Source organism: Aotus nancymaae, unplaced genomic scaffold (genome assembly GCF_030222135.1).
Source record: "Aotus nancymaae isolate 86718 unplaced genomic scaffold, 86718_ANA_hifiasm-v0.15.2.pri h1tg000040l, whole genome shotgun sequence".
Lineage (NCBI taxonomy): Eukaryota > Metazoa > Chordata > Mammalia > Primates > Aotidae > Aotus > Aotus nancymaae.
In genome coordinates, this window is record NW_026988454.1 from 80,919,880 (window position 1) to 81,064,058 (window position 144,179).

The following is a 144,179-nucleotide window of genomic DNA, read 5'->3' on the forward strand; positions in this document are numbered from 1 at the left end:
ATTAATCCAAGTTGGAAAATACTCTTCAGGATATTATCCAGGAAAACTTCCCCAACCTAGCAAGGCAGGCCAATATTCAAGTACAGGAAATACAGAGAACACCACAAAGATATTCCTCAAGAAGAGCAACACCAAGGCACATAATTGTCAGATTCACCAGGGTTGAAATGAAGGAGAAAATGCTAAGGGCAGCCAGAGAGAAAGGTCGGGTTACCCACAAAGGGAAGCCCATCAGACCCCCAGCAGATCTCTCAGCAGAAACCCTACAAGCCAGAAGAGAGTGGGGACCAATATTCAACATCCTTAAAGAAAAGAATTTTCAACCCAGAATTTTATATCCAACCAAATTAAGCTTCATATGTGAAGGAGAAATAAAATCCTTTACAAACAAGCCATTGCTCAGAGATTTCATCACCACCAGGCCTGCTTTACAAAAGCTCCTGAAAGAAGCACTACACATAGAAAGGAACAACCAGTACCAGCCACTCCAAAGACATACCAAATGGTAAAGAGCATCAACACAATGAAGAAACTGAATCAACTAATGGGCAAAACAGTCAACTAGCATCAAAATGGCAGGATCAAATTCACACATAACAATATCCCTAATTGTAAATGGGCTAAATGCCCCAATCAAAAGACATAGACTGGAAAATTGGATAAAAAGCCAAAACCCATTGGTGTGCTGTATCCAGGAAACCCATCTCACATGCAAGAATACACAAAGGCTCAAAATAAAGGGATAGAGAAAGATTTGCCAAGCAAATGGAGAGCAAAAAAAGGCAGGAGTTGCAATTCTCATTTCTGATAAAATAGACTTTAACCAACAAAGATCAAAAGAGGCAAAGAAGAACATTACATAATGGTAAAAGGATCAATGCAACAAGAAGAGCTAATGATCCTAAATATATATGCACCCAATACAGGAGCACCCAGATACATAAGGCAAGTTCTTAACCACTTAAAAAGAGACTTAGACTCCTATATAATAGTGGGAGACTTTAACACCCCATTGTCAATATTAGACAGATCAACGAGACAGAATATTAACAAGGATATCCAGGACTTGAACTCAGACCTGGAACAGAAAACCTAATAGATATTTACAGAACTCTCCACCCCAAATCCATAGAATATACATTCTTTTCAGCACCACATCACACCTACTTTAAAACTGACAACATAATTAGAAGTAAATCACTCCTCAGCAAATGCAAAAGAATGGAAATCATAACAAACAGTTTCTCAGACACAGTGCAATGAAGTCAGAACTCAGAATTCAGAAACTAACTCAGAACCACACAGCTTCATGGAAGTTGAACAACTGGCTCTTGTATGTTGACTGGATCAACAATGAAATGAAGGCAGAAATAAAGACGTTCTTCCAAACCAACAAGAATGAAGATACAACATACCAGAATCTCTGGGACACATTTAAACCAATGTCTAGAGGAAAATATATAGCAATAAATGCCCACATGAGAAGCAAGGAAAGATCTAAAACTAACACTCTATCCTCAAAATTGAAAGAGCTACAGAAGCAAGATCAAAAACACTCAAAAGCTAGTAGTAGACAAGAATAACTAAGATCAGAGCAGAACTGAAGGAGAGAGAGACATAAAAAACCCTTCAAAAAATGAATAAATCCAGAAGCTGGTTTTTTGAAAAGATCAACAAAATAGACAGACCACTAGCCAGATTAATAAAAAAGAAAAGAGAATCAAATAGATGCAATAAAAAATAATAAAAAGGATATCACCACAGATTCCACAGAAATACAAACCATCATCAGAGATTATTACAAACAACTCTATGCAAATAAACTAGTAAACCTGGAAGAAATGGATAAATTCCTGGACACTTGCATCCTCCCAAGCCTAAACCAGAAAGGTCAAAACCCTGAATAGACAGATAACAAAGGCAGAAGTTGAGGCAGCAATTAAGAGCCAACCACCCAAAAAAAAGCCCAGTTCCAGACGGGTAAACAGCCAAATTTTCCCAGACACACAAAGAGGAGCTGGTACCATTCCTTCTGAAACTATTCCAAATAATCAAAAAAGAGGGAATCCTTCCCAAATCATTTTACGAGACCAACATCATCCTGATACCAAAACCCAGCAGAGATTCAGCAAGAAAAGAAAACTTCAGGCTAACATCCATGATGAACATAGATGCAAAAATCTTCAATAAAATATTGGCAAACTAAATCCAGCAGCACATCAAAAAGCTTATCCACCATGATCAAGTAAGCTTCCTCCCGGGGATGCAAGGCTGGTTGAACATTGCAAGTCTATAAACGTAATTCACCACATAACAGAACCAAAGACAAAAATCACATGATTATCTCAACTGATGCAGAGAAGGCCTTGACAAAATTCAACAGCCCTTTATGCTAAAAACCCAAAATAAACTAGGTATTGATGAAACGTATCTCAAAATACTAAAAGCTATTTATGACAAACCAACAGCCAATATCATACTGAATGGGCATTCTCTTTGAAATCTGGCACTAGACAAGGATGCCTTATCTCAACACTCCTATTCAACATAGTATTGGGAGTTCTAGCCAGAGCAATCAGGAAAGAAAAGGAAATAAAGAGTATTCAATTAGGAAAGGAGGAAGTCAAATTGTCTCTATTTGCAGATGACATGATTGTATATTTACAAGACCCCATCATCTCAGCCCAAAATCTCCTAAAACTGATAAGCAAATTGAGCAAAGTCTCAGGATACAAAATCAATGTGCAAAACTCACAAGTATTCCTATATACCAATAACAGACTTAAAGAGAGCCAAATCAAGAATGAACTGCCATTCACAATTGCTACAAAGAGAAAAAAATACCTAGGAATACAACTAACAAGGAATGTAAAGGACCTCTTCAAGGAGAACTACAAACCACTGCTCAACGAAATAAGAGAGGACACAAACAGATGGAGAAACATTCCATGCTCATGGTTAGGAAGGATCAATATCATGAAAATGGCCATACTGCCCAAAGTAATTTACAGATTCAATGCTATCCCAATCCAGCTACCAATGACCTTCTTCACAGAACTGGAAAAAACACCTTAAACTTCATATGGAACCAAAAGACAGCCCGCATAGCCAAGTCAATTCTAAGCAAAAAGTACAAAGTGGGAGGCATCACACTACCGGACTTCAAACTATACTACAAGGGTACAAGTAATCAAAACAGCATGGTACTGGTATCAAAACACAGATATACACCAATGGAACAGAACAGAGGCCTCGAAGGCAACACCGCACATCTACAACTTTCTGATCTTTGAAAAACCTGACAAAACAAGCAATGGGGAAAAGATTCCCTCTTTAATAAATGGTATTGGGAAAACTGGCTAGCCATGTGCAGAAAGCAGAAACTGGACCCCTTCCTGACACCTTACACTAAAATTAACTCCATATGGATTAAAGACTTAAACATAGGACCTAACATCATAAAACCCTAGAAGAAAATCTAGGCAAAACCATTCAGGACATAGGCATAGGCAAGGACTTTATGACCAAAACACCAAAAGGATTGGCAACAAAAGCCAAAATAGACAAATGGAACCTAATCAAACTCCACAGCTTCTGCACAGCAAAAGAAACAGTCATTAGAGTGAATCAGCAACAAACAGATTGGTGAAAAATTTTTGCAATCTACCCATCTGACAAAGGGCTGACATCCAGAATCTACAAAGAACTAAAACAGATTTACAAGAAAAAAAAAAACAAGGCCATTCAAAAGTGGGTGAAGGATATGAACAGACACATTACAAAAGAAGACATACATGAGGCCAACAAACATGAAAAAATGCTCATCATCACCGGTCATTAGAGAAATGCAAATCAAAACTACATTGAGATACCATCTCACGCCAGTTAGAATGGTGATCATTAAAAAATCTGAAGACAACAGATGCTGGAGAGGATGTGAAGAAATAGGAGCACTTTTACACTGTTGGTGGGAGTGTAAATTAGTTCAACCATTGTGGAAGACAGTGTGGCCATTCCTCAAGGACCTAGAAATAGAAATTCCATTTGACCCAGCAATCCCATTACTGGGTATATATCCAAAGGATAATAAATCATTCTACTATAAGGACACATGCACACGAATGTTCATTGTGGCACTGTTTACAATAGCAAAGACCTGGAACAAACCTAAATGCCCATCGATGATAGACTGGACAAGGAAAATGTGGTACATATACACCATGGAATACTATGCAGCCATCAAAAACGATGAGTTTGTGTCCTTTGTAGGGACATGGATGAACCTGGAAACCATCATTCTCAGCAAACTGACACAAGAACAGAAAATCAAACACTGCATGTTCTCACTCATAGGTGGGTGTTGAACAATCAGAACACATGGACACAGGGAGAGGAGCATCACACACTGGAGTCTGTCATGGGGAAATAGGGGAGGGACAGTGGGGGGTGGTGAGTTGGGGAGAGATAGCATGGGGAGAAATGCCAGATATAAGTGATGGGAGGAAGGCAGCAAATCACACTGCCATGTGTGTACCTATGGAACAATCTTGCATGTTCTTCACATGTACCCCAAAACCTACAATGCAATAAAAAATTAAATTAAGAAAAACAAAAAAAAATTAAGAAAAATTTAAAAATTTAAAAAGAAAATAAAACTCACAGGAAAACTATGTTTCCACATTTAACAGTCGATTTGTATTCTCTTAAATACCAGTTTTGTTTCTCTAATTAACATGCATGGTACTGTGCTTCAGTGATTTGATTTGGGTCATGGATTTCATTCAAATGGTGTATCTTAATAATTTCAGTACTGACTCACTTAGCAGAAAAGTCTGCCACTATCAAATATTTCCTTGGTATATAATTCTTGTTCTGCTTTATGTTGGGTTAGCAGTTTTATAAAACAGTCAATTTTCTAGAGTTCTTAGAAATCTTCCCCAGTTCAATGGTATAACATTAAGGTTATTCAAAAACTGTATTTATCAGAGTTCTTTCCATTCTTTTCTTTTTTTAAAAAAAAAAAAAAAGAATGAAGAAGAGGAGGAAAAAGGAATAGAAAGAGAGAGAGAGAATGGGAATATTGCTTTCTTGCCCAGGCTAGAATGCAATTTAGCAATGGGTATTGAAAATCTCTTTTATACCAATAATTATACTTAATGATGTAGTCAAGAAGGAATAAGGGAAGAAAATAACAAACAGCCAATCAATGTTTCATTTAAACCTATGAAATGCTATGTGATTACTGAGGAGTGATTTATTTCCAATTATGTAGTCACTTTTGGAATAGGTGTGAGGTGGTAATGTATGTTTTGTGTATTTGAAGTGGGGAGTTCTATAAATGTTTATTAAGTTTAGTTGTTCCAGGTCTGAGTTCAAGTCGTGAATGTCCTTGTTAATTTTCTGTCTCGCTGATCTATAGAATTGTTAGCTCTTCTTGTTACATTGATCCTTTTGCCATTATGTAATGTCCTTCTTTGCCTCTTTTGATCTTTGTTGCTTTAAAGTCTACTTTATCAGAGGCGAGAACTGCATCTCCTGCTTTTTGTTTATTTGTTTATTTTTATTCTGTTTGGTTGGTAAATCTTCCTCCTTCTCTTTGTTTTGAGTCTTTGTGTATTGTTGCATGTGAGATGGGTCTGGATGCAGCACACCGATGGGTTTTGGCTTTTTATCCAATTAGAATATATATAAGTTTAATACTGGCATTTGATGCTAGCTGGCTGTTTTGCCCAATAGTTGGAGTAAATTTTTCATTGTGTTAATGCTCGTTGCTTTTTGATATATTTTTGGAAAGGCTGATATTGGTTGTTCCTTTATATGTATAGTGCTTCTTTCAGAAGCTCTTGTAAAGCAGGCCTGGTGGTGGTGAAGTCTCTACGTACTTGTTTGTTGGCAAAAGATTTAATTTTTCCTTCACTCATAAAGCTTAGTTTGGCTGGATATGAAATTCTGGGTTGAAAGTTCTTTTCTTTAAGGATATTGGTCCCCACTCTTTTCTGGCTTGTAGGGTTTCTGCTGAGAGATCTGCTGTAAGTCTGATAGCTTTCCCTTTATAGGTAACCTGACCTTTCTCTCTGGCTGCCCTTAGTATTTTCTCCTTAATTTCAACCCTAATAAATCTGGCGATTATGTGCCTTGGGGTTGCTCTTCTTGAAGAATATCTTTGTGGTGTTCTCTGTATTACCTGGAGTTGAATATTACCCTGCCTGCTAGGTTGGGAAAGTTTTCCTGAATGATATCCTGAAGAGTATTTTCCAACTTGGATTCATTCTCTTCGTCACATTCAGGTACACCTATCAAACGTAAATTAGGTCTTTTCACATAGTCCCATATTTCCTGGAGACTTTGCTCATTCCTTTTTATCCTTTTTTCTCCAATCTTGTCTTCTTGTTTCATTTCACTGAGCTGGTCCTCGACTTCTGATATCCTTTCTTCTGTTTGATCAATTCGACTGTTTTAACTTGAGCATACTTCGTGAAGTTCTTGTGTTGTGTTTTTCGGCTCCATCAATTCACTTATATTCCTCTCTAAATTGTCCATTCTCGTTAGCATTTCGTCAAACCTTTTTTCAAGGTTCTTAGTTTCTTTGCATTGGGTTTGAACAAGTTCTTTTAATTCACAGAAGTTTCTTATCACCCACATTTTGAAACCTGCTTCTGTTATTGGAACACACTCATTCTCCATTAAGCCTTGTTCTGTTACTGATGAGGAATTGCGATCCCCTGTTGAGGGAGAGGCATTCTGATTTTGAGTATTCTCTGCCTTTTTAGGCTGCTTTCTTCCCTTCATTATATATTTATCCCTCTGTCGTCTTTGTAATCACCGACTGTCTAACTAGGTCTCTGAGCGGACGTCCAACTTTTTGATTCCCAGCGCCGAAATCTGAGCAGTCCACTGCGCCAGCCAAAACAGCAGTGTTAAGATTGATGGTGCTTTTCTGCCCGGGAATCTCCAGATTCTGCACCAAGAACTGCCACTCTAAGGCGCCAGCAAAACCGCCACGCCGGCCACAAGAGTCGCTCTGGCAACCCGTGGGGCTCCTCCGCTGGGAATCTCTTGGTCCATGAGCAATAAATATTCGTCTGAAAGTGTGGCGTCCTCTTGTTCTCTGTGCTTTCACTGGGAGCTACGTGCCCGAGCTGCTAGTGATCAGCCATCTTGGATCGAGATCTTTCCATTCTTACTTGTCATGAGTTTCCTTGAAGAAGAAGCAACTTTGGACTATAGTTGATTGCAAATCCTTTTAGAGAAGAAGTGAAACCACTCTCTGTGGTTAACAAAGACTTGAGATGACCATGATTAAACTCTAATACATTTATTATAATCAGCAATTGGCCAGAAAATTGGGTTATTTCTGTGTCATACAACATTTCAACAAAATAGCCAATATCATGAATGACAACATATCAGATTTCTAAGAATCCCACACAATTTTTAGAACATTCATATAAATAATGCACCCATAGATATAACTCAAAAAGTCCAGTATCACTTATTTGACAATGGTTCCCGTATAACACAACACATAATATAAACCTAATTAATATCTTTACAAAATGAGAAACACATTGTTTGTAGCTTTTCATGGGCCCAACTGAAAAATTCTAAAGTTAATTTCAAATAATTTTTGTTTTTTTGAGATGGAGTCTTGCTCAGCCACCCAGGATGGAGTGCAGTGGCACAATCTCGGCTCACTGCAACCACTGTCTCTGGGTTCAAGTGATTCTCCTGTCTCTGCTTCCCAAGTAGCTAGGATTACAAGCACCGACCATCATGCTCAACTAGTATTTGTATTTTAGTAGAGATGTGGTTCAGGCAAATTTTTAAAAAGACTTAAGAGTTTGATCTTAAAAAGCTTGTCCGGTGGCTCACGCCTGTAATCCCAGCACTTTGGGAGGCCAAGGCGCGTAGACCACGAGGTCAAGAGATCGAGACCATCCTGGTCAACATGGTGAAACCTCGTCTCTACTAAAAATACAAAAAATTAGCTGGGCATGGTGGCACGTGCCTGTAATCCCAGCTACTCAGGAGGCTGAGGCAGGAGAATTGCCTGAACCCAGGAGGCAGAGGTTGCGGTGAGCCGAGATCGCGCCATTGCACTCCAGCCTGGGTAACAAGAGCGAAACTCTGTCTCAAAAAAAAAAAAGCTTGTCAAAAATATCAAAGGTTTAAGACACCTGATAAAAATAGAATTACAGGTCACTGTGGAAATAATAGTAACCCATTGACCAGAGTGATAATTAAAAGACTTTAAAAGGCAAACACACTATAATCCCAGTGCCTTGAGGTGGGAGAATCCCTTGAGGTCAGAAGTTCAAGACGAGTCTAAGCAATATGGTACATGGTGTCTCTACAAAAAAAAAAGAAAGAAAGAAAGAGGGGGAAAAAGAAAGAAAGAAAAATTAGCCATGCATGGTGGCATACCCCTGTAGTCCTAGATATTTGAGAGGCGGGATAATTGCTTGTGCCTAGGAGTTCAAGGTTGCACTTAGTTATGATCATACCACTGTGCTCCAGCTTGGGCAATAGAGCAAGATCTTATCACTAAAAACAAACAGAAAAAAAAAACAGGGCAACAAGGCAAAACCTCATCTCTACAAAAATTAAAAGTTTGCTAGGCATGGTGGTACACACCTGCAGTCCTAGCTAGCTGGATGGCTGAGGTGAAAAGATCACCCAAACCCAGGAGGTTAAGGCTGCTAGTGAGCCATGCAATCCAGACATAGCCACTGCAATCCAGCCTGGGTGACAGAGAAAGACTCTGTGTCAAAAAGAAAAGAAAAAGGCAAACACAGAGTTACATATTTCTTTTTTTAAAGAAAAAAATGCCTACTTGTAGAAAAACCTGAGCTCTTTAATAGAGAAGACTCAATTTCTTAAGTAATCAAAGGCTTAATAAAGACAACATAAAACACAGGGAACTATTATGATAAAACACATACTTTTTTTCAACCAGAGCAGAATACCTTCTATTCCTGTAAGATTTTCCTCTGAAAGTTGATCTCTAATGCTTCTGATGCCTTGAACAAAATTTTCTGAGAATATGACAAAACGTTCCAAGTTGGACAGTATCAAACAGCTGAAAATGGACATTCCCCCAACACTCAGGAACACACCCTGACTTTGAACAAGAGAAGGAAATCACCAGTGATGAGGCATTGGTATGACAAAGGCTGATCTCACAAATCATTTGGGAACTTTTTAAAAAGCAAAAAGGTAAAGAACAAGTTTTCATTATTTGCCACTAAGAGCAGCTCAACACTCCAAGAAAAATCTTGTTTTAACAGAGAGAACCAAATTCTAGTTTTGTATCAGTGTATACCTTTGAAATTAATGTTGAATTTTAGAAAAACAGAAAACTTCTCTTCTAACTTAAGCCAATAAGATCACATATAAAATTTATTTTATAAGATTCAACTTCCACAAACCTTCTACAATCTTTTCTCTTTCTAGTTTTGCAACAGATAGTCATTCTACTTTGGGACAAAAACTACATTTTTTTATCGCTTAACAAAAAACACGTCTTACTTTCATCACCTATGAAGCTATTTTAATTACCCTATGTTAATTAGAAATTTTCCAACTTTGCTAACCTTTCGCAGCATTTTTTTTTTTTTTTTTGAGTCTCACTCTATTGCCCAGGCTGGAGTGCAGTGGCACCATCTCGGCTCACTACAACCTCCACCTCCCGGGTTCAAATGATTCTCCAGCCTCAGCCACCTGAGGATCTGACACTACAAATGTGGGCCACCATGTCCAGCTAACTTTTATATTTTTAGTAGATATGGGGTTTGACCTTGTTGGCCAGGCTGGTCTTGAACTCCTGACCTGAAGTGATCCATCTGCCTTGGCCTCCCAAAGTGCTGGGATAACAGGTATGAACCATTTCATCCAGCCTTGCTTTTCTTTTTTTCTTATCTATACCAGTGTCATCCTTTTCATTTGAACCCACATCTTCAATCTTAAGCTTTTCTTCATCATCTTTATCTTCTTTCTCGCCTTTCTCTTCCTCAGTTTCATTGTCAGTGATTTTCTCTTATTCCTTTTCCAAATAAAAAGTAATACGATAGCCTATGAAGTGCTTCTTTACTATTTCTTTGACCCACCTCTCTTATAAGTACTCTGTCTGGTCTTCTTTAAGGTGGAGGATCACTTTGGTACCTCTACCAATGAGCTCAACATGGTCAGCATGTACAGTAAATGAATCTCCAGCAGAAGACTCCCAGGCATACTATTCATCAACATTATACTTTATGATCACAATCACTTTATCAGTCACCAGACTGGCTGAAGAAAAAACACCAAACTCTTTGCCTAATCACGAAAATGTCAGCACCAGCCTGAAGAGCCCCCATAAATGCTTTATGAAAGAACTTGTCAATAGTTGACAAATTATTTGTGAAATCAGCCTTGGTCACGCCAATGCCTCATCACTGGTGATTTCCTTCTCTTGTTAAAAGTCAGAGTGTGTTCCTGAGGGTTGAGGGGATGTCCATTTTCAGCTGTTTGACACTGTCCTACTTGGAGCGTTGGTCATACTCAGAAAATTTTGTTCAAGGCATCAGAAGCATTAAAGATCAACTTTCAAAGGAAAATCTTCTTACAGGAATAGAAGCTATTCTGCTCTGGGAATTTTCTGGTTTTTGCATAGGAATATAGCTTTACTAATGTACAGCTATTAAGGCCAGAGTTCTAAATAAATGAATGAAACACATGATAAATTTCACAAAAATACAGTAAGGTCTTGTCAAGATAGCAGAGACCAGTAGGTTCTCTGAGAAACAATTCCATAGCTATGGGAAGACTCAGCTTCACCACAGATTTCTTAGATAAACTTAGACAAGCCACTTGCCTTTTCCATGACTATTTTCCCATTTTTAATGAATAAAATAGCTATGCATTTTTCATTGTACAATATTAATTGCCCTGCAGCCTGCTTTTCCCCTTTGAAGCCCTCACAATCACCCTTGGAGAAAGGCACAGACCACAGACTGTTTCTGTCATTCCATGTTCTTTCTCCTGGCATTGTTCTTAATTTTGACAAAATAAACTTCTAAATTGATTGAGACTTGGCTTAGATACTTCTTGGTTTACAAACTGGTAACCACAAAGGGACTATGAGTGGAGGTGCCCCTGACTTTTGAAAAATCTCCTATCAGTACTTGGTACCAGCTTGAGCTATTATTATTGTTCAAATCAATAGGACAATTTGCTAAAGTCCAGGAAAATCCCCTCCAGAGAATCCCTGATCTCCCAAAATTTGGTTGGGGTCTAAGGTTCATTTTGCCATATAATACCTTTTCTGGAGTTTTACTCACTTCCAACAAGGCAGGTGAGTGTTCTTGCTTCCATGAAGAGGAAAAGAAGGCAACTCCTTTCTGGAGTTTCAGCTGATTTCTAACAGAGAAGACACATTTCAGTTTTTTCCTACTTCTAGGATGGTAGAGAGTAGTCTTCAGCTTAAGCCTCATTCCTAGGTAAGTAGCTGAATTTGAGTTTTGTCATGGGATTTCTCCTCATTCACTAAAATTTCAATTAATAAACAGCTGGCCTTAATTTCTTCTACCATTAGAAAGCCCAGTAATTGTATAAATTGAGCAATTGTTTGTTTTGCTTAACTTTTTTATTTTTTTGTTCCTGTTTCTGTTGTTTTGATCTTTTTCGCATTGGGTTTGATTAACTATACCTGACTTGGTCAAATCTGAAGGAAAGTTCCAAATTATGGAGAACAATGCCTCAATTGTAGAGATAGGGTTTCACTATGCTGCCCAGCCTGACTCAAACTCCTGGGCTCAAGCAATCCACCCACCTGAGCCTCTCAAAGTGCTGAGATTCAAGACAATTCCCAAAGAAGATACACAAATGGCCAAAGAGCATATGGAAAAATGCTCAACATCACTAATTATCAGGGAAATACAAATCAAAACCACAATGCAATACCACCGCTTACTCCTGCAAGAATGGCCATAATCAAAAAATCAAAAAAAAAAAAAAAAAAAGATTGGGATGCATGTGGTGAAAAGGGAAAACTTTTACATTGCTGGTCAGAATGGAAACTAGTACAACCACTAGGAAAAAATATGAAAACTCCTTTAAAAACTAAAATAGATCTATTATTTGTTCCACTACTGGATACCTACCTAGAGGGAAATAAGTCACTCTATAAAAAAGACACTTGCACACAGTTTTTTATAGCAGCACAATTCACAATTGTAAAAATATGAAACCAAATGCCCATCAAACAACAAGTCTGTAAAGAAAACATGGTTTTATATATATATGTATATACATATACATATATATGTGTATATATATGTATATACATATACATATATATGTGTATATATATGTATATACATATACATATATATGTGTATATATATATATACACACACACACACACAGACACACACACCATGGAATACTACTCAGCCATAAAAAAGCATGAAATAATGGCATTCATAGCAACCTGGATGGAGTTGGAGACCATTATTCTAAATGAAGTCATTCATGAAGGGAAAACCAAACATCATATGTTCTCACTTATAAGTGGAAGCTAAGCTATGAGGATGCAAAGGCATAAAAATGACACAATGGACTTGGGAGACTCAAGAGGAAAGGTGGGAGAGGGTGAGGAATAAAAGACTATACATTGAGTACAGTGTACACTGCTCAGATGATGGGTGCACCAAAATCTCAGAAATCACCACTAAAGAACATATCCATGTAACCAAAAACCACGTGAATGCCCAAAACTACTGAAGTTTTTAAAAAGAAGAAAAAAAGGACAGGTGCAGTGGCTCACACCTGTAATCCCAGCACTTTGGGAGGCCAAGGCAGGTGGATCACGAGGTCAGGAGTTTGTGACCAGCCTGACCAACATGGTGAAACCCCATTTCTATGAAAAATACAGAACCTGGCCAGGCATGGTGTCACACCTGTAATTCCAGCAACTCTGGAAGCTGAGGCAGGAGAATCACTTGAACCTGGAAGGCAGAAGTTGCAGTGAGCTGAGACTGTGCCACTGCACTCCAGCCTGGGCAACGGAGTGAAATTAAAAGCTAATATCCAAGATATCAAAGATGTATACACATATATGTATCCATGTGTCATACATATATACATGTATATGTAAATATATTTATAAATATATGTATATATAAATACATGTATATAAAAATTATATATATTTAAGAGCCCTTTCACTCCTAGAATCTTTTTTTTTTTAGAAAGTGTTTTTCTTCTCAGTCAATTGAATTCTCTTTTCTCTATTTACTTCTGCCTGTCTCTCTTTCCTTTTACCACTTTCTGCTACGAGGAACCTAAAATTTCTAATAGCCTAGGATTCCTTAAGAAAAACAGAGATGGCAACAGATTACTTTTTGAAAAGAAACCTCTGATTTTCCTTATAGAACCCCAAGAGTATAAAAAGACAGTTGCTCTCAGATCTTAAACTACTTGCTTTTTTATTTGTGTTACCTGATTTTTTTGTGTGTGTGTGTGGCAGGGGGAGGGGTTTAGACGTAGTTTCACTTGTTGCACAGTCTAAAGTGCAATGGAGCAATCTCGGTTCTCTACAACCTCCAACTCCCAGGTTAAAGTGATTCTCCTGACTCAGCCTCCCAAGTAATGGGCATTACAGGTTCACACGACCATGCCTGGCCAATTTTTGTATTTTTAGTACAGAAGGGGTTTCGCCATGTTAACCAGGCTGTTCTCAAACTCCTGACCTCAGGTGATTACCGGCCTTGACCTCCCAAAGTGCAGGGATTACAGGTGTGAACCACTGTGCCTTGCCCTTTTTTCTTTTTTGACAAATAGTTATTACAACAGGAGCTACTCTTGAGTGTTTAAGATAAGAAGGTGTGTGTTTTAGTTTAAAAAAAAAAAAAAGTCTTGGCTGGGTGCAGTGGCTCACGCCTATAATCCCAGCACTTTGGGAGGCTGAGACGGGTGGATCACGAGGTCAAGAGATCGAGACGATCCTGGTCAACATGGTGAAACCCTGTCTCTACTAAAAATACAAAAATTTGCTGGGCATGGTGGTGTGCGCCTGTAGTCCCAGCTACTCGGGAGGATGAGGCAGGAGAATTGCTTGAACCCAGGAGGCGGAGGTTGCATCAGCCAAGATCGCGCCATTGCACTGCAGCCTGGGTAACAACAGCGAAATTCCGTCTCAAAAAAAAAAAAGTCTTTGTAACAAAGTACACTACAAAATCATTACATGACCTAATTCCATGTTATCTCTATCTTTTTAGATAACCAGGATTCAGCATGATCTCTGCCCAGAGCTCAGAGATGCAGCTAAAAAATAGAGACTAAAGGTTAAAATTAAATCTATCCATTAAATACAATTGGTCCTCTTATGCAATACTATAGTAGATTTCTATAATTTTATGATTGATTTAGCATCCATTTTTAATCTCCACTGGCACACCAGACTCTCTCTTTCTCTCTGTCTCTCTGTATCCTGAGATGCAAATTTTGTTGTGATGTTTACTAAGGACTTATTAGTATTTAAACTTTGGGCTATCTAGCTGACAATTGCCTAGGGTAATAAAAGAGGTTATCAAAAAATTAGAAGTCTAAATTAGGAAAAAAAGAAAGTATTACAAATCTATAAGATTTCTATCTACATGTCTAATATGTATATTTATGTGTCATGTATATAATGCTTCACTGCCAAAAATATGTAAAAGAGCTCTGATTAATTGGCATTAAAAAAACACTTAAATCAACTCTGCATCAGAAAAATGGAAACTTTAAGCGCAAATTATTTTTCAATTTCGTGTAACTTAAGTAAATTCTTAATAAATAAGCTGGTTTGGGCCAGGAGCAGTGTTTCATGCCTGCAATCCCAGTACTTTGGGAGGCTGAGGTGGCAGATCATCTCAGGTCAGGATTTTGAGACCAGCCTGGCCAATATGGTGAAATCTTGTCTATCCATACTAAAAGTACAAAAACTAGCCAGGTGTGGTGGCATGTGCTTGTAGTCCCAGCTACTCATGAGGCTGAAGCAGGAGAATCACTGTAACCCAGGAGGTGGAGGTTGCAGTGAGTCAATATCACACCACTGCACTCCCGACTGGGTGGCAGAACAAGACTCTGTCTCAAAAAATATATAAATAAATAAGCTGGTATGAAATTATTGGCAAAATAAAATTAGAAATGGCTTCAGAATAGTCAACATATGTTATTGTTTAGATTTATTGGTCAAGCAGTCTAATATTTATCTCTGCTAGACATTATCAGTGTCAGAATTTAGCAAGAGGGTTATAAAACTTGCAGCCCAAGAGATAATTACCTTCATGTAATGTTTTTATAAATAAAAAATGTAATATTGATGATCCAATAGAAACAGCTAAATCCTGAGTTTCTGACAAAAGAAATTCACTTAATCTTAAAGTTCTTATTTAGGTAAACACCTGATATTCACCAGCTATTAAAATGATTAATAGCGAAATAACTTCAAATGATAACCATCACAATCCTCATAAGTAATCTAAGTAAACTATTTTTTAATTAATCAGATAAATGTAAAGGAATAAATTGTTGCAAATAAACTTGCCATATAATTTCAAATCTAAAGTTATATTGAATTAAACAACAGCCATTCATTAAATATCTGCATTGTTTCAAATTTTTAAAATTATATTATAGAAAAGCATTTTCTTTAAAAAGTGTTCTTTTTTTTTTTTTCCTTATTTTGGCTTTATTAAGAAAAAAAATCATTAAAATACAGTAAAGATTGAAACCATGTTCACTGCTTCTTGAACAGAATAAGAAGATAATATTTTAAATGATTGAGTTGGTCATTAGACTATTACTCATTTATCTTAAAGGCAGAAACATGTCAACCCAACTATGCGATACAGAAGCATGATTTGCTCAGGCAGGCGACATTGGAGTCAGGCTCCTCCATTGAAGCTTCTCGACAGCACGAGGCAGACAGGACTCGCCCATCATTCCGAAAGGGAGAACAGGAGAGGCCCAGGAGAGTCCTTGGCTGTCTTCTCATCGAATGATGGGTGCTGAGCGATCATTCGTCACAGTCGGGCGGAGCTTCACAGTGGCAAAGGGGTTTTCTCCGCTGAGAAAAGGTGGCTTCGCAGTCCTGTTGGCATCGTTAGGAGCCACGGTCTCTGGCTTGGACGCTGGCGAATTGAAGGTGGATGTAGTTCTGGCCGCGTCTGCCCTCTTGTCGGCAGCTGCCCCCATGGACAAGCATTCCAGGTAGTTGGGTCGGGGGATGACAACACTGCTGCTCTCAGACAAGTTCACAGTGCTGATGCTTCTCACAGGCGTGGGGCTTGGCGTGGGCACAGTCATTGCTTCCGTCTCATTTTCTTCTAGCAACTTCGTGTATGACGACAGGAACCAGCCCCTCGCCTTGGATGTGTCATGTTCTCCATACACCCAGCCATCCTTCTTCTCAGGGATGAGCAGCGTGATGACGTCTCCCTGTGCAAAGCTGAGTAAGGTCTTGTTGGCACCTGCAGTGTGCGGGAAGATGGTCTTCACTTTCTGCTTTTTCATCATGTTCAGTCCCGTTGCAACCGAAACTGATCGTTGTAAACTGGGATATTCGGAAGTATCTGTTGAATTATTTATCCTTTCTGATTTTGGTGTGGCTGTTGCTGGGTTATTAAACGTATCAATCAAAGGACTGGTATGCGCTCGGCCTGAAGGAGCGGGGGGCATCTTTGGTGAGCATTTAGAAAAGGTGTCGTAATCTTTCCTAACCACATCGCTTCTCTCAATCATGGGCGAAGGCTGAGGTGTCCCGGACAAGGGGGTACAGGCTGGGGTCTTTATTTCTTCGATCATATTCATGATTTTCTCTGGCACTTTGATGGTTTCAACGCAGGTTTCCTGCTACCGAGGCAGCTTGGAATTCAGTAGTTCTGCAGACTGTAAGTGATAATAATGTATGTGGTTTGCAAAGCTGCCGTGCTTGTCAACCAGAAAGCAGAAGCACCTCTTCTCTTCAAGCAGAGCTTCTTTGCAACCATCTGCAATAAATTTCTGGATTTCACTCTGACGAGAAGTAACTGTCTCCACGTACTCAATTTCTTTGTGTTCATATTTGAGTGTGTTTCGTCCTCCTTGGCTTTTCCTTCTGATCTTCTTCAACTCACTTGGGATTTCTCCAAAGACTCTAATTTATTCTTGTGTTCTGTTTGGTATCTTTTCAGAGTTGCATTCATATATTTCACGTCAAGTTCTATCTTCTTCTCCAGCTCATGGATGATCTCTTTGTGGAATTTTTTAAAATTTTCATCAAGACTCTCGTCAAGTTTCTCGTGGGTGCTTGAAATCTCTATGAGGACATGGCCCAGTTCAGTCAACATGGGGGACCCGGTGGCAATCTCACCAATCTTGGCCACTCCATCATAGTAGGCTTTTCCTGCCAGGATCATAGCATTTATGGCTTTCTCATAATTTTTCCCTAGGTTTATCAAATTTTTAAGCCCAGGATTGAACTGTTCCATAACACTCTTCATCAGCAGCCACACCTCCTCTGTAGGATTTCACCCTCGCTTAGCTCTCTGAGAACCAGGTCACTCCTGGAGTCACATCCTTGTCTGCCAGGGTGGATGGAGGCATGAATCACCATAACCAGAGACTCACCCTGGAGTCACTTGGATCAGGAAGCCCAGGACAGATATGACATCATCAGCAAATACAAGCAGTCACAGACACAGGGGCAGCTCTGTTTGTCTTGGAGATAAACTTCACCACCCAGGCTGGGCTTTGCGGAAAAGGTGAAGGACACCAGTCTCATGGGTGTTCACTTCGTATGATGACGTGTCTGCCTGGTGGTCTCTTTATGCGAGTGATGTGCTTAACAGATTGAACCTGGGAAGCAGAAGTTGCACTGAGCCAAGATCACATCATTGCACTCCAGCCTGGATGTCGCAGCAAGATTTCATCTCAAACAAAACAAATGGAAAAAAACAACTTTTTTTTTTATTTTTTAATTTTAGTAGAGGTGAGGCCTTGCTATGTTGCTCAGGCTAGTCTTGAATTCCTGAGCCCAAGCGATCCAACTACCTTGGCCTCCCAAAGTTCTGGGATTACAGGTGTGAGCCACCGAGCCCAGCCATGATTCGATTTTACTTCCTGCTTCTCTTCCCAAAAAGTATTCTTATTAAAGGAAAAATTATTTTTATCAAATTCAAACTTTATTTAAAGCTTATTTATGAACATAGGCAAAAGGAACTAGTAAATAAGAATGATTTAAGGAAAGGTAAAAATATAAAAATATTTCTTTGCTAAGGAAAGATAAAAAAATCATATTTAAAAAATCTTGTAACTTTTTTCCCTAAAACAAAATGACAGGTTATTTAGAAAAGAGGGATGTTTTAACTGTAAATGTAAATGGGCTAAATGCCCCAATTAAAAGACACAGACTGGCAAATTAGATTAAGAGTATAGACCCATTGGTGTGCTGTATTCAGCAGACCCATCTCATGTGCAAAGACACACATAGGCTCAAAATAAAGGGATGGAGGAAGATTTACCAAGCAAATGAAAGCAAAAAAAAAAAAAAGCAGAAGTTGCAATTCTAGTCTCTGGTAAAACAGACTTTAAACCAACAAAGAGCAAAAGAGACAAAGAAGGGCATTAAATAATGGTAAATAGATCAATACAACAAGAAGAGCTAAGTATCCTAAATATATATGCACTCAATACAGGAGCACCCAGATACATAAAGCAAGTTCTTAATGAACTTACAGAGAGACTTAGACTTCCACACAATAATAGTGGAAGACATTAACACCCCACTGTCAATATTAGACAGATTAACAAGACAGAAAATTAACAAGGATATTCAGGACTTGAACTCAGCTCTGGACCAAGTGGACCTAACAGACATCTACAGAACCCTCCACCCCAAATCAACAGAAAATACATTCTTCTCAGCACGTTGCACTTATTCTAAAATTGACCACATAATTGGAAGTAAAATATTCCTCAGCAAACATAAAAGAACAAAAATCTTAACAGACTCAGATCACAAATAACTAAAAGCAGAACTGAAGGATATACAGACACACACACAAAAAAAAAACTTTCAAAAAAATCAATGAAAGGCACATGTATGTTTATTGTGGCACTGTTCATAATAGCAAAGACTTGGAACCAACCTAAACACCCATCAATGATAGATTGGATAAAGAAAATGTGGCACATATACACCATGGAATACTATGCAGCCATAAAAAAGGAGGAGTTCATATCCTTTGCAGGGACATGGATGAAGCTGGAAACCATCATTCTCAGCAAACTAACACAAGAACAGAAAACCAAACACCACATGTTCTCACTCGTAAGTGGGAGTTGAACAATGAGAGAATATGGTCATAGGAAGGGGAACATCACATACTGGGGCCAGGCAGTGGGTGAGGAGCTAGAGGAGGGATAGCATTAGGAGAAATACCTAATATAGATGATGGGTTGAGGGGTGCAACAAACCACCATGGCACATGTATACCTATGTAACAAACCTGCATGTTCTGCACATGTACCCCAGAACTTAAAGTATGATAAAAGAAGATTTAAACAAGTCACCTATAATTAAAAGGAAATTATTTATAAGTTATATAAATTTACATAAATATATATGAATTATTTATAAGAGTCTTTCTAGAGTTTGAACTTGGATATTAAAAATATACTATTACACTAAGAATTGGTTAGAACAATGAAATTTTCTGAAGATATTGATTTACTCTTAATAAAATTTGAAGAGATTTTAATTTTGTACTTGTTTTTCTTTTATGAGACAGGGTCTCACTCTGTCGCCCAGGTGGAGTGCAGTGGCACGATCTCAGCTCACAACAGCCTTCACCTCCCAGGCTTATGTGATTCTCTCACCTCAACCTCCTGGATAGCTGAGACCACAGGCATGTGCAACCATGCTCAGCTAATTTTCTGTGTTTTTAGTGGAAAGGGCATTCACCATTTTGGCCAGACTGGTCTTGAACTCCTGTACTCAAGTGATCCACCCAACTCAGCCTCCCAAAGTGCTGGGATTACAAGCATGAGCAACTGTGCCTGGCCTTAATTTTGTTTTTAACCAAAAGTTCAACTTGTATTGTGCCTCACTGTTCTCAGCTTTTTGTCCCCTTTGAAAAGGCCTGAAGTAATACCTCTTTCCTTCAACTTTTTCATTAGCTGTTGTAACTTTTTTCCTCAGATTCTAACTGCTATTGTGGCCTGATGCTAAAAATGTTTTATATTAAAAGTCTAGCTGGGCACGGTGGCTCATGCCTGTAATCCCAGCACTTTGGGAGGCCGAGGCGGGTGGATCACGAGGTCAAGAGATCGAGACCATCCTGGTCAACATGGTGAAACCCCGTCTCTACTAAAAATACAAAAAATTAGCTGGGCATGATGGCACATGCCTGTAATCCCAGCTACTCAGGAGGCTGAGGCAGGAGAATTGCCTGAACCCAGGAGGCGGAGGTTGTGGTGAGCCGAGATCACGCCATTGCACTCCAGCCTGGGTAACAAGAGCGAAACTCCGTCTCAAAAAAAAAAAAAAAAAAAAAAAATGGTCTAAAGAAAATGTTTTCTTCCAATATAACATTCTGTGCTTTGGCTTTCAACTATTATATAAAACTGAAAAATTTCACTTATGACCCACAGAGCACATTCTTCCTATGTCTCATTCAAGTACTGTTTTTATTGGTTTTGACTTCCAAGTTATCTAAATGGACTCCTCATAGGGAAAACCAATCATACTTCAGAAGGACTTTTTTTGGCTTTTGGTAACTAACCTAACAAATAGATTTTATGTTTTGTCAAAATAATTCCTGTGTAATTGTGATTATGTTTTGGTTTGTTTATGAAAATTGAAATTAAAATTTTTTAAAGTAAGGTTATTACATATATGTAACTTTTAAAGTCTTTATGGTGATAAGTTACAGGGCTTTGACTATTGGATCTAAAAAAGACAGCAAGTTCTGCTAAATCTTAAGCATTGACAGTAGTTAAACCTCATCTTCAGACCCAGGAAAAGTTGACAGTCAAAATGAACTGTGTTCATGAGACACAGGGCCAGAAATTAAAATTAGTTGAACCCTCTAGGCCCAGGTACTATCAGGGAAGAGGTGGGCACAGGAAATTGTAAGGTTCAATTTTGAGAGATAAATTAGTTCAGAGTCTATCTGTAAATTAAGTATTAATATCAAAGGCACACTGATATAATACCAGTGTCTGGGCTCCTGTGTCAGCTTAAAAAGTGTTTCTTGAAATATTAGCCCACTTTTTTTTATTATAAAAGGTTATTTAAATGTTTATGTCTGGGCACAGTGGCTCACATCTGTAATCCCAGCACTTTGGGAAGGCAGCCAAGGTGGGAGGATCACTTGAGCCCAGGAGTTCAAGACCAGCCTAGGCAACAGGACAAAACTTCATTTCTAAAAAAAATACCAAAAAAATTCATCTGGGTGTGGTGGCACATGCCTGTAGTCCCAGCTACTCAGGAGGCTGAGGTAGGGGGAATCACTTTAGCCTGAGAAGACGAGGCTGCAGTGAGCTATGATCATGCCACTCCATTCAAATCTGGGCAACAGAGACCCTATCTCAAAAAAAAAAAAAAAAAAAACTAAAATTAAAAAACAAAAGGCTTATTAAAATTAAATCTTATCACTAACATGCTCCCAATTTTATAGATATGTTTATGAGATTTGAGAGGCAGATTTAATTGTCTTCACGCTGTTTTAATGAGGATTATTTAGAAAATTCAGTCTCCTCTCCAAAGAATAAAGGTTTTTGCCTTTTTGTTAAATATTCGAGTTTCCATTTTGGCTAACTAAATAATAACCTGAAATATAATTGTACTTATGTGAATTTTATTTTGTATTATTGAGTGTTTTAAACCTTTGACATTTGACAAACTTTTCAAAACCAAATTTTAAATTAAGTTTTTACCTGATTAGCCCATTTAAATATTAGATCCTCCAGTGTCCAAAAGAGATAATATTTGGCTTGTTTGATATATTATAATTATGTAAGAAGCATTGTCAATATAAAATGACATTTAGCTTTCTTTGAGTTATATTCATTTAAGTATTTTATTAGTATGTGTTACAAAATTATATAAAATGTGTATAATTCTAATATGTCTCAGTGTATATTAACAGTAATAATTATAATTGTTATGTTAAATTGCTGTGTGCCACAGAGATGACCAGATTTCCTTGTCAATTGTGTCTTTAATTGTGGCTGTCCTAAAATTTTGGCATTCACAGACAATTGTCTTGTTTCAATCCTTTTCAAAAAGAAGTTTATAATCAGCCATGGGGCTCCAATAGGTACTCTTAAATGAAGATCTCTGATACTTTGAAAATTGTGCCATTGAAATAGAAAAGGACAAAACAAAAACAATTTTCAGGAGTCTCATGGAAAACTAATATATTCATAAGAACTGCTGGCCCAATATTGGGCCAAACAAGAATAGCATGGACTAAATTAATAAAACATCAAAATTATATTTTTTTATAATTTTTTTGCTTAATATGTTGCTGATTCTTTTTTGTCTTCTAAATTCAAAAAAACTTTTTCTTGTGAGCTACTTATAGCTTTTAGAAATTGGGTAAACTATACTCTTGTGAGAAGAATCTGGAGCATATTTCTTTCTCTCTACCTGATTTCTTTAGAATTTGGAAGCCATTTGTGATTATTCTTAAGTTATGGCAATATAGTTGTTTGCATAAGTACAATAAGAATCTGTTTGCTTGTGTAACAGGACACAATTGGAGACTGCTTATTTTACCAAGGCTTTGACTGCAATGGACTGTTTTCAAATATAAACAGACTATTTTAAGGAGTCAAAGTTGATTTAGAGAGCCAATAAAATACCCTTGGGAAACCTGGCCTCATACTTTATCTACACAGTCCCTATATAGGGTTCCTGGCCTGTGGTTAGTAAAGAATGTCACTTTTTGATAGGTCCAAGCACCTGTCAGACCTTGAGTTATCTTGGGACTTTGAGAGAAGAGATTTTACAAAATTCATACAGGTATTTTCAGACACAAATAAATCTGTGGCTGGGCTCAAAGCTTTAAAAAATCTAATCTGAGATTGCTGCAAAGTTCCAACAAAGCCAATTTTAAAAGAGCCTATGTGACAAATAATTACTCTTGCTACACTTTATGCAAATAATCAGGCCAAGTATAATAAGACTAAAACTTATACTGCATCACTTCTTGGCCTTTTGGCTAAGATCAAATGTAAAACTTGTACTGCAACAAACTGGTTCTACTGTAATTTTGTCTTAAAATAGGGACTGAAGAGAGAAAAATCATGATTCAAAATAAACTATAGTACAACTTATTAGATTCTAACCTTGAGTAATTGTTTTCAATTTTTATTATTATCTAGAACTTAGACCAAATTCTAAAGTTTTTCCTGGCTTTGAGATTCCAAAATAATGTTGTTATTCTTTTTTTAATTTTTCTTTTTTTTCCTAATTTTTTCTGATCTGAAATTACTAAAACTTAAGCTGTGCTTTTCTTAAAGCCTTGGGAACTGAAGCTGGACAATTTAAACTTGAGAAGAAAATAACAGCAAACTATTTTTACACATAAACCACTTTTGTGCCTCCTTATTGATGTATGAACTTCAGAGTAATATGGCCTATATCAGTTTTCCAGGATTGTTCTTCCTTTTTTTCTTTGTTTATACTTGTCTTTCTTCCTGCCCCTGTTTTTTCTTCATAGGACATAAGATTCATAACCTGCTAAAAATGAGCTTTCCTAACAATGTGGGACCTATTTGTCTGGGAATAAACTGTCCTAGCCAAAAGAGATCAGCCAAAACCCAAGACCAGAGACTCATTTTCTTCTAAAATACTGCCTCTGAAAGAGATTTAAAAGAAGAAGAGGAAGAAATGTAAAAGGAAAATAAAAACTTGGGATCTCAAGTTTCTGTGCCAAAAGGAAAAAACGGATCTGAAAGCTGAGTCATGCAAGAAGCTGCCTTTCCTTAAGCAAATAGCTTAAGCAAATAAGAGGTTTTTTAAATAGATAAAAGGTTTTTTCAAAAATCTCCACAGGTAGCTATTCCATGTTCACTTTGTCTTATGTAAAGTGCTTGAGCATGAGATGAAAACTTGACTATTCCCCTACTTGCTCCTTTTTTCTTGCAACAGATGGATTAAGTAACGTAATCATACCTTCCCTTTTTACCACCAGCCTGCTTTATCACTTTAAATATTGAAGCCCTCAAAATACCCTCTGGAGAAAAGCACAGACCACAGACTATTTCTCTCATTTCATGTTTTTTCTCCCAGGCATTGCCCTTATCCTTGGCAAAATAAACATCTAAATTGATTGAGACCTGTCTCAGATACTTTTTGGGTTACACTGTAAAAGTGTTAATCTTTTAAAAATTTTTTCCTGAAATACCTGGGTAAAATAAAGTGATATTAAAATAATTGTTTAGTTGTAACTTCTCAATAGTGTATATTGTGTCAACAGTAGATTATTAGAGACTTCTCATTCCTTCCACACATTTATAAATGTCAAGTCACAGCCCTTTTCATGGAACTGGAAGATTCTAGTGAGACATAGTTTACCATTGTACCTATGGCTCTCTTCATTCTTCTTTCTAGACCTATCCCATCTGGCCATGCTCTTTTCTTCCAGATGTTCATTTTAGCTTTCATCTCATCACTTATTTTGTACTGCATATGTTATCCCTTGCTTTTCAAAATCATCTGCCACTGCAAAAGAAGAATTGCTCCAAACCTGGCCTGGGACAGAACTTTTTACTTGATATAATTGACAACTTCTTTCCAGGAAGAAATGACAATTCCTGATAAAATGATTAAGCAATTTTCAGATAAAGTTTAATGAAATTAAGACATTTTAGGAAAGTCAAGTAAGACAATAATGAATATGAATCCAAATAGGAAGTTATTGGTGAAGAGCATAGTTTCTATGATGACATAAAGCAGAAGCCAAAATACAGTGGGTTGGGAAATGCAAGAGAAGTAAAGAATTGGAGACCACAAGGCAAGTGTCTGTTTCAAGAATCTTGGCTGGGAAAGGCAGGAGAAAGAGAAGATAATAGCTGTTTTTAAAAGATCATGAACACTTGATCATGTTTATATGTGGAAGGAATGGAGACTTATAACTATCTGTTAGATAAAAGCTTTTGCCTCTCATTACATGTAAGATGGCATGCTCTGATTTGGTTTCACTTCTTTAGAATAGGTAAGCAATAGAAGTTTAGGAAGGAGAAAAGCTTATTTTCATTACCTAATATTAGAGAGTATGGTATAGAGCAAGGTCTCCTAAATTCATCTGCCCAGTAGACTAAACTATGGATTTTGATAAAAATTAAGATTTCAGAGCTTTGTACCAGACCCACTAACCCAGAATGTCTAAGAAAGAGACCTAGAAATCTACATAACATGTACCTTATGAGCAAGCAAAGTTGGGAAAATATGTTGCAGTGATGAAATGCACAAGCTCTGTAATCAGAAAAATCTTGGTTAAAAATCTTCTCCATCACTATGTGACCTTGTATAAATTATTACTATGTGGCTTCGTATAGATTATTCTATCTCCTCAGTGGTTGTTGAATGGATAAGATGATATAATACAAGTAAAGTGCTGTTAAATAAATTTTATAGGAGGCCATTGTTTGGACTAAGCTCCTACACTACACCCAACAAACCAAACCAAAATGGGGTTACTTATGCTGAAGTTTCATGCCACCAAGCTACTAAGAGTTTTATATGACCTTCCAAGACATCAAGAGGGAGATAATAGCCAAATCCCCAAGCAGGCCTGTTTTAGGCAGCATGATAAGGAAGTCCTTTTTGCTTTAACCGTTACAAGAAACGTAACTTTGAAATGACCAATCAGTTCTTCTTTTCTGTTTCTGCTTTCTTCAGTTTTTTTTCTACCTATAAATCCAACCTCTTCTGTTCAGCTCATCAGAACTCTCATCTTATTTTACAGAATAAAATATTGCCCAATTCTAGAATAACAGATAAAAACCAATAAAGATATTTGAGTTTGTTACAGTTTTGTCTTTTGATAGTCCTGGTAGCCATAAAAAGGGATCTTAAGAAGACTTCTGGCAAATCCCAAGACCCCTTGAGAAATTCAGGAAAGACACTGTTAACCCCTTTTGAGGTCCCCTGTCTTCCTCCCAGAATCCTCAGCATAGTAAGTTCCTCTCAGGCTGGACTATGCTCTTTGTGGATTGAGCTCCCTGATATTATTGGCTTTTGAATCCAGAGTTAGCTTGTGCTATAAGAGAGCATTTGACCTTGGAGTAAGAAGTATTAGTTTGTACTCTAAGGGAGAACTTGACTTTTGGGTTTGTGGTGCCAGTGAGATATTGGCAATAGTTACAGTGTTTGGCTTTGTCATTATTGCTGTTGTTGTGGTAGTGGTGGTTGTTTCAGAAAGTGTCTCACTCTGTCACTCAGGCTGGAGACAGTGGTGTGATCTGGGCTCATTGGAACCTCCACTTCCCAGGCTCAAAGGATTCTCCAGCCTCAGCCACCTGAGTAGCTGGGACCACAGGGGTGAGCCAGCACACTCGGCCAATTTTTGTATTTTTTGTAGAAATCAGGTTTTGTCAAGTTGCCTAATCTGGTCTCGAACTCCTGGGCTCAAGCCATCTGCCTGCCTCAGTCTCTGAAAGTGCTGGAATTACAGGCTTTAGCCATCTCAAGAGCTACAGTTTTTAAATTGATAGCAGTTGCAGTAACTGGTTATTACTGCTGTAAGCTTTCAGAATCACAGGTATTTTGGTCTATCCTCTTCATTTCTCTTTCTTGGGCATTTAGGTAAGAGAGGCCTTAGATGTCTGACTGAGCCAGACAGAAACTATAAACCCATTCACTAAGTTGGTGGAGGGGATGTTAAAGCCAAATCCACAGCTTGCCTAGTGGGCACAGGTAAGGCAGTTAAGAGTTACAGAGTGTTGCCCCTGAAAAAAAAAAAACAATAAGGCTTCTGTGAAAGGATAAGCTGGTCACAGAATGGCCGAGTTGACATTAAGTCACCCGCCAGTCTCAAGAAAATGCCTGTGCAGGAAGGTACATTGTGAAAGCATTATACAACCCAACTCTATGGCATTTTCCTCTTAGACTTTTATTTCAGCTCTGAAAGATCCAAGATTCAATGTGAAAAATGAATCATGAATATGGACAAGAGAAGGCAACACCAGAACGCAGCTCCCAGCGAATGAGATGCAGAGCACTAGAGGACTTCACAATTCCAAAGGAGGTGCCCGGTTCGTTTTGGTGGGACTGATAGGACACTGAAAATAGCCTAGGGAAGGAGCCACAGAGTGAGAGCCGCCCGGGGATGGGGGGCAAACCAAGACAGGCTGCGGCGCGTCCCCACCTGGAACATGAGCCGGCTCAGAGGGTTGGGGGGCTTCACACCCTCAGTGCTCCCATTCGGATCCAGTGCTTACCTCATCCCTCCTGCAACCCAAGGTCCACGAGAGCCCCGCCAGACTGATGGGCGCAGTGGGTTGTCGATGCAAATCTGAGCTGTGGCTCCCGCTGGGGTGCGGCAAGTTGTCATCACAGGTACCTGGGCAGAAGTTTGGACTAAAGCAAGCGGGACAGACCGTCCCACAGAAGGAGGCAGAGTTAAAAGCAGGGAAACAGGCCATAAGGCTGGCAGGCCCCACCCCTGCAGAACTCGAACTGAAGCCCTCGCTAGAGAGCTTAGTAGCAAATACACCAGTTTGACCCCAACCAGGCAGATCGAGCTCTGGGAAGGAGAGACGCTATTGGTAAAGTTGGGCCAATCTCACCTGCAAACAAACTCCAGGGAAGGACCACCCACTCAGCAACTTGACTGAATCCTAGAGAGCCCAGCAACGCCCTCTACAGGCCAAAAAAGATATAGTTCCAACAGAGACTCCTCGAAATCACCAACTTCAAAGATCAAATGGAGATAAATCCACGAAGATGGGAAAAACTCAACGCAAAAAGGATGAAACCATCAAAGACCAGAACACACCTTCTCCTCCCAGGGATCACAACTCCTGACCAACAAGGGAACAAAAAAGACAGAGAATGAATTTGACAAATTGACAGAAGCAGGCTTCAGAAGGTGGGTAATAACAAACTTCTCTGAGTTAAAAGACCATGTTCTAACCCAATGCAAAGAAACTGAGAACCTTGAAAAAGGTTAGACAAAATGCTGACTAGAAGAACCAACTTAGAGAAGAACATAAAAGATTTGATGGAGCTGAAAAACACAGCACGAGAACTTCGCAAGGCATACACAAGTTTCAACAGCCAAGTCAGGCAGAAGCAAGGATATCAGAGATAGAAGATCAAATCAATGAAATAAAACAAGAAGGCAAGATTAGAGAAAAAAGAACGAAAAAGTGAACAAAGCCTCCAAGAAATTTGCGATTATGTAAAAAGACCTAACGTACACTTGATTGGCATACCTGAATCTAACAGGGAGAATGAATCCAAGTTGGAAAAAACTCTTCAAGATATTATCCAAGAGAACATCCACAACCTAACAAGGCAGGCCAACATTCAAATCCAGGAAATACAGAGAACACCACAGAGATATTCCTCAAGAAGAGCAACGCCAAGGCACATAGTTTTCAGATTCACCAGGGTCAAAATGAAGGAAAAAAATCCTAAGGGCAGCCAGAGAGAAAGGTCGAGTCACCCACAAAGGAAAGACCGTCAGACTTACAGCGGCTATCTCAGCAGAAACCCTACAAGCTAGAAAGGAGTGAGGGCCAATATTCAACATCCTTAAAGAAAGGAACTTTCAACCCACAATTTCATATCCTGCCAAACTAAGCTTCACAAGTGAAGGAGAAATAAAATCCTTTACGAACAAGCAAGTACTCAGAGATTTTATCACCACCAGGCCTGCTTTACAAGAGCTCCCGAAAGAAGCACTAAACATAGAAAGGAACAACCAGTCTATTTTGGTATCTGACCACCTTCCATATCTTATAACACAGGCCTGCCTCCAGCCATAATCCCATCATGTCAGTTTAGCCAAAAATCTCTTATCCTTTATGTTTCCTCTGAGTAATTTTCCAATCACTGATACCCCTCAAACCTGCTTCGTTATAAAGATCCATTTGTCCTTGTTGAAGTCAGAGTTGAGTCAAATCTCTTTGCCTCAGTGCAAGACCCCATTGGCATGGTCCCTACACCTATCTCCATGGCCCCCTTGAATAAAGTCCGCCTTACCATTTTTTTTTTTTTTTTGAGACAGAGTTTCACTTTGTCTCCCAGACTGAAGTAGAGTGGCATGATCTCAGCTCACTGCAACCTCTGACTCACAGGTTCAAGCAATTCTGCCTCAGCCTCCCAAGTAACTGGGACTACAGGAGTATGCCACCATGCCTGGCAAATTTTTGTATTTTTTAGTAGAGATGAGGTTTCGCCATGTTGGCTGGTCTGGTCTTAAACTCAAGTGGTCCACCCACCTCAGCCTCCCAAAGTGCTGAGATTATAGATGTGAGCCACTGCCCCCAGCCCACCTTAACAATCTTTAACAAGTGTCATAAATAATTCTTTAACCTCTTTTTTGTGGGAAGTGAAAGGAAGGAATAGTTCTGAAAATAATCATTTGTTAGAGGGCATTACAAATCTTAGAATTTAAAAGAAACTTTGGAAATCATCTAGTTGGAAATTATGCCAACTATCCTAATTATATCAGTAGCAAACTAGTTAAACAAATTTTGGTATATCCATATAACCAAATACTACGTAGCTATTGAATTTAAAAATGAGGAAGCTATACACTATTACAGAAAAAAAAAAAAAAAACTTGAGATAAACAATTAAGAGAAAACAGAAAGGTACAGAAAAAATATATTATCTTAGTCAGTTTGGGCTGCTGTAAGAATACCACAAATTGGGTGGCTTCAGTAATAAACATTTCTTTCTCACAGTTCTGCAGGTGGAGAAGTACAAGAGGAAGGCTCCAGCAGATGCAGTGTCTAGTGAAAGCACTCGTCCTGTTTGCAGATAACCACCTGTCTCAATCTCTCTCTCTCTCTCTCTCTCTCTCTCTCTCTCTCCCCTCTCTCCCCTCTTTCTCCTCCTCTCTCTGTCTCTCTCTCTGTCTCTGTCTCTCTCTCTGTCTCTGTCTCTCTCTCTCTCTCTCTCTCACACACACACACACACACACACACACACACACACATCTTTCTCCCTACCATGTGAAGATACAATAGAAGATACCAAGGATAAGGGATTTTCCCTAAACTGATTTTGTCCAAACTGGATTCAACAAGGACCAAGAGGAAAAATCAAGGCTGGACCTAGTCAAGCAGAGGACTTGTAAGAAATAAACATTTGTTGTTTAAACCACCCAGTCTATGGTATTCTGTTATAGCAACTCAAACTGGCCAAGATACCTCCCAATGGCCCCTACTAATACTATTATATAGGGGTTTAGGATTTCAACAAATGGATTTTAAGAGAAGTCAAACATTTAGCTTATAATAAATACAAATATTACTTTTGTGTAAAATGGAGTCAAAACAAGGATGTGTATTTCTATATGCTTGTACAGGCATGAAGAAACTTAAAAATCTTTTCGATACCTTCACATAGATCTAAATAAAGAAACTTTCAAGGATATATAAGAAATTAAGAAGGAAGGGAGTAAAGTAGGAACTAGACACATGAGAGACAAACAAGATTTTGCACTTTATGATATTCTTTTTGATGTTTGAAACATGTGAACAAATTACCTTTTTTAAAAAATGTAAAGCCCTAACCTCTCTGTGGAATTCAAGACTACCTGCCCAACATCTCCACTGAGATGTCTAATAGGCTTCCCAAACATGACATGTTCAAAACAGAACATTTGAGATCTCCCCTCAAACCTTCTTCTCTCCTGGTTTTCTATTACACAGTAAACACCACTACTATCTACTTGGTTGCTCAAGCTCAAAATCTGAGAATTATTCTCAATTCCTCTTTCTCCTACCTCCATGAATTGTTAAGCAAATCCTACTGTTTCTACCATCATGATAGAGCCCTAATATGTCCACTTCTTACCATCTCTAGTATTACTGCTTCAGTCCCAGTCACTGTCATCTTTAACTACTGCAATAATCTAAGAAGTGTTACTTAAAGTGAGACCCACAGACAAGAACTGTTTGTTCTAGTCCATGACAACATAAGAAACTTGCACCAAAATGAAAATCAACTACTTTGCTAAGCACAATATTTCGGTCAGCTAACATTTTTTTTGTTGTTTTCTTCTTCTTTTTCTTTTTCTTTTATTTTCCTTTTTTGAGACAGAGTCTTGCTCTGTAGCCCAGGCGGGAGTGCAGTGGCATGATCTTAGCTCACTACAACCTCTGCCTCTGAGTTCCTGCAATTCTCCTGCCTCACCCTCCTGGGTAATTGCGATTACAGGTACTCACCACCACACTTAGCTAATTTTTGTATTTTTAATACAGATAGGGTTTCACCATGTTGGCCAGGCTGGTCTTGAACTTCTGACCTCAGGTGATCCTCCTGCCTCGGCTTCCTACAATGCTAGGATTCTAGGCATGAGCCACTACGCCTGGCTTTTTTTTTTTTTTTTTTAAACAAAAACAGGATCTCGTTCTGTCACCCAGGCTGGAGTGCAGTGGCATGATCATAGCTCATTGCAACCTTAAACTCCTAAACTCTAGCAATTATACTCCCTCAGCCTCCCAAATGGATACAAATATAGGCAAGTGCCACCATACCTGGCTATTTTCTAATTTTTTGTAGACACAGGATCTTGCTATGTTGGCCAGGTTAGTCTTGAACTCCTGGCCTCAAGCATCTTCCCATTTTTTTTCCTCCAAAAGTGCTTGGATTACAGGTATGATGAGCCACTGCACCCAGCTCAGCTAACATTTTTTTCGTAGCAAGCTTTATTAATGAAAGAAAAAATGAATCATTTTGTTTTTGTTTGTTTTTGGTAGAAGAAAAAAAGGGAGAAAGAAAAAAAAAGAATGAACAAGAGGAAGAAAAAGGAAGACAAACAGGGAGCGAGAATGGGAGTATTGCTTTATTACCCAGGCTAGAATGCAGTCTAAAAATGAGAATTGAAAACCTCTTTTATGCCAATAATTGTGCTTAACAATGGAGACAGGAAGGAATAAGGGAAGAAAATAACAGACAAGCAGCCAACCAATATTTCATTTAAACCTATGAAATGCTATGCAATTATTAAGGAGTGATTTACTTCCAATTATGTAGTCACTTTTGGAATAGGTGTGATATGGTTTTGATAACAATGTATGTTTTGTGTATTTGAAGTGGAGAGTTCTATAAATGTTTATTAAGTTTACTTGTTCCGGGTCTGAGTTCAAGTCCTGGATGTCCTTGTTAATTTTCTGTCCCATTGATCAGTCTAATATTGACAATGTGATGTTACAGTCTCCCACTATTATTGTGTGGGAGGCTAAGTCTTTTTATAAGTCATTAAGAACTTGTCTTATGTATCTGGGTGCTCCTGTATTGGGTGCGTGTATATTTAGGATCATTAGCTCTTCTTGTTGCATTGATCCTTTTACCATTATGTAATGTCCTTCTTTGCCTCTTCTGATTTTTGTTGCTTTAAAGTCTATTTTATCAGAGGTGAGAACTGCAACTCCTGCTTTTTATTTATTTATTTATTTTTGCTCTTCGTTTGGTTGGTAAATCTTCCTCCATCCCTTTGTTATGAGTCTTTGTGTATCGTTGTATGTGAGATGGGTCTGGATACAGCATACTGATGGGTTTTGGCTTTTTATCCAGTTAATAATATATATGAGTTTAATACTGCCATTTGATGCTAGCTGGCTGTTTTGCCCATTAGTTGATGTAAGTTCTTCATTATGTTAATGCTGTTCACTTTTTGATATATTTTTGGAAAGGCTGATACTTGTTGTTCCTTTATATGTGTAGTGCTTCTTTCAGAAGCTCTTGTAAAGCAGGCCTTTGTAAAGCAGGTGAAATGTCCAAGTACTTGCTTGTTCGCAAAAGATTTTATTTTTCCTTCGCTTGTGAAGCTTAGTTTGGCTGGATATGAAATTCTGGGTTGAAAGCTCTTTTCTTTAAGGATGTTGAATATTGGCCCCCACTCTCTTCTGGCTTGTAGGGTTTCTGCTGAGAGATCTGCTGTAAGTCCGATAGGCTTCCCTTTGTGGGTAACCTGACCTTTTTCTCTGGCTGCTCTTAGTATTTTCTCCTTCATTTCAACGCTAATGAATCTGACGATTATGTGCCTTGGGGTTGGTCTTCTTGAGGAATATCTTTGTGGTGTTCTCTGTATTGCCTGGAGTTGAATATTGTCCTGCCTTACTAGGTTGGGAAAGTTTTCCTTAATAATATCCTGAAGAGTATTTTCCAACTTGGATTCATTCTCTTCGTCACATTCAGGCACACCTATCAAATGTAGATTAGGTCTTTTCGCATAGTCCCATATTTCTTGGAGACTTTGCTCATTCCTTTTTATCCTTTTTTCTCAATCTTGACTTCTCATTTTATTTCATTAAGTTGGTCTTCGACCTCTGATGTCCTTTCTTCTGCTTGATCAATTCAACTGTTAAAACTTGTGCTTACTTCGCGAAGTTCTCCTGTTGTTTTTTTCAGCTCCATTAATTCACTTATATTCCTCTCTAAATTGTCTATTCTCATTAAGATTTCATCAAACCTTTTCTCAAACTTCTTAGTTTCTTTGCATTGGGTTAGAACAAGTTCTTTTAATTCACAGAAGTTTCTTATCATCCACCTTCTGAAGCCTACTTCTGTTAATGGAACGCACTCGTTCTCCATCAGGCCTTGTTCCATTGCTGATGAGGAACTGTGATCCCCTGTAGAGGGAGAGGCATTCTGATTTTGGGTATTCTCAGTCTTTTTACGCTGGTTTCTTCCCATCATTGTAAATTTATCCACCTGTTGTCTTTGTGATTACCCACTTTCAAATTAGGTCTCTGAGTGGACGTCCAACTTGTTGATTCCCAGCGCCAAAATCTGAGCAATCCACTGCACTGGCCAAAACAGCGGTGTTAAGATTGATGGTGCTCTAGCTCCCTTTTTGAGTCCATCCTTCAATCAGCTGAATAGGTGACTCTGTTTTCCTGGAGCTCCAAACAACATCAGCCAAAAGGGGACCCAGTCCCGCTCACTCTGCACCAAGAACTGCCACACCGAGGTGCCGGCAAAACCACCGCACCGGCCACAAGAGTCGTGCTGGCGACCCATGGGGTTCCTCGCTGGGAATCTCCTGGTCCGTGAGCAACAATAATTCGTCTGAAAGTGTGGTGTCCTCTCGTCCTCTGCACTTTCACTGAGAGCTACAATCCCGAGCTGCTAGTGATCAGCCATCTTGGATCTCTCTCCAGAATGAATCATTTTGTATTCTGAGAAAGCTCTTTATCTCTTTCCAGACCAGCACTTTGAGTAGTACCATTACTGGTCTCCCTGTTTCCATTCTCACTGATTTACACATATACCCATTCTTTATATGAAAGGCAAAAATCATGTTTAAAACAAGTCACATCATGTTGACCCCACATTAAAACCCTCTAAAGTCTTCCATAACAACTAAGATAAAATCTTAGCCCCTTATCAAGAACTACATGAACTTACCTAACCTGGCCCATCTTTCCTTCATTACACTCCAACACTGATGATTTCTTTTTTAATTTCAACTTTTATTTTAGATACAGGAGTACATTTGCAGGTTTGTTACACAGGTATATTGCACCCAGGTAGTCAGCATAGTACCAAATAGGCAGATTTTCAACCTATGCCCCACTCCCTCACTGCTCTGGTAGTCCACAGCACAACGATCCTTTCTATGTTGTGAACATGTCAAGTTCTTTCCTCCTTTTGGGACTTTGGACCCTCTGCCTGGAATTCTCAGCCCTTATATCTTCTTGTGTCTGATAGAGTATCATCATTTATATTTTAGCTCAAATGAATGGTGATACTGTGAATGTTTTACATCATTTTAGCCTTCCAACTCTTGATTTCTTTTTGCTTTTAGGAAATATAAAACCAAATGTGTGGCTTGCTTCTTAACACTAAACAGAATCTTATGCTACAGATTACTGTGTGTTGTGGGCTAGTCATGTCCCTTCAAAATTCATATATTGAAGTCCTAATCCCTAGTACATTAAAATGTGAATACATTTGAAGATAAAAATCTCTCAAAAGATAATGAAGTTCAAATGAGGTCATTAGGGTGGACCCAACTCCAATGACTGGTATCCTTAAAAGAATAGGAGATTAGGAAACAGTACAGGCCAGGTATGGTAGCTCATGCCTGTATTCCCAGCATTTTGGAAGGCTGAGGCAGGCGGATCACCTGAGGTCAGGAGTTCGAGACCAGACTGACCAACATGGTAAAATTCAGTCTCTACTAAAAATAGAAAAAGCCAGGCATAGTGGTGGGTGCCTGTAATCCCAGCTATTTGGGAGGTTGACCCAGGAGAATTGCTTGAACCTGGAAGAGAGAGGTTGCAGTGAGCTGAGATTGTGCCACTACACTCCAGTCTAGGCAACAAAATGAGACTCCTTCTCAAATAAATAAATAAATACATAAATGAATAAAGGAAACAGAGAGTACAGAAGACACAGTGAGAAGGCAGCTATCTACAAGTCGAGGAGAGAGGTCCCAGAAGAAACCAACCCTGCTGACAACTAGGTATCAGATTTCTAACCTCCAAAACTGTGAGAAAATAAATTTCTATTATTTAAGCCATCAGTCTGTGAAACTTCATTATGGCAGCCCTAGCAATCTAGTACACTATGTATTAACTAACGTCTCCCCTGACTTGCTTTGAGTATTCTATCCTTATATTATTTTCCCACTAATATTTAATTTTTTAATTTTTCTTTTTTGTGTATGTTTATGCAGCCAACTTAAATCCTTTTTGGAATCCATGAATCATCTAAGGTATGTGTCTGATAATCCTTTCCAAAACAGGGAGAGATTAATGGTAATTTGCCATTACTATCTCCTAATGAATCCTGCTGCGTCGTGATCAATACAGCTTCCGTTTCCCAGTGGTTATGCCAAAGGACTAATGATGTATTCAAGACAGTTGCCAGGGATCAACATCAGGTTGGGAAGGTAGAAAACATCTAAGAGGCTGGAGCAAGAAATGTGAAGTTGGCATTAGTACCAAGAACTTGAGGAGTGACTGGAAACCTGGGCACTGCTTTTAGCAAAATTGACCAAGTTATATGCTTAAATGAGCATTTAGGATATGCCAAGCACACTGCTAAGCACATGGTTATTTCATTTAATTTTCATCACAATCCTATGATGTAGGTACAAATATCTCCCTTGTAGAGATGAAGGAACAGAGAAACTGAAGAAGTTCAGCAGCTTTTCCAAGGTCACAAAACAAGAATGTGATAGACCCTGCTTTGAAAACCAGCAATCTGACTCCAGAGCCCATGCTCTTGGCTGCTGGATTATACTACAGATAACAAATATAGTGCACAATCAATTCAGCTAAACAAACATTTATAGAGCAACTACCCTGTTCCAAACATTGACAAGGACATACTGATGATACAGAGATAAATGGAATATAATCCTGCCTTTAAAGGGCTTTTGGTCCTGCTAGGGGCCCAAAAGCCATACAAATAAACTGCAATATAGCTGTAAAAGAATAATGAAATAACAAGTTCAAGTTTTAGAGGTACTATAGTGGAGGAAATGATTTCTCTGTCATTGGTACAGTTTCCAAGGGAATCCATTACCTGCTGATCTGGATTCTGAGGAAGAGCTGAGAAAGAGATTCCAAGCAGAGAGCATGAGATGTATAATCAGTATGGTTGGTCTGAGGATCAATTAAATACTGTAGTCTGATAATGATGGAGACAAAATGAGAGTCAGGAGACAGGGGAAAAAGACATATTGGTATGCTTCCCCTGGGTGTCTTTCATATTTTAGGTTTACCAATTTTCATCATAACTTTCCTCTCATTCAGGCAGATGGCATGCTTTACCTCACCTGGGGCTACAGCTAATTTCCTTCACTGGTTGATTTGATTCAGCTAATCTCATTGCTTGACTGGGTTCTGCATTCCTTTTGTATTTTTGTGTGTAGCATCAATCCTATAGCTATTTAATTGGCAGATATTAACAAGTAATTGCTAGTCAGTGAGATTGGGCAATCTTAGAGATATGTACCTGGCACTATGGTAGCAGACACCAAGGTATATCTTGCTCCATTTGAGTAATAAGTAACTAAACTGAAGATTGAAGGCTGAGCAGGTATTCCACTGAGCAGGTATTCCAAACAGAGAAACTGGTATGTATAAAGATACAGAAGCATGAAGCTTGTATGAGAAACAGGAATTAATTTAACCAGAATGTAAAATGTACCAAGTTAAGAATTAGTGAGAGGTGAGTGGCCAGATAAGCAAATATCCAAAAATGAAGGTTATGCATTCCATACCAAGAAGTTTGGTTTTTATCTGTTCAGTAATTGGGAGTCACAGATAAGTTTTAAGAAACAGAGTAACATGATTTGAGTTTCATTTTAGAAATGGCCGCTGGCAGCATTGTGGAGGTGAATTCAAAGCAAAGAGATCATTCAACAGACTACAGAAAAAGACAATTTGAAGGACAATTTGGCAACATCTGTCAGCACTAAAAATCTACATACTCTTTGACTCAGAAATTTCACTTGGTAAAAATTATCCTACAGGTACACTTGCACATGTATAAAAGGTTACATACAAGGTTATTCAAAGCACACAAATGTTAATCAATAGTACATCCATAAAATGGAATATTTTAAAGCTCTAAGGAACCATTTTATGTATTGATATAAAATGATCTTCAAAAGCTATTGTGAAATTTTTAAAAAGAAACAAATTGTAGAACAAAATGTAGTATGTGATATCATTTAAGTAAAAAGCAGAAACAAAAGCATTTAATGCTTTTAATATAATGCAGTACATGAAAGAACAACATATGCATAATACATCTCACGAAGGAAATACTAGAAACTGGCAATATTAATTGCCTACAGGGAGGTGAGCTGGGTGGATGAGGGACAGGAGTTGGAACAGACATTTTACTAGAGCTTTTTAATTTGGAACCACATGAATGTACTGCCTATTCCTAAATAAATTAATTAAATGTAAGTTTAAGTAGGAAAAATCCTAGTTAAGAGATAAAGAGGGACTCAGTGAAAATCAAAATCACTGGAGGAGAAAAAGGGATAGATATAAAAATGTTAAGGTTGGGCGCAGTGGCACCTGCCTGTAATCCAAACATTTTGGGAGTCTAAAGCAGGAGGATCGTTTGAGTCCAGGAGTTCAGGGCTGCAGAGACCTATGATCTTGACACCACACTCAAGCCTGCGTGAGGGTGAGACACTGTCTCTGAAAAAAAAAGAAAAGAAAAGAAAGAAAACAAGAAGAATGTTAAAGAAATAAACAAAAGCATTCCATGACTCATTAAAGCATGTAAAGAGAGCATGTAAGAGAGAAGAGTTTATAAAACCTCCCAGATTTCTGACTTGGGAAACTGAGTGACTATATTGGTGCCACTGACCAAGATAATGAATGCAAGGAGAATAACATATTTAAAGAAAAGAAAACTACTACAATTTTGAACATGTTATATTTGAAGTGTTGTAGGACCACATGTTCATGGATCAGAAGAATATTGTTAAAATGTTCGTACTACCCAAAACATCTATAGATTCAATGAAATCCCTATCAAAATACAAGTGACATTCTTCATAGAAATAGAAAAAGAAAAAATGTATATGGAACCACAAAAGATCCAGAATAGCCAAAGCTATCTTAAGCAAAAAGAACAAAACTGAAGGAATTACATTCCCTGACTTCAAATTATACTATAGAGATATTGTAAGCACAACAGCATGGTACTGGCATAAAAACAAACACAAAGACAAATGGAACAGAATAGAGAATCCAGAAAAATATCCACACACCTACATAGTGAACTCATTTTCAACAAATGTGTCAAGAGCATACACTGGGGAAGGACAGTCTTCAATAAACGGGGCTGGGAAAACTGGATGTCCATATACAAAAGAATGAAACTAGGTTCCTATCTCTTGCCATATACAAAAATCAAATCAAATTGATTAAAGATCTAAATCTAAGACTTTGAACTATAAAACTATTACAAGAAAACATTGGGGGAAATCTCCAGGACATTGGTCTAAGCAAAAATTTCTTGAGCAATACACCACAAGCACAGGCAACCAAAGCAAAAATGAACAAATGGAATCATATCAAGTTAAAAAGTGTCTGCCCAGCAAAGGATACAATCAACAAAGTGAAGGAAAACTCACAGAATGAGAGAAAAGATTTGCAAACTACCCATTTGACAAAGGATTACTAACCAGAATATATAAGGAGTTCAAACAACTTTATAGGACAAAAAATAATAATAATCAAATCAAAAAAAATGAGCAAAGATTTGAATAGACATTTCTCCAAAGAAGACACACAAATAGAAAACAGGTATATGAAAAGGTGCTCAGCATCACTGATCATTAGAGAAATGCAAATCAAAACTACAGTGAGATGTCATCTCGCCCCAGTTAAAATGGCTTATATCTAAAAGACAGGCAATAACAAATGCTGGCAACGATAAAGAGAAAAGGGTACTCTTATACTGTTAGTGGGAATGTAAATTAGTATAACTATGGAGAACTATTTAGTGGTTCCCCAAATGACTAAAAATTGAGCTACCATATGATTCAGCAATCCCACTGCTGGGTATATACCTAAAAGAAAGGAAGTCAGTATATCAAAGAGATATCTGCACTCCCACGTTTGTTGCAGGGCTGTTTACAATACCTATGATTTGGAAGCAATCTAAGTGCCTATCAACAGATCAATGAATAAAGAAATTTGGCACATATATACAATGGAGTACTATTCAGCCATAAAAAAGAAAGAGATACTCTCATTTGCAACTGATTGTGATAGGAGATAGAAAAATTCTTAGGGAGACAAGAATGGGTCCCTGGTGAAACCTGACCTTCAAGCCAAAGACAGCCTGAAGTCTGAAAAGAAAGCTGCCAGTTCCAGGTGGAGTCCATGACCAGAGTGAGAACTTCCTTGATGCCTTTTAGCCAATCAAATGGTGATTTTTCCAGGCCCACTCATGGACCAATCAGCATGTACCTGCTCCCCCATTCTGAGCCCATAAAAATCCCAGACTCAGCCTCACAGCAGGCTACCTGCTTTCAGGCCTACTCTCACACAGAGGGCTACTAACTTTGGGTGCCCTCTTATTGATGAGAGCTTTTCTGTCACTCAGTACAAATCTTCTTTTCCTTGCTCACACTCTAGTGTCTGTATACTTCATTCCTTTTGGTTGAAAGACAAGAACCCAGAACCCACTGAACAGTGGATGCAAAAAAAAGCTGTAACACTCTCTTCTGCTCACTGAGCAATGGGGGAGAAAAAAACCACAGGGTATCACACGCCCTGCTTGCTGAGCTGCCACTGGTGAAACCGAACAAGCTGTAACACGCCCCAATTCACCAAAGCTGTGGGTGGTGGGAAGAAACAAGAGCTGTACCACTTCCTGGGGATCCAAACTGTAAAGCTTCCTGGGGTCTCAGACCTTGGGACTCCCTGAGGAAACATTGTAACACCACTTGGGACTCCATGGTTGCTGGCATCTCTGATTTTGGGCAAGGCCACATCCCCCTCATCCAGATGCTGGCACGCAAGGCAGAAGCCAGTGGCGGCACACCCAACCAGTGCAAAGCTGAAGTGGGTGCAGGATTCAGGATGGTAGTGCAATCTGAATGCAGCCTGCCAGGCTGAGTGTGCAGAGTGAGCCCAGCAGGCCCCAGCAAAGCTCTGGCAGAGGTGCCACTAGCCACAGAGATTTCCAGCTGGTGAAGCAGCACTGAAAGAATCCTGTGTCACAACATCGTGGTTGTAACTAGAGATCATTATGTTATGTAAAATAAGACAAACACTGCATGTTCTCACTTATTTGTTGAATCTAAAAATCAAAACAATTTAACTTGTGGATTTGGAGAATAGAAGGCTGGTTACCAGAGGCTGGGAAGGGTAATGGGGGGTTGCAGAGAGGTGGGGATGGTTAATGGGTACAAAAAAAATAGAAAGAATAAATAATACCTAGAATCTGATAGCTAAACAGGATGACTATAGTCAATAATAACTTAATTGTACATTTTAAAAATAGAGTGTAACTAGATTGTTTGTAACTCAAAAGATAAATGCTTGAGGAAATGGATACCCCATTCTCCATGATGTGCTTATTTCATATTGCATAACTGTACCAAAACATCTCATGTACCCCATAAATATATATACTTACTATTGACCCACAAAAAACAAATAAAATAAATAAATGTTTTTAAAAAGCACATTGAAGCCAGGCATGATGGCTCACACCTGTAACCACAGCACTTTGGGAGGCCAAGGTGGGTGGATCACCCTGAGGTCAGGTGTTCAAGACTACCCTGGCCAACATGGTGAAAACCTGTCTCTACTAAAAATACAAAAATTAGCTGGGAATGGTGGTCGGCGCCTGTAATCCCAGCTACTCACAAGGCTGAGGCAACAGGATTGCTTGAATCTGGGAGGCAGTGGTTGCAGTGAGCCAAGATTGCACCACTGCACTCCAGCCTGGGTGTAAAGAGCAAAACTCTGTCTTGAAAAAAAAAAAAAAAAAAAAAATTGACCAACACAGTGACAATAGAAACAAAGGAAAGAGAAAAGTAAAAATAGGGGAAGGAAGCAGAAGTTAGGGGGATCAAGAAATGACCCATTATATTTTTAGCACTTCACAAACATAATAAAAGAAGGAACTGCTGAGCTAAGAATTTAGAAAACCCATCCTGCAACAGCCTCCTTTTAAGAGTCAGGTAAATTAATTTTATATAAAAATGAGCATCATAAAAATGATCAAAAACAAATTCCACACATGTAAATTACTATAAGAAGAAACACTAGCATGTCATATGGCTGGGTAGTGGGTATTTTGATGATCTGGGAGTACCAAATATGACCATTCTTCATTTGGGGAGGCTGGTGTGTTAACACAAAAATTGTTGTCCAGATCTTTCATCTGTTTATGATCATCAACAAGGACTTCTTAGAAAGGTCTAGTCTTAGCACCTGACAGTTAATCTAGGGAACATGAATTAAATGGACAGATAGTGATTCATACTTGAATTCACTCATGTATGTTTAAGGGATTTGGGTGGGGAGGATACCTCAGTTCATCTGGAAGGGACAGTTCATGTTTCCCATGAATAACCATGGAACTGCGACAAATGGTTTGTGCTCAGAAAAAGTCTTTCAGGGTGACAAGAAGGCAGTTTCCCTGGAGCTAGCCATGAAGGCCTTAGGAGCCATTTCCAGTGTCTAGTGGGTAGCATGCATAGAGATGATGTACTGAGGTCCCAGCGAACAACAAAAAAGCTTGCTTGGATTGTCTTAGATGGGCTACACAAAATAGCCAAAGAATGTACGAACTTTATCATTAATAGGAAAGTCATACCTGGGAAACAACAATTCTTAGCTGGAAAATGATTCTCTAATTCTATTTTGATGCTGTAGTTCCATTTCATGAACCAGCTGTATTAGAAAATCTTGATGAACTATATGTTCCTAGTTTACAAAAAATTAATAAAACCTCCAAAGCCAAAAAAAAAAAGAAGTTTGATCCAAGATGGTCAATTAGGAGCAGCTGAGGATTGCAGCTCCCAGTGAAACCACAGAGGGTGAGTGGACACCGCATTTCCAGATGGATTTTTATGGCCCACAGACCAGGAGATTCCCAGGTGGAGGAGCCCCATGAGTCGCCAGCACGGCTGGTTTGGCCTACGTGGCTGTATTGGCTGCCGTGGCTGTTTTCAACAGTGTAGCTGTTTTGGCCGGTATGGCTATTTTGCCGGCGACATGGCATGGTGGTTCTCCATACAAAATACACGGGTCATGGCATCGTTTTAGCTGGCAATTGGAGATCTAGGACGGCAGAGTTTCCCATTCATCTGATTAAAAAGGGGACTGAAACAAGGAGCCAGGCCAGCAGATTCTCGGGCAAAAAAGCGCCATGAATCTCAGCACCGCTGTTTCAGCTAGTGCAGTGGGTCACCGCATGGAAAATCACACAGATTCCAGTGCCTTTTCAACAGGTGACTGGAACACCTGGGAGACAGTTGACTGTTCAACTAAAAAAAAAAAAAAGGCTCTGAGTGAGGGAGCCAGGTGATCAGGCTCGACTGGTCCCACCCCCACAAAAATATAGCAATCGGAAACGCTCTGGATTGAGTTTCACAGCAAGCAAAGTTGAACCCGGGACTGTCCAGCTCTGTGAGGAAGTGGCATCCACCATTACCGAGGCAGTCCACCACTACGGAGGTAGATTGCCATTGCTGAGGCAGCCTGCCACTGCTGAGGCAGCCTGCAGTTACAGAGAGAGACCACCATTATAGAGGTGGGCTGCCATTGCTGAAGCAGTTCTAACTACACCTGTATAAACAGGATTGCAGGGAAGTTCACACGGCAGCTGGGCAGAGCCCACAGCAGCTCAGCAAAGCCTCTGCAGGCAAACAGTGACTAGGCTGCCTCCTTGCCGGGCAGGGCAGCCCTGAAAAAAGGCAACAGCACGACAGAAACTCACAAATGAAGCCCTAACTCCCTGGGACAGAGCACCTGGGAAAAAAAAGCGGGGGCGGTTTATGAGTTCTGTGGCAGCAGACGTAAATGTACCTGCCCAGCAGCTCTGAATGAACAATGGAGCTCACAGCTCAACATCTGAGCTCCGATAAAGGACAGACAGTCTCCTCAAACAGCTCCCTGACCCCCCATAACCAAAGATTAATCTCATAAAGGAGAGCTCAGACTGACATCTAGTAGGTATCCTTCTGGTACAAAGCGGAAGAAGAAGCTGACAGCAACCCTTACTGTTCTGCAGGAGCTGCAGGTGATCCCCAGGCAAGCAGGGCCTGGAGTGGACCTCAGTGGTCCTACAGCAGAGGGGCCAGACTGTTAGAAGGAAAACTAAGAAACAGAAAAAAATAACTTCATCATCAACAAACTGGACGTCCATTCAGAGACCCAATCTGAAAGTTGACAACTACAAAGATGACAGGTAAATAAATCCACAAAGATGGGAAGAAACGAGCACAAAAAGGATGAAAACATCTGAAACCAGAACACCTCTCCTCCTACAAGGGATCAAAACTCCTCACCAGCAAGGGAACAAGGCTGGATGCAGAATGAGTGTGATGAAATGACAGAATCAGGCTTCAGAAGGTGGGTAATAAGAAACTTCTGTGAGCTAAAATAACATGTTCTAACCGAATGCAAAGAAACTAAGAACATTGAAAAAAGACTTGACAAAATGCTAATGAGAATGGACAACTTAGAGAGGAATATAAGTGAATTGATGGAGCTGAAAAACACAACAGGAGAACTTGGCAGAGCATGCACAAGTTTCAACAGCCAAACTGATCACGCAGAAGAAAGGATATCAGAGGTCGAAGATCAACTCAATGAAATAAAAAGAGAAGGCAAGATTAGAGAAAAAAGGATAAAAAGGAATGAACAAAGTCAACAAGAAATATGGGACTATGTAAAAACACCTAATCTATGTTTGATAGGTGTACCTGAATGTGACAAAGAGAATGAATCCAAGCTGGAAAATACTCTTCAGGATATTATCCAGGAAAACTTCCCCAACCTAGCAAGGCAGGCCAATATTCAAGTACAGGAAATACAGAGAACACCACAAAGATATTCCTCAAGAAGAGCAACCCCAAGGCACATAATTGTCAGATTCACCAGGGTTGAAATGAAGGAGAAAATCCTAAGGGCAGACAGAGAAAAAGGTAGGGTTACCCACAAGGGGAAGCCCATCAGACTCACAGCAGATCTCTCAGCAGAAATCCTACATGCCAGAAGAGAGTGGGGGCCAATATTCAACATCCTTAAAGAAAAGAACTGTCAATCCAGAATTTCATATCCAACCAAACTATCCTTCATAAATGAAGGAAAAATAAAATCATTTGCAAACAAGCAAGTACTCAGATTTCATCATCACCAAGTCTGCTTTACAAGAGATCCTGAAAGAGGCACTACACATAGAAAGGAACAATCAGTACCAGTCATTCCAAAAACATATCAAATGGTAAAAAGCATCAACACAATGAAGAATCTGCATCAACTAATGGGCAAAACAGCCAGCTAGCATCAAAATGGCAGGATCAAATTCACACATAACAATATTAACCCTAAGTGTAAATGGGCTAAATGCCGCAACCAAAAGATATAGACTGGCATATTGGATAAAAAGCCAAAACCCATTGGCGTGCTATATCCAGGAAACCCATCTCACATAAAAGGATACACAAAGGCTCAAAATAAAGCGATGAAGGAAGATTTACCAAGCAAATGGAGAGCAAAAAAAGCAGGAGTTGCAATTCTCGTCTCTGATAAAATACACTTTAAACCAACAAAGATCAAAAGAGACAAAGAAGGACATTACATAACAGTAAAAAGGTCAATGCAACAAGAAGAGCTAACGATCCTAAATATATATGCACCCAATACAGGAGCACCTAGATACATAAGGCAAGTTCTTAATAATTTACAAAGAGACTTAGACTCCCACACAATAATAGTGGGAGACTTTAACACCCCATTGTCAATGTTAGACAGATCGAGACAGAAAATTAACAAGGATATCCAGGACTTGAACTCAGACCTGGAACAAGCAAATCTAATAGACATTTGCAGAACTCTCAACCCCAAATCCACAGAATATACATTCTTCTCAGCACCACATCACACCTACTCTAAAATTGACGAAATAATTGGAAGTAAATCACTCCTCGGCAAATGCAAAAGAACGGAAATCATAACAAACAGTCTCTCAGACCACAGTGCAATCAAGATAGAACTCAGAATTCAGAAACTAACTCAGAATCGCACAGCTTCATGGAAACTGAACAACTCGCTCTTGAATGTTGACTAGATAAACATGAAATGAAGGCAGAAATAAAGATGTTCTTCAAAACCAACGGAACGAAGACACAACATACCAGAATCTCTGGGACACATTTAAAGCAGTCTCTAGAGGAAAATATACAGCAATAAATGCCCATATGAGAAGCAAGGAGAGATCTAAAATCGACACCCTATTATAAAAATTGAAAAGAGCTAGAGGAGCAAGATCAAAAAAACTCAAAACCTAGAAGAAGACAAGAAATAACTAAGATCAGAGCAGAATTGAAGGAGAGAGAGACACAAAAAACCCTTCAAAAAAATCAATACATCCAGGAGCTGGTTTTTCGAAAAGATCAACAAAATAGACAGACTACTAGCCAGATTAATAAAAAAGAAAAGAAATAATAACCAAATAGATGCAATAAAAAACAATAAAGGGCATATCACCACAGATTCCACAGAAATTCAAACCATCATCAGAGATTATTACAAACAACTCTATGCACATAAACTAGTAAACCTGGAAGAAATGAATAAATTCCTGGACACTTGCATCCTCCCAAGCCTAAACCAGAAAGAAGTCCAAACCCTGAACAGAGCAATAACAAGGTCTGAAGTTGAGGCAGCAGTTAAGAGCCTACCAACCAAAAAAACCCAGGTCCAAATGGATTTACAGCCAAATTCTACCAGACACACAAAGAGGAACTGGTACCATTCCTTCTGAAACTATTCAAATAATTCAAAAAGAGGGAATCCTTCCCAAATCATTTTTTGAGACCAACATCATCCTGATACCAAAACCCACAGAGACTCAACAAGAAAAGAAAACTTCAGGCCAATATCCATGATGAACATAGATGCAAAAATCTTCAATAAAATACTGGCAAGCTGATTGCAACAGCACATCAAAAAGCTTATCCACCATGATCAAGTAGGATTGAGCCCAGGGATGTAAGGCTGGTTCAACATACATAAGTCTATAAACCTAATTCACCACATAAACAGAACCAAAGACAAAAACCACATGACTATCTCAACTGATGCAGAGAAGGCCTTTGACAAAATTCAACAGCCCTTTATGCTAAAAACCCTCAATAAACTAGGTATTGATGGAATGTATCTCAAAATAATAAAAGCTATTTATGACAAACCAACAGCCAATATCATACTGAATGGGCAACAACTGGAAGCATTCCCTTTGAAATCTGGCACTAGACAAGGATGCCCTCTCTCACTACTCCTATTCAATATGGTACTGGAACTTCTAGCCAGAGCAATCAGGCAAGAAAAAGAAATAAAGGTTATTCAAATAGGAAAGGAGGAAGCCAAATTGTCTCTATTTGCAGAAGACATGATTGTATATCTAGAAGATCCCATCATCTCAGCCCAAAATCTCCTGAAACTGATAAGCAACTTCAGCAAAGTCTCAGGATACAAAATCAATGTGCAAAATTCACAAGCATTCCTATACACCAATAACAGACTTAAAGAGAGCCAAATCAAGAACGAACTGTCAGTCACAATTGCTACAAAGAGAATGAAATACCTAGGAATACAACTAACAAGGAACGTAAAGGACCTCTTCAAGGAGAACTACAAACCACTGCTCAATGAAATAAGAGAGGACACAAACAGATGGAGAAACATTCCATGTTCATGGTTAGGAAGAATCAATATCGTGAAAATGGCCATACTGCCCAAAGTAATTTACAGATTCAATGCTATCCCCATCAAGCTACCAATGACCTTCTTCACAGAACTGGAAAAAACCACCTTAAACTTCATATGGAACCAAAAGAGAGCCCGCATAGCCAAGTCAATTCTAACCAAAAAGAACAAAGCGGGAGGCATCACACTAACAGACTTCAAACTATACTACAAGGCTACAGTAATCAAAATAGCATGGTACTGGTACCAAAACAGAGATATACACCAATGGAATAGAACAGAGGCCTTGGAGGCAACACAACACATCTACAACCATCCGATCTTTGACAAACCTGATAAAAACAAGCAATGGGGAAAGGATTCCCTGTTTAATAAATGGTGTTGGGAAAACTGGCTAGCCATGTGAAGAAAGCAGAAACTTGACCCCTTCCTGACACCTTACACTAAAATTGACTCCAGATGGATTAAAGACTTAAACATAAGACCTAACACCATAAAAATCCTAGAAGAAAATCTAGGCGAGACCATTTAGAACATAGGCATAGGCAAGGACTTCATGACCAAAACATCAAAAGCATTGGCAACAAAAACCAAAATAGACAAATGGGACCTAATGAAACTCCACAGCTTCTGCACAGCAAAAGAAACAGTCATTAGAGTGAACTGGCAACCAACAGAATGGGAAAATATTTTTGCAGTCTACCCATCTGACAAAGGGCTGATATCCAGCATCTACAAAGAACTAAAACAGATTTACAAGAAAAAAAAAAGCCCATTCAAAAGTGGGCAAAGGATATGAACAGACACTTTACAAAAGAAGACATACATAAGGCCGACAAACATATGAAAAAATGCTCATCATCACTGGTCATTAGAGAAATGCAAATCAAAACTACATTGAGATATCATCTCACGCCAGTTAGAACGGCGATCATTAAAAAATCTGGAGACAACAGACGCTGGAGAGGATGTGGAGAAATAGGAACACTTTTACACTGTTGGTGGGAGTGTAAATTAGTTCAACCATTGTGGAAGACAGTGTGGTGATTCCTCAAGGACCTAGAAATAGAAATTCCATTTGACCCAGCAATCCCATTACTAGGTATATATCCAGAGGATTATAAATCGTTCTACTATAAGGACATATGCACACGAATGTTCATTGCAGCACAGTTTACAATAGCAAAGACCTGGAACCAACCCAAATGCCCATCAATGATAGACTGGACAGGGAAAATGTGGCACTTATACACCATGGAATACTATGCAGCCATCAACAATGATGAGTTCGCGTCCTTTGTAGAGACATGAATGAACCTGGAAACCATCATTCTCAGCAAACTGACACAAGAACAAAAAATCAAACAGCATGTTCTCAGTCATAGGCGGCTGTTGAATAAGGAGAACACATGGACACAGCGAGGGGAGCATCACACACTGGGGTCTGTTGAGGGGAAATAGGGGAGGGACAGCGGGGGGTGGGGAGTTGGAGAGAGAGAGCATGGGGAGAAATGCCAGATATAGGTGATGGGGAGGAAGGCAGCAAATCACACTGCCATGTGTGTACCTATGCAACAATCTTGCATGTTCTTCACACGTACCCCAAAACCGAAAATGCAATAAAAAAATAATTAATTAAAAAATTAAATAAAAAAACAAAAAGGAGATACATCCATCACAAATGGTAAAACTAGTTTTGGCATCCCTAAACTACATTTAACAGTGTACAATTATTATTTACACTATCAATGTTGACGATTGGTCATTGAATGTTCCAGGGCCACTGATGGTGTAAGGCTTAATCTTACCTGACTGTAATATTTCCTAGGATTTCCCAGGATTTTAATTTATTTTGATGGTTGCAGGGGAACAAAATCAACGATGAATGCCAGATACTGAGCCAGTATTTTCCTGGAGACAATGACTGATGTAAGTATTTATGTAGTCACACATTAGGTTATTCTTTATGAGTAACTAATAGCAGAAACTGTGGGTAAATCTATAATTATGTCCTTTCTTAGCTTAGTTTTTATATATTACCTCCCTCATATCATTCTATACACTTACAACACAATACTTGTCTTCCTCAGATTTTATTTACTTGGGTGATTATTTCTCTGTCTCTTATTGACAAACATTGATCTTGAGTGATTCTTAGCAAAGGGTAGAAATTAATTCTCTCTTATGATTCTCAACTACATGAACTGTGTGTCTAATTGGAAGAAGGATAGAATTTTATTTCTACCTATGAAGCACTAAAAGAACCCATTAACTTTTTTACATGGAGAAAATATACATTTGGGGAATGGAGGAATTCAATTCTAATCTTGGATTTTTCTTTACTTAATCTCTGTAGGCATCAATTTTCACATTTGCTAAAAAAGATATTTATATTATAATTTATATAAAACCCTTTCCAGTTCTAATTGCTTAGTACTGTCCCTTTATTACTAGGACTTGTAAAAGGAAGAAAGAATTTCTAGTTGTATTATAGCCTTGTGGGGAGTTCCTATCCAATATTACATTTGACCAGGCCTTTTGGTGATATAAAATGGCTGAGAATGTGAATATCTGGAACAATTCTTGTTAAATTTCGTATGTATTCTCAGAATCTGCATGAATTACTTTAGCTGCTTAAAATAAACTATTTCTTCATAAAATCAAGTTTAAAAGGTAGGAGGAATCTTTAGCAAAAATTTATGTGCTATTTGCTTGTTTGTTTATTTAACTGAGTCACATGGCTTTTCTGGTGTGCACTATTCAATGGAGGAACTTAAAATGCAATGCTTAAACACGCATTCAACACAAAATGCTTTACAAGTTTTCTAAAGATGTCACAGTCATTTTACATGTTCTAATTTTTTGTTCTTAAATACAAATAAAACACAAACAGTAAAGACTAAAAAAGAAAAAGAAAAAGAAACAAAACAACTGGGTACAGTGGCTCATACCTGTAATTCTAGCACTTTGGGAAGCTGAGGCAGGTGGATTGCTTGAGTCCAGGAGTTTGAGACCAGGCTGGCCAGCATGGGGAAACTCGTCTCTACAAAACAATACAAAAATTAGCCAGGCATGGTGGTGTGCATCTATAGTCCCAGTTACTTGGGGGGCTAAGGTAGGAGGATCGCTTGAACTGGAGGGTTGAGACTGCAGTGAGCCAAGATCGCATCACTGCACTCCAGCCTGGGTGACAAAGTGAGACCCTGTCTCAAAAGAAAAGAAGTAGAACACCACACCCATAAATGTTAAAAACACACACAACAGTTAAAAACTATAGCTTAGTATTTCAAAATGAGCTAAAATATAATAAGGTATGAAAAAAATGGGTTAGAAAAGCTCATAAATGGGATGATAAAACTCTGGATAGAATTACAAATAAAAAATAAATCATTTCAGAAATGAAGACCAAACTAGAAGAAACACAAAAGTGAACAAAAATCAGATTGTGACGTTAGACAAATGAGTGGAAAGGATAGAATTTTTTAAAATAAAAAAGAAATTAACAATGAAATAAAAATAATAGAAAGTAACATGTAAGTGACAGCAAACAGAATCCATTATACCTGTAAGAATTACCAAAGAATATAACTGAAACAAGAAAACAGAAAAATAACAAAATCTATAATTTGAGAAAATTTTTTGAAATAAAAAAAGAAAAACGATTTGAAATACATAATGAGGGGGCATAATACCTGAGAAAAAAATGACCCAGAATTTCTAGTATCAAGAAGTACTCTAGTAAAATTATTAGGTTGTTAAAAAAGATGGAAAAGACAGGGCATCTAAGACAAAAACAAAAAGTAACTCATATGGGGAAAAAATTCAGACTGTTATTAGACTTATCTTTGGGGGTTGTTTGTTTAGAGACAGGGTCTTGCTCTGTCCCCCAGGCTGGAATGCTGTGGTGCAATCATGGCTCACTGTAGCCTCCCCATCTTGGGCTCAAGCAATCCTCACACCTTGGCCTCCCAAATCATTGAGATTACAGAATTCACTAGGAATCCTTTATGCCAAAGAAAATAAAGTAGCATGACTACAATATTCAAGGAAAGAAAATATGACCCAAGGACTTTATGCACATTCAAACTGACTTTAAAAAGTAAATGCCATAAACTGTCATAAAAATGCAAGAACTCACAGAATATTGATCACATGAGCCTGTCCTGTGGAATCTACTACAGAATGAGCTTCAGATAACACAATGACTAGAGAAATATTGACATAACTGTTGGTCAACATTAAATATGTATTTACTTGTAGAACTAAGATTAGATGAGAATTATAAGAGCATAGTGTGTCCAAGGATTATATATGCATTAACACTGTTGATACAGTGCAATTGTGCTACACATCTATTTTTTAAATGAGGGGAAAATGAGTAAAGTATACACAAAAATGATTTCATTGTTTTCAGTAATTACATGACTGGTGGTAGTATTGGCATTATTTTTCCAAGACTGTTGTATGTACTCCTGAGAACTAAGATTATTCTTGGTGAGGAAAGAAGATACAGATGCAAGGTAAAAGGGTAAAAATCATGTAATCTGGAATTTAAATTGGAAGTATCAATATGAACTCATGAGGTATTTTATTATGTATGTATTCACACACACAAACAGATATATATATATATTATATTAGTTGGCTTTGGCTGCCATAATAAAATATCATAGACTGGGTGGCTTAAACAAGAGAAATTTATTTTAGGAGCCAGGTGTGGTGACTCACTCTTGTAATCCCAGTACTTTGGGAGGCCAAGGCAGGATGATCGCTTGAAGCCAGGAATTTGAGACCAGCCTGGGTAACATAGTAAGACCCTGGCTCTACAAAAAGAAATTCATTTCTCACAGTTCTGGAGGCTGACATCCAAGATTAAAGTGCCATCAGGGTTGGTTTCTTGTCAGTCTTGTCTCCTTGGCTTCCAGATGGTGCCTCCTCCTCTCTGTGTCCTTACATGGCCTCTTCTCTGTGTGTGCAAGCAGACAGAGAGAACTCTGATATCTCTTCATCTTCTTATAAGTACACTAGCTCAATTAGATTAGAGTCCCACCCTTATAACCTCCTTAAAGGCCCTGTCTCCAAATATAGCCACATTGAGGGTTAAAGTTTCAGCATGTGAATTTTTGGGGGGCACAACTCAGTCCATAACATGTACATATGTATGTGTGTGTGTGTGTGTGTGTGCTTGTGTGTGTGTATATATATATATACTTTGCCACAGAGCAACCAAGCTAAGATTAGAGAAAATACTTTATTGAAGTATTCCAGCAAATAAGGAGAAATAATTGATTTAGAGATTATAGCTTTGAAATTCCTAAAGAATTAAATTCATAGGCATTGAGTTTCAAAGTCAGCTAGCAGAAAGAAAGACAGCCAGATATTATGTGTCTCCTGAATCACAGTAAGATTATAGATTCAATGTACTGAAAGTATAGAAGGCTGAAGAATGTGTTAAAATATTATGAGGCTGGGCATGGTGGCTCACACCTGTAATCCCAGCACTTCAGGAAGTTGAGGTGGGCAGATCACTTGTGTCCAGAAGTTCAAGACCAGCCTGTCCAACATGGCAAAACCCTGTCCCTACTAAAAATACAAAAATTAGGCAGGCGTGGTGGCACAAACCTGTAATTGCAGTTACTTGTGAGGCTAAGGACCAGAATTAGTTGAACCCAGGAGGCAGAGGTTGTAGTGAGCCAAGATTGCATCACTGCACTTCAGGCTGGGTGACAGAGCGACTCTGTCCCACAAAAAAAAAAAAAAAAAATAGGCTGGGCTCAGTGGTTCACACCTGTAATTCCAGCACTTTAGGAGGCCAAGGCAGGTGGATCACTTGAGGTCAGGTGTTTGAGACCAGCCTGGCCAACATGGTGAAATCCCGTTTCTACCAAAAATACAAAAATTAGCTGGGTTTGGTGGCACATCCCTGTAATCATAGCTACTTGGTAGGCTGAGGCATGAGAATCACTAGAACCTGGGAGGCAGAGGTTGCAGTGAGCCGAGATCGTGCCACCACACTCCAGCCTGGGTGACAATGCAAGACTCCGTCTCAAAAATAAATAAATAAATACAATATTATGAAGATAAAATCTGTAAAATCAAAACTGTGAGAAACAATAAATCAAATGACTCAATTTCCTCAACAAACAAAATATGAGGAAAAACAAAAAAAGAAGATGAAGGAAGCAGAGCCCTCATGGCATAATCACTTCCCCCACGTCTCCACCTCTTAATATATCACATTGGTGATTAAGTTTCAACACATGAATTTTGAAGGGTGACTTAAGTTTCAACACATGAATTTTGAAGGGTGACATTGTTTGGCTGTGTCCCCACCCAAATCTCAACTTGAATTATATCTCCCAGAATTCCCACATGTTGCGGGAGGGACCAAGGGACTCGGGGGAGGTAACTGAATCATGGGGACTGGTCTTTCCTGTGCTATTCTTGTGATAGTGAATAAGTCTCATGAAATCTGATGGGTTTATCAGGGGTTTCTCCTTTTTCTTCTTCCTCATTTTCTCTTGCCATTGCCATGTAAGAAGTGCCTTTAACCTCCCATTATGATTCTGAGGCTTCCCCAGCCATATGGAACTCTAAGCCCAATTAAATCTCTTTTTCTTCCCAGTCTCAGGTGTGTCTTTATCAGCAGCATGAAAATGGACTAATACAGGGGGACATCAACGTTCAGACCACAGCAGTAGGAAGGAGTTTGTGATTCCACTGAGGTACACAGAAGGCACCTGAACTGGCTGCCAAATTCTATATCTTGGCCTAGGTAAGAGTCAGAAGAATGTTCAACTTTTAATAATTCATTAATGTATACATTGAATACAGTTTTCTGTCTGTAATATGTTGGGCAATAAAAATGATTTAGAATAAAAATAAATGTTTAAATTTAAATCACATTATGCTGTTCCTGTGCCTGAAACTTTCCAATGACTTTCCATCACAATCTGAACAAAATCAAAATTCCTTCCTTCTAATGTCATATTCTTCCATTCTCTGCTTTTTTTTTTATATAGAACAGGGTCTCACTGTATTGCCCAGGCTGGTCTTACACTCCTGGTGATGGCAGCAGTGACCTATCTGGAGTGGCTGTTCAGAGGACATCTCTGCAGCAGGAGAGGCATGACCAGGGCTACACACTGCAAAGATCTGGCAGGTGCCAGGAACAGACAAGAGCCTGCCCCCTACCAAGTCAGCAGGACAGGAGCCCCTCACTCCTGGGTGCAGCTGTGGCTGCCCAGTGATGGCTCCAGGCCCAAGCATCCCTGCACTCAAGGGCTCAGGAAATCCCCCTGCCCCAACAGACTCAGAAGTGCCTGCTCCTGCTCTATGGCCTCTCCCCACTACCTGCACCTGCTCCAGGGCAGAGCAAAGTTGTGACTGAGCCTGGGTGCTGTCACAACCCAGCTGGATGTGCACACACTCAAGGTGGTGCTGAACACCAGCCACCTGCCACCTCAGTCCCCTTCTGACTATGGGCACTGACAAGCTCAGGAAGGAGGTTGAGTGGGGGCTGAGGGCAGCTCAGCATGGGCCTGCAAGCACCCCCAGGCATGAACAGCCTGGGCACAGTGGATGGTATGTTGATGGCAGCAGAAGGCAGACAGGCTCCTAAGTAGAAAGGGGCACGTCCTCAGTGAAACCCCACCTTCAAGCCAGGAACAGTCTGATGCCTGGAGACTGGGCTGCCAGTTCTGGGTGGAGTCTGTGGCCCAGAGTTAGAATGTGTGGTGCTTTTTCTAGGCCTGCCCATGGCCACCCCATGGACCAATCAACAGGCACTTCCTCCCTTCTGAGCCCATAAAAACCCCAGACTCTTCCAGCTTTAAACAGACCTTGGGGCTACCAGCTGAGGGAAGGAGTTATGGGTCTCCTCAACTAATCGGGACAACCAACCTGCAGAAAGGAGCTACCCACCGTGGGTCTCCTCTCTGCTGAGAGCTGGACTTGTCAGGACAACTTGCCTATAGAAAGGAGCTACCCACCGTGGGCCTCTTCTCCACTCAGAGCTGGACACTCATCAGGACAACCTGCCTGTGGAAAGGAGCTACCCACCTTGGTCTCCTGAGAGCTGTTCTGTCACTCTATGAAGCTCCTCTCCACCTTGCTTACCCTCCAGTTATCCACATACCTCTTTCTTCCTGGAAATGGGACAAGAACTCTCTGAACAAGCCAAATGGCAGGACTAAAAGAGCTGTAACAAAAACAGGGCTGAAATATGCACCCTCATTTGCCAACCTCATTTGTTGCAGGTGACAAGGAGAGAAAAGCTGCAGCCCTTCAGGGAGCTCAGACCTAGGGGCTCCCCAAGCCAGAACTGTGACATACTCTTTGGGGTTCTACAGTTCCTGGGATCTCCATGCTTCTGAGCACCACCATGTTCCCCTCATCCAGACATGGTGCCTGCAGTGGAAACCACATGCAGTACATCTGATCCAGCTGCAGCCTCACACAGTCAGCACCGTGTCAGCACCTGGAACTGCCTGCCCCACCACAGCAGACAGCATGCCTGTCTATGTGCAGTTGCTGGGCCCCATGCTCACTCACTCACACGCCCCTGGCTGCTCCATGCCTGGCTCACCCTTGGCAGATATGGGATCCAGGCCAATAGCACAAGTCAAGCACAGGCTGCCAGGCCAAGTGGGCCAAAAGAGCCCAGTGGGCATGAGCAATACTCAGGCAGAAGGCACTGCCAGCCACAGAGGTTTCCAGTTGGCAAAGTGGCACCCCAAGGATCCCATGACACTGGACTCAAGCAATCCTCCTGCCTCAGCCTCCCAAAGTGCTGGGATTACAGGCATGAGGACTGTACCTGGTCATTCTTTACCTTTTTAAAGGTAGTGCAGTCACATTAGCTTCCTTTCTGTTTCTTGAGTATACTAACTATTTTGCATTAACTCTTCCCTCTTTCTGGGGACTTCACATTGTTTCTTTTGTTTAGAGCAATTTTACCCCACATCTTATATGAAGAGGGCTTCTGTGATCTCTCAAATCCATTCTCTATTATATCTTCCTGTTTTATATTTTTCCTAGTACTTATCATTATCCAAAATTACCTTCCTTATTTACTTTTTCTGTCTTCCACTAAAACAAAAGTGTTATGACAGCAAGGACTTGTCTGACCTATTCACTGTTGTAACCCCTGCTCCTAGAACAGTGCCTGGCACACAAGAGGTACTCTTCTTATACTATGCACTCTTTCTGAGTAAATTAAATTACTCAGAATGAGTGCGTAGTATAAGAAGAGAAGAGAACCAAGAACAGACAATAGAAAATGCCTACATTTAAGGGACATGTAGATAAAGAAAAGGAAGCTAAAAAACCATCTGAACCAAGAAAAAGAGGTGACCCACAAGCCAGAGAGCAAACTGATGATTCCTTATATTACTTATTAATTAATAATGAACTTGCCCCTTGGACCTTGTATTAGTGCATTCTCACACTGCTGTTAAAAAAATACCTGAGACTGGGTAATTTATATCTTTAAATAAGTTTTTTTTTGTTTTTCTGAGACAGAGTCTCACTCTTTCAACCAGGCTAGAGTGCAATGGCATAATAGCTCACCACAACCTCCACCTCCCAGGTTCAAGTGATTCTCCTGCCACAGCCTCCCAAGTAGCTGGGATTACAAGTGTCTGCCACCATGCAAGGCTAATTTGTTTTGTATTTTTTAGTAGAGACAGGGTTTCACCAGGTTGGCCAGGCTGGCCTCAAACTCCCGACCTCAAGTGATCCACCCACCTTGGCCTCCCAAAGTGCTGGGATTATAAGCATGAGCCACCACACCCAGCCTGAAAAATAAATTTAATTGGCTCATAGTCCTTCAGGCTGTACAGGAAGCATAGCAGCTTCTACTCCTGGGAAGGCCTTAGAAAGCTTACAATCAGGGTGCAAGGTAAAGGGGAAATAATCATGTCTTACATGGATGGAGCATAAAGAGAAGAGGGTGGTGCTACACACTTTTAAAAGACCAGGTATCACAAGAACTCACTATCTTTATGACAGGTCCAAGGGGAATAGTGTTCAACCATGAGAAACTGCCTCCATGATTCAATCACCTCCCACCAGGCCCAACTTCCAACTTTGGGGATTACAATTGAACATGAGATTTGGCTGGGGACACAGATCCAAACCATATCAGGCCTGATGTTTGATATTCCTCCTATGCTACTGGACTTCCCCTTCCCCAGCTACCTCTTGAACCAAGAGGTTTCCAGCTGACCACAAAACCTATGGTCATTGTGAAATGCACCTGACTCATTTCGAAAAAAGAAAAACTGACTTAAAGTAGAGGACCAGCTTCAGAAAAGCTGCATCAGGTAGTAGAATTTTCAGTAATGCTAGCAATCACCTTGGATTAACAACCTAATCTCTCCCCCTAGTTTTCTGATAAGACTGATATTCTTATATAAACAAATAGAATGAGTAAGGAGATCCCAGAGCTGAGTGCCATGTTACAGGTGGAAGCTTAAAGCAGATTTGATTCTTAAAGAAATGAAGGAATGTGACACTCTTTGTATGCCAATATTTTGGACCAAAATTCCTAACCGTCACAGACATTAAAGAATTTAAAGGAGCTCCATAAGAATACAACACTTGCCGGGCGCGGTGGCTCACACCTGTAATCCTAGCACTTTGGGAGGCCAAGGTGGGTGGATCACCTGAGGTCAGGAGTTCAAGACCAGCCTGGCCATCATGGAGAAACCCCATCTTTAAAAAAAAAAAAAAAAAAGAGAATACAACACTTGATTTCCAGAGTTTTGAAAGAGTTAAGAATAACAGACAAAGGCTAAATTTCCCAGTAAGAGCAAGTAATTGAAGAAAGAATAGCAAAGAGCAATAAAATAATCCATATGTACTGATTAAGGCTCTTCGGAGAAACAGAACCAACAAGAGTGTGTGTGTGTGTGTGTAGGAGGTAAGAGAGAACATGGTAAAATACATACATATATGTAAGTGTGCCTGCACACATATACACATATACATTGCTGAACTATTTGCCATATATTATACATAGAAATAAAATAAATATGTGACATATATATATTTGTCTGAACCATTTGAAAGTGAGGTACAGATATCATGAAGTGAGTTTTAGACATTATGAAGTAAGGTTTAGACATCACCTCTAAATATTTCAACATGTATGTTCTAAGATTCTCCTCTAGACTAGGCGTGGTGACTCAGGCCTGTAATCACAGCACCTTGTGGGGCTGAGGCAGGTAGATCACTTGAGCTCAGGCATTCAACACCAACCTGGGCAACATGGCAAAATCCTGTCTCTACAGAAAATATAAAAATTAGCCAATCATGGTGGTATGTGCCTGTAGTCACAGCTACTCAGGAGGCTGAGGTGGGAGGATCACTTGAGCCCAGGAGTTTCAGGTTGCAGTGGGCATGATGGTACCACTCAGTGCACTCCAGCCTAGGTGACAGAGTGAGACCCTGTTTCAAAAAGGAAGGAAAAAAGGAAGAAAGGGAGGGAGGGAGGGAGGGAGGATACATTGTAAATCAACATATTTGGAAAGAGTTTCAGTAAATCCAAAGATTCATCAATCATTATACCAAGAGACTTTATGTACAAACTGCATTCCTGGGGGATACACATCAAATATCAGCTACAATTTATACTTCTGAGGCCATTAGAAAGCCTCTGTGAATTAAAATAGACTAAAGAGATACAAAAACAAAATACAGTGAATGAAGCTTGGTAAATTCTGGCTGAAAAAATCAGTTAAAAAAACATTTTGGGTTAGAGCAGCTGCCGCTGAGTCCGGATCCCACTGCTGTGTGCCCCCAACGCTCGCCCGATGTGCATTCCTGGTTCCTTTTGGTTCCAAGTCCAAAATGGCAACTCTCAAGGATCAGCTGATTCATAATCTTCTAAAGGAAGAACAGACCCCCAGAATAAGAATACAGTTGTTGGGGTTGGTGCTGTTGGTATGGCCTATGCCATAAGTATCTTAATGAAGGACTTGGCAGATGAACTTGCTCTTGTTGATGTCATTGAAGACAAATTGAAGGGAGAGATGATGGATCTCCAACATGGCAGCCTTTTCCTTAGAACACCAAAGATTGTCTCTGGCAAAGACTATAACATAACTGCAAACTCCAAGCTGGTCATTATTACGGCTGGGGCAAGTCAGCAAGAGGGAGAAAGCTGTCTTAATTTGGTCCAGCGTAACATGAACATCTTTAAATTCATCATTCCTAATGTTGTAAAATACAGCCCAAACTGCAAGTTGCTTACTGTTTCAAATCCAGTGGATATCTTGACCTATGTGGCTTGGAAGATAAGTGGCTTTCCCAAAAACCATGTTATTGGAAGTGGTTGAAATGTGGATTCTGCCCGATTCCGTTACCTTATGATGGGGGAAAGGCTGGGAGTTCACCCATTAAGCTGTCATGGGTGGGTCCTTGGGGAACATGGAGATTCCAGTGTGCCTGTATCGAGTGAAGTGAATGTTGCTGGTGTCTCCCTGAAGACTCTGCACCCAGATTTAGGGACTGATACCGATAAGGAAGAGTGGAAAGAGGTTCACAAGCAGCTGGTTGAGAGTGCTTATGAGGTGATTAAACTCAAAGGCTACACATCCTGGGCCATTGGACTGTCTGTGGCAGATTTGGCAGAGACTATAATGAAGAATATTAGGCAGGTGCACCCAATTTCCACCATGATTAAGGGTCTCTATGGAATAAAGGATGATGTCTTCCTTAGTGTTCCTTGCATTTTGGGACAGCATGGAATCTCAGATGTTGTGAAGGTGACTCTGACTCCTGAGGAAGAGGCCCATTTGAAGAAGAGTGCAGATACACTTTGGGGGATCCAAAAAGAGCTGCAATTTTGGGCCACGCACGGTGGCTCACGCCTATAATCCCAGCACTTTGGGAGGCCGAGATGGGTGGATCACGAGGTCAAGAGATCAGACCATCCTGGTCAACATGGTGAAACCCCGTCTCTACTAAAAATAAAAAAATTAGCTGGGCACTGTGGTGCACGCCTGTAGTCCCAGCTACTTGGGAGGCTGAGGCAGGAGAATTGCTTGAACCCAGGAGACGGAGGTTGCGGTGAGCCGAGATCGTGCCATTGCATTCCAGCCTGGGTAACAAGAGCGAAACTCCATCTCAAAAAAAAAAAAAAAGAGCTGCAATTTTAAAGTCTTCTGATGTCATACCATTTCACTGTCTAGGCTACAACAGGATTTTTGTTGGAGGTTGTGCATGTTGTCCTTTTTATCTGATCTGTGATTAAAGCAGTAATATTTTAAGATGGATTGGGAAAAACATCAAATCCAGAAGTTAGAAATAGGAATGGTTTGTAAAGTCCTACAGCTATATTCTGATGCTGGATGGTGGTAACCTTGTGTAGTCCTAAACTGGTTAGTGTGAAATAGTTCTGCCACCTCTGAGGCACCACTGCCAATGCTGCACATGCTGCAGTTGCCCCTTGAGCCAGAGAGATGTTCATTTGTTATATAACTTCCTGGCTCCTTCACTGAACATGCCTAGTCCAACATTTTTTCCCAGTCAGTCACATCCTGGCATTCAGTGTATAGATCCAATATCGCATGTCTTGTTCCAAAGGATCTTATTTTGTGAACTATATATATCAGTAGTGTACATTACCATGCAATATAATAAGATCTACATATAAACAATGCAACCAACTATCCAAGTGTTAGACCAACTAAAACCCCCAATAAACCTTGAACAGTGAAAAAAAAAAATTTTGTAGACAATTGAGAAGTATGAATTTGAACTAGATATTACATAGTATTATAATTTTCTTAAAAGTGCACTGGCATGATTTCAGCTCACTGCAGCCTCAAACTCTTGGGCTCAGGCAATCTTCCTGCTTCAGCCTCCTAAGTAGGTGGGATTACAGGTGTGAGTCAACATGTCCAGCTCACATGTTCTTTTCTTATACATAAGTATCTTCCAGAAAGAAATTCTGAGTTTCCTTTTATTTAAAACCCCTCATTGTATAATTATTTCACAAAGTTGACACACTCTAATCATTCACACAACATGAGCTTAGAAAATTCTCTTAACGACAGGCTATTAAGTCACATTTCTGAGCTAAAAGTTTCCTTGATTCATTGTCTTGTCATAGTACATACAAGTTCTTCCATGTACCTGAAATAAGCCATACAGAACATAACAGGAAAGTAAGCACCAGTGTGACAAGAGTAAAGTGACAAATACATCTTTAGGCAGCCACACACTATAGCCCATTTCCAACTCCACTATAATTTTTGTAAAGAAATTAACTATCCATTCTCGACATTTGGTACATAATAGCTTATAATTCTTTTTAATTATAAAGTACTTAGAAAATATAGTCATCACAATGGCTGCATGATAAAAATGGATGACAAAAAAAAATTTTTTTTTTTTTTGAGATGCAGTATTGCTCTGTTGCCGAGGCTAGAGTGCAGTGGCACAATGTTGGCTCACTGCAACCTCTGCCTCCCGGGTTCAAGCAATTCTCCTGCCTCAGCCTCCCGAGTAGCTGGAATTACAGGTGCCCACCACCGCGCCTGGCTAAATTTTTTTTGTATTTTTAGTAGAGACGCGATTTCACCAACTTGGCCAGTCTGCTCTCAAACTCCTGACCTTGTGATCTACCTGCCTTGGCCTCCCAAAGTGCTGGGATACAGGCGTAAGCCACCGCGCCTGGCCAAAACATTTTAGTGTATTAAAAAATTACTTTAATTATGTACATAACTATTGCCATGACTACATCCTCTTAAGATATCTTTGAGTAAACCATAGTAACTGTTTGTTTTCTGTTTATCTTTTAAATAATTATGAAACTCTCTAAATCGGAGCTCAGCCCAAAATACATAACACATTGTCATATATTGTAAAGCTAAGGGGTGAAAGGGTCAATATAACATCTGCTTGCAAACCTTATTTTAGGGATTGAAAATTCTAGGATGTATAGAATTCAACAAGGTATAAAATTTGGTTACTATAAGCATTCCCAGCCACTTTGTAAGCAATCATTTGCTAGTAGCCATTCTAATCAGTGCTTAAGAATGATCTGAACATTTTATTTAATACTGCTTATAACTGACTTGTGAGAAGCTCCAGGAGAATGGGCAGATATAAGGTGCTACCCAAGGACAGATTGAAAGACAGCTTTCATTCAGACAATGTTGCATAACATTGGAAGATGGGGTTAAAAATATATGCATTGGCCAGGCATGGTGGCTCATGCCTATAATTCCAGCACTTTGGGAGGCCGAGGCGGGTGGATCATGAGGTCAAGAGATCGAGATCATACTGGTCAACATGGTGAAACCCTGTCTCTACCAAAAATACAAAAAAATTAGCTGGGCGTGGTGGCGCACGCCTGTAGTCCCAGCTACTTGGGAGGCTGAGGCAGGAGAATTGCTTAAACCCAGGAGACGGAGGTTGCAGTGAGCCGAGATCGCGCCATTGCACTCCAGCCTGGGTAATAAGAGCGAAATTCCATCTCAAAAAAAAAGAATATATTATATATGCATCAACCATGAGGTCAAGCTGGTATACAGAAACTGAAAAGATTAACTCAAATTGGCCAAGCTGACAAGACAAGGATATACTTTATTATGTACATGAGTGCATGTATGCTTTTAAGGGTACTTAAAACTAGTTCATTTGGCCAGGCGCGGTGGCTCACACCTGTAATCCCAGCACTTTGGGAGGCCAAGGTGGGTGGATCACAAGGTCAGTAGTTCATAGATCAGGCTAGCCAAGACGGTGAAACCCCATCTCTACTAAAAATACAGAAATTAGCTGGGCGTGGTGGCAGGCACCTGTAGTCCCAGTTACTCAGGAGGCTGAGGCAGGAGAATTGCTTGAACCCGGGAGGCAGAGGTTGCCGTGAGCCAAGATTGTGCCAAGCGCCACTGCACTCCAGCCTGGCAACAAAGTGAGACTCCATCTCAAAAAAAGAGAAACAAAACAAAACAAAACTTGTTCTTCAGGTAAATATTAGAGTCCCAACAGAAAACATGGGTAACTTGAGAAAAGTTCAGTAAAGAGGCTGTTTACAAGGTGAGTAAGGTGTAGGGAAAAAAGAGAATAGTAACTCGGTTAGCCTTTAGTTTCTGCTGTAAAGAAAAAAATAGTAATAGTATCCTGGGCCTAGGTGAGCTTTACTCCTGGGCCTGAAGGTGCAGGAAAAAGGGGGAAAGGTATGAGATGGCCACCTTGCCAGAAACTTCCCTTTGATGGATGTTCAACAGCAACTCCCTCCTCCCTCTAATATCCTGCTGCCACTTCCTATTGGCCCAAACCAATGGGAAACCAGAAGACAAGGGAACTCATTGGTGCTGTTCATCTAGGTCAGCTTCCTGCAGCATAAAGCACGGTGGAAAATGTTGAGGAGTTGATCTTGAATGGAAATGTAAGATAATTAGCATAGCTGATTTTTTTTTTTTTTTTTTTTTTGTATGGGGTAAAGTGAGACTGATTTATTCCTTTGCACCACGGATGAACTCCAAGGGGTCTAAGAATTAGTAGAAGCAGGTTGTCAGAGATTGTTACAATAATGGCTCTGATGCATCAGACCTTTCAGTATTCATGCTGTTCAGTATCCATATCCTGTGTATCCCTCTTCCACACTGACTGATTTCTACTAAGGAATGGCTAAACTCCAGTGCCACTGGAATCAATCAAGTTCAAATGCTATGCTTACAACTCGGTTCTCTCCACCTCGAAACTTAGCTATTCTCTCTTCCTCTGAGTGCTGACTTAATTCTCGAATAGAACAGATTCTCCTCTTACGGGTACAAGAAGGTTGCAACACTCGCAGATTTCACATCCTCCATGCTTAATGTGCAATAGACAAAAGAAAGTTTCTTTTTCCCAACAGTTAGGCAAAAATGTCCAGTCTGCCTCTCAAAGTGAGTTGTGTCTACCACAGCAGACCAATTACTGTAGCCAAGTGATAGGATCTGTTGAGTGATTAAGTCAATCAGGGCCTACCTGAGGAATTAGGGTAAAGTAAGTAGATATAAGCTGAGAAAAAATGAAGGGTAAATCCACACCAAAAAATCAGACAACTTGAAAAAGAGAAGAATCACTGTGGATGCTAGGTGGCCAAAAATGATGCATTTCTAATATAAATCCCAAATTCATTCACCTTTCACCTTTCTTCCAAATTTCAGGCTTGTATATCCAACTGCATGTTTGGTATTTAATATTGAATATCTCCAGACATTTCAAACTTTAAATGTCCCAAAATGAATCACCCACAGAACTCAGATCTGGAGGTGGAGAGGTACTTCTTTTGCTTTTCATTGTGGCTCCCAAACCTGATCCTAACTCCCCTTTTACAAAGCCCCATAATCTTTGACATGGACCAGGATATTTTAGCACTAGCTTCTTCTCCTTGTTGCTGTCATCTGCCAAACTCCTAGGCTATAACCTTCATTCACTAATGACTCTGGCACCTGTCTTATAGTCTACTTGTACCACTACTCCTATCAACATGAGTAATGTTGTCAACATCCACAGCGATGATCCATCTGACAATTTAGACTCTCAGCTCCTCAACCTCCAGTGATTCTTCCTTCCAATGATCAACTTACCACTCTGTCTCAACCACCCACTCACTGCCATGGTAATACTTTGACTCTGTCTTTAACAACAACTATACTACCTCCAAAATCTCAAATTCCAGAACCTTATTCTCTAGCCTGCCCATTTCCTATCACTTCTAGTCTTTGCACAGATGCTCTTCTTTGATCTTAATGAAATCTTCAGTCCATGAACACCATCCCTTTCTCACTATAAAGCATTCCCTTACCCAGTTTATATTTTTGTTCACTGCTAAAATCATTTCCTTGAAAAAGCCCTTAACTCCCCCAGCCCTTTCTTCCTTATCTTACCTGACAAAGCTTTAACCCTAATTAATCCCACATACTCCAACACCTGTACCCAAGTGTCTGAATAGCTATAGAAAAAGAAAGTGTAAACTTTACTCACATTACATTTATGGCCATAAATTTCATGAACACTCCACACTGCCAAGCAATCCTACTTTACTTCCCTAGTCTGCCTGCTTTTCTCTTTTCCATAATGACAATTTCACATTATCTTTTCTCTTACACTGCCAATTTTCCTTTGTCAGATGATGACCTTGCCCCATAATCATTTAAGAAAATACAAGTAAGTCAGGATCTGTATTTTCTGGACTTATACTTCCTGCTATCAAGCAAGTGACACCTGCTGCTTACCATCAGGAGCAGCAGCATCAGGATGTCAACCCACTATGTAATTTGTAGGTATTAGAGTCACTAAGAAAGACATGACTCACAAAGGCACTGAAAGAAACAATGCTTCACTCACCTAGAGAAGAGAGAAAGGTCAGTTTTAATAGTGTGCATTGGTCCACCATGGGAGCAGGTCTTGCCTGACAGCTGACATAGGGTGATAGTCTTCACACATCCCTGTTGTGCTATATGTGAAGGACCCTGTTCCCTTTTCACTGGGAACAGATAGAGCAGTAGGGCTGGCCAGCTGTCATGATGTACATTCTTTAAGTAGAATAAAGAACTACACATGATGACCAGAATAGTGAAAGATACTCCCAAATAAGGAGATATGCCTAGCAAAGGTCGTTAGAACCCCTTTTCTCCATATAAAAATATGTTTCAGACCTGAGGGACACTCTCATGCGGCCATGCAAGGGTCAACAGCCTGCGCAGAACTGTCTTTCCCAACAGTCCAACTCCTAATCCATACCTGGATGATGACATAGCAGGTAACGCATATCAAATTTGGTAGGACCAAAACCTGACCAGGATTTGGAGGTGAAGTTGGTTCTTGTGGGGCCCCTGAACAACCCATTATGGATGTAGTTTTCTCTCAGAGACTCTCTGTTATTTTGAGACAGCATTCCATCTGGGTTACTGGAGAAACAGGCACTTGGGCTTAACCAGGAACTTAACCAGGAACCCCAAGTGCCTGGATCAAGCCAAATAAAGAGATTAATGTGAGTCCAAGGAACTGTGAGTGTATAGATGTTAACTGTCTCCCTGAATGTGGATCTTCTCCAACTCAGTTTTTACCCTCCCTGAATTATTGATATATACACAGCAAGAGGTGTTGGCAATAACACAAAATCACCCTATTCTGCCAGCAAATAATCAAGCACTATTCAGTTGTCCATTAACACCTTGGCTAGTGAGTTCAGTGCATTTTGTTGGTCTTGGATGGCTGGGAGAAAGTTCAAGTCATTGTGCACTGGCCAAGCCACTATAATGGGAGTGTGGGATGAAACAGATTTCATTGTGGGGCGGCAAATCCTGCATACATTGAGCTTGCCACTTCTCACCAAAAGTGTGCTGATTCTCATCAGTGTTGTCATGCCAGGCAAAGCAGGAATGAGAAGAGGAAAGATTAATATTCCCAACCCATCCCCTCTGCATAACCTCCTGAGGCCAAAGACACTCTTTTCCAATGACCTGGGATGACACTTACTCAAATACAGCTACCCAGGCTCTTTGTCTGTGTCCTAAGGCTACAATTTTCATGAGGATCCACTGTCCCATTGCTTAACCCTAACCTTTCAGCCCTAATCATCCAACTCAGGGAAGGAGGTCACATTCTGAATAAATTCGTCATATCCTAAAATATAGCCCACCTATATGGAGGAATTGGGAGTTCCAGACACAACCAGGGGAATCCTAGTGTCTCAATATTCTATCACTCCTTCTGTCATCCCCACAGAGTACACAAAAGGGAAGCACCTGAAGGTAGTATTACCTTCAGGTCTGAATCAGAGACCCTACTGCTGGTGCCACTGCAACACAGACCACAAACCATCCCTGGGGAGTGTGTTCCAGTGGGAAAAAATAAAAAGAATGGTTAGGTATACTGATATTAGGATTTCAGAGGCACAGCCTAATCAGGCATCTGCCTAGTTCTCCACCCACCCGCAAACTCAGTGTTTTTCTTCTCTGTTTGAAACAGGGTCTCATTCTGTCACCAAGGCTGGAGTGCAGTGGCATGATCATGGCTCACTGCAGCCTCCACCTCCTGGGTTCAAGTGATCCTCCCCCATCAGCCTCCCTAACAGTTGGGACCACAGTTGTGAGCAACTGCGCCTGGACTTAGTATTTTCTAATACGCATTGAAGTGCTATGTTTCATAGGTATTGAGCCGACCATTTATCGCTTTATTATCCTACATTTTGCTTGGGAGTAACAGTGAACTTGAAAGGTCCATCTCTCCTTTCTTTGCAAGGTATTACCACAGTTTTTGTTCCACATAGGAAAGCCTTTCATGGTCTAATTATTAATCCATTAGGCACTGGACTACATGATTAGCCCATCTGTAAGGCCCATGAGTCTGCAAATATGTAGGAGGGATTTGCTGTTGGAATGGCCCATATAGACATGATTATTGTACGGAGTTCTGCCCATTGACAGAGTGTTCTCATCTGGTCTCAAAAGGTGGCCATCCTTGGGGCAGATAGCCGCAGTGTCCTATTGGACTTTAGTTTCAAGGATCTATCTGTAAACCAAGCCATACCATCTGCAGGAACATCTTTGAACTGTGAGACCCATTTAGTAAAGACTGGGAAGGAAGTATCCCCCTTGGGTCACTAGTTCCCTCCAGCAAAATAGATACTTGTTTGTGGAGTCAATTAACCCCTTGGGCCCCCAATCAGGCTCCCTCTTAGATATATCATTTTTATTTAATGACAGAGCTTTGCTGAATTTGTTTTATTAACAGAATTAGTGAGTACCCACATAAGGATAGGCAGCTTAGGTTTTAAGGTCACATAGAGCACTTCAGCAGTCAGGTTTTCTGTTTTCATCAGGTCCCAAAAGCAGGCCAAGAGTTGCCATTTAAAGGGAGTGAAACTGGCTGCCTCAGGTAATTTATATGTTTAAAACCCAAGGGATCAACACATCCAAGTAACAACACCTTATTATCACAGATTCAATCTATATAGGTAGGAGTAACTGAGATCTGTAGTTTTGGCAGGCTTCCTTGGCCCCAATGGCAGAACTCATATCATTGCATGTTGTATGACCTTTAGAGCCTGTTGTTATTGGGGGCCCCATTTAAAGGTGGCCACTTTTTGAGTAATCGTGATTAAATGGACCAAAAGAATACCCAGACATGGTACATGCTATCTCTAATATCCAAACAGGCCATTAGCTGTTGAGGTTTTTTCTTATTTGTGAGTGCTGCCAAGGACGGTAATTTTTTTTTTTTTTTTTACTTTATAAAGAATACTTCTCTGATTGTTGGCCAGGCAGCTCCTAAGAACTGCAACTGTTGAGCCCTGGACTTGAGAGCTCAGTCTACATGCCATGGTGTCTATGAACTTAGGTAGGGCCTGGTCAACTTGTTTGTTTGTCAGGCCATCAATGAAGATGTCATTATTGCAGTGAATAACAAATATATCTGAGGGTATCTAGGCTTGTTACAGATCTAGCCCTATCTGTTGGTGGTATTTTGCAAGAAAACTGATGTTATCCCTGTGGAACTACAGTGAAAGTATATTGTAGCTTATTTATGTGAACGCCAACTGGTCTCGATATTTATCCTACAAAGGAATCCAGAAGATGGCCTTGGACAGATCAATAATAATATGTTGGTCTCTGTGTGGGCCACCATTGCCTGAGTGATGGTAATGATGTCAGGTAACACAGGAGCCAAAGGTGACACCTAACCATATAATCTTTGGTAGCCTACTGTCAGCCTCCAGGATCCCTAAGGCCTTTTGTACAGTCCAGACTGGGCTGTTAAACTGAAACAAAGTGATACGTAACACTTCTGCCTGCAGCAAGTTCTATATCAACAGGATCGTGTCCCTTTATTCACTTATGTAGTACTCCTTTTGTAGAATAACCTGCTGGGGCTTGGATAACTGCTGGTAGGTGGAAGTGGACATATCTCACTGTTAAGGCTTAAATCCTTTGTTGTGAGGGAACATATTCCCTGAGGTAGCAGTGATGCTGTTGCAAGTAGCCAAAATGTCAGTATCTATAATACATTCAGTGCCCAAAATGGCCCAAAGGGCCCTACCCAAAAGCACGTATGATTTTAATCTGTCTGCTATCAGTTTACCCTTATTAATTCAGAGTCCCGGGATTGTTGCCATTTGGACACCAGTATCCAAGAGCCCCATAAAGTTTGGATTTGCAGCCATGCACGGTGGCTCATGCCCGTAAACCCAGAACTTTGGAAGGCTGAGGCAGGTGGATCTCCTGAGGTCAACAGTTCAAGACCAGCCTGATCAATATGGTGAAACCCTGTTTCTACTAAAAATACAAAAATTAGCAGAGCATGGTAGCATGCACTTGTAGTCCCAGCTACTCAGGACTCTGAGACAGGAGAACTGCTTGAACTGGGAGGTAGAGGTTGCAGTGAGCAGAGATCACACCACTGCACTCCAGCCTGGGCGACAGATCAAGACTCCATCTCAAAAGAAAAAAAAGTTTGGATTTGCTTTTTCCTTTTTTCAATCTTGGCAGGAGCATAGGGCTGCTGGTCCCCAGTGGGGACCTAAAGACCTTAGTTTTATCCCCCTTAATTCTATTTTATATTGAAGAAATTAAGGTCAGGGTCAGGTGCAGTGGTTCATTCTGTAATCTCAGCACTTTGGGAGGCTGAGGTGGGCGGATCACTTGAAGTCAGGAGTTCAAGATCAGTCTGGTCAACATGATGAAACCCCATCTCTACTAAAAATAAAAAATCAGCCAGGCCTGGTGCCGGGCACCTGTAATCCCAGGAGCTTGGGCAGCTGAGGCAGGAGAATCTCTTGAATCTGGGAGGCAGAGGTTGCAGTGAGCCAAGATCACACCACTGTACTCCAACCTGAGTGACACAGGGAGACTCCATCTCAAAAAAAAAAAATTTAAGGTCGCAGTATGGGTGAGGAGACTCATAGATACTCCCTGTCTGACTCATTGTATTCACTGCAAACATTATCTTCCTGATTGTCCTGTTCAGCCCATAGAGAAGTCATAGTCCCCATATTTGGGGACTTGGAGAGATGCCATACAGGATTCTAAATCTTTTTTATTTATTTATCTAAATCTTTTCAATCTTATGAGCACACTTTTTTGTTTTCATGGCTAAGATTAGGATCCTAACCTCTAATTTAGTGACACTTCTCTCTGCCTGACACCATTGGCCTAGATCTTCTATAGGGATCCCATCAAGCTTCCTTTTGTCTGTCCTGTTTTTTTTTTTTTTTTTTTTGAGACAGAATTTCACTCTTGTTGCCCAGACTGGAGTGCAATGGTGCAATATCAGCCTACTGCAACCTCCACCTCCCGGGTTTAAGCGATTCTCCTGCCTCAGCCTCCGGAGTTCCTGGGATTATAGGCATGTACCACCACACCCAGCTAATTTTGTATTTTTAGTAGAGATGAGGTTTCTCCATGTTGATCAGGCTGGTCTCAAGCTCCTGACCTCAGGTGATCTCAGCCTCCCAAAGTGCTGGAATTACAGGCATGAGCCACTGCACCCAGCCTTGTCTATCCATTTTAACAATGAAAGCCATATTATTCTGTGGGTCAACCCTATTCATTTTTCCCTTTGCCATCCCTTGGATTCCTCTTTTGGCCCTATGGACATTGCTTCCTATTGGTAAGAACTACATTCAGCTCAAGTTGTTGGAAACCATTGAAACCATTTTGTTTTTATCCAAAAGCAGGACACTCAGTGGAGTTTTTCCATTGCTTCCCCATGATGATTTCAGAAAACAACAGTAGGGATAATGGGGTCTTCTCTTTGGGGAGACCTCTGTCACATGAAGGCTTCCACTGCATCATCCATATCCTGGGAGCAGGGTCACACTGTTACGTATGACTTTCCTAAAGAGTGGTTACAGCTTTATGAACGGTTCTAAAGTGGGTCTTAGTCTTAGGAAATCCCCCACAGCTGGGAAGACCGTTATCAAGCTCTTTTCAACCTAAATCAAGAGCAGCTAGGACTTATCTCTATCTCTGTCCTGTCCGTTGCAATGTAAGCACGATCATGTTGCAGCAGGGGATCAGTGGTTAGCTTATCTAGACTGAATCAGTCTGACACACTAAGGTCCAAAACACCTCGTCATCAAACAGGTACAAAGCCACATACGACTCCCCTGGCCTCTGCCCATGTCTTTTTTTTCAGTGTTTGTATTTCATTATCGAGGAAGGTACTCATTTTAACAGTTTCATTTTCAGCCACACCATCGATGGTTTTGTGATACTGAAAACAGGTCTTACTTGGGACTTGTAAATGAGCAGACCAGGAGGAGTTTCCTGTATGGGGACCTTTGATTCCCCTCAGCCATTGTCTGCAACCCCTGGGACATAGTGAGAGTTGGCAGATGGTTTGGGAGTATAAAGTTAGCTGGCCAGAGCTAAGGTATAGTTTTCCTATATTTTTCCTAGGGCCCATCTCTTGCATTTCCACCCTCATCCATTGCACCAGTTTATTCTTGTTAACAGGGAGAGTGTCGATATCCCATGTACCCCTCTATGCAACCAGAGGGAGGTCAACAGCTCAGTCATCCCATCATCCCCTCAGGGAGCTGGCACCATCCTGAGATGGCTGGACTGGCAGACCCTGCTTGCTGTGCCAAACTGTTGAGCACGTTAACACCTGTTGCCTACCGTGAGAAGCAGCAGTCTGAGGATGTCGTCCAACTGCACGGTTTGCAGGTGACAGGGTCACCAGGAAAGACACAACACTGTATTCACATAGAGAAAAGACAGAGGAAGATTCGCTTCGATTTGCGTATGGTCACCAGCAGTGGGTCTGGCCATGCAGCTGACACAGCATAATGGTCTGCATGCATCCCACTTGAGCTGTGGGCAAAGGAACCCCTTCCTTTCCAACTAAGAATATATAATAGTACTGGAATTGCCCAGGTGCTGTATGCTGCACATACTTTAAGCATAACAAAGAAGTACACATCAAGCCTGGAACAGGGAAAGATACTACCAAATAAGGTGAGGTATCTAGCTCAGGATGTAAGGGCTCCTTATCTCCATGAAAAAAAAATGTTCCAGGCCCATGTCACAAGGTACACTCTTATGCAGCTATGCAGGGTGGACAGGCTGTACATGATGGCCTTTCCCAATACCTGCTTTCTCTTTTAACAGATGAAATAGATGAAGTGTCCCTATTCCAATCAAAGATCTCCATTTGTATCCTGGAAAGGATCTCCTCTTATCTTCTCAAGGGTTTGGCTCCTATAACTTTTGCCTCTTTGCCCTGCATCATAAATTTTCTCCCTCTATTAAATAATTCCCATGAATATATAAATATACTCTAGTATTTCCTATTTACAAAGGAGTCCCTTGTCTTCGCATCCCTCTACCTACTGACCCATTTGTGCCTTCTCAACTCCATCTCTTCAAGTAGACTTCCATTAGCATTATTCCACTGAAACTTGTTTACAAGATCACCAGTTATCTTCATGTTGCCAAATCCAATGGTCATTTCTGTTCTTACTCGATCTTTCAGAAACATTGAACCCAATTCACCTATCTCTTCCTAAATTTTTTCTTCATTTCTGAGGTATCACATTTTCAGTTTCCCAAGGGGTCTCCCTTGCTGGCTCTTCCTTTCCTACTAGAACTCTGCAGTGTTCCAGGGTCCCAACCTGGGCTTTTTCCTCTTCTCTATTTATACTCTTTTCCTGATGATCTCACTCATGTCATGCTTTAAATTCCTTATTCATGCCAATGACACTCAAGCCCTGACCTCTCCTCTGAACTTCAGACTCAAGAGTCAAACTGCCTCCTTAATGTTTCCACATACACAAGATATTTTTCCTAATTTAACTCTTTAACCTTACTATTTCTTGGAGTATTCATAAGATTTTCCATTGGCTATCCTGCCATGGAACCTAGAATTTACTGGCCAGAACAGACATTGGGAAAAATTTGAAAAGAATATTAGACTAAGAGGTAGAATTCCTTTGCTTTTGTTTTGTTTCCTTAGATCCACCTCATCTGTCATAGAATTACTTCTTTTTTTAAGACTATTTTTCTGCTTTGGAATAAGGTAATTATGCCTCCAATACTTAACTTTTTTTTTTTTTTTTTGAGAACAGTCTTGCACTGTCACCCAGGCTGGAGTGCAGTGGCACAATCTCAGCTCACTGCAACCTCTGCCTTCTGGGTTCAAGTGATTCTCCTGCCTCAGCCTCCAGAGTAGCTGCGGTGCCCGCCACCACACCCAGCTAATTTTTTGTATTTTTAATAGAGACGGGGTGTCACTATGTTGCCAGGGTGGTCTCGAACTCCTGACCTCATGATTCGCCTGCCTTGGCCTCCCAAAGTGCTAGGATTACAAATGTGAGCCACCGCACCCGGCCTTAACTTCTTATACATGTTTCTCCCTCCCATGATTTCACCAAAATCTTTGTGTACTTTTTTCTTATACATTAATTTTGTAACCAGATCCTTATGTCGACTGTTTTTAAGGTTGTCTACTGTAAGCTATCTGTACACACTATAATACTAATTCTAATTCTAGGCCACCACTATTGGCTCTTTTTTTCTTTTCTCTCCACACTCATTTGTTCATATGGCTTCAATCATCCCTTCTACATTAGTGTTTGCCAGATGGTCCTCTAGTGCTGATTTTTCTCTGGCTTCAGGTCCACGTTTCTGATGGACAACAGGACAACTGTAACCAACCAAATGTTTCACCCAAAATTTAACACAACCAAAATGGAATTATCTTCTTTTCTTTGCTCCCAAACCAGTAACTAGCTGCCATTCTCTAGGCTGCCTGGGCTCCATTCCACTTCCTCTCTTCTCCCACAGCTCATCATCACATCCTTCATTTCTTTCTTTGGCACAGCTACATAATGCCCTGGTGACATGATTATGCATTTAAGGTCAGAAAGACTTGGGAACATTAGTTAACTGAGATCTCCATGCCTCATTTTGCTCATTTCTAACATAAAGTTAAAAATACACATCAGAACTGTCTTGAAGAGTACACGATCTAATGCATATAAGAACCTAACAGCATATAACAAGTTCTCACCAAATGCTGTTGTCTTCCCTACCTTCCATTTCCATGGTCAAAATTATTATGGTGTCCCTCACAATATCTCATATCTAAACTCTGTAAAAAGTTGAGTGGACACTTTTTACTAAACTATAATTCCTTCAAGTTTGACATTTGTTATTCACATTAGAGTTCTCTGAAGTACAGTGTATACACTCTGAAATACAGAAAAACGACCTGAATTTTCAAATACGGAAATGTTCAAATGTGTGTGTGTGTGAGCGTGTGTGAGCACCCGCGTGCATTGACACACACACGCAAACATGCTTATTAATGAAAGCACTGCTTTTGAATTTTGTAAGTTTGTCTTCTGGATAAAGTATTCAGGGATACTTCTCAAATTAATCTTTATCTCTTTTCAGTATAACTAATTTAGTACAAAAAAAGTTAAAATTAGCAAAGCATTTCAGCTGTGTGACCTTACCCAAATTACCTCTCTGCTTTAAGTCTCAGTTTTCTCTTCTGCAAAATGGAGCACTGAATCTCACGTTCGTTGTTTGAGCGAGACTTGTATGGTCAGGTTTAGAGTGTAACCGGATGCCTGACAGGAGGAAGCGTGAGGAGGAAAGGGCCCCCACGATGCCTTCATGCCCGCCCTGAGGCTAGGCGGGGCCGCGTGCCGGAGTGGCTCTCACGTGGCGCTTGCCGCTTTTTCACCCGAGCGTTTCTGCCAGCCAATTGCCCTCTCCCTGGAGTGCAGCAGCCAGGGCTCCCGCGCTGGTCCCGCGGCCTCCACTGGGGGCCCACTCCAGCCCAGCTCCAGCTAGCCAGCCCGGCTTTTCGAGTCGGTTCTAAGCTGAGGCCGCCCTGCGCGGCAAAACTTGTGTCCACTTTCGGACCCAATCTGTCCTGCGCGGGCGTGGCTCAGGACAAGTGGTAGCGTCGTTTCCAACTGCGGCTGTTTGAATTCTGGCGCCACTCCCGCGCCACGTAGGGCCGGGTGGCCGCCAGACTCGCAAGTGACGCTTCGCAACGCGCCTGCGGGCGCGCGCTGGGAAAAGGACGGGCGCGCGGCCGGACTGCGGCGCCCGCGCCACACCGCAGAACCTGCCTCGGAAGAAAGGAGCCGCCGCGCGCGCTCCCGCTAATTCGCGGCCACGCCCCCGTCTACTTCCATGTCCAATAGGTGCGAGAGGGCGGGGCGGCCTCGTTCTGACTCTGGGAGGCTATATAGGGAGCTGCTGGCTAAGCGCTTCGGTCTTTTACGTCGGCTTTCTGGTTCGTTTGGCTGTTTGGTAGGTGAGTGGGTGTTGAGGGCGAGTACGCGAGCAAAAGATGGTGGCGCAGGCAGAGATAGGAGCTTTAGTACTGTGAAGCCATCTTAGAGATGAGATTAGAGAGCTGAGAGTTGAAAGCTTCCACGTGGGAAAACGCGCTGCCCGACTGCCACCTGTACTGAGGTTGAGTCCTGGCGGCCACAGGCTCCGAGTTTTGGCGGGTGCCGCGGGCTTGTAGGCCCGCAGCTCGAGCCTGAACGGCGGCGGAAAACCACAGTTACGGTATTGGGACAGAAGGTTGGTTTCAAGAGCCAGGGGCCTTTAAAAGGGCGAAGACCTTCCGTCGGAGTTATTTTAAAATGGGTAGTCTCGACCCTGTGCTGAGATTGAGCTGTTCGATGGCGGCATTGTGTGCAGTTTGGATTAACGAAAGGTAGGGGTTTCATGTGGAAAAACGCCTTGGAGTGTGACATTTCTGCGAGAATTCTTATGCATCGATTCCCCGCAGAAACAATGGCGCTGTCTTTCAGTGACACAGCGGAGCCTCTCGGTGAAGATGTAAAGGTAAGAGCTGTTAAGCTTAATTTGCAAACTAAAGGAGTAAACCTGTTGATTTAAAGGAATAGCAACTGTTGCATCCTTTGAAATTTTATTTTTGTTAGGTACACGAAAAAATTCCAACACATCTGGGAGAATGTGTAATGGAAAATCGCTTGGCTAAAACTCTTAACAGGTATTAGTTGTTTTAGTACTTTATGATCGTAGCGTTTAATCTACACTTAGACTAAATTAATTTTTTTGTCATTGAACAGCGTTCTGGGTGCTGACAAGTAGCTAATGAAGATATGAATGTCAGATGTCAATGACTAGCAGCTTCATTTTGAAGTAAGTTATGTGGCTTAAAAGTTCTGTAGTATTTGTACTATAATACTTGCCTTTTAGGTTTACCTTGGTTTATGGTCAGTGTCACAGAAGTGCGGTTTAATGTATTATGCGTACATGTGTAAGGCATGATTGGTCTAATCGATGATGAAACCTATCCCGAAACTGATGACCTGAAGAAAAATATGTACGGATTCGGCTTCTGAGATTTAAGACCAATATTCAGAGGTGCAGTAAATTTTGTTGCCATGATTTTGTAACAGTTCTGTTCACAACAGCTCAAAATTTTTTGTTTTTTCTGCCAACAGTGAGGGTCGCTGTCTGCCCATTGATAGAGGACAGATTGTCTTGGAAGTTCCAAAGTTGCAACGATTTCTGTAAGTGGAGTTTTTCTGTTTTTTTGCTTAGCGGTTAGTGAATATTGTGGCCTTGGTCTTATCTGTGATGATCTTATCCCGAACCTGAACTTCTGTTGAAAAAAAACTACGGATCTGGCTTCTGAGATGGACCATTATAAGGACAATACTTTTTTCAAAACGCTTTTACATAAGCTGTTGTAATGTTGATAGTCTTGTAAGAATCTCATGTTTTTCCTTTTCTAGGGCTAGTACCACGAGGTTTACTTGACTGTGGTATGAAAAGCTGATAAGAAAACCATCCAGAAAAAAGCTCTTCATTTTACAAACATGAAAATAAAACATACAATGTTGGATTGTGTTGTTTTTGTATTATTTTTAAATAGGTCCTGAAATAACATGGGGGACATTAGATGGACAATCCACTAACCAGCCTTATAATCAAATTATTCTGAATGAATGTTTCCACTTTATGCAAGGTACAATGGAAGGGTTTTTGGATCAGTGTAAGAGTAGAGAGGCAGGAATTACTGGTGGGAAGTATGTCAGGCATTAAAAGAAGTGTTACTAAGCAAATCATTGAATATTTAGTTTTGATGTAATTATAGATTTGAAAGCCTGGATGCTTAAGTTGAGAAATTGGGGGATGAGATACAGAAAATAAAAGCCCAATACAATAATTATAGCAGTTTATTAACTTAAGTGTGGTCATGAGGTAAAGTTACTGATGAAACAATCTGGTAAAGACATTCAGGCTTGCTAAAATCTACAAAGAAAGAGATCAGTTGGCAGGATGGGTTACATAATGCTGAGTATCTGATACTACCAAATAAATTGAGGGAAGCCTTGGCATGTAACATTTGGAGATAGAAAATGCATCTTCACTGTCGGGCATGATGGCTCAGGCCTGTAATCACAGCACTTTGGGAGGCTGAGGCAGACAGATCAGCTGAGGGAGACCAGCCTGACCAAAACATGGAGAAACCCTATCTCTACTAAAATACAAAATTAACCGGATCTAGTGACATATGCCTGTAATCCCAGCTACTCAGGAGGCAGAGGTTGCAGTTAGCCAAAGTCACACCATTGCGCTCCAGCCTGGGTAGCAAGAGTGAGACTCCCATCTCAAAAAGAAAATGCACCTTCACACCTAAGGTAGTGTGTTTAAGATGGCAGTTAAAGCAGTGTTTGCATTTGCACCCTTGCTCTGATGCCCTTACCTGCTGTACTTAAAACTCTTATTAATCATTGTCTGTCATTGTCTTTCTCCCTCTCCTAGAACTTTTGCTTAAAATTTTAAAATCTGTTTTTCATTAGTTCAAAAGTGCCTAGAACAGGGCCAGGCACTTCAGTAAGTGGTAAAAGACTATTGAGATCCCATAGAGTCTTCAGGGAAGATTTCCATTACCCTTTTGTCAAAGCTGGCGAACAAGACAAAGTTGTGAAATAGACCATTTGCTTTGGAGCCCTCTGACCTCTTCTGTAGCTCCTTCTACCTCCCTTGCCTTTCAACAAATCTTTTAATATGTCACATTTTCTTAGTTGATATCAAAATTAGTATTCCACATAACTTTATATTCATTGAGCTGTGCTAGGCTCTGCCAAAAAGGCCTGAAATAAAAGAACCATTTTGTCAATCGTGGCACAAGATGTCTAGGAAAAGTCAAGCTATAAAGAATTCTTGAAAATAGAACAAGTGGATTTGAGTCTTAAACCAGCACAGATGTTGGGAAAATAGGCCTAAGAAATACCGAGCAAAGACAGTATGGTCCAGAGCCTGAGAGAGAAATACTGAGGATTTGGATACCAACAGGGTGGATAGATGTGGGACAGAAAGCTAAAATGTTAATACCCTTAAGCTATTAGTCTCTAATAGCCTCCTAAAAACTCAGGCAATATTGGCTAAGATCAGGGACTTTTAGTTGTGTAAGTTAACCTTCGAGTATATCTGCTGCTTGGGACCAGGTACAATGGCTCATGCTTGTAATCCCAGCACTTTGGGAGGATTGCTTGAACTTAGGAAGAGACCAGCCTGGAAACAGCAAGACGTCATCTCCACAAATAAAATTAGCCGGGTGTGGTGACATGCACTTGTTCCAGCTACTCAGGAGGCTGAGATAGGAGGATCACTTGAACCTAGAGGTTGAGGCTGCAATCAGCCATGATTGCACCTCTACACTCTAGCCTGAGCAGCAGACAAAGGCCCTGACTCAAAAAGGACCTAAACAGCTTGACTATACTTACTAGACTGGAATATGTATGCTTTGTTCTGATTGGTTTCAGAAGTTAAAAGATAATTTACATGTGTCTGACTTTAGCCAACAGGAATTTATCATCTGCCTTATACCAGGCTTCCAGGTAATCTTAAAATATAGTAAGCTCAAACCTACCATTTGGTGCTTTCTAAAATTAGTTCTATTGCCAGAAACCCAATATCCTCTGTTGTTGGCTCCCGGGTCAAGTGTCCTGTGAACTGAGGAACACGTCAGTACTCACAGCTCAGTGTACATGAAAGAGCTTTTAGCTGTTTTCATGATTTTTGTAAGTTCCCCAGTTGGAATTAGAGCCTTTGTTTGAATCTCAGCCTGCTAGAATAACCTGCTAATCTTTTGCTAGTCCTTCCCTGAGAGTGGGCCCCTCATTCCTATCTTCCCAAAAACGGTTCTGGATCCAAACAACATAGTACTTAGTTATAAGTATATATTAGTATATATGACCTTGCTGTCTGACTGAATGTTGCCACTGCCTCTGGTCTTACTCCCTCCACCCTGTATGTACACAGAGACCATGTTGGGGCAGAAGAGGATACATTTTCAGTATGAGAACCAGACTCTGTTTTACTCTCATGAGTCCTGGTCTCCTCCCCATACTACTAGTCCACTGCTGAGGTCTCAGCATGCAATGTAGCTGAGTTTATCAGAGTTACAAGGGTTTAATAATTAGAGAATTTCAAATCAATTACAGTTCAATCTAACCTATTTGAGAACTTTGTTGTTCTTGTTAGTTACTTCACTTATTATAGTTCTCTTCAAAAGAGCAATGGAATAATGGAAAAGGCATTTCAGAATATGCAAAAAGTTTATCATTTGAAGATGATATTTACAAATGTGCATCGCTTTATTGAGATCAGGAAACTGTTTTGTCCTTGCCTCCTGTAGTGAATATAATAATGTACAAAAATGTGTACATTTTAAAAGTATACAATTTGATGAGTTTTTTTTCATAGGTACACACTCATAAAACCATAAACATAAAATAATGACTATATTCATCACTCCCAAAAATGTTCTCTTGTAGGCTTAATTTTGAACTTGTTTAAGATGGCACATGATACTCAAATTGGGATCTTTGAGTAGGCAGTTAGATATAGAGGTCCACAGTTCAGAGAAGAGGTCTGAGCTAAAGAAATAAAATTGGGAGTCATCAACATATGTAAGGTATATTTAAAGCCATAAGATGAGATGAGATCACGAATAGAGAAAAAAGTCCAAGAGTTGAACCCTGTGGCCTTTCAGGATTAGGACATTTTAGGTTTATTCAAATCCTAGAGAGTAATTTGTGCCAAGGGACTAAAATCAGCACACAGAAATCTGTTGTCAAGTTCAACAAAGTAGAAAACCAACGATGCTTGGAATTGAAATGAGCCGAGAAAAAGAAGGATGAGAACCAAGCAAATAATTGCTTGGGGCTGGAAAATGCCTTGGATTTAATGCAGTCCATTGGTCAACATGAAAATTGAAGAAGTTAGTGTCTGATGATGACTGCAAAGTAACAGACGAGTGATCTTCAGGAGAGAATAAGATGAGGAATATAGGAAATATGATAAGGCTTTTTCATCAGACACTGCAGAGTTGGAGGAAAATGGAGCTGACCATGGACAAGTTATAAATTTGCCTAGCATTGATAAAGTATCAGCTGAGGCTGAAAACCACCAATTTTAACAAAGATAATCAATATATTTCTTCACTACTCTGTGGTGCTTATCTCCCTGGGAGCAGAAAGCAGATAGACTGGATTAATCCAAAATCAGGGATAAACTGACCAAGAGGAGCAGAGCAATAATGGGCCAGGTGTATTGAGGATGCAGGTAAAAGTGCTAAAATTACTGTATTGACCTTGTAATCCCAAGCTGATTAGGGAAGGGAAAAAAAAAAAACAGGAAAGGGCTGGAAAATTGTGACAGGTAATGACAGAGGATCAGATGTGCTATAGAAAGGTGTTGTTGAAAACAAGGTAGAATAAGGCCCTCTCCATTTATACTACAGACTGAGCTGTATATCGTGTTGTGATTATTTGTTTCTCCCTCTCTGGACCTGGAGTGTCAGTTCTACTAAAGCAGAGACTTCCCTTTAATCTCTCTTTAAACTTGGTCCCTAGGACAATGTAACGGCATCCATAAAATGTCTTATAGAATGGAATTCAACGTGTTTTTTAGTGTGGAACTGGCGGTGTGATTTAAATTCTCCAAAAGAGATAGAAGTGAGAAAAGTTGGAAGCTGTTGTGGCCTTCCAACTTTGTATTTTTGAATACCCCAAAAAGAAGTATAATGTAAACCTAGAATCACTATCAGTGATGAGCAAAAGAATTGAGATGTACCCCAAAGAACATAGCTTACTAGCGTCCTAGAGAAGTTTAATGTGTTTAATTAATACCTATGTTCTTTTTTCTTTTTTTGTTTTTTTTAAAGAAGGGGTTTCACCATGTTGGCCAGGCTGGTCTTGAACTCCCGACCTCAGGTGATCCGCCCGCCTTGGCTTCCAAAGTGCTTGGATTACAGGTGTAAACCACCACGCCCGGCAATACCTATGTTCTTATTGATGCAGTTAAAGTGACCAACTATTAGCAACAAACCCCAAACTGTCCTTTGTACAAAAATAGTTGATTAGGCCAGGTGCAGTGACTTACACCTGTAATCCCAGTACTTTCAGAGGCCAAAGTGGGAAGATCACTTGAGGCCAAGAATTTGAGACCCGCTGGGCAGCATAGCAAGACCATCTTTACAAAGTGTTAAAAAATTAGCTGGGCTACTTGGAGGATCTGGCTACATGGCAGGCTGAGATGAGAGAATTGCTTGAACCCAGGAGTTCAAGACAGCAGTGACCTATGATTGTGCCACTGCACTCTAGCTGGGCAAGAGTGAGACCCTTTCTCAAAAAAGAAAAAAAGTTGAAGTTATTTGCACTATGTCTGTATTACTGCTCATAGGCATATTTTTAATAACTGGAGGCCACACCATCAATAAAAACACATTGAGTGCATTAAAAATATGGATATGAGCAGCAATAAAAATACAGGCCAAATAACCTTATCATTATTATTATTATCATTATTTTAGAGACAAGGTCTTATACTGTCACCCAGGCTGGAATACAGTGGCCTGATGATAACCCACTGTCACCTTGCACTCTTGGGCTCAAGGGGTCCTCCCACTCAGCCTCCCAAATAGCCAGGAGATTCTCCAGCATATGCCACCAAGCTCAGCTGATTTGTATTACTTTTCTTAGAGACAGGGTGTCACTATGTTGCCAAGGCTGCTCTCAAACTCCTGACCACAAGTGATCCTTCCACCTTGGCCTGCTAAAGTGCTGAGATTACAAGTGTGAGTCTCCTCACCAAGCTGCTATTTTTTTTTTTAAAGCAATGAGATGAGAGCTCATTCTGTCACCCAAGCTGGTCTTGAACTCCTGCCCTCAAGTGGTCCTCCTTGAGGACCATAAGTGAGTGGCCACAGTTATACCAAATAATTTTAATCAACTACTTTTATACAAAAGTATAGTTAGTCTGGGGCCAGGCACAGTAGCTCATGCCTGTAATCCCAGCACTTCAGGAGGCCAAGGCAGGCAGTTCACTTGAGGTCAGGAGTTTGAGACCAGCCTGGCCAACATGGTAAAACCCTATCTCTACTAAAAATACAAAAATTAGCCAGGCATGGTGGCTCATGCTACTTGGGAGGGTAAGGCAGGAGAATCGCTCATACCCAGGGCTCAGAGTTTGCTGTGAGCCAAGATCACACCACTGTACTCCATCCAGCCTGGGCTACAGAGTGAGACTGTCTCAAAATAAAAGATAAAAATAATAAAACTAACAAAAGTACAGTTTGGGAATTGTTGCTAATAATTGATCAGTTTAATTGCTTCAATGAAAACAAGCATTAAACTACTCTGGAGCAATAGTAAGGTGTACTGTTTGGGATACATCTTAATTCTGACTTAAATTTCATTGCTGATGGAGATTCTGAGTTTATGTTAAATTTCTCTTTGAAACAGAATGTACATTGACTCGCCCTTAAAAAAAGAAAAAAGTGGCCAGGCATGGTGGCACATGCCTGTAATCTCAGCACTTTGGGTGGCTGAGCCAGGCAAATCACCTGAGGTCAGGAGTTCAAGACCAGCTTTGCCAACATGGTGAAACCCCATCTTTTTTTTTTTTTTTTTAAGATGGGGTTTCACCATGATGGCCAGGCTGGTCTTGAACTCTTGACCTCAAGTGATCCACCCACCTTAGCCTGCCAAAGTGCTAGGATTACAGGCAAACCCCCATCTTTACTAAATATATAAAAATTAGCTGTGCATGGTGACAGTCACCTGTAATCCCAGCTACTCAGTAGGCTGAGGCAGGAGAATCGCTTGAACCCAGGAGGCGGAGGTTGCAGTGAGCTGAGATTGCACCACTGAACTCCAGCCTGGGCAGCAGAGACTCTGTCTCAGAAAAAAAAAAAAAAAAACGAAAAGAAAAAAGAATATGCAAACACTGTGGCCAGGTATGGTGGCTTGCCTGTAACCCCAACAGTTTGGGAGTCCAAGGCAGGAGGATCTCTTGAGCCCAGGAGTTTAAGACCAGCCTAGGTAAAGCAAGACCCTGTCTCAAAAAAAGATAGATAGAGAGAGAGAGAGAGAGAGAGAGAGAGAGAGAGATGGAGATACACATTGTTCAGAGTTTGGTCACATGCCCAGAGATATCAGGATAGTTTTGAAGTTCATGGACTTGTCCCCACATATTGATATAGCTCACTTTCTTGAAGGATATTGTTTGCTTTCAATTCAATCTGTTCCTCAGGAGATTGAACCATACTGTAGACTAAGTGTGTGATGATTCAGAAATATTCTAAGGTTTGCATTCATTTATTCTTTAAACAAATATCCTGAATGTTTACCATGTATACATACTATCCAAGGCACTAAAGATACAGTAGTAAACCAAGCAAAAATCTCTGCCCTTGTGGAGCTTACATTTTAGGAAGATGAGAAGGATATTACATAATAAATAAATTATCAAGTATATTAGAAAATGAGAAATGACAGAGAAAAAATAGGATATGAGATATTGGAAGTAGGTTTGGGGAGCTGATAAATATTGCAGTTTCAAATGGGGATTCTCTCATCTGAGAGGCAATTAAAGTAAATGGGGTTGACAGAATAGGCTTCAATGAAAAGGTGAGACTAATTAAGCAGAGATTTAGATATCTAAATCTCTCACCGTTTGTTAGGTGAGAGATTGAGCTATGCATTTATCTGGGAAAAGGTCATTTCCATAGCTCCTTCCAGAGGAAGGAGCATGCATAGTGAGAAAGGAAGCAAGGCATGCAGGTTATGTAGGGCTTAATGGCTCTTTTTTTTTTTTTTTTCTTTAAGATGGAGTCTCACTCTGTTGCCAGGCTGGAGTGCAGTGGCACTATCCTGGCTCACTGCAACCTCGGCCTTGTGGGTACAAGCGATTCTCCTGCCTTAGCTTCCTGAGTAGTTGGTACTACAAGCATGCGCCACCACGCCCAGGTAATTTTTAGTAGGACAGAGTTTCACCGTTTTGCCCAGGATGGTCTTGATCTCTTGGCCTTGTGATCTGCCCACCTTGGCCTCACAAAGTGCTGCGATTATTGGGTCATTGAAAGGATTTCACTCTTAGTCAAATGGGAGCCACTGTGAAAGAAAACAAAGAAACTCCAAGTATGATTCATATGCATCAAAATCTATGAACCCTAACCCTAGGGCCCAGATTATGTCCTCTAAATACTACTTATCACTAAAGGAAACAGATCTGGGACAAGAAATGTACAAGATGAGCTTGTTGCACCTTGCTATAGTAGGAAGCAAGACTGCTAGAGTTATGTTAAAAGAACTCAGGAGTCAACTTGGAGAGTCTCTCACTTTCCAAAGATGGAAAATTTGTCTATTATTGAACTATAATAGAGAAAAAGACAGAAAATATCTTCAAATCTATGAATTCAGAATGATACTTTTAAAAACGGAATTCAGTAGTGTTAAAGGATGCTAATCATCACTTTCAGAACTGCAGATAAAGGGACTTTCCAATACCAACTGTACTGACATAACCAAATAAAAGGTGACAAAAAGTTTGTCTTTATTGATATATTCCAGTGAACAATGAAAAAAGATTGGCACAATTAGAATATCATCATTTTGCAACATTCTAACAAATTAATTTATATAAGCAATAAATATCAATGACTGCTAACATCCAAAAAAGAGAGGTGATAGATATTATATGTCCCTGAAGAAAGAATTTGCCACTGCCTATTTCAGACTCTTGCCTGAAAACAAGAATGAATATGAATTTGATAAAGCCTCTGGATATAATTACCAATTTACAGATGACAGAGAAATATGTTAAACTGCATTACAGAGATCCAATCAGCAAAATCCAGACTATAAAAAACTCTACAAATGATTTTTTTTTTTTTTTTTGAGATGGAGTCTTGCTCTGTTGCCCAGGCTGGAGTGCAGTGGCACGATCTCAGCTCACTGCAACCTCTACCTCCCAGGTTCAAGCAATTCTCCTGTCTCAGCCTCCTGAGTAGCTGGGATTACAGGTGCTTGCTACCATGGCTGGCTAATTTTTGTATTTTTGGTAGAGACCGGGTTTCACCATGTTAGCCAGGCTGTTCTCAAACTCTTGACCTCGAGTGATCCGCCTGCCTTGACCTCCCAAAGTGCTGAGATTACAGATGTCAGCCACCGCGCCTAGCCCACAAATGATTTCTATAACAAATAAATTGCAAGGAAAGAAACCAACCAAACAAGAGATGAATGGGTAACCTATAAATCAAGATCTGAAAAGATATATCAACATTCTCAATGTTTGCATCCCAGTTAGATTCTCATTCAATATTGGGGAAAAAAATCATGACATTTATGAGATATATGTTTAAACACAGGGTATTTCATCTATTAAAAAATAATTGGGACTTTGTTAGGTGTGATAATGGCATTTGGCTCTTTGTTGTTAAAGAGGCTGTATCTTTTAGACATACATACTGAATTATTTATGGATGAAATGATATCTGAGATTTGCTTCAAAATAATAAAGGAAACAAAGGAAGTGGTTGAAGGGTATAGATGAAACAAGATTAGCCTGAAGTTGATAATTGTTAATGTTGGATGATGGGCTCAGGAGTTTATTATACTCTTTCTCTATTTTTGTACGTGTCTGAAATTTATACAATAAATTTTTTTTAATCTGTGAGTTTTTTATGTTGATTTAATTTCCAACAAAAGATATTGTGTTTCTTCACAATTTGATTTTATATTCTGGCTAGTTCTGTAACAGAACAGTGCAGTTTCCTGCTGCCACAAACATGGCCCACCTGTCCATATTAGATGTGTAATGTCTTCATGATTCTACAGTGCTCTCATATGTTCTCTTTGTGATTAAATTCAGGATATTCCACTCAGAGCATATGCTTTAGGGACACTTTACATGCAGTGAGCCTCTAGATAGTGCCATTGCACTCCAGGATGGTTGACAAAGTGAGACTCCATCTCAAAAAAAAAAAAAAAAGAGGGCCAGGCGCAGTGGCTCATGTCTGTAATCCCAGCACTTTGGGAAGCTGAGGCAGATTCAGCTTTCCTGACCTGAGGATCACCTAAGGTCAGGAGTTGGAGACCAGCCTGACCAATATGGTGAAACTTCATCTCTACTAAAAATACAAAAATTAGCTGGGTGTGATAGCGCACGCCTGTAGTCTCAGGTATTTGGGAGGCTGAGACAGGAGAATTGCTTGAACCCAGGAGGTGGAGGTTGCAGTGAGCCGAGGTTGTGCCACTGCACTCCAGCCTAGGCAACAGAGCAAGACTCCATCTCAAAAAAAAAGGAAATGAAAGAAAGAATGCATATAAAATGTTTAATATAGTGCTTGTCATCATGCATTAGCTATAACTGTTAATAAAGTTGGGTGTTTCTGTGCATATCAGTAAACACAATATTGTAAGCCACTACGTTCAAATAAGTTAAGTCCATCAGCTCCTTCAGTTAAAAAATACGTGATCTGTAGAAACAGCTAAGTAAAATTCCTTAGCAGTTTCTCATGACTTAAAAACACAGCACGGGCCAGGCGCAGTGGTTCACTCCTGTAATCCCAGCACTTTGGGAGGCTGAGGCGGGTGGATCACCTGAGATCGGGAGTTTCAGACTAGCCTGGCCAACATGGTGAAAACCCCTCTCTACTAAAAATGCAAAAATTAGCCAGATGTGGTGGTGCATGCCTGTAATCCCAGCTACTCAGGAGGCTGAGACAGGAGAGTCTCTTGAACCCAGGAGGCAGAGGTTGCAATAAGCCAAGATCGTGTCATTGCACTGCAGCCTGGGTGACAGACTGAGACTCTATCTTTTTTTTTTTTTTTGAGATGGAGTTTCGCTCTTGTTACCCAGGCTGGAGTGCAATGGCGCGATCTTGGCTCACCGCAACCTCTGCCTCCTGGGTTCAGGCAATTCTCCTGCCTCAGCCTCCTGAGTAGCTGGGATTACAGGCACGTGCCACCATGCCCAGCTAATTTTTTGTATTTTTAGTAGAGACGGAGTTTCACCATGTTGACCAGGATGGTCTCGATCTCTTGACCTCGTGATCCACCCGCCTTGGCCTCCCAAAGTGCTGGGATTACAGGCGTGATCTATCTTAAAAAAAAAAAAAAAAAAAAAAAACAAGAGTGGAGACTTACACCTATAATCTCAGCACTTTGGGAGGCCAAGACACAGGGATGACTTGAGCCCAGGAGTTTGAGACCAGCCTGGGCAACACAGCAAGACCATCTCTTTATAAGAAAACTTAAAAATTAGCTGGGTATGGTGGCATATACCTGTAGTCACAGCTACTCCGGAGGCTGAGGTTCGGGGGAATCACTTGAACCCCTGGATTCAAGAGTCAGACCCTGTCTCAAAAACAGATTAGAGATAGACAGATAGATAGATAGATAGATAGATAGATAGATAGATAGATAGATAGATAGACAGATGATAGATATAAAAATAGATATAAAGACAGATACCAATCGATCTTGCTAAAAATTTTATGTATGTCTCTTACCCCTTCCCTTTGGCTCAGGTAGAACAATTTGACCAACATCTAATATTCTGATTTTCTCTCTGTTACCTTTTCTGCTCTATGGGATTACTTCATGATCTCCTAACCTAACAACCTATATATCCCCCATCTTTTTTTTTTTTTTTTTTTTTTTTTGAGACGGAGTCTTGATCTGTGGCCAGGCTGGAGCACAGTGGCACAATCTCAGCTCACTGCATCCTCACCTCCTGGGTTCAAGTGATTGTCCTGCCTCAGCCTCCCAAGTAGCTGGGACTATAGGCGCCCACCACCACACCCGGCTAATTTTTGTATTTTTGGTAGAGATGGGGTTTCACCATGTTGGCCAAGATGGTCTCGGTCTCAACCTCGTGATCTGCCCACCTCAGCCTCCCAAAGTGCTGGGATTACAGGCCTGAGCCACCGTGCCTGGCCTATCCCCCATATTTTCATTATGAACATTTCAAACAGTTAAAAAATTCTAAGAACAGAATATTGAGTAACTGAAGCCATAAGTATTTTTCTTCTCGTTTTTCAAATAATGCCTAGTTTCTTTTTTTTTTTTTTTGAGACGGAGTTTCGCTCTTGTTACCCAGGCTGTTTGCAATGGCGCGGTCTCGGCTCACTGCAACCTCCGCCTCCTGGGTTCAAGCAATTTTCCTGCATCAGCCTCCTGAGTAGCTGGGATTACAGGCACGTGCCACCATGGCCAGCTAACTTTTTTGTATTTTTAGTAGAGACGGGGTTTCACCATGTTGACCAGGATGGTCTCGATTTCTTGACCTTGTGATCCACCCGTCTCGGCCTCCCAAAGTGCTAGGATTATAGGCGTGAGCCACCGCGCCCGGCCTGCCTAGTTTCTTAATCGAACTGTTTAAAACTGCATACTGGGCCAAGCATGGTGGCTCACGCCTGTAATCCAAGCACTTTGGAGGCCAAGGCGGGTGGATCACCTGAGGTCAGAAGTTCAAGACCAGCCTGACCAACATGGTGAAACCCTGTCTTAAAAAAATAATAATAAAAAATAAAAACTCTGCATACTATATTCTCTGATAGCCATATAATTTTTTAAAAATTCATATTAATGAAATATTTCCACTGTTTTTGCCTTGTACAAAAATAAGAGAACATAATACACTTATATGACAACTTAAAATTGAGTTCCAATCTGAATTTAGACATTATCTTCTTTGTAATATTTTTCACAGAACAGATGATTAAACTATTTATTTATTTATTTATTTATTTATTTGAGACAGGGTCTCTCTATATCACCCAGGCTCGAATGCAGTGGTACAATCATAGCTCACTGCAGCTTCGAACTCCTTGGCTCAAGTCATCCTCCCACCTCAGCCTCCCAAGTAGCTGGAACTAGCAGGTGCATGCCACTACACACAACTGACTACCTTTTTTTTTTTCTTGTAGAGACAGGGTCTCTCTCTGTTACCCAGGCTAGTGTCAAACTCCTGGGCTCAAGTGATGCTTTCAACTCAGCCTCCCAAAGTGCTGGGATTACAGGTGTAAGCCACTGTACTTGACAAGGTAAAGAACTGAAAACTGGAGAATTTAATGCCAGCAAAGGAGGGTTCAAGATATATGTGTGTGTGTGTGTTTAGTATATATGTGTCTCTCTGTGTGTATATGTGTGTGTGTGTGTGTGTGTGTGTGTATGAGTATATTTTAAGAGACAATGTCTCACTCTCTTTCCCAGGTTGAAGTGCCGTGGCTTGATCACAGCTCACTGTAGCTTCTAACTCCCAGGCTCAAGCAATCCTGCCTCAGGCTCCCAAATAACTGAGACTACAGTAACATGCCACTATGCCTGATTTCAATGTAAAAATAACTTTCCAAAATATACCTTTTATATGTCAACATTTCTTCCATACATATCTCTTAATAAAACGCCATCTCTGTCTTAAGATGCTTTTACCTGAATATAACATCAAACTCCAAATGGCTTAAACTATACCTAAATTTCTTTTCTTTTTTTTTTTTTTCTTTTTCTGGAGATGGAGTCTTTCTCTCATCGCCCAGGCTGGAGTATAGTGGCGTAATCTCATCTCACCACAAGCTCTGCCTCCCATGTTTCCAGGTTTAAGCAATTCTTCTGCCTCAGCCTCCTGAGTGGCTGGGATTACAGGCGCCTGTCACCACGCCCGGCTAATTTTTGTACTTTTGTACTTTTAATTCCGTACTTTTAGTAGAGACGAGGTTTTGCCATGTTGGCTTGGCTGTTCTTGAACTCCTGACCTCAGGTGATCTGCCCACCTCGGCCTCCCAAAGTGCTAGGATTACGGGCATGAGCCACTGTGCCCAGCCAAATTTCTAAGCTCTCATAAAAGGAAGCTCAGAGGTAATGAAAGTAAATTGATTTAAGGGCACAGTTATTATACTAGGAACCCAGATTTGTTCCATTTTCCACTCCACCACCCTAGGTCTATAAGTGTTGCCCTCAGGATGGCTTCTCTCATGGTCACAAACTGGCAGCAGCAGTTCCAGACATCTATATAGACACAACATTAGCCAGAGGAAAAGAGGGATTATCTCTTATTTTATTTCTTCTTGAGAATGAGGAACTCAGTTCCAGAAATTTCTGACAGACTACACTTCACATCTCATTTACTAGTATTAGATCAAGTATCCATTACTAAACTACTTACTATGAAGGAGAATGGCATTACTATGATTGATATGGACCAATCATTTGGGGACAGAGTGAATGTTGGGGTTTCAACCACAATAGCTAATATGACATTTTACACACTCTTCTACCTGAGTATAAGTGACTAATATTCACATGTCAATGTCCAAACAATTGGTTTATCAGTTCTTTGACTTCCTCCACTTTCTCCCTTCACTCCAGTTCTTTTTATCTGAGATTCCACTATCCCATAGAGAGCCATGGATAAAATTCAAGAAGTCTATGAACTTGGACAGGGGAAAATATGTATACTTTTACTAAACACTAACTGAAGTTTAGCATTTCCTTCAATAACAAATGTAGACTGTACACCACAATATACTAGCAATATCTATGGGTTTGTCACCAATAGAAAACACAGCTATTTTTTTTCCAAAGAGACATCTGCATCCTTATGTTTATTGCAGCACTATTCACAATAGCTAAGATATGGAATCAACCTAGGTGTCCAACAACAGATAAGTAAAGAAAATGTGTCTTGCATGTTGGGATTGAAGAAATTTTTAAAATTAAAAAAAAAAAAAAAGAAAATGTGGGCTGGATACAGTGGCTCACACTTGCAATTCCAGCACTTTGGTAAGCTGAAGCAGAATTGTTTGAGCCCAGTTATTCAAAACCAGCCTGGGCAACATAGCAAGATTCCATCTCTGCAAAAAATTTTAAAAATTAGCCAAGTACAGTAGTGTGTGCCTGTAGTCCCAGCTACTTGTGAGGCTGAGGTGGGAGGATCATTTGAGCCCAGGAGACTGAGGCTGCAATGAGCCATGTAGTGAACCATGATAGCACCACTGCACCCCAACCTGATCAGCAGAGCAAGACCTTGTCTCAAAAAAAAAAAAAAAAATGGAAAATGTGGTGTACATATATACAATGGGCTACTATTCAGTCATAAAAAAGAATGACAGCAACATGGATGGAACTGGAAGACATTATGTTAAGTGAAATAAGCCAGGAACAGAAAGTTAAACACCACATGTTTTCACTCATGTGGAAGCTAAAAAAAGTTGATCTCATAGAAGTAAAATGTAGAACAAAGGATACTAGAGGTTGGGAATGGTATGGGAGATGGGAAGATAGGGAGAGATTTGTTAAAGGATATAAAATTATAGCTAGATAGGAGGAATAAGTTCTAGTGTTCTACACCACTGTGGGATGACTATAGTTAGCAATAATATATAGTTTCAGATAACTTGAAGTAGGATATTGAATGTTCCTAACACAAAAATATGATAAATGTTTGAGATGGTGAATATGTTAATTGCCCTGATATGATGACTACACATGATATATATTGAAACATCACTATGTACCCCATGAATATGGGGTACAATTATAATATGTCAACTTAAAAACATTTAGAAGTTAAAAAAAAAATCTAAAACACGCAAGGAATTGAGCCAGCATGAAAAAGAATTAGGAAAATCTTCAAACCTCAAGACCAGACTCACAGGACTTCAGATACAGAAATTTTAAATAAAAATTATAAAATAAATATGTTAAAATGTTTAAAGAAATAAAGAAATACACTGGTATATGATAAAGAAATAAAAGACCATCAAAAATAATTTGGATGACATGAAAACAATCAAATAGACATTCTGGAAATAAAACATATATAACGGACAGGAGTGAACGTCCTTTGGCTCCTCACCTCTCTGCATTTGCAAGTAGTCTGAGCCAGAAAATGCCAGAAGACCTCAGAAGTCAAGTGGAAGCCCCACAATGAAGCCAGGACAGCCTTCATTTCAGACTCAGTAGTTGTCTGTGGTCGTGGCTGACACACTGCTGGAGCATGTGTGCTGCCTGAACATTGACTGGCCACCCCCACAGCCCAGAACACTGTCATCATCTGTACTATTGGCCCAGCTTCCTGATCAGTGGAAATGTTGATGATTAAGTCTGGAATTAATATGGCTGTCTGAACTCACGAGTACCACACACAGGCCATCAAGAACATGTGCACAACTATAGAAAGCTTTGCTTCTGACCCCAGTCTTTAGTGGCCAGTTGCTGTGACTGTGGACACTAAAGGGCCTGATATCTGAACTGGGCTCACGCAGGGCAATGTCCCCATGGAGGTGGAGCTGAAGAAAGGAGCTATCTTCAGATCACACTAGATAATGCCTACATGGAAAACTATGATGAGAACTTCCTGTGGCTGGACGACAAGAACATTTGCAAGGTAGTGGAAGTGGGCAGCAAGATCTACAGATAGAATAATTTAGTTTTCTGCAGGTGGAGCAGAAAGGTACTGACCTTCTGGTAATAGCAGTGGAAAAAGGTGGCTCCTTGGGCAGCAAAAAAGGTGTAGACCTTCCTGGATGGCTGTGGACCTGCTTGCCATATCAGAAAAAGACATCCAGGATCTGAAGCTTGGGGTAGAACGGGATGTGGTTATGGTGTTTGCCTCTCACATTCACAAGGCATCTAATGTCCATGTAATTAGAAAGGCAATTATTGCAAATTGGAGCAAGGTTCCCACTTGCCCACCAGAGTTAGGCTCTTACTTTCCCACAGGAACCGAGACCCACAGCTATTTTTATGTATCTTACAGTTCAGATCAGATACAAATGTATAAACCTCTACATTATTTCTACCTAGAAATTATGATACCCTTTAAGCCTGTCACAGATTTTATAATTTAACGCAAAGAAGCACATATATTACTATAGGACACTTTTAGTTTGTTTAAATATTTTGATAGTTGTATTTTAATGTAAAGAGTTTCATTTATTATCTTATACAGATGGTCTCCAATTTATAATGGTTCAACTTATAATTTTTTATCTTTACAATGGTGTGAAAGCAATACATTTTGAGTAGAAACTGTAAATCAAATACTCATTCAACCATTCTGATTTTCATTTTACTAAAGTATTTGATAAAACATATGAGAAATTCAATCTTTTAACTTTGTGTTAGATTATATTGCCTAATTAAAATATAAAATAAGTGTTCTAAGCACGTTTAAGGTAGACTAGGCAAACAATGATGTTCACTAGGTTGGTTATATTAAATGCATTTTCAACTTACAGTATTTTCAACTTTACAATATTGTCAATGGGGTTTATCTGAACATAACCTCATTGTAAATTGAAGAGCATCTTTTTTTTTTTTTTTTTTTTTTCTGAGACAGAGTTTCGCTCTTGTTACTCGGGCTGGAGTGCAATGGTGCGATCTCGGCTCACCGCAACCTCCGCCTCCTGGATTCAGGCAATTCTCCTGCCTCAGCCTCCTGAGTAGCTGGGATTACAGGCATGCACCACCATGACCAGCTAATTTTTTTTTTTTTTTTTGTATTTTTAGTAGAGACGGGGTTTCACCATGTTGACCAGGATGGTCTCGATCTCTTGACCTCTTGATCCACCCGCCTCAGCCTCCCAAAGTGCTGGGATTACAGGCTTCAGCCACCGCGCCTGGCCCTGAAGAGCATCTTTTATACATTTAAAAATATTTTTTGAGAAGGAGCCTATTAACCTCCAGACTGGCAAAGTGGTATACGGCATGAAAAGTTAAGGACCTCTGCATTTCGTATCAAATCCTACTTGTTTTTAACTTCGTTTCATATCCAGCCTAATTTCAAGGTTTATCAGTGACTCTCTCATGCAATATTCCCAACTTTCTTCCCCTGTCTTCTTTCCTGGACAACTACTGAAACCACTTTTGCAAAAATTATAACAATGAGAGAAATCTAACCTAACTGACTCTATCTTGCTTCTAACCTCACAAGGTCTACCTACTGTTGCTCATTCCTGGGCATGGTTCAAGCTAATCATGGGAAGAATTTAGTTTATAGTTTAAAGCAAGGATGAAAGCAGTTCCTTCTTAAAACTAACCCCCTTATTGTTCAGGGACCAAAACTGCCTCCCTAAAGCTAATGAACAAGGTTAGAATTGTGGGAGTGGCATGAATTCTGTGAAGATGCAGACACAGTTAAACGATAACAATCCATTGTTCCCTAGCTTGCTTTTTTATGTTACTTACTGTTCAGGAGTTATATAGCTGGAGGCCACAAGATTTGTAACCCTAATTGCTCCTATAAATAACATTACTATTGTAAAATCTAAGACTGGTGTTTGAGATATTTTTCAGACTTCTGCATCCTGCAGATGCTAGCTGTACCTGTGACCCATGCCACAGAACTGACACTATGGGTCCTGTGACTCTCCAACACCCTCATGCAGAAACTGATTCAGTGCACAAGGACAGTTTCAACTTCTCTATGATTTCATCCCTAACCAATCAGCAGCATTCATTCCATAGATCCAGCCCACCAAATTATCCTTCAAAACCCTAACCTCTGAGTTCTTGGGGAGGCAGATTTGAGAAATATCTCCCATCCTTCCATTTAGTCGCCTTGCTATAATTAAACTCTACTGCAACACTGCTATCTCAGTATATTGGCTTTTCTGTGAGATGGGCAAGAAGAACCCACTGGTCTGTAACACTACCTAGAAAAACCCCAGCTATGGATTGATTCAACCAATTGACTTTCCCAGTAACATGCCAGTATTACTGAGCCTTGCTGCAGAAATCACATGGCGGCACAGATTTATACCACCATAAATTTATGGTCTCCAACTCAACCAGGCTCTAAATGCTACAAGGCAATTCTTATTTCCTTTGTCAAGTTTTCTTTCTTCAGACTTCCTTTCTCCTCCACATTTCTTCACTCCTTCTTCTCCTATCTCAATTCTTTCCTCACCTAAAAATACGATTTTACCTCCCTCTTCATGGAGAATTTTGATGTTGTCAGATGACACAATTTCCTTACCCCAGCTTTCATATGAATCCACTGTTTTTCATTCCTCTCACTACAATAGAATGGTGTCCTGAGGGGTAAGGCAAATTTCTCCCCCAGTGTTCTGAATCACATTTATTTATTCAACAAATACAGAATTTACTTGGTTGAATTATATCTTCCCAAAAAAGATACGTTGAAGTCTTAATCCCTAGTACCACAGAATGGAAATAGGATCATTGCAGATATAACGAGTTAAAACCAAGTGATGGAGTAGAGTAAGTCTCAATCCAATATGATTGCTGTCTTTATAAGCAGATGGCCATAAAAACAGAGACACAGAGAGAACATTATGTAATGATAAAGGTAGAGGTTGGAGTTATGCAGCTGCAAGCCAAGGAATGTCATAGATTGCCTGAATACCACTAGAAGCTGAGAAGAGGCAAGAAAGGTTTCAGAGGAAGCATGGCTCTGCCAACTTTGATTTCAGACTTCTACCCTCCAGGACTGTGAGACAACAAATTTCTGTTGTTTTGAGCCACCCAGTTTGTGATACTTTGTTATGAAAGCCCTGGAAAACTGATGTGATATTATCAGCACAAAACAGTGAGCAAAACAAAGATCCTTGCCCTTGCTGTGGAGCTTAACTGACCTTCTAAAAGCCTAGGCATATAGATTATCTCTTTTTTCTCCTTTATTTTCTACTTCTCCTTCTCTTCTGGCTTCTCCCACTTTTAAATGTCTCAAATCACTTTACATAAAAATTATAATATCCCTTGCCTTCAAGTTCCCTTCTATCTACCAAGTTATCCCTCATCCTTTTTTTATGGCCACATTTCTTGAAAGAGTTGTCAGCAGGCATGGTGGCCCATGCCTGTAATCCCAGCACTTTGGGAGGCTGAGGTGGGTGGATCACGAGGTCAGGAGATCAAGACCATTCTGGCTAACACAGTGAAACCCCATCTCTACTAAAAATACAAAAAAGGGCCGGGCGCGGTGGCTCACGCCTGTAATCCCAGCACTTTGGGAGGCCGAGGCGGGTGGATCACGAGGTCAAGAGATCGAGACCATCCTGGTCAACATGGTGAAACCCCATCTCTACTAAAAATACAAAAATTAGCTGGGCACGGTGGGGCATGCCTGTAATCCCAGCTACTCAGGAGGCTGAGGCAGGAGAATTGCCTGAACCCAGGAGGCGGAGGTTGCGGTGAGCCGAGATCGCGCCATTGCACTCCAGCCCGAGTAACAAGAGCGAAACTCCGTCTCAAAAAAAAAAAAAAATCCAAAAAAAAAGTTAGCTGGGCATGGTGGCATGCACCTGTAGTCCCAGCTGCTCAGGAGGCTGAGGCAGGAGAATCACTCCCACCCACGTGAGAGATGGAGGTTGCAGTGAGCTGAGATCGTGCGACTACAATCCAAACTGGGTGACAGAGCAAGAATCCATCTCAAAAAAAAAAAATAGTTGTCTGTTGTGGTCTGTGAGATCGGCACATCTGCCAGGGGTCTCTTGACCAGCAAGAGGGTCCCAATACCTGGAAGAGAGAGTGCGCGGAAGAAAAGAATGACAGAAAAGAATGAGGTCTGGAGGGCTGTCAGGCCACGCCCAAGACAGCAGTTTATTTCTGGTGCACAGGAGCTTATATATGTTTTTTCATACAGTGACTGACGTAGGTCCCATTACAAAAGTTTTATCAGGAGGGAACAGAAAATTACAAAGTAAGCAGGGGAGCGGGTAGCATACAGGTTTATCCAGAGGTCACTGAACACAAAACAAACAAAAGATTCTTATCCTATAAAGATTCTTATCCTCTTATCAATAACTACAGTTACAGTAAGTAACATCAAGGCAAGCGATAATTTGAGGGGTAGCAATTTTCTAGTAACATGTGAGTGATCACAGGATTTAGTAAATGCAGGTAAGCAGAGTCGTAAAACCAGCCCAGAACGGGAACTTCAAGGGAGACAATAGTCTCGTAAATGGTCACGCAGGCCTCACCCAGACATGCCATTAGCTCAGTGGATCAAGAATAGGCTTCTGCAAACTCAGGCCTCTATCACTTCCTTCTTTTTTCCTCAGCTCGACTACCCTCAGCGGGGGAAGAATATGTCCGGGCTCTAACTCCGTAATGGCGGAGACACTGAGGGGTCTCTATGCTGGTGGAGTGATCCCCATAGTTGTCTACATCTGCCTTGTATGCTGATCTACTCACATTGTAGCCCCCTGCATTCTCACCTTTGCTTCCATCACTCCACTGAATTTGCCCTTGCCAACATCAATGGATAACAGTCTTAGTCACCATTTTTTTTCACTTTGATTATTTTAGTGCCCTCTATATTGGTCTTCTTGCCTCTGTTGTGGCTTTCAAAGTGGAATTGACGGGCAAATGACCTGTGCAGTCACAAAGGGCTCCATGCTTGGTTTTAAGCTCTACTGTTGCCATCTTGAAATTCTTAATTTTAAGTTTGCATTTTGTAAGTGAAGTCCAATGGGACAATAGAGTATGTGTGTGAGCAGAGGAGATATATGCAATATGTGTGCCTGCCATTTCTTGCTCCTCCATTTCCATACAGTAGCCATGATGCCTCATGAGCACAAGATTCCAGTGGACCCATGATATGTGGGAGTTCAGTAAAGCTCAAAGTGAGTACAAAAGAAGTGTGCAGAGCCTCAGTGAGCACAGAAAGGCCATGCTTTCCACTGGGGAATCAGATCTTGTTTTGAAGGAACAAAGAAGGTAATGACATTCTAAGAAACTTCTGGGCTGAGTGCAGTGGCTCATGCCTGTAATCCCAGCATTTTGAGAGGCTGAGGTGGACAGATCACCTGAGGTCAGGAGTTTAAGACTAGCCTGGCCAACATGGCGAAACCCCATCTCTACTAAAAATACAAAAATTATCCAGGTGTGGTGGTGGCCACCTGTAATCCCAGCTACTCAGGAGGCTGAGGCAGGAAAATAGCTTGAACCTGGGAGGCGGAGGTTGCAGCGAGCGGAGATTGCACCACTGCACTCCAGCCTGGGCTCCATCTCAAAAAAAAAAAAAAAGAGAGAGAAAAGAAACTTCTATGACCACAGAGTCCCATGATATTCTTTTTTGTTCATGTTTCTTCCTGGTATTAGCCGAAATTTATGCTGAACATAATAACATAGTAGGAAAGGGAAAGATAGCGAACCTGTAATTCACTTTACTTTCAGTCCCTCCCTACTCACCTACTTATCAGTAGGCCAAGGATAAAATATGTTGGTAGAGGCCAGGTGTGGTGGCTCACGCCTGTAATCCAATCACTTTGGAGGCCAAGGTGGGAGGATCACCTGAGGTCGGGAGTTCAAGACCAGCCTGACCAAAATGATGAAACCCCGTCTTAAAAAAGAAAGAAAGAAAGAAAAAAAAAAAGCATGTTGGTAGAATGTACACCTATCAAAAAGTGAGAGAAACTAGGCATAGTATTGTGCACCTGTGGTCCCAGATACTCAGAAAGCTGAGACAGGAGTTCAAGGCCAGCTTGAGCAATATAGTGAGACTCCATCTCAAAAAAAAAAAGTGGCCGGGTGTGGTGGCTCACGCCTGTAATCTCAGCACTTTGGGAGGCCAAGACAGGCAGATCACCCGAGGTCAGGAGTTCAAGACCAGCCTGGCCAACATGGTGAAACCCTGTCTTTAAAAAAAAGAAAGAAAGAGGCCGGGTGCGGTGGCTCAAGCCTGTAATCCCAGCACTTTGGGAGGCCGAGACGGGTGGATCACGAGGTCAAGAGATCGAGACCGTCCTGGTCAACATGGTGAAACCCCGTCTCTACTAATACAAAAAATTAGCTGGGCATGGTGGCGCGTGCCTGTAATCCCAGCTACTCAGGAGGCTGAGGCAGGAGAATTGCCTGAACCCAGGAGGCGGAGGTTGCGGTGAGCCGTGATTGCGCCATTGCACTCCAGCCCGAGTAACAAGAGCGAAACTCCGCCTCAAAAAAAAAAAAAAAAGAAAGAAAGAAAAAAATAACTGAGAGACACACAACTGAGTTGGTTTTGTGCAGCATTTCCAGTGTTCTGAGCAGACAAATTATATATGCATGTATCTGCTATTTAAATACAAATTGTATTAACTGATTCCCCAAAGAATATTAAAAATAAAAACAAAAAGATAAAAGGAATATAAATTGTGCAATTTCAGTGATTCTTTTTATGAGTTAAATGTTCTTATGTTTGCATTTAAAGCTGGCATTGCACAATATAAAGATAAAATGGTAACATTTTTGGTAATAATTAAAAATAGCAATTTTCCTTTACTTAGAACAATATTACATAACAAATAAGAAACACCATGACAAGTGAAGGCAAAGACTGCAGAGGAATAGAAAAAGCTTTATATTGTAGTACCTTTAACATCATATTTTCATGCTTTTTTAACAAGCTCTACATATTTATTTTGTACTATGTCCTGCAAAATGTAGCCAGCTCTGGTTGCTTTTCACCAATTCATTGTATCACAAGAATGAACTAAATTATAAATATTATCAAGTCATTTTCTTGTTTAAAACATTTCTTTTTTTCTTTATTTATTTTTTTTTTTTGAGATGGAGTTTTGCTCTTGTTACCCAGGCTGGAGTGCAATGGCGTGATCTCGGCTCACCACAACCTCTGCCTCCTGGGTTCAAGCAATTCTCCTGCCTCAGCCTCCCAAGTAGCTGGGACTACAGGCACGCACCACCATGCCCAGCTAATTTTTGTATTTTTTAGTAGAGACGGGGTTTCACCTTGTTGACCAGGATGGTCTCGATCTCTTGACCTCGTGATCCACCCTCCTCGGCCTCCCAGAGTGCTGGGATTATAGGCGTGAGCCACCGCGCCCGGCCTGTTTAAAACATTTCTGATGGCCAGGCATGGTGATGCACACTTGTAATCCCAGCTACTCTGGAGGTTTTAAGCTCTACTGTTGCCATCTTGAAATTCTTAATAGCGTTATCTTTAAACTTGTATTTTGTAAGTGAAGTCCAATGGGACAATAGAGTATGTGTGTGAGCAGAGGAGATATACGCAATATGTGTGCCTGCCATTTCTTGCTGCTCCATTTCTATACAGTAGCCATGATCCTTCATGAGTCCTGGGTAGCTGAACTAGAATGGGGTGTGTGTGTGTGTGTGTATGTGTGTGTGTTTAAGAGATAGAGATAGAGTATTGCTATATTGCTCAGACTGGACGTGAACTCCTAGACTCAAGCAATCCTTCTGCTTCAGCCTCCTGAGTAGCTGGACGATAGGCATGTACCACCAGGCCTAGCTGAAAATGGGTTTTCATGTCAAAGTGGCATGACATGAGAAATCCAAGAGTAGGGTTGCTTGATCGCTTGAACTCGGGAGACAGAGGCTGCAGTGAGCTGAGATGGTGACACTGCACTCCAGTCTGGGTGACAGAACAAGACTCTGTCTCAAAAAAAAAAAAAAAAAAAATCAAACATTTATGACACTTACCAGAGCCTTCCCCTACAGTTGCATTTTACATAATGATACTCAAAAGGAGAAAGGGATCTGAAATCCAGCCTGCACTCTGCCTGTCCTGCTTTGCACCCTGTCATAGGGGTGCAGTAATGACCTTAGACCAAGGAAAAGAAACACTGCTCTGGGCCACCCATTTTATAGTAGTGTGTTTAATCTCCAAAGTGCATGCAAATCAATTTAGGATCTGCAGATTCTTATTTAATTGGTCCGAAGAGGCCTGAGGTTCCTCATTTTTGCACACTCCCCAGGGGTGTCCATGCTGCTGGTCCACAGATCACATTTTGAGTAGCAAGGCTTTAGAGGACCCTGCTCTTGGATTTCTCATACCATGGCACCCTGACGTGAAAACCCATTTTCAGCTAGGCATGGTAGCACATGCCTGTAGTCCCAGCTATTCTACTCAGGAGGCTGAGGTAGAAGGATTGCTTAAGCCTAGTAGTTCGTGTCCAGCCCCAGCAACATAGCATAGTAATACTCTATCTTTATCTCTCTCTTTTTTTTTTTTTTGTATAAAAAATGGTATTTTATTCAAATTCCCAAAACAAACTTGAGGAGTTATGCTAGGTTTGAATTGAAGAAAAAAGGCCAAGTTAAAATAGGAAAATGAATAGTTTTCATTAGTGGGAGTTGAAATCAAAGTATACATGTGCATACATTCTAATCCACCATCTATCCCATGTGGCATTTTCCAAGGTTTAAGAGTCTACCAGGCCAAACCCTTGGCCACCTTCACTGTTTTTGCTTTTCTTTGCCCCTTTCTTTTCTCTTGCTTTGCCTTCAGCTTTTTTCTTTCCTTTTGGTTCATCCATATTGGGTACTGTCCATGATGGTCTAGAAGAGTCTTTTTGTTTCTCTTAATATCAGTCTCCGTTTTCATGTTATCTTTTTCAGCTTTTACCTCGCATTGCATTTTCTCTTGGCAATGTTTGGGTTTGGGTACCACCACAGTTGCTATCTCTTGAACATCTTTCATTAAAATACCACTGTCTACTTTGAGAATATTTTTAAGCCTGCTGAGCTCCTTTGGGGCATTCTTTTTTCTCTTTCAGCACACATCTTTATTTTCCACTTACTACATGAGCTTTTAGCCATGTTTTACCTGAGAAACAAAAACACACACGCAACTTTTTTCTTTTTTCTTTTTTTTTTTTAGACAGAGTTTCACTCTATTGCCCAGGCTGGAGTGCAACCGCACGATCTCGGCTCACTGCAACCTCTGCCACCCGGGTTGAAGCAATTCTTCTCCTGCCCCAGCTTTCTGAATAGCTGGGATTACAGGTGCCTACCACCACACCAGCTAATTTTTTTGTATTTTTAGTAGAGATGGAGTTTCACCATGTTGGCCAGGCTGGTCTTGCACTCCTGACCTTAGGTAATCTGCCTGCCTCGGCCTCCCAAAGTGCTGGGATCAGAGGCATGAGCCACCGCACCCAGCCAGCAATACTCTATCTCTGAAACAAATACACACACACACACACACACACACACACACACACACCCCATTCTAGTTCAGCTACCCAGGACTATATATTTTCCTGCTCAAACAGTTTAGGGTTTACTTCTAACTGTTGCTGGGAGGAGAGGGAATGGTGAATAGAACTTGGTAGAGTGTTCAGATGTATATGTACAAGACCGTTTTTGAATAGAGTGGTGTCAGTGGTTGCATTTTCCTTCTTTCTTTCTTTTTCTTTTTTTTTTTCAGAGTCTTGCTATGTTGTCTAGGTGGGAGTGCAGTGGCTATTCACAGGTGTGATCATAGCACATTGCAGCCTCAAACTCCTGGCTCAAGAGATCCTCCCACATAGCTGCGACTATAGGCATGCACCACAGCACCCAGCTCAGTGACTACTTTCTTTTCTGCCTACTTTATTTAACTTTTTTATTAGTTATGAATATACACAACCTTATCATCTGTAAATAATGATACATTTATCTTTTCTTTTTCATAGTTATCCTTCTTATTTGTTTTACATCTTATTTTAATTGCTAGAATTTACAGAACTTGTTAAATAATGGTAATAAGGGAAGATTCTCTTTTGTAGTCCTTACATTAATGGAAGCCTAGTATTTCAAGGTTAAGTATGAGTGTGATATTACCTGGATTTCATAAAAGTATTCTTGATTATTATGTTTCACTCAATTCCTAGTTTCTTGTTATTAGCATTTTTATGGACTGAATGTCTATGTTTCTCCACAATTCATATTTTGAAATCCTAAACCCCAATGTGATGATATTTGGTGGTGGGGCCTTTGAGAGGTAATTAGGGTTTGATTAGTTCATGATGCTAGGACCCTCATGATGAGATTAATGCACTTATCAAAAGAGGAGGAGACATGGGATCTCAATCTCTCTCTTCTTTTCATCATGTGAGGATATAATGAAAAGATAGCCATCAGTCAGGCGTGGTGACTCATGCCTGTAATCCCAGCACCTTGGGAAGCCAAGGCTGGCGGATCACCTGAGGTCAGGAGTTCGAGATCAGCCTGACCAACATCGTGAAACCCTGTCTCTCTAAAAAAAATGTGTGTGTGTGTGTGTGTGTGTGTGTGTGTGTGTGTGTGTGTGTGTGTAAAAGAGAAGATAGCCATCTACAGACCAGGAGAAAGAACCCTCAATGGATCTGCTGGTATCTTGATCATGTATTTCCCAGTCTCTAGAACTGTGAGAAATAAATGGTTGTTGGACCACCTAGCCCATCCCATGGTAATTTGCTATAGCAGCCCAAACTGACTAAGACAAGACTCAAAGGTGGATATTTATTTGTATCAAATGCCTTTTCAGCAATGATCTAAATAAATATGTAGATTACCCTCTTTGATGTATTAAAATGATGTATTAGATCAGGTGTTACAAAGTAAATTCTTTTCTTTTCTTTTTTTTTTTTAAGATACAGGGTCTCACTCTGTTGCCCAGTCTGGAGTGCAGTGGTAAGATCATAGTTCACTGCAGCCTCAAATTCCTGAACTTAAGCCGTCCTCCTGCCTTAGTCACCCAAGTACAAGGTCCCAAACATCACAAATGGCTCTTCTAGTATTTTTTTGAAATCAGTAGCAGAATTTAACTTGCAAATACTTAAGATTTTAAATTTCCCTCCTTCCTTCCTTCCTTCCTTTTTTCTCTTCTCTTCTCTGCCTTTTCTTTTATTTTTTATTTTTTATTTTCTTTTTCTTTTTGAGAAAGAGTCTCACTTTGTTGCCCAGACTGGAATGCAGTGGTATGATCTTGGCTCACTGCAACCTCTGCCTCCCGGGTTCAAGTGATTCTCCTGCCTCAGCCTCCAGAGTAGCTGGAATTACAGGCATGAGCCACCACACCTGGGTAAGTTTTGTATTCTTTTTTTTTTTTTTTTTGAGACGGAGTTTCGCTCTTGTTACCCAGGCTGGAGTGCAGTGGCGCGATCTCGGCTCACCACAACCTCCGCCTCCTGGGTTCAGGCAATTCTCCTGCCTCAGCCTCCTGAGTAGCTGGGATTACAGGCACGCGCCACCATGCCCAGCTAATTTTTTGTATTTTTAGTAGAGACGGGGTTTCACCATGTTGACCAGGTTGGTCTCGATCTCTTGACCTCGTGATCCACCCGCCTCGGCCTCCCAAAGTGCTGGGATTACAGGCATGAGCCACCGCACCCGGCCAAGTTTTGTATTCTTAATAGAGATGGGGTTTCACCATGTTGGCCAGGCTGGTCTCTAACTCCTGGCCTCAGGCAATCCACCTGACTCAGCCCCACAAAGTGCTGGAACTACAGGCGTGAAACACTGCACCCAGATTTTTTTTTTTTTTTTTGTCAGGGTCTCATTCTGTTGCCCAGGCAAAAGTTCAGTAGCTTGAACATAACTTATTGCAGTCTCCACTCCCCAAGCTCAAACAATCTTCCCACTGAAGGAGCTGGGACTACAGGTGCATGCCACCATGCCTGGCTAATTTTTTGTATTTTTTTTGTAGAGACAGGGTTTCACCATGTTGCCCAAGCTGGTCTTGAACTTCTGACTTCAAGTGATCATCCTGCCTCAGCCTTCCAATGTGCTAGGATTACAGGGTTAAGCCTCAGTGGCTGGCCCTTACATTTCTTTCATAATGTCAATTGGTCTGAATTTGCGTGTGTATGTGTGTGTGTGTGCTCTGTCGGGTTTTGATATCAGAACTTATGCTGATTTTATAAAATAAACTTAGAAAATTTCCATCTTTTTTATTTTATGTAACAGTTCATGTAACATTGTAATTATATTTTCCATGAAAGAATCCGTTCTTGGCCAGGTGCAGTGGCTCACACCTGTAATCCCAGCACTTTGGGAGGCCAAGGTACGTGGATCACCTGAGGTCAGGCGTTCCAGACCAGCCTGGCCAACATATTTCTGTTTCTACTAAAAATAGAAAAATTGGTGTTCGCAGCCACCGCGGCGCTGCCGTCGCTCTCCAACGCCAGCGCCTCCTCTCGCTCGCCGGGCTCCAGCCGAAGGAGAAGGAGGGTAAGTAAGGAGGTCTCTATACCATGGCTCGTACAAAGCAGACTGCCCGCAAGTCTACCGGTGGTAAAGCACCCAGGAAGCAACTGGCTACAAAAGCCGCTCGCAAGAGTGTGCCCTCTACTGGAGGGGTGAAGAAACCTCATCGTTACAGGCCTGGTACTGTGGCACTCCGTGAAATTAGACGTTATCAGAAGTCCACTGAACTTCTGATTCGCAAACTTCCCTTCCAGCGTCTGGTGCGAGAAATTGCTCAGGACTTTAAAACAGATCTGCGCTTCCAGAGCGCAGCTGTCGGTGCTTTGCAGGAGGCAAGTGAGGCCTATCTGGTTGGCCTTTTTGAAGACACCAACTTTTGTGCTATCCATGCCAAACGTGTAATAATTATGCCAAAAGACATCCAGCTAGCACGCCGCATACGTGGAGAGCAGTGCTTAAGAATCCACTATGTTGGGAAACACTTCATTCTCAAAAAAAAAAAAAAAAAATTCTCTTCTTCCTGTTATTGGTAGTTCTGAATGTTAGATAATTTTTTTTCCATGGGGTCAGAAGGTACCTTAGTATATGATTGCGAGTGGAAAAATAGGGGACAGAACTCAGGTATTGGCAGTTTTTCCATTTACATTTGTGTGTGAGTTTTTAATATAAATGCGGAGATGTAAAGCATTAATGCAAGTTAAAACGTTTCAGTGAACAAGTTTCAGCAGTTCAACTTTATAATATTTATAAATAAAACTGTTAAATTTTTCTGGACAATGCCAGCATTTGGATTTTTTTAAAACAAGTAAATTTCTTATTGATGGCAACTAAATGGTGTTTGTAGCATTTTTATCATACAGTAGATTCTATCCATTCACTATACTTTTCTAACTGAGTTGTCCTACATGCAAGTACATGTTTTTAATGTTGTCTGTCTTCTGTGCTGTTCCTGTAAGTTTGCTATTAAAATACATTAAACTATAAAAAAAAAATAGAAAAATTAGCCAGGCATAGTGGCATGTCCCTGTAATGCCAGCTACTCAGGAGGCTGAGACAGGAGAATCACTTGAACCTGGGAAGCAGAAGTTGCAGTGAGCCAAGATCACCCCACTACTCTCTGGGGACAGAGCAAGACTGTCTAAACAAAAGAAAAACAAACAAATAAAAAGATCTATTTTTTAAACCATCTAGACCAAAAACATTTTGGGGAGTTAATTATTGAACATCTTTTTCAATTTCTCCCATAGTTTTTGGTATCTTTTTATTTCTACTTGGTTTAATTTTGATAATATATTTTTCTTCAAAAATTTTAATTTTATCAATATTTCCAAGTTTATGTCCAGGTGTTATGAAGTAGTGTAAAAATATTCATAATTTTTAAAATAAACAACAATATTCTACCTGTCAATTTGTTATTGTTCTTAATTCCCTAAATTGTGTTTTTATCTTCTTTTTCCAGTTAGACTACCTGACATTTGTTTATATTATTGGTTCTTTAAAAGAAAAAAAAAATAGTTTTGGGGGCATATGGCATCCATTGTATTCTTTTCCTTTCTTTTTTTCTTTATTTTATTTTATTTTTATTTTTTTGAGACAAAGTCTGGTTCTGTCGCCCAGGCTGGAGTGCAGTGGTGTGATCTCAGCTCACCACAACCTCTGCCTCCCAGGTTCACGTGATTCTCCTGCCTCAGTCTCCCAAGTAGCTGGTACTATAGGTGCGTGCTACCATGCCCACCTAATTTTTTTTTGTATTTTTAGTAGAGATGGGGTTTCACCATGTTAGCCAGGATGATCTCAATCTCCTGACCTCATGATCCGCCCACCTCAGCCTCCCAAAGTTCTGGGATTACAGGCATGAGCCACCAGGCCTGGCCCTTTTTTTTCAATTTTTAAAAATATTTTTTCCTTCATTTTTCCTTTTTAAAATTTATTTTATGTTATTTTGTAGTTCTTTATTTTTGATTGAAATGTTATGCTTAGCTTATTTATTTTCATTCTATATTTTTCCAAAGTGGAAACATGTAAGATTATAAATTTGCCCCTTAAGTGCAGCTTTGACTGCAGTCTATACATTTTACTGTAAATGTTACACTGAAATTTGGCTTTGACTTTGGAATGAAGCTAATATCTGTGGTTATACTATTACAGTTCATTTTTAGTATGTGGAAGACTGAATTATCAAAAGCTGACTCCAAAAGAATCCCTAGCATCTGTAAACTTGTATGGAACCAATGACTATGTGGTTGCGTAGATAACCACTGTCTTTAATCAGAGTAAACCCAACATTAACACAAATAAGTCCTGTTATTTGGATATATTTTTAATATATGAATAAAGGAAAAATGGAACTCATTACAAATATATTATTGATATACTGCATTAGCTTTTTTTTTTTGAGACAGGATCTTGCTCTGCTGCCCAGGCTGAGTGCAGTAACATGCACATGGCTCACTACAGCCTTGACCTCCTAAGCTCAAGCAATCCTTCCACCTCAGCCTCTGGAGTAGCTGGGACTATAGGCATGTGCCACCATGTCCGAGTAATTTGTGTGTGTGTGCGCGCGTCTGTGTGTATGTGTTTTTTTTGTTTTGGTTTTTTTTTTTGTAGAGACAGCTTTTGCCATGTTGTTCAGTCTAGTCACCAACTTGTGAGCTCAAGCAATCTGCCCACCTTGGCCCCACAAAGTGCTGGGATTACAAGCGTGAGCCACTGTGCCTGGCCTGGAAATTCTTCATATCCTCTAAGAATGATGTAAAAGCAGAATGTCAAATTTGCCACTACCAAATTTTATTAGGTGGAAAAATTCTATAATTACGTATAAACATTCATGGTAAATGATCTTTAATCCAGATATTATAAAAAGTATAAAGAAAAGGAAAAAATGGTAGAATATTCAGAAAACAGCCTGCCTTAATTGAAAGCAAATATCTGTTTAGTATGGCAAATATGCAGCAGAGTACCTGTAGGCAGGTGGAATCTAGCAGCTAATAGTGCTGAGAAATTCGTGTTCCTCTATGATAGTCTTAGACATTTATAATTTGATGATAGAATTGCAATAATAATTACGTTGTTTTTAGAGATGGGACTCACTCTTTTGCCCAGGCCGAAGTGCAGTGCCAGATCATAGCTCACTGCAGCCTCAAATTTCTGGAATCCAGAGATCCTCCTATCACAGCCTTTGAGTAGCTGAGATTACAGGTGCTAGCCACTGTTCCTGGCAATAATAAAAGTTAAAAAAAATAAAATGTCAGGTTTATTTTTGTGTTCTAAAAATTATTTTATTATTATGATACTCATATTTGGCTGTAGTCTTGGTTGAATATTGATTTTAATGCTCAGCTTTTTGTTATGCAGCCCAAATAAATGTTTATTGCAATCTTATTTTGATCTTTATTTTTGTTGAATCCAAAATATACTTAGAAGAATTTATTTTATGGCCGGGCATGGTGGCTTAGGCCTGTAATCCCAGCACTTTGGGAGGTAGAAGCAGGCAGATCATCTGAGGTCGGGAGTTTGAGACCAGCCTGACCAACATGGAGAAACCCCATCTATACTAAAAATACAAAAAAATATTAGCTGGGTGTGGTGGCACATGCCTGTAATCCCAGCTACTCGGGAGGCTGAGGCAGAAGAATCACTTGAACCTGGCAGGTGGAGATTGGGGAGCCGAGACTGCGCCACTGCACTCCAGACCGGGCAACAAAAGTGAAACTCTGACTCAAAAAAAAGAAAAAGAGTAGCCGGGCGCGGTGGCTCAAGCCTGTAATCCCAGCACTTTGGGAGGCTGAGGCGGGTGGATCACGAGGTCAAGAGATCGAGACCATCCTGGTCAACACGGTGAAACCCCGTCTCTACTAAAAATACAAAAAATTAGCTGGGCATGGTGGCACGTGCCTGTAATCCCAGCTACTCAGGAGGCTGAGGCAGGAGAATTGCCTGAACCCAGGAGGCGGAGGTTGTGGTGAGCCGAGATCGCGCCATTGCACTCCAGCCTGGGTAACAAGAGCGAAACTCCATCTCAAAAAAAAAAAAAAAAAAAAAGAAAAAGAGTTTAACTTTTGTTTTAAAATCAAATTAGGCCAGTCGCAGTGGCTCACACCTGTAATCCCAGCACTTTGGAAGGCTGAGGTGGGTGGATCACGAGGTCACGAGATTGAGACCATCCTGGCCAACATGATGAAACCCGGTCTCTACCAAAAAATACAAAAATTATCTGGGAGTGGTGGTGCGCACCTGTAGTCCCAGCTACTCGAGAGGCTGAGGCAGGAGAATCACGTGAACCCAGGAGGTGGAGGTTGCAGTGAGCCGAGATAGCGCCACTGCACTCCAGCCTGGCTACAGAGCAAGACTGTCTCAAAATAAATAAATAATTCAATAAATAACTCAATACATCAATAAATCAAATTAAATATTCTAATTGGGCACAGTTTTTTACTAACCTTTTCTGGTTAATTTGTAGGGGTATGAAATTGAATTCAGAAGATTTAGGCTATTCAACTTTGCCTTTTAAAATTTGTTGGCCCAGCGCGGTGGCTTTCACTTGTAATCCTAGCACTTTGGGAGGCTGAGGTGGGTGGATCACCTGAGACCAGGAGTTCAAGACCAGCCCGACCAACATGGCAAAACCAGTCTCTACTAAAAATACAAAAAATTAGCCCGGTGTGGTGCTGCATGCCTGTAATGGGAGCTATTCAGGAAGCTGAGGCAGGAGAATTGCCAGAACCCAAGAGGCAAAGGTTGCAGTGAGCAACTCCAGCCTGGGTGACAAGAGCAAAACTCTGTCTCAAAAACAAAAATTCACTGCAGGTTTTTCTGTGACCTAATAGCATGATTTTTGTTAGCATCTGTAAGTGCTTGAAAAGTTGTATTCTCTGTAAGATACCAAGTTCAGCATGTATATAAAATACTACTTTAAACATACTGATTAAATTACTTAATATTATTGTCCTTGTTTATTTATTATCAACCTTAACCTAGGAAAGTGCAGTATTAAAATCTCTTAAGGTAATTTGTTTCCTTTTCATGGAGTTTTATTTCTTCCCATTCCTATGGCTATATTTTCCTTCTGAACAGTAACTGCCCTTTCTGTACTCAAACACTTCTACCTCTTTTCCAGCTATAGAGTGGGTTTTGAGCATTTTTAGACTTTGGGGTTTATAGTTGTAGTCTTTTCCCTAACCAACATTTACACAAAGTAAATACACACATGACTGAAGCAGTTTAGCAACTGATTTAATATTGTAAAAGTTTTATTCTTCATTTATTTATAGGCAAATTTCTCTATATAAAATTTCCAATTTAACAATAAATTTAAACAATTGTCAAGGTCATGAAAAAGAGGTAAATCAAAATATACTTATATAACACAAATACTCCAAAATTTTTATTATGGAATTCTTTGTAATGGTTAAAACAAACAACAGCAACAAACCAACAAAAACCAACCAAATGCTCATCAGTAATAGGTTGGCTATAGAAATTATGAAACATCTGTAAAATGAAATTCTATGCAACTATTTAAAGTTGAAGTATATGAAGTATGAAATATACTGACATGAAAATGTGCCCAAACATACATATTAGGTGAAAAAGCTAGTTATATTCATAATAAGATGACATATATGATATGAAACCCTTCTTAAGTATGTGAAAATAATATTAGTATCTAGGGAGATAAAAACTGAAAGAAATATGCATGATGTACATTTTTATACAGTAGCTCTCTTTGGCAATGATATTATAGGATATTTTTACTTCTATTTTATATGTTTACATAATTGTTGATATTTTTATTGGAGCATGTATTATCTTTTATAACAAAAAATATTTAAAATAATAGTAGGTCTACAGATATACAAGTTAGTAGTTTGATAAACTATATCATTATCCTTGTCTTCTTGGAGAATTCTGTGATTGAATTATCTAGGACTTTTATTTCCTCATACTCTTCTTGCTGGCTTTTCATCACTTCATTAATCTCAATGCAAACACAGGAAGAAAAGAACCAGTCACATTTTATCAGCTGACTTGAAAAAATAGACACAATAATGTAATTAATTTATGTAAATGGTTAAGTCTTAAGTGGCTATATTCTAGTTGGGTCCTTTTGTGCTAGATTAAAGACCTCAATCTAGCCAAATAAAGGGAGTATTATTTATTTTAAGAAAATATGTTCAATAGAACTTTCTGCAAGATTGGAAAAGTTCTATATTGATGTGTTCATCTCAAGTTACATGTAGCTACTGAGCCCTTGACATGTGGCTAGTGTGGCTGAGGAACTGAATTTTAGACTTTATTCTATTCTAATTAATTTAGGTAGCCACATGTAGCTAGTTGCTATGGTTTTGGCCTGTTTTATTCTAGTTTAAAAGAAGCTGCAGAAACAATAAAATGTAATGGGTGAACTTGGTTAAACGTAGTGAAAAACACATGCAGAAGTGCTGGTAGGTTTTATCTTCATCTTGCTCTCCCCTGGCGTGTAGCCAGTTCTTTTACCCAATTGTGAACCCTGCTAACCAACAGCAACCACAGGTCTGCCACCAGTCACAAAACAGCCTTTTTTTTTTTTTTTTTTTTTTGCAGGATCTCGTCCTGGAGTGCAGTGGTGCAATCTTGGCTCACTGCAGACTTGACCTCCTGGGCTCAAGTGATCCTACCTCGGCCTCCCAAGTAGCTGAGACTACAGGTCTCTGATAAGAGAGACCTGTAATAATAAAAAAATAATAATAAAAACCTCTAATAAGAGAGACCACTAAGCCCTGATAATTTTTGTAGAGATGGGGATTTCACCATATTACCTAGGCTGGTCTTGAACTCCTGGGTTTAAGCAATCTGCTACCCTCAGCTTCCCAAAGTTTTGGGATTACAGGTGTGAGCCACTGTGCCTGGCCAAGAACAGCCCTCTATAAAGTTACTTTTCATGGTCTCATTCCAGGAATGAGACATAGCTGGCTTCCAGTTGTCCTGTAAGCGCTCCTCGTTCACCTAGCCTTGCGGAGGACTGCTTAGTGACATTACTCATTCTCCAAATAGATAAACCATGATGGACATGTTCAGTGAAAAGACTATCACAATAGTTTTCTTTTTTTGTGCAATGAATCATCTTGAAATCTGAACAAACAAAGGTTGCTCTTATACTGGAACTCCATTCAGATTAGGATGGGAATACTTGGATAAAACCATTGTTTTGGTTTATGTTTAAATAATCCCTATTCTTTTTGTAGTTACTGGTATATACTCTGTGGCTTCTTGCAATTTAATCCATCACCTTCTATCATAAAAGTTAAAAGCCAAAAAGCTAAAATGACACTGGGTTTCTAATGTTAGGGAAAAAAAAGCTAAAATCATTACAAAGAATGTCTAACATTTCTAGTATATTTTAAACATCAGTCTTCTTTTAATGAATAAACTTAATTATTTTAGCTCACTGTTAGATTTACAGAAAAATAAGAAGGTACAGAATTCTGTTTACTTTCTTACCAACACCTTCTCCACCCTCCAGTTTCCTCTATTATTAACATATTGCATTAGTCCCGTATATTCCTTCATTTGTTACAATTGGCAAACCAATACTAATACATTATTATTAACTAAAGTCTAGAGTTTACACTAAGGTTCACTCTTTGTGTTTTACATTTTATGGGTTTTGACAAATACATAATAACATGTATTCATCATTACAGTATCAAATAGAATAATTTCACAGCACTAGAAATCCCATGTTTAATTTCTTCATTTCTCCTTCCCTTCCCCTGAGCCCTTTGCAACCACTGATCTTTTTACTGTCTCTATAGTTTTGTCTTATCCAGTGTAGCCTTTTCTAATTGGCTTCTTTCACTTAGCAATAAGCACTTAAGATTCCTCCATGTCTTTTTGTGGTTTTCTAGGTCATTTCTTTAGAGTGTCAAATAATGGTCCATTCTGTATGTCTCACAGTTTATCCATTCACCTATTGAAGGACATATTGGTTGCTTCCAATTTTTGGCAATTGTGAATAAAACTACTATAAACATTGGTGTGCAGGTTTTTGGGTAGACTTTTTTTTTTTGAGATGGAGTCTTGCCCTGTCACCCAGACTGGAGTGCAATGGCGTGATATCTGCTTACTGCAACCTCTGCCTCCTGGGTTCAACCGATTCTCCTGCCTCAGCCTCCTGAGTAGCTGGGATTATAGGTATCCACCACCATGCCTGGCTAATTTTTTATATATTTAGTAGAGACGGGGTTTCACCATGTTGGCCAGACTGGTCTCCAACTCCTGACCTCGTGATCTGCCCGCCTCAGCCTCCCAAAGTGTTGGGATTACAGGCATGAGCCACCGCGCCTGGCCCAACATAAGTTTTTTTTTTTTTTTTTTTTTGAGACGGAGTTTCGCTCTTGTTACCCAGGCTGGAGTGCAATGGCGCGATCTCGACTCACCACAACCTCCGCCTCCTGGGTTCAGGCAATTCTCCTCCCTTAGCCTCCTGAGTAGCTGGGATTACAGGCACACGCCACCATGCCCAGCTAATTTTGTATTTTTAGTAGAGACGGGGTTTCACCATGTTGACCAGCCAACATATGTTTTTAACACATTTGAGTAAATACCAAAGAGTGCGATTGCTGGATTGTATGATAATAGTATGTTTAGTTTTGCAAGAAGCTGCCAAACTGTCTTCCAAAGTGACCATTCCATTTTGCATTCCCACCAGCAATGAATGTGAGTTCCTGTTGCTCCACATCCTCAGCAGTATTTAGTGTTGTTAGTGGTTTGGATTTTGGCCATTTTAATTGGTATATAGTATTTCACTTTGAAAAAAATTGTATACAATATTTGTACGTATTTATAGGGTACATGTGGTATTTTGATACATGCATACGATGTGTAATGATCAACTCAAGGTATTTAGGATAGCCATCACATTGAACATTTATCTTTTTATTAATATACGGAGTTTTGCTCTGTTGCCCAGGCTAGAATACACTCTCATGATCTCAGCTCACTGCAACCTCCGCCTCCTGGGTTCAAGTGATTCTCTCTCTTCAGCCTCCTGAGTAGCTGCAATTACAGATGCTCGCCATTGTGCCTGGCTACATTTATCATTTCGTTGTGTTGGGAACATTTCAAATCTAGTAACTTTGAAATATATAATACGTTGTTAACTATAGTCACCTTCCTGTGCTTTCAAACCCTAGAATTTATTCCTTCTATCTAACTGCATGTTTGTACCAATTAAATAACCTCTCTTCAACTGCCCCCCTCTGCCAGCAGACTCTGGTAACTATCACTTATTCTCTACCTCCATGAAATGAACTTTTCTTTTTTTGAGACAGAGTCTCGCTCTGTCGCCAGGCTGGAGTGCAGTGGTGTCATCTTGGCTCATTGCAACCTCCGCCTCCTGGGTTGAAGTGATTCTCCTGCCTCAGTCTCCTTAGTAGCTGGGACTACAGGCATGTGCCACCATGTCCGGCTAACTTTTTTAGTAGAGACAGGGTTTCACCATGTTGGCCAGGATGGTCTCGATCTCTTGACCTCGGATCCACCCACCTCAGCCTCCCAAAGTGCTGGGATTACAGGCGTGAGCCACCTGTGCCCGGCCAAGATGTACTTTTTTTTTTTTGAGATGGAGTTTGCCTCTTATTACCCAGGCTGGAGTGCAATGTCACGATCTCGGCTCACCGCAACCTCTGCCTCCCAGGTTCAAGCAATCTTCCTGCCTCAGCATGTGCCACCACAACCCAGCTAATTTCGTATTTTCAGTAGAGACAGGGTATCTCCATCTTGGTCAGGTTGGTCTCCAACTCCCACCCTCAGGTGATCCGCCAGCCTCGGCCTCCCAAAGTGCTGGGATTATAGGCGTGAGCCACCTCGCCCAGCCCCGAGATGAACTTTTTAAACTCTCACATATGAATGAGAACATGTGATATTTGTTTTTCTGTGTCTGGCTTATTTCACTTAGTATAATGGTCTCCAGATTCTATTTATCTTGCTGCAAATGACAGAATTTCATTCTTTTTTATGTCTGAATAATATTCCATTGTACATATATATATAAATATATATGCTGTATTTTCTGTTTCCATTAATACATTGATGAGCACTTGTGTTAATTTCATAACTTGGCTATTTTCTCATTGTTTTAATTTGCAATTCCCTGATGACATATGATATTCAACATGTCTTCATATGTTTATTTGCCATTTGTACATCCTCTTTGGTGAGCTATCTGTTCAGATTTTTGCCCATTAAAAAAAATTTTTTTTGGCTGGGCAAGGTGGCTCATGCCTGTAATCCCAGCACTTTGGGAGGCCAAGGTGGATGGATTGGCCTCTCAAAGGCCAAGAGTTTGAGACCAGCCTGTTCAAAATGGTGAAACTCTGTCTCTACTAAAAATATAAAAATTAGCCGGACCTGGTGGCAGAAGCCTGTAATCCCAGCATCTTGGAAGGCTGAGGCACAAGAATTGCTTGAACCTAGGAGGTGGAGGTTGCAGTGAGTGGAGATCATGCCACTGCACTCCAGCCTTGGTGACAGAGCAAGACTCCGTCTCAAAACAAACATATAAAAACCAAAAAACTTTTATTTTTTTTTATTTACCTAACACTTGGCATCAACATTTTTGCCAATTTTTAAATTAGATAGTGTGTTTTCTTATTGTTTAGTTTTAAGAGTTCTTTGTATATTTTTTTGAATAACAGTCTTTTATCAGATATGTGTTTTGCAAAGTTTTTTTTTCCTAGTCTGTGGTTTGGTTTTTCATTTTCTAGACAGTGTTTTTCTTGGAACAAAAGTTGTTTTTTTTTTTTTGAGACGGAGTTTCGCTCTTGTTACCCAGGCTGGAGTGCAATGGCGCAATCTCGGCTCATCGCAACCTCCGCCTCCTGGGTTCAGGCAATTCTCCTGCCTCAGCCTCCTGAGTAGCTGGGATTACAGGCATGCGCCACCATGCCCAGCTAATTTTTTGTATTTTTAGTAGAGACGGGGTTTCACCATGTTGACCAGGATGGTCTCGATCTCTTGACCTTGTGATCCACCCGCCTTGGCCTCCCAAAGTGCTGGGATTACAGGTGTGAGCCACAGCGCCCGGCCCAGAACAAAAGTTTTTAATTTTGACACAGTAGCCTTTTTATTACTATGAAAATAAGATGTGAGACAGGGCACAGTGGCTCACACCTTTAATTCCAGCACTTTGGGAGGCTGAAGTGGGTGGATCATGAGGTCAGGAGTTCAAGATCAGCCTGACCAATATGGTGAAACTGCATCTCTACTAAAATTGGCCTGGTGTGGTGGTGCGTGCCTGTAGTCCCAGCTACTTGGGAGGCTGAGGCAGGAGAATCCCTTGAACCTGGGAAGCAGAGGTTGCAGTTAGCCAAGATCATGCCATGGCACTCTAACCTGGGTGACAAGTGAGACTTTGTCTCAAAAAAAAAGAAAAAGAAAGAAAATAAGATGTGATAGACAGTGCAAAAATTCTCTTGATTACTAGAAAGATTAGGTTGAATGGCTTCCATGGTATCTCTTAATACTAGGTTTTTCTGGTTCTATGGAAAAAGTATTGGTGTGCTGTGAATTTTTACCACGTAAATTGAAGGGTTCCCCTGCCCATTATAAAATTAACATATGTTAATGGCAGAAAGTTTAGAAAATGCAGTAAAGAAGAAAATTATGCTTTTTTTCTTTTTTAAAGTATGGCAGTATGGCATTGACTGGATAGAAAAATTTTGGACAAGTGAAAAATCCAAATAGGCCTGCCTGTATCCCTTGCTTTCATTAGTTGCCAACTCAACAGGTCTGAATCTTCTCACTGTTTCAAAGGTTACACGGATATAAAGACAGCAATGAAACTAATGAATAATCCGCAGGGCATGGTGACTCACACCTGTAATCCCAGCACTTTGGGAGGCCAAGGCAGGTGGATCACCTGAGTTCAGGAGTTCAAGACCAGCCTGGCAAACACGGTGAAAACTCGTCTTTATTAAAAATACAAAAATTAGCCGGGCATGGTGGTGCAGGCCTGTAATTCCAGCTACTTGGGAGGCTGGGGCAGGAGAATCGCTGGAACCTGAGAGGTGGAGGTTGCAGTGAGCTGAGATTGTGCCACTACACTTCAGCATGGGCAACAGAGTGAGGCTCTGTCTCAAAAAAAAAAAAAGATGAATAATTAACTTTAAAAACAGATCATTGTACATATATTTATTGTATATATAATACATATAACATATATATATAAAACATATTATATATATGTCTTTTTTTTTTTTTTAGAGATGGGGTTTCACCAAATTGGTCAGGCTTGTCTCAAACTCCTGACCTTAGGTGATCCACCCAACTTGGCCTCCCAAAGTGCTGGGATTACAGGCGTGAGCCACCGCGCCCGGCCTTGTATGCCTATTAAACATATCTTATACATATTATATATGTATAATGAAAAATACTGCAGTAAATATTATATCTGAATTATCTCCTAAAAAACAGTTATATTGATTTATCCTCTTGTGAACAGTAAACATGAATGTTGATTTCTCCATATACATGCTAGGGTTAACATTTACAATCAGATATTATTGATCTTTGTTGTTGCTATTGCTGCTACTTTTGTTTGGGGCAAGCGTTCATATAAGGGGAAAAGCAGGCTATTTTGCTATAATGGGAAGTTGAGATTCAAATGGGAAGATCTTAAATGGCAAAGAGAACATCGGAATATTTTTAAGCACTGGAAAACTAGAGAAAGAGTTTGAGAAATATTTTAAAAATTATAAAATGTTTGAGCCAGAATAGTCTTTAAAATCATGTTCCAATGCACATTTTTTTTTTTTTTTTTGGAGACGGAGTCTCACTCTATCACCCAGCCTGGAATGCAGTGGTGTGATCTCTGCTCACTGCAGTGTCCGCCTCCCTCATTCAAGTGATTCTCCTGTCTCAGCCTCCTGAGTATCTGGGATTACAGGCGTGTGCCACTACGCCCAGCTAATTTTTGTATTTTTATTAGAGACTGGGTTTCACCATGTTGGTCAGGCTGGTCTTTAACTCTTTGACCTCGTGATCTGCCCGCCTCAGCTTCTCAAAGTGCAGGGATTACAGGTGTGAGCCACTGTGCCCGGCAATGCACCTCTTTTATAGATAAGAAAATGGAGATTCTGAGATGTGAAATGGTTTGTCCAAGTCCACCTTAGACTAGTAGTGGATCTGGGATTAGAAGGTTGTCTTTGTTTCAGCCTATTGTTCTATTAATTCAGCAAATATTTACTAAGCATCAAATCCTGTGCAAGATAACTAAAGAGTATTCGGGATATAAAGAAATATTCATTAATAACTTTTATTTATTTTTAATAGATGAGATCTTGCTATATTACCCAGGCTAGATTTGAACTCCTGGGCTCAAGGAATCCTTCTATCTATGCCTTTCAAAGTGTTGGGATTACAGGCATGACCCACTGTGTCTGGCCTTTGACACTTTCTTATGCAGCACTTTCAGATACATTTCATTCTAACCCAGTGTGCATGTCATACCAAGTTAATCAGTCTACTTTTTTTTTTTCAGTATTATTGGGGATTTCCCATGTTTCACTAATAATAGTTCTTGGAGTCAAGTCTGGAAGAAGTTCCGAAGTCAAGAGGAAAATTATACTATTGTTTCATTCAAAAACGTGTCAAATTAAAAGCATGACTGTCCACTTTTTATTCAGACCTGTTTTCTTTTCTTTTTCTTTTTTTTACATTAGTCACTTCTCTAGGTCCTCAGTGTGAGTAAATCTTAGAAATGCCAGAATATGCTGGGCGCGTTGGCTCACACCTGTAATCCCAGTACTTTGGGAGGCCAAGGCAGGTGGATCATTTGAGGTTAGGAGTTCAACCAGCCTGGCCAACATGTTGAAACCTCATCTATACTAAAAATAGGAAAAGGCCAGGCACGATGACTAATGCCTGTAATCCCAGCACTTTGAGTGCCCGAGGCAGGCAGATCATGAGGTCAAGAAATCGAGACCATCCTGGCCAACATGGTGAAACCCTGTCTCTAGTAAAAATACAAAAATTACCCGGGTGTGGTGGCGCGCGCCTGTAGTCCCAGCTACTCTGGAGGCTGAGGCAGAAGAATTGCTTGAACCCAAGAGGCAGAGGTTGCATTGAGCTCAGACTGCAACAATGTACTTCAGCCTGGGCGACAGAGCAAGACTTGGTCTTAAAAAAAAAAAAAAAATTAGCTGGGGATGGTGGCGCGCCTGTAATCCCAGCTACTTGGGAGGCTGACACAGAGTAATCACTTCAACTCAGAAGAGGGAGGTTGCAGTGAGCTGAGATCACGTCACTGCACTTCAGCCTGAGCCAAAGAGTGAGACTCTGCTTCAAAAAAACCCCAAAACCGCCCCCAAAACAAAACAAAACAAAATAACAAAAAACAAAAGGCTGGGCCTGGTGGCTCACACCTGTAATCCCAGCACTTTGGGAGGCTGAGGCGGGCGGATCACCAGGTTAGGAGTCGGCGACCAGTCTGGCCAACATAGTGAAACCCCGTCTCTACTAAAAAAACAAAAAAATTAGCCGGTTGTGGTGGCGGGTGCCTGTAATCCCAGCTACTTGGGAGGCTGAGACAAGAAGAATTGCTTGAACCTGGGAGGTAGAGGTTGCAGTGAGCCGAGATAGTGCACTGCAGCCCGGACAGTGCAAGACTGTCACAGCACCAAAAAAAAAAAAAAAAAAAAAAAAAAGCCAGACTCAAGGGAAGGCCAGGCTGAACAGGCTGAAGCCAGAAAGCGGCTGAGATGAGCTGGGGAGACAGGTGGGACAGCTCTTGGAGAGCTTGTTGATCTAGTTAACGATTTTGGCTGCTGTTCTAAGTGTAATTGGAAGGTAATGAAGGGTTTTAAGCAGATGTGCCATAGGATCTAACCTGCAATGAAGAGAGAGAAGGTGAAGGGAGGGAGAGAGCCTATACAGGAGACAGAGGGACATAGAGAAAGACAGACTGACTTGGGCTTTGAACAGATTAGGGGAGCTGTTAGGAGTGGATGAATCAGGAGGGTATGCCATTAGTACAGGTGGTAGATGATGGTGGCTTTGCCTGGGTGGTTGCAACATAGAGAGAAATGGAGATATATTTGAAAGACAGAACTGACAGGACTTGATCAACTGATAAGGCAGTGTGGAGAAGGAAGTGTCTTGGATGATCAGCTTCAGCAATTCATGTAAGGGATGTTCATTGAGATGTGAACTCTGGAGATGGAAGATAGGGGGAAGATATGTGCTCAGTTTCTTCAAATGCCGATCCGGAGGGCCAGTAAGTCCACATAAATGTCGAGGGCGTGGCTAGAGAAAGAAATTAGAAGTCAGAAAAGAGCTAGAGATTTTAATTTGGGAGTCTTTGCCCAGGTAGAGGCACTTTAAAACAAATTTTTGATACCCAGGAAGGTCTAAACAAAGTGTTATATGTTTCAGACCCATTATTTTTATTCGTGTTTAATCCATAGTATGACTCTATTATTAAACATTTTGTTTTTCATGTACATCATTAACCACGACTTCTGCATTGTGAACAAAAATCTCTATGGCTGACGCAGCTGAATACCACATATGTTTGATAGTAAGGTATCTGGGGTAGTGGAGATCTCAAATTCTTACTAAACAGGTTGGCTATGTACTGCTTTGGCTAAGACGTACTTCATATTTGATCCAGGTATCTATGAAAATAATCTAGCATTTTAGGTGCTTGTGCACTTTGAAGAGTGTTTATCTAACTTTTCTGCGAAGCACTGATTTGTTATAGCACAGAGCTCATTTGAGTAACCAGTAAGCTCTTAAAAACAAGCTTTTTAATCAAATGGACATTGTTACTATTTTTCATTACAGCTGCCCTGGATAAAAATTAGTATCCATATCGCATCTGTAAGTCAAATGCCTTTGTCTTTTCTTGTACCTAGTAAACGGTTACAAAGGAACTATCAGTTCACATAAGATTGCCAAGATTTTTTTTGTAACACAGACATTTTTCTCAAAGTTGTTCTAACCACGCAGCTTTGTGCTGTTTCAAGTTGCTCAAACTGTGCCAGGAGGAAGCCCTTAACTGCTTAAAAGGCCAGGGACTGAAACGGAGTATTGCACAACCCTTCACCACCGGGCGGTTTCGCTTCCAAATCTGGCCTTCGTGTCATCCCAAGGCGGGAGCCGCTCCTCGCTCCACTGGAGCCAGCCCCGTTCCCCCTTCAAAAGCAGCCGGGGTTTCCTCATCCAAGCCTGGGGCGCCCCTCCCTTCGCCCAAGGTTCCCTTGAAAGAGAAGGCCTCATTGTCCAACTGGGGAGATAGAGTCTCGAGGGGCCACTCCCGCACTCGAGTACCGCCGCTGCAGCTGACCAAAGGTCCGCGGGTCTCTGCGCCTCTCCCCTCCCCCGCGGCCCCATTGTCTGCCTCGCCCCGCCCCGGGGGACACGTGCGCCTGCAGCTTCCCGAGAAGGAGAGCGCAGGGCGGCGGCAGCGGCGTGGACACCGCCTGGAACGGCTACGCTGCCGCGGAGCCGGGGGCGGGGGCCGGGCGCGCACAGACCGGTGGGTGCCCTCCGGGAAGCGGCGGTCGCACTCAGCGCCCACATTACTCTGCCCCGCTAGCCCCGGACCGGGCAGGAATGGGGCGGGCGGGAGCTTGGTGGGGGTGGCGTGCGCGTGGTGTCGCGGTGGGGGTGGGGTGGGGCGGGGTGGGGAGATGCCAGTCTCCTGACAAAGGAGAACGAGTGGGACACGCTGAGCCGGCCCGCCCCGCCTGGAGGGTACCGGGAGGGGTAGTGTCGGGAGGGGAAGGGGCGGGTCTTTCATTCACTCTCGGCCCCTCCGCCGCCGACGGAGCGGAAGGGCGGGGTCTCGTGCTCCCCCCAACCCCGGGGCTGAGGAGCAGGGAAGGCGGCGCGGCGTGGGGGGCGGAGCGCGCGGGCGCGCGTCCCGAGGCGTAGGCTACGTCGTCACGTCAGCGCGGGAGAGAGAAAGAGAGGAGCGGACTCGGCAGGGACTCGGGGACTGGGCCGAGAGTGCGAGCAAGCGAGGGAGGGAGTGAGGGAGCGTGCGAGCCAGAAGGGAAAAGGCGGCCACTCGTGCCTGAGGGACCGCAGACGGGAGTGGGAGCGGTGAGGGAAAGGAGCAGAGGGCGGGAATAAGAAAGGCCGAGAGAAGGCTGACAGAGGCTAGTGGTGGTGGTGGTGGTGGTGGTAGGGGGAGAAGGAGGAGCTGGAGGAGAACAGGGGCTGAGAGAGTGAGTGAAGCGGACGCGCGAGGGAGGGGAGGGAAGGGAGGAAAGGGAAGGGGGGGGGTCACGCGGGGGCGCGCGCGCGCAGCGGGAGCGCGCTCGGAGGCGAGTGGAACTGGATCGGGTTTGCTGCCAGCGGCGTGAGCTTCGGCCGCCATTTTACAACAGCTCCACTCGCGCCGGACACAGGGAGCAGCGAGCACGCGTTTTCCGCAACCCGATACCATCGGACAGGATTCCTCCGCCTCAGCCCAACGGGGAGGTAACGACCGCCAGAACCTGGGTCTGGGAGGGGAGCTCCATGACATTGTGGAGTAAGCTGGGGGAGGGTGGCGCGGGGAGAAACCGGCTTTTCTGGAAAATGGATTCCTAGGGGGAGAGGAGCACGTTGACTGGGGCTGCCTGGGAGTAGGCCGCGGCCCGCGCCGCCACTTCCTCCTCTCCATGTGCTGCTGCTTTTCAGGCTTTGTCTGCGGCGCTCCGGGAGGAGGCGCCTCCACGGCCCCGTGGCCCGCACGGACCGCGAACGGCTTCAGAGTTGGTGCTGTCGTGGCGGTCGCCGCGGCGCGAGAGTGGGCGGAGAGGAGTGGGTCTCGTCCCGCTGCCGTGCGGCGAGCTTGGGCGGTGCTCATGGTCCCGCGGGCGTTGTGCTGTTCGCGGAACGCCCTCACGCTGCTAGGCTGCGGGTCCGGCGCCGCAGTCACTGCACGGAGGGGTAAGGGGTGGAGACTTGCACCGCGCGCCACGGGTCACGTCTCGGCCGGGCGGGCGGCCGGGGGTCGCCGGTTCCCGGGAAGCGCCTGGGGCGGAGAGCCATGTGTCACGGCGGAGACGGCGGCGCTGGGGGGCGGGGAGAGCCTGTGGCCTGGCGCCGCCACTGCCTCGGTGTTCAGGGGCGAGATTGTGCTTCTGCAGCTTTCTGGGGGTTCCAACTGCGGCTTCGGGTTGATGTTGGGAACTGGTGATGGTCGTCTTGGTTTGGGACTCGTTGGGTTTCCGTTGAAGGAAGTTGTAGGACATTGGAAGGCGCAGAGCACGTGTTTCTAATGGGCTCCTGGCGGCCGCAGTGGTGAGACTGCCGCTCTGGGTGCGGAGTCAGGGGCGGGCTTTGGGGTGCGGGGTTGAAGGGTGGAGAAATTGGGTGGTGGGAAGGTGGCTTGTATGAGCGCTTTGTTCTTCGCTGGCTGTTGTTACTGATCTATAAGCGGCAGGCGGGAAAAGCGCGCACTTCGGGGGTTTATCTTTCAGAGAGACGAGCCCAGTTTTGCTTTCTCCACAAACACCTCGTTTTCCTACTGGGTACAGCTGCATGTGGCACGCTGGCTCGTACCCGTGCTGATAGGGCTGTATTTGTAATACGGTTTTTCCTAGGGAGTGTGAGCAGGTGAGTCAGGGGTGGTGCCAAGGAAGAATATAGTGAATCGGTCCTTCTGTGCCCTGTGCTCCAAATCTGGCTTGTCAGGCGATAGTGACTGTAAGGCTTTTTTAAAGGGAGGCACAGGCTAGCTGGTGTAGTAATGGTAGAGAAAGTAAAGATGGGGCTCTCATATTGTCCTCTATTCTTTTTGAAGATCCTAGTTTAATTTTGCTTATTGCGTTTGAACAGATCTCTGGAAACATGGCTACAGAACATGTTAATGGAAATGGTACTGAAGAGCCCATGGATACTACTTCTGCAGTTATCCATTCAGAAAATTTTCAGACATTGCTTGATGCTGGTTTACCACAGAAAGTTGCTGAAAAACTAGATGAAATTTACGTTGCAGGTAAGAACTAACACTTGCAAAATTACATTATGAAATTTTTCTATTGGATTTCTGGCTTTGAGCTAAAATAGCAACTTTTTGTGGTTTCCAATAAGTGTGGGAACTGGAGTTTTGCTTGTTGTGATAGTTGATTAAATTTGAAGTAGAGGTAAAGATGTATAGAGGGAGGGAAGAAGAGACTGTTAGGAGCTAAAGGCTGGCTTGCATGCTGGCTTGATGAATAAGTATATGACAGTAGCAACAGCTGCTAGATGTTGAGAACAGGCCATAGGACTTTTTTTGAGTATTCTTATAGTAGCATTCTTCTTAAATAACTTGGTAACCGTAGACTTGTTTTCTTGTCTTTTTGGTGTGGCTGTTACTTTTTCTGGTGGTATTTGAAGTTGAGTAGAGATTTAGTTGTCATGCCTGGTACTTTGTTGGTTGATTTTAGGACTCGTAAGCCTATATGCTGTGGAAATAACTAGTGTTCAGAGCTATCAGACTTTGGAGATAAAAACTGTAAAAGAAGTTGGTTCATTATTGTAAGTGTGGTTGGTAGGGCTTATTTAGCTCAGGATGCAGTTCAGAGTGGCTCAAGTGTGTGTTTTTTTTCAGATACAGATAAAGGGAATATAAGAATTGTACAGGCACACATGTACTTGTATTGCCAACATGGTCTTTAGAAAATATTTTCCAAAAATATTAAAATCCGATAACTTTTATTTTTTCCAGGGCTAGTTGCACATAGTGATTTAGATGAAAGAGCTATTGAAGCTTTAAAAGAATTCAATGAAGACGGTGCATTGGCAGTTCTTCAACAGTTTAAAGACAGTGATCTCTCTCATGTTCAGGTAATGTTAATGTCAGTGTGAAAAGAATTTAAAAATTTGAATAGTTTTGATACTGTCTGCTAAATTTTATTAGACTCAGATATGATTATCGTTAAATATGAATGGACCATATCTTTTGCAGAACAAAAGTGCCTTTTTATGTGGAGTCATGAAGACTTACAGGCAGAGAGAAAAACAAGGGACCAAAGTAGCAGACTCTAGTAAAGGACCAGATGAGGCAAAAATTAAGGTATGTCTTTCTAAACTCCTTTTAGTTTTAGTCCTTTTAACTGTTTGCTGATTTTGATAAATATTCCTTGGGTGTGAAATGGATGTATTTTTTTTTAAGATGTTGAGATAATTTAGCAATCTTTTCTAATTCCTGTTTTTTAAGTAGTTTCTTGGCTTTAACTATTGGTTTCTAAAGCAATTTGCTGTGAAGTGTATCATGTTATCCAGCTTCTGATGTTTCAATCTGTTACATTGATAGTCCCAAGAAAAGATTTAAAGAAATAAACCTATCATAACTCTGAATTATTTTTTGAAAAGCTGCAAAGCCAGCTTACTGTTAGTTGAGTACTGGTGGAGAATGCACATTTAGCAACTGTCTGCTTTTCTTAGGGAGTCTCAAACCCCAATTAATTTAGAACGTTAGCCTAGCTGCCCTCCACTTCCAATAGTATGGATTATTACATTATTTCTAAAAGTAGCTTTAACAATAAGATTGTTTAGTGTGGATATGTAAATGAGAAACTGAGGCAAGGAGGGGTAGGCTTTTTTTTGGTTTAAGATCATATGAAACAGTGAATGGATTCAAATTCAGCTTGGTTTTGATCTTTATATTGTTGAGTTTTCTTATTTATAAACAATGTGGTGATCATACTAGCTTTTGACCTGGTGTGCTTTGTACTGTACCAGTGCTCTTGAGCCAAATGTATGGTTTAGGAAAATCAGTTCAGGGTATAGGACTTGAACATTGTTGTAATGGTGTGGAAACAGGGAAAGCCTAGAATATTGAAAAGATTGGAATAAGGAGTTAGCTGTTTGAATTTGGGGCGTTCACAGGTCTAGCTGTGAGTGAATTGAGTTTGATCTATAAATCTAGTTTTTTTATAAAAATGGTGTATAGTTGTCTCCATTGTAATTCAGTTGTAGTTAAGTCTACATTTGTGAGTTAGAACTTACTAAAATTTTTAAACTGTTCAATTTAGTCTGTGACTTTCAGGTTTTTTTTTTTTGGAAGGGGTGGCTTACATTTTCTTTTTGAGACGAGTCTCTGTCGCCAGGCTGGAGTGCAGTGGCGCGATCTTAGGTCACTCCAACCTCTGCCTCCCAGGTTCAAGCGATTCTCCTTGCCTCAGCCTCCTGAGTAGCTGGGATTATAGCCTGTGCCACCACACCCAGCTGATTTTTGTATTTTTAATAGTGATGGAGTTTCACCATGTTGGCCAGGATGGTCTTGATCTCTTGACCTTGTGATCTACCTGCCTTGGCCTCCCAAAGTGCTGGGGATTACAGGCATGAGCCAGCCACCGTGCTTGGCTGCTTAAATTAATGAGACCTAAATTGTGGTGAGAAGGCATAGAGACATTTTTAGAGGAAATTTGGGGGTAATCAGTTTTTTCTTTTCTTCTTTTTTTTTATTTTTGAGATGGAGTTTTGCTCTTGTTGCCCAGGCTGGAGTGCAATGGCGCAATCTCAGCTTACCGCAACCTCCTAAGTTCAAGCGATTCTCCTGCCTCAGCCTCCTTAGTAGCTGGGATTACAGGCATGCATCACCATACCTGGCTAATTGTGTATTTGTAGTAGAGACGGGGTTTCTCCATATTGATCAGGCTGGTCTCGAACTCCCGACGTCAGGTGATCCACCTGCCTTGGCCTCTGCAATTGCTGGGATTACAGGCGTGAGCCACCGTGCCAGCTGCCTCTTTGTTTTTTTGGATTGACAAAAAGTGTTACTTGGTTCATAACAAGGTTAAAAAAAAATAATAATTCCTTTCTAGCACAGGGATTGCATGTGAGAAAATGGAAAGATGATATGTTATTCATTTAGTGTATCTGAGCAAGTTAAGGCATAACTGTTTTTATGAAATACAGTATTTTTGATAAACATTTAGTGTCCTTTGAGTAGAAAATGTTAAAATCTGTCATTTTCAGAGATTGAAGTAATCCTAAATCTAATAGCATTTTGATAAATTTTGTCAGATGGCTAGTTTTAAATCTCTCTTTATTTCAGAATGTACTAGCTAATAAAATTGGTTTTGTTATTTAGAAAACCAGTTTTGTGCTTTGTGGTGAAGGGGAATGATGCTTTACTTTTTCCTTCAGATAATTGAGGGGTACTTTTTTCTATACTTTGCCTAAAATAAGGAATAAACTTCTAATGCTCCAAGTAAATAGGAGTTGTGTAAATTTTAGTAGTTTACTTTTTGAGAGCTAAAATGTAGAGGTTATGTAACATTGTTGCAATTTTGTAAAGTTTTAAAAGTCATTTTGGCTGTTACTTTTTTTCTGAATGACCCATGCTATCCTGTGAAGTAAGGCATATAAATGCCAAATAATAATAGGAGTTTTTTTTTTCTGTAGCTCTCAAGTTTCTAGACTTGGTTTGGGAAGTGTAATTTCTTCTGAGACTGGCACAATGCCCAGAATGGTAGTATATGCACCTAGGAGTGGGGTTATAGGGAATTTATTGGGCAAGAGATCCAAACTTGGAAGACATTCAACCAAATTGGTTATGATCATTTTTTTTTAAGGTGGTATTAACAGAGTAGTACATCCAGTCTTGAAAGTTGCTGATGGATTGATCTTAACTTATTGCTGTCCACTAAGCACACTATTCAGTAATCAAGTGGAGACTAGAAAATAATTTGAATAATTTTTTTTTTTTTTTTTTTTTTTTGAGATGGAGTTTCACTCTTGTTGCCCAGGCTGGAGTGCAATGGTGTGATCTTGGCTCGCTGTAACTTCCACTTCCCAGGTTCAAGCGATTCTCCTGCCCCAGCCTTTTGAGTAGCTGGGATTATAGGCATGCGCCACCATGTCTGGCTAATTTTGTATTTTTAATAGAGACAGGGTTTCACCATGTTGGTCAGGCTGGTCTCAAACTCCTGACCTCATGATCCACCGGCCTCAGCCTCCCAAAGTGCTGGAATTGCAGGAGTGAACCACTGTGCCTGGCCAAGATCCTGAAATTTTGATGATAATTTGGGAGTATAACAAGTACACATTAAAGGGAAATTTTAAAACAGACATCAGAAACCTGTTTATGAGGGAACATGCCAAGATAATTGGAAAGATTTGAGCAAGATTGATATTAACTGCTAAATGTATGGGTGTTGTTTTGTGAATTCAATGTATTAATGAGATTTGAACTTTTCAAGGCACTCTTGGAAAGAACAGGCTACACACTTGATGTGACCACTGGACAGAGGAAGTATGGGGGACCACCTCCAGATTCCGTTTATTCAGGTCAGCAGCCTTCTGTTGGCACTGAGGTAAAGCAACTAAAAACTTACACCTTTTATAGTAAAATCACAGGTGTCTGGTTTCCTAAAGCAATTCTCCATGGTTTTTACTTAATATTTAATTTACAGATATTTGTGGGAAAGATCCCAAGAGATCTATTTGAGGATGAACTTGTTCCATTATTTGAGAAAGCTGGACCTATATGGGATCTTCGTCTAATGATGGATCCACTCACTGGTCTCAATAGAGGTTATGCGTTTGTCACTTTTTGTACAAAAGAAGCAGCTCAGGAGGCTGTTAAACTGGTAAGTTGTCCTTTTTTTCCCTTCAGTTTTCACATTCACTGTCTTTAATATCAAGTTTTTTTCTTAGTGTGCCTAAGAGTTTACCAAACATTTTTTGAAGTACTGATGAGGCAGGTTTTTTTTTTTTTTCTCCCACATTGTAGTGATATTCTTTGCATGTATAGTTGATAGGATTCAGCATCTAAAAGGTAGCATGGTAGAATTCCTAGTAATCTGTTCTTATAAACATCTGGCTTAGTGATTTTTTTTGTCTGTTTAAGTTTATAGGAATGTGAAAAGATTTAAGAAATGTAATTGTGATAAGGGCTATTACACTTCCTTGCCATACTGGGGCCATCCTTTTCTCTAAAATAATTCACAAAAGACACTGTGATGCATTTCTAGTTGATGAAACAAAGATTTTATGTTGAGTGGCAATATTTGATTTAAAAATACCAGATGTTAGGTAAGGACCTAGTAATTTTTCCAACTTATTTTATTTTATTTTATTTTATTTTTTTGAGACAGTCTCACTCTCACCCAGGCTGGAGTGCAATGGTGTGGTCTTGGATCACTGCATCCTCCGCCTCCCAGGTTCATTAAACCATGTGTAGATAGTAGAGACTAAATTTCACCATGTTGGTCAGGCTGGTCATGAACTAACTCTTGACCTCAGATGATCTGCCTGCCTCAGCCTCTCAGAGTGCTGGGATTACAGGCATGTGGCACTGCACTTGTCCAATTCTTCCTTTTCTATATTGTTTGAATACTCCCCACTGGTATGCATGATTGAATATGATGGTAGTTTAACAGTGAAAGAGTATGCTACCTGAAAGAATATTAAATGTCTTTACGAGGAGAATTTGGGAATTTCGATATTTCTTTTAAAATCATGACCCTTCTTGAGAGAGTACTTCCCATTTTAGAGGGAATTCAGATTTATTGGTAATCTTTTGAGATGTCAAAATTTTAATTTCAGCAGCTCAATTTGAGGGGCTCTTTAGAGCTCTAGAAAGAGGTACCTTAGAAATCCTTTAGTTTGTTTTTATGGTTTGTTTAGGTTTTATAGAGGTGGGGTCTCACTATCTTGGTTCCATTGGTCTTTTTTTTTGTTTTGTTTTGAGACAGAGTTTCTGTCACCCAGGCTGGGGTGTGGTGGCACAATCTTGGCTCACTGCAACCTCTGACTCCTGGGCTCAAGTGATTCTCCTGCCTTAGCCACCAGAGTAGAGTAGTTGGGATCGCAAGTGGCGTACCACCATGCCCAGCTAGTTTTTATATTTTTAGTAAAGACAGATTTATGTTGGCCAGGGCAATCTCGAACTCCTGACCTCAAGTGATCTGCGCGCCTCAGCCTCCCAAAGTGCTGGGATGTCAGGTGTGAGCAACTGTGCCTGGCAGGTTGGTCTTGAACTCATGGCCTCAAGCAGTCCTCCTGCCTCTGTTTCCTAAAGTGCAAGGATTACTGGCATGAACCAACTCTCTTGGCCCAGAATCCTTTAGTTTAATCTCCTATAAAAGAATATAATATTTTTGCCAAGTAGCAATAAAGTAGCAGTAAGTGAAAATGCAGAATGATTGAGCAATGAGGTATCTTACTACAGAAAGCTAATATAGTGGGCTCTCTGGACTTCTGCATTCACTGTTCTAGCTAGCTGAGGATTGGAGATTTTCCCAGAAATCCAGTAAAAAATAACAATACACCAATGTATGAGAGAATGTTCGTAGGTTATGTGCAAACACTACCCTGTTTTATTTAAGGGACTTGAGCGTTCATGGTTTTCGGTATGGGTTCCTGGAACCAGTCTCACATATGTACTGAGGGACCACTGCAGAATTTAGCTACTGGTGTCAGATCCTTTTTTTTTTTTTAACATTTTGAAAAAGAATCGTTAAACTGACACTGTAGGTTACTTAATTCTTGCTACCAAAATATACTAATTATGGTAGGTGATCACTATAACATGATTTCCAGAAACCTTATAGTAAAGATACATCATTAGAGGAAGATGGTTTATAATCCAGTAGTAACAATGATTTTTAGTGCCATTAGACACTATGAAATGTTTCCGTTTGTGTAATTGCCTTGATAAATATATTATGATCCAAAATCGCATTGCTGTAGGCTGTTTAGAATATAGTCTTATTAATGTAGTTTTAAAATGTAATGGAGAAAGTTCTATGGATAACCAAGCATCCCTTTTCGTTGTCCTAGGAATTAACTCTTGTAAAATTTTTTACATTTCTTTCTGGGTTTCTCTGTTGTGATTTGAGTCCTTTTCTGGAGGCATAAGTATTTTGTACTACCTAATTTTTAATAGGAGGCTGTGCATTTTGTTGCCATTTATTTATTTATTTATTTTTGAGACAGAGTTTCACTCTTGTCCAGGCTGGAGTGCAGTGACGTGATCTTGGCTTACTGCAACCTCTGTCTCCCAAGTTCAAGCGATTCTCCTAACTCAGCCTCCCGAGTAGTTGGGATTACAGGTGCCTGCCACTACTCCCAGCTAATTTTGTATTTTTAGTAGAGGCGAGGTTTCTCCATGTTGGTCAGACTGGTCTCGAACTCCCGACCTCAGGAGATCCACCCATCTTGGCCTCTCAGAGTGCTAGGATTACAGGCATGAGCCACTGAGCCTGGCCTTTGTTGCGTTTTAAAAGATACTTCCAGCAGGGTGTTGTTTGTAATCCTAGTACTTTGGGAGGCTGAGGTGGAAGGATGGAATGAGATTGCAGTGATGTGATCTTGGCTCACTGCAACCTCTACCTCCTGGTGCCTCAGCTTGCTGAGTAGCTGGGATTATAGGTGTGTGCCACCATGCCCAGCTAATTTTTGTATTTTTAGTAGAGATGGAGTTTCACCATGTTGGCCAGGCTGGTCTCAAACTCCTGACTGCAGATGATCCACCCACCTTGGTCTCCCAAAGTACTGAGAGTACAGGTATGAGTCACTGCATCCAGCCTACTTTCTAATAAATTGTTTTAATTTTTTTTTGATACAGGGTCTTTGTTGCCTTGGCTGGAGTGCAATGTCATGTCAAAGCTCACTAACCTTGAACTCCTAGGCTTACGTGATCCTCCTGCCTCAGCTTCCTAAGCAGCTAGGACCATGGGGGCACCACCATGCTAGGCTGATTTTTAAACTTTTATAGAGGTGTTGTCTTGCTCTGCCTCAAGCGGTCTTCCTGCCTTGGCTTCCCAAATTGGTGGGATTACAGGCATGAGCCACTGTGCCTGGCCATTGTTTTTTTTTTTTTTTAAGGATGCTTTACTGTGGGTAGGATTTGGTGGATTTGAATTTAGCACAACAAAGGACTAGATTTTAGAGAAAGAAGTAATTGAAACATTCTAGAGAAAATACAAATTTCAAGTTGATTTGGATTTTTTTTTTTCTTTTTGCTACTTTGTATTCATTTGTGGAAATGAATACCCTTTTTTTCTAAGTATATTCCTCAAGTGAACATACTTTGGAAACTGTCTCTACTGTGTTACATTTTGAGATTCTACTTGTTACAATTCTACCCAAAGTGAATTTTTAATTGAAGTATCATTCTAGTTATATATAACTAAATGTTGGGCAAGTAGCTCATGCCTCCTTTGCGTTATTTATATATAGATTAGACAAGATTGAAGCACCTGTTTCTCTTCTGAGTGGAGAAGTATCTTAGGTTGAGATAGTTTTAGGTATTTGGCATTGTTTTTGATACTGATACAGCAATGATTAGTTCTTCTAGGTTAGAAAGTATTGTAGACTTTATGTTTCTATGTGGACTTATAAAAATGGGTTAATTGATGTTAACAGTTGAAGAGGCATGAAGTTAGAAGCAACTGCAAGTTTTTTTGAGATGGAGTCTTGCACTGCCACCAGGTTGGAGTACAATGGCTCCATCTTGGCTCACTGCAATCTCTGCCTCCCAGGTTCAAGCAATTCTCCTGCCTCAGCCTTGTGAGTAGCAGGGACTATAAGGCGCGTACCACCACACCTAGCTGACTTTTATATTTTTAGTAGAGATGGGGTTTCACCTTGTTGGTCAGGCTGGTCTCAGTCTGTTGACCTCGTGGATCTGCTCGCCTTGGCCTCCCAAAGTGCTGAGATTGCAGACGTAAGCCACTGTGCCTGGCTGCAAGTTTCTTACATGATCCTGATTCTAGCCAACATCTACCTTTGTTTTGGGAAATGAAAAAAATCTTATTAGTAAATGATGATAATTAGCTAGGGAAGTAAGATTTAAACTTGTGAAAAGGTTATTAATAGGTACTGCTTGAGTGCTTGTTAAGGGACAGGAACTTTGCTAGATGCTACATTATTACCTTTAAATTCTGCCTCAACAACCCTTTATCATCTTTGTTGCTACTACTGTAGTCTAAGGTACCATTTGTACCATTCAGTCTACTGAAGAAACCTAACTAGTCTCACTGCCTTCCATTGCCCTTTTTATATCTGGCAGCATTGATTAGATCACAACATTCCTATGCTGAAAAATGACTTACAAACAAGGCCCTATCCAGGCAAGTTCCTTCTTACCTCTTTCCCCACTCTTCCTCTTAATTACCCTTTCAGCCAAGTCACACTCTGTCACCAGGCTGGAAGGCAGTGGTGTGATCACAGCTCACTGCAACTTCTGCCTCCCAGGTTCAAGCAATTCTCCTGCCTCAGCCACAGAGTAGCTGGGATTACAGGTGTGCACCACCACACCTGGCTAATTTTTGTATTTTGTAATTTTTGTATTTTTATCTTTATTAACATAGAGCTAATAGCATCTATGTTAGAGATGGGTTTTTGCCGTGTTGGCCAGGCCTCAAACTCCTGGCCTCAAGTGATCGCCCGCCTCCACCTCCCAAAGTGCTGGGATTACAGGCATGAGCCACCGTGCCCAGCCAAGCCATGGCCATTTTCATTTTAAGGCTGCCTTCTGCTGTCCTGCTGTCATAGGGGTTGAAAGCAGCCCATTTATGGCTGATGCTTTCTTTTCAGTCAGGTAGAAGACTTTTTGTGACATTGAGCACCCTACCACCCAGTTGCCCTATGACAATATCCTAAGAATCGTAAAATAGATACTATGTGGTGGCTCATGCCTGTAATCCCAGCATTTTGGGAGGCTGAGGCGGATGGATCACATGAGTTTGGGAGTTCGGACCAGCCTGACCAACATGGAGAAATCCCTGTCTCTACTAAAAATACAAAAATTAGCCAGGTGTGGTGACTCATGCCTGTAATCCCAGCATTTTGGGAAGCCGAGGTGGATGGATCACCTGAGGTCAAGAGTTCAAGACTAGCTTGGGCAACATGGTGAAACCCTGTCTCTACTAATATTACAAAAATAAGCCAAGAATGATGGCATGCACCTGTAATCCCCGCTACTTGGGAGGCCGAGGTAGGAGCATTGCTTAAACCCGTGAGGCAGAGGTTGTGGTGAGCTGAGATCGCCCCATTGCACTCCAGCTTGGGCAACAGGGTGAAACTCTGTCTCAAAAAGATTTTGCTTGGATGATTTTTTTACTTGTAATTTTTTTTTTTTTTGAGTTTGTAGATTATTTACATGTCTTTCCCCATTAGAATCTATATATTTTCTCTCTCTCTAATATTTAGAACTGTGACCCATTATCTAGTAGGTGCTGGATAAATAATCTGACTAGCTGACTGCTGCTATCTAATATTCCTATATATAGCTCATGGACCATTTTGCTGTTTTAATAGCCTCAGTTTGCATTTCTGTGCTACTTTCTGCCCCAGTGATTAGGGTAAATAATAGGTGGTGATGTTTTCTTCCCTCACCGCACATGTTGATTTAAAGACCATGAAGGAGGGCAGGCAGGTGTGTTTATGTATTTGTATGGTATGTTGCTGGAATTGGAGCCCAAGACCAGTGGTGCTACAATTCCATGACAGTCTTATATAATGGAACTATCCTGATGAAATGCTAATAGCGTCTATGTTACAAACATTGGAATGGATGAAATCTGTTTGCACATTACAGATTAACAATTTTAATAGCTCTGATGGTTTTATTCACCAAATTGGTTGTGTATACCGTCAGAATGTTTGTACAGCCTTTTTTTTTTTTTTGAGACAGTTTCACTCTGTCACCCAGGCTGGAATGTAGTGGTACTACCTCTGCCTCCTGGGTTCAAGTGATTCTCCTGTCTCAGCCTTCCAAGTAGCTGGGACTATAGGAGTCCACCACCATGCCCAGCAAAATTTTTTTTTGCATTTTTAGTATGTTGACCACGTTGGCCAGGCTGGTCTCAAACTTTAACCTCCAGCGATGCACCTGCTTTTGCCTCTTGTACAGCCATTTTGATAAATGGAATTGACAAGATGGGTTCAGAAATATTTTCGTAATAATTTAGCATAAATACTTGTGTTTAGCATGAAAACTTACTGCAGATACAGTTTCTTAAGAGAGCTTACAGAACATGAGAGACTACTGTTAAAATGGTAGCAAATGGTGTGAAGGGTAAAGGAAGATGAAGGGAGACTGGGCTAGGGTTGTCAGAGATGGCTTTGCAGTAAAGAGGTTTGAGCAACACAATGAAGAAAAAAAGTGCATCTAGTTGAAGCAGTGTTTTGTGGAAATAAAACTTGTAATAAAATCAGTTCCAGGAGTTCATACGGGCTAAGCTGCATAGGGTGCTCCCCGACCTAGTTAGTGGCATGATGTAAGTGGCTGAATAATGATGGTTATTTGAATAAAGAGAACAAAGACCAGGAGGAGGGTGGCAGCAATGGAAAGGAGAGAGGTCAGATATTTTGAAAGAAAAATGAAAGGCTATATAGTATTTTGCTTTAGGTCGTATTCCAGTTTTTATCAGTGATTGAAATGGAGGTGTACTTGGACTGCTCATGATATGTTTGGTAACTTGAATCTACATGCAGTGATTAATGCCTTGGATGACAGTCAGGATCTGAAAAATTTTTGATCGCCTGGGAAAGAAAGTTTGTATCTATCAAGATGGAATTGACAAAAGTTAAGTATTTACACAACTAGTTTAACAAGTAAGCTGTGGTGTCAGTAATGTGGTGTGGTTACCAAATAAGCTAGGGTAACATGGACATGTAAGAGTGGTATGGTGTCTAGAAGTGGAATATTAGTAATAAGCTCCAGTTTATTCTAGACTTCTCAGTTTCAATCTGCATTTACAATATTGTGTTAGAATGTCACTCTTTAGTGACACTTGAGTGTCAGTATTTCTTGGGGGTACTTGAGTTTGCCACTATCAAGGAAGAAATGATTAACCAAGCATAAAGAACAACTGAGTCATGTGTGCCAGGTGTATGAAATGCAGTCATTTGGGGGAAACACATAGGTTTATTTAAGTAAGTAGATTTTGGCTCAATGTAAAGACGACTTTATAATTAAGAAATCTTTACGCTGGCTGCCGTGGCTCATGCCTATAATCCCAGCACTTTGGGAGGCCGAGGAGGGCAGGATCACCCGAGGCCAGGAGTTCGAGACCAGCCTGGCCAACATGGTGAAATCCTGTCTCTAGTCAAAATATAAAAATTAGCCCAGCGTGGTGATGGGCGCCTGTAATCCCAGCTACTCCAGAGACTTGAGGTGAGAGAATGGCTTGAACCTGGGAGGCGGAGGTTGCAGTGAGCCAAGATCATGCCACTGCACTCCAGCCTTGGCAACAATGAACAAAAAAACACACACAAAAAAACTTGAAACAATTATAGGTAACAGAGTAAACTGGCTCTCCAATGAAAATAAATCATTAAAGGAGCAAAGTAAGGAGACTCTATGGTTATATTGTCCAACTATAACAAAAGCAGTATCTAGAAATTAACGTTTCCTGAAGCAACACTCCATATATGGATTACGCATACTTTTTTGTATGTATATTTGAATTGCTTAAGCTTTCTTACTCTAATGCCACTCCATCACCTTAAAAAAAAAGTATCCCAGCAGATAGGTAACATTGAGTTAGATGGAGAATGGGGCAATACGAAAAACAAATGTGAATAAGAGATTCTAATTTAATACTAGTAAACCCTAACTCATGAGGTAAGTGTATCAGGACACTACAGTAGTATCAAAAATGAGCAAAAAAAAATCTCATCTTTCCTACTCTAGAAAGGTTGGCCTTAAGTTAGTTAAAAAAAAATCAAAAAAAAAAAAAAAAAAATCTAGCTTTCAAGCTTAGTACCACAGCAAGATGGATCAAATAGGAAATGAAGATTAATTATCATTAACGTGAGGTTTCAGGTGTGTGTTTTTTTTTTTTTTTTTTTTTGAGACGGAGCATCTGTTGCCAGGCTGGAGTGCAGTGGCTCGATCTTGGCTCACTGCAACGTCTGCCTCCCAGGTTCATGCAATTCTACTGCCTCAGCCTCCCGAGTAGCTGGGACTACAGGCACGTGCCACCACACCTGGCTACTTTTTCTATTTTAGTAGAGATGGGGTTTCACCATGTTGGTCAGGATGGTCTTGATCTTGTGATCCACCCACTTCGGCCTCCCAAAGTGCTGAGCGCACCCGGCGAGGTTTCAGTTTTTAAGAACATGGTAGTACAGTCTGGAACATTGCTGTCATTGAAGCTCAGAATTTTAAGTCATTTCTTTTTCCTTCATAGTCACCAAATTCCCAGAAATTTAGCAATTCAACATTGGAATCTGATGCAGAAGTTGCTCAGTCCTAACTTCCCAGCAAAGCCACTACCTCCAAAGCCGTCCACATTAAATACTTCTTTTTTTTGTTCTGAGACCAAGTCTTGTTCTGTCACCCAGGCTGGAGTGCAGTGGCACAATCTCATCTCATTGCAACTTCCCCCTCCTGAGTTCAAGCGATTCTCCTGCCTCAGCCTCCCTAGTAGCTGGGATCACAGGTGTGCACTGCACCACTACACTTGGCTAATTTTGTATTTTTAGGCCAGGCTAGTCTTGAAGTCCTCAGGTGATCCGCCCGCCTAGACCTCTGAAAGTGCTGGAATTGCCCGTGAGAGACACCACCACACCCGGCCATCTTCAGGTTTTTTAATTGAAAAAATGTAGGTAGAGAGGAATCAGCAGTTTATTTTTTAAGTCCTGCTAAATCTTTCTGTTACTTACGTTGTTCGGAGACCACAGATCTCCTTTATACTTTCTACCTACCCTGCCTTGGCTAAATTGATTAGCATCAGGGCTAGTGATGATTGGTAGGAAGGAAGTGGTCTTTCTGTAGATAATAATGGAAACAGTCATTAATAATTTGAAGCAGCATTGTTAATGTTGATGGTTAATGGAAGTGTTGCCTATGTTACAGATTAGCTGTCTTCCCTGTATTTTTTTGATTATTGTTACCTTGATGGAATTTTTCCATTCTCTGTTGTCTTGTCCTTCCCTCATAGATTTCTTACAAGGATTTTGGTTTCTCTCAATGGTGTCTTTTCTTGGTAAAACTAAGAATTCGAGTTTTTGTTACAAGTTTTTCAGAGTTAGGTGGTATTGTAGTTAATAGCTCCTGCTCTTAGAACATTTAGAAAACACCAGTTTCCCCCATTATACCAAAATTGGTCACCCCCAGAATAACTCTGTTTTTGCCTTTAAACTTGGTATTTTTTTCCACCTTTTTCTGAGACTTTAATTGTTTTTCTTAACTACTAGAATTACTGATTGCATGACCAAATTGAAAACCACTGATTTGTTGCTAAGGCTTGCTGCTTGATGCTAGATAATAAGACTCTAGGGAACGTACATATTTTAAAGTGATTTATTTTGTTCTTAGTTTACTTTCATTTGTAAAATAAGGCATTGTAATCTACTTGTCCATAATTCCATGCAATGATGGATTCAGCCATAGCTCTGCTATTTTCAGGTAACACATTTCTGCTGTTAAAAGATTATTAGTTTAATGGAAGAGAAAGACAAATGCTGTAAGAGAAAAAGTATATGGCAGGATTTTTCAACCTCAGCACGGCTGATCTTTTAGACCAGATCATTTTTTGTGACAGGCTGTCTTCTGAATTATAAGATGTTTATCAGCATCTCTGGCTTCTACCCACTAGATATCATCAGCAAGTCCCCGCTTCTTCCCAAATTGTGACAACCAAGAATGTCATGTCTTCTGGGGTGTGAAATCATTCCTCTTCAGAACTGTTGGTCTGTGTTAACATAGAAGAGTGTCTTGTTGACCTTTATAGGATTTATGGATTGAAGTATTGGGTGGTTGAACTCAATTTACAGGTATCCAGAGGAATTTGTGTGATGGAAGTTTCAGGGAAGGGAGTTTCTTTAGAGCTGTAGGACTATAAAAACTATGTTTGAGAATTGATATAAAAAGGTATTTGAGGGAGAAAGAAGTAGCAAGAGTGATCTTTTTAATTTTTTTAATATTGTGCTTCTGGCTTAAATGTAGAGAAATAGAGATAAACCTGGGATCAGGATGGCCATGCAGTTGAATAGCCTGCATGTAATAGTGGGATAGAAAGCAAGAAATTGTTCTGAACTGGAGGTATGGTATTTGAACTTTATTAAATTTTGATTATCTGGAGGTGGAGAAAGGGAAGACTTGACTTTCTGAATTACATGTTTTTTTCTGTTACACCTGATGAACCTAGTAAGAAAGGGCATGATAGCAAGAATTGTTCTTATGCTGTAAGGTGGTTCCATAAAGTTGTATAGAAATTGATGTTGGTTATTTAGTTTGTGTAGCTCCACGTGTAGAATAGATTTTGAGGTTAGGTGCAGAAAGATTAATCAATAATTATTGCTGCTGCTGCCGCTGCCATTTTTAGTAACATAAATTTTGAGGCAGTTTTAACTGTGTAACCTATATAATCCATTTTTCCAGGTAATTTGGATACTTTTGAACTTGGGTTTGTAAATAATACTAATTGGTAGATTTGTCACTTTGATACATTGCGTTTTGACTCTGCTTTATGATAATCTGTGGGACATGGTTACTTAAAAATTTACTTTTTGCTGTAGTTTTAAAGTTGTTTCTATATACTTTTACCATAACCATCTACTTTTCTTTCTCCTTCATAACTTTATTATGTGCATAATGAAAATGAAATGGGGGGAAAAGTACAGTTGGATTCAGAAATAAAAGCTGTTTTTTTAGACTTAAATATTTGAAGCCCAAAATTTCTTATTGCCTCTTTTAATAAGAGGAAGGGAAAATGGAAATATAGATTAAGGTGCTGGTTAACAGAAAGGCTGGTCTTGGAATCAGTTTTCATTGCATGAGAATAACTGGTTGATGAGATGAATTTAAGTAAAAGTTAAGTTATTGAGGAACTGGCAATTTTTGAATTTAAGCTGCTGCAGATCTGATTCTTAATTAATCAAGTTTCCTAAATATAAAGGATTTAATAACTTTTTTTTGCATTAAATTGGTTCACAAACTTGTTTAATGGATCTTGTCAATATAATCTGTTTCTCAGTCTGTAATTCCCGTTTATGGGAATTAAGGTAAACTACTTTTTAAAGGATGGTTTGCTCTTGTGTATCTTTTATAATAAACACTTCTAATTGGATATTATAAGTAATTTAAATACATGATGCACTTTTTCCCATTTCAGTATAATAATCATGAAATTCGTTCTGGAAAACACATTGGTGTCTGCATCTCAGTTGCCAACAATAGGCTTTTTGTGGGCTCTATTCCTAAGAGTAAAACCAAGGAACAAATTCTTGAAGAATTTAGCAAAGTAACAGGTAAGTTGGATTTATTTGGGAATGAGGTGCAGCTTTTAATAATGAAGGTAATAGCATATTTCTGTGTGTCAGGCATTGTTGTAAACACATTTATTGACTCATCGAATCCTTACTACAACTTGATGAAGTAAGTGTAGATAACCCCATTTTTCAGATGTGCACTCAAGGATTTGGGAAATAACTTGCTAAAAGTTGCACAGGTTAGTAAGGAATGCAGCTGGGATTTGAATTTATTCTGCGAAATCGTTGTTTTTCCTATGTTTTGGAAGATTGTATTTCTTTGTGTGTTCTTTCTCTAGGTGTTGATGTTCTTAGTAGAATTGTATGAATAATGATTTGATTTTCTTCAAATTACAGGAATAATAAGTATTGCCATAAGCAGAATTTTTTTCTCTTTCTTTTCCTTTTTTTTTTGAGACAGAGACTCGCTCTGTCACCCAGGCTGGAGTGCAGTGGCACTGCAACCTGTACGTCCCAGGTTCGAGTGATTCTCCTGCCTCAGCCTCCTGAGTAGCTGGGATTACAGGTGCGTGCCACAACACCTGGCTAATTTTTTTTTTTTTGAGACGGAGTTTCGCTCTTGTTACCCAGGCTGGAGTGCAATGGCGCGATCTCGGCTCACCGCAACCTCCGCCTCCTGGGTTCAGGCAATTCTCCTGCCTCAGCCTCCTGAGTAGCTGGGACTACAGGCATGCGCCACCATGCCAGCTAATTTTTTGTATTTTTAGTAGAGGTGGGGTTTCACTATGTTGACCAGTATGGCCTCGATCTCTTGACCTCGTGATCCACCCGCCTTGGCCTCCCAAAGTGCTGGGATTACAGGCGTGAGTCACCGTGCCCGGCCCACCTGGCTAATTTTTGTATTTCTCGTGGAGACGGGGTTTCACCATATTGGCCAGACTGGTCTCAAACTCCTGACCTCAAGTGATCTGCCCTCGGCCTCCCAGAGTGCTGGGATTACAGGCATAAGCCACTGTGCCCAGCCCATAAGCAGAATTTATACATTGTCAACGTGGTAATTTTTTTGAACTGTAAAACATCTTTTATAACAACTTTTAAATGACAGGTTGCTTTATTAGAAAATATTTTCATCAGCCTACAGTGTTTAGCATATCAGTCAGTTATCAACCTTCAGGATCATTGCAAATTTTTTTTTTTTTGAGACAGAGTCTCACTCTGTCGCCAGGCGCCAGGCTGGAGTGCAGTGACACAACCTTGGCTCATTGCAACCTCCGCCTCCTGGGTTCAAGCAGTTCTCCTGCCTCAGCATCCCGAGTAGCTGGGACTACAGGCACACGCCACCATGCCCAGCTAATTTTTTTTGTATTTTTAGTAGAGACGGGGTTTCACCATGTTGGCCAGAATGATCTCCATCTCCTGACCTCGTGATCCGCCCGCCTCAGCCTCCCAAAGTGCTGGGATTACAGGCTTGAGCCACCGTGCCCGGCCATTGCAAATTTTTATGCGTTACTTATAACTTACATTTCATTTGAAATAAAGCTATTGATATCTAAAGTCAGAAAAGTATTTGCATAATAAGAAAAATATCTAGCCATATTTGATCTATACTGCCTTTCTCTTGTAACAGTTATATGTAAATTTTTATTTGCCTCTCTGATTTAATTAGTGGAAGCAAAAATAGTCCTTAGGTTTAATTAAAAAGAACACATTTTCTTTCCATGGAGATTTGTGTTGAAAAACTCGGAAACAATAGATTAGGAAAATAATTTAGACCTGTTTATTGATAGTCTTTTATAAAGATATTTAGTGAAGAAAAGAGATGATTATCCTTTTTGATATTTAAGTAGTATTTTAGAGAAATAAATCATTTGATTCACTTGTGTTTGCTAGTTATTTCATCTAATTTCCCTCGAATGGTTGCTTACTTGCAGAGGGTCTTACAGACGTCATTTTATACCACCAACCGGATGACAAGAAAAAAAACAGAGGCTTTTGCTTTCTTGAATATGAAGATCACAAAACAGCTGCCCAGGCAAGGCGTAGGTTAATGAGTGGTAAAGTCAAAGTCTGGGGGAATGTTGGAACTGTTGAATGGGCTGATCCTATAGAAGATCCTGATCCTGAGGTTATGGCAAAGGTAATGATAGTCAAGTTAAAAATCTTTTTTGAGGGATGACTGGGAGAAGGGTGGAGGTGGGCAAAAAACATGAAATGAATTATATACATTTTTATATTATTATTTTTTTATTTTTTAAGACAGAGTCTTGCTCTTGTTGCCCAGGCTGAAGTGCCATGGCGCAATCACGGTTCACTGCAACCTCCGCCTCTTGGATTCAGTTGATTCTCCTCCCTCAGTCTCCTGAGTAGCTGGGATTATACAGGCACCCGCCACCACACCCGGCTAATTTTTGTTATTTTTAGTAGAGATGGGGTTTCACCATGTTAGTCAGGGTGGTCTTGAACCCCTGACTTCAGGGGACCTGCCCACCTTGGCTTCCTGAAGTGTTGGGATTACAGGGGTGAGCCACCATGCCTGACCCTGTATACATTTTTTTAAAACCATATTTTTAGAGTTGAGAGAAATGTTGTTTACTAAGGGAATAGGGAGCTCAAACTGGAAATACCATGTGCCTGGAAAGTGAAAGTAGTAATTGATTCATGGATACTTAGCCATAATTGTATAGCTATCACAATCTTACAGTGAAGTAGTTAGCCTAGATGCTGTAGATGGTTCACTTCCATTCTTGTGTGGCTAAGAGCAATTTTGAGTTTTTGAGAATGGCACCATTAGCTTACATGGTTTTGTGGTTAAAATCCTACTCCTAAAAATAGTGACTTGTACTGACCTCAGCAGAGCCGCTTGCAGTTACATTTAGCCATTAGGCATCCTGGGTTCAGCAGTCAGTGGAGTCATTCTATGAGAATAAACATCTCTTGAGTCAACACTTTATTACACACTAGTCAATAATTTGCAGTTATTTGTTCTATCCTTTGCCCTCTTTTTTGTAAGAGACAGGGTCTAGTTCTGTGGCCCAGGCCTAGGGTGCAGGGGCATGATCATAGCTTACTAGCCCCAGACTCAAGATCTTCCCAAGTAGCTAGGACTACAGGTGTGCACCACCACACCTGGATAATTTTTAAGAAAAATTTTGAAGAGACAGTGAGTCTCCCTGTGCAGCCCAGGCCCATCTTAAAGCTCTTGGCCTAAAGCAGTCAGTCTCCTTCCCAA

General features: G+C 40.6%; 3 protein-coding genes, 2 long non-coding RNA genes, 2 other non-coding genes and 4 pseudogenes across 13 annotated transcripts in view; 7 read left to right on the plus strand and 4 right to left on the minus strand.

Annotated features, from left to right (window-relative positions):
- Positions 1-9,753: 9,753 nt before the first annotated feature.
- On the minus strand, positions 9,754-15,310 carry LOC105728462 (heat shock protein HSP 90-beta-like; annotated as a pseudogene).
- Positions 15,311-16,014: 704 nt separating this feature from the next.
- LOC105728463 (brain-specific angiogenesis inhibitor 1-associated protein 2-like protein 1) lies at positions 16,015-17,504 on the minus strand. The gene is given in 2 exon segments (XM_064360375.1): positions 16,015-17,138; positions 17,141-17,504. Coding segments are annotated over 2 exon segments (1,488 nt in total).
- Positions 17,505-38,214: 20,710 nt separating this feature from the next.
- LOC105728432 (uncharacterized) lies at positions 38,215-75,318 on the minus strand. 2 transcript variants are annotated; one of them, XR_010336672.1, is made up of 4 exons: positions 75,101-75,318; positions 50,586-50,677; positions 49,443-49,545; positions 38,215-38,367 (listed from the first exon to the last, which is right to left on the minus strand). It is a non-coding gene; the product is annotated as an uncharacterized LOC105728432 (long non-coding RNA). The 2 variants fall into 2 exon arrangements; XR_001110019.2 differs by lacking the exon at positions 75,101-75,318 and adding an exon at positions 52,483-52,587.
- LOC105728464 (L-lactate dehydrogenase A chain-like) lies at positions 59,488-60,892 on the plus strand (annotated as a pseudogene).
- A 560-nt stretch (positions 75,319-75,878) lies between the features above and the next one.
- LOC105728433 (uncharacterized) lies at positions 75,879-77,487 on the plus strand. 2 transcript variants are annotated; one of them, XR_001110021.2, is made up of 6 exons: positions 75,879-76,326; positions 76,402-76,457; positions 76,556-76,626; positions 76,706-76,778; positions 77,084-77,152; positions 77,378-77,487. It is a non-coding gene; the product is annotated as an uncharacterized LOC105728433 (long non-coding RNA). The 2 variants fall into 2 exon arrangements; XR_001110020.2 differs by having other exon boundaries at positions 75,879-76,457.
- On the plus strand, positions 76,915-76,984 carry LOC135268571 (small nucleolar RNA SNORD50). The gene has a single exon (XR_010336875.1). It is a non-coding gene; the product is annotated as a small nucleolar RNA SNORD50 (small nucleolar RNA).
- Positions 77,212-77,280, plus strand: LOC135268570 (small nucleolar RNA SNORD50). The gene has a single exon (XR_010336874.1). It is a non-coding gene; the product is annotated as a small nucleolar RNA SNORD50 (small nucleolar RNA).
- A 3,725-nt stretch (positions 77,488-81,212) lies between the features above and the next one.
- Positions 81,213-93,789, plus strand: LOC105728465 (pyruvate kinase PKM-like; annotated as a pseudogene).
- An 8,285-nt stretch (positions 93,790-102,074) lies between these two features.
- LOC105728473 (protein LLP homolog) lies at positions 102,075-102,463 on the minus strand (annotated as a pseudogene).
- Positions 102,464-105,772: 3,309 nt separating this feature from the next.
- On the plus strand, positions 105,773-106,834 carry LOC105728434 (histone H3.3A-like). Its single transcript, XM_012468800.3, has one exon. It carries the CDS (start codon positions 105,862-105,864, stop codon positions 106,345-106,347), a length of 486 nt encoding a protein of 161 aa, XP_012324223.2. The 5' UTR covers positions 105,773-105,861; the 3' UTR covers positions 106,348-106,834.
- A 15,929-nt stretch (positions 106,835-122,763) lies between these two features.
- Positions 122,764-144,179, plus strand: part of SYNCRIP (synaptotagmin binding cytoplasmic RNA interacting protein) — a 34,330-nt gene continuing 12,914 nt past the window's right edge. The window contains exons 1-9 of one of the 5 annotated variants that reach the window (XM_021665557.2): positions 122,764-122,899; positions 123,187-123,280; positions 124,625-124,784; positions 125,499-125,617; positions 125,739-125,846; positions 128,980-129,093; positions 129,193-129,369; positions 140,854-140,989; positions 142,882-143,087. In XM_021665557.2, coding sequence (XP_021521232.1) covers positions 124,637-124,784; positions 125,499-125,617; positions 125,739-125,846; positions 128,980-129,093; positions 129,193-129,369; positions 140,854-140,989; positions 142,882-143,087 — 1,008 coding nt within the window. In that variant the 5' untranslated portion in view covers positions 122,764-122,899; positions 123,187-123,280; positions 124,625-124,636. Of the gene's footprint in view, positions 122,900-123,186; positions 123,281-124,624; positions 124,785-125,498; positions 125,618-125,738; positions 125,847-128,979; positions 129,094-129,192; positions 129,370-140,853; positions 140,990-142,881; positions 143,088-144,179 lie in introns of those variants that run through there. The other 4 variants (XM_021665558.2, XM_021665559.2, XM_012468803.3 and 1 more) reach the window with 4 other exon arrangements.

What these genes read in the sequence shown, in the direction of transcription:
- LOC105728434 (XM_012468800.3), top strand. Translation starts at nt 105,862, where the DNA reads ATGGCTCGTACAAAGCAGACTGCCCGCAAGTCTACCGGTGGTAAAGCA.